The sequence below is a fragment of the Perca fluviatilis genome, chromosome 4 (genome assembly GCF_010015445.1).
Source record: "Perca fluviatilis chromosome 4, GENO_Pfluv_1.0, whole genome shotgun sequence".
NCBI classification, from domain to species: Eukaryota; Metazoa; Chordata; class Actinopteri; order Perciformes; family Percidae; genus Perca; species Perca fluviatilis.
The window spans coordinates 38695292-38839470 of record NC_053115.1 but is presented as its reverse complement, the minus strand read 5'-3'; the positions used below and the strand labels follow the sequence as shown (position 1 = coordinate 38839470).

General features: G+C 41.2%; 2 protein-coding genes and 1 long non-coding RNA gene across 8 annotated transcripts; 1 reads left to right on the top strand and 2 right to left on the bottom strand.

The window, feature by feature from the left end:
• Positions 1 to 26026: 26026 nt before the first annotated feature.
• Positions 26027 to 33025, bottom strand: LOC120557691. The gene is made up of 3 exons (XR_005638998.1): positions 32846 to 33025; positions 26856 to 26940; positions 26027 to 26046 (listed from the first exon to the last, which is right to left on the bottom strand). It is a non-coding gene; the product is annotated as an uncharacterized LOC120557691 (long non-coding RNA).
• A 22387-nt stretch (positions 33026 to 55412) lies between these two features.
• rbpjl (recombination signal binding protein for immunoglobulin kappa J region-like) lies at positions 55413 to 105304 on the bottom strand. Of its 4 annotated transcripts, none has more exons than XM_039798639.1 (13): positions 105201 to 105304; positions 91208 to 91298; positions 84838 to 84985; positions 74434 to 74568; positions 73953 to 74023; positions 72521 to 72636; positions 70212 to 70386; positions 69127 to 69264; positions 67537 to 67649; positions 62980 to 63120; positions 62602 to 62757; positions 61574 to 61677; positions 55413 to 55942 (listed from the first exon to the last, which is right to left on the bottom strand). In XM_039798639.1, exons 2-13 carry the CDS (start codon positions 91260 to 91262, stop codon positions 55639 to 55641), a joined length of 1656 nt encoding a protein of 551 aa, XP_039654573.1. In that variant the 5' UTR covers positions 91263 to 91298; positions 105201 to 105304; the 3' UTR covers positions 55413 to 55638. The 4 variants fall into 4 exon arrangements, with proteins under 4 accessions (XP_039654573.1, XP_039654574.1, XP_039654575.1 ...); XM_039798640.1 differs by having other exon boundaries at positions 91208 to 91295; positions 105201 to 105280; XM_039798641.1 differs by lacking the exon at positions 105201 to 105304 and adding an exon at positions 92287 to 92840.
• matn4 (matrilin 4) lies at positions 105215 to 129497 on the top strand. 3 transcript variants are annotated; one of them, XM_039798635.1, is made up of 16 exons: positions 105215 to 105332; positions 109471 to 109646; positions 109791 to 109949; positions 110521 to 110752; positions 113786 to 113908; positions 115398 to 115520; positions 117013 to 117135; positions 118930 to 119052; positions 119712 to 119834; positions 120229 to 120351; positions 121261 to 121358; positions 122949 to 123080; positions 123587 to 123770; positions 123866 to 124018; positions 125647 to 125751; positions 127430 to 129497. In XM_039798635.1, exons 1-16 carry the CDS (start codon positions 105260 to 105262, stop codon positions 127486 to 127488), a joined length of 2109 nt encoding a protein of 702 aa, XP_039654569.1. In that variant the 5' UTR covers positions 105215 to 105259; the 3' UTR covers positions 127489 to 129497. The 3 variants fall into 3 exon arrangements, with proteins under 3 accessions (XP_039654569.1, XP_039654570.1, XP_039654572.1); XM_039798636.1 differs by lacking the exon at positions 118930 to 119052; XM_039798638.1 differs by lacking the exons at positions 117013 to 117135; positions 118930 to 119052.
• The last annotated feature ends 14682 nt before the right edge of the window (positions 129498 to 144179 follow it).

Genomic DNA, 144179 nt, shown 5'->3' with positions numbered 1-144179 from the left:
GTTCACAGCCAAACTCAGACAGCTAAGGTTGGTGACAGAAGAGGTGTTTAGGAGTAGAGACAGCGACTGGTTGAAAGAGTCAAAGTACAGGTTTAGTAAGGCGGTGAGGAGATGCTAAAAAACTGTACTCTGAGAACCTCCAACAACAGTTTTCAGCTAAAAACTCTGCTTCTGTCTGGAAAGGGCTCAGACAGATCACCAACTACAAGCCAAAGCCCCCCACCGTCTGTAGACGATGCACTCAACGTGGCTCTTCATTTCAACCTCCGGGCACCTGGACTACTCCAGACCCTACACCAGGATCCTGTTTGTGGACTTAAGCTCTGCCTTCAACACCGTCCTCCCTGCTCTGCTACAGGACAAGCTGGTTATGGTTAAGGTTATGTTTAGGAAAAGAAGAACAGGGAAAGGAAATGTGACACGCGGGACAATATCCCCGGTCTCTGGGGGACGCGGGACAGCAATGGGACGGTTGGGTTTAGGAAAAGAAGAACAGGGAAAGGAAACGTGACACGCGGGACACAAAGTCCTGTGTTGTTTGACCCATCCACCACCCCAACCACTCTCCCTAGGCGGCTTTTCACCTTTTCATACTAGCGTAGTCGCTCTTAATACATTAGTTTAAAAAACCTTGCTGACCAAAAAAAATAAACGAGATAAACGTGTCCGTATACACAAATCAGTAGATTAAATTACTGGATAGAGACTGGGTTGGGAGTTTAGGAAGGGCGCAGCCCACCCGCCTCCATCACCCCGGGGCGACCCCACAGTCAACATTGTCTTCTTCTTGTCCTTCCACGTCCTGGGCTCCATCATCTCCCAGGACCTCAAGTGGGAGCTGAACATCACGGCCCAAACTGAAAGAGACGCTTGTGAAGGAGGCATCTTGTAAACAGCAGCAAAATGTTTAAACTATTCCAGGTAGTAGAATGTGTACAGTACACTTTGTGTGAGTCTCATGTAGTGACATAAATGCATAATAAAAGTTTGCTTTTTAAGAAAATGTGCCGAAATGTTGGGCTATATACTTCTATTTTGCCGTTTTTCAGTCTGGAGAAGTCATGTGATGCAGCCTAACATCACAGTGTGTCATCACCATAGATACACACACACACACATACACACACACACACACACAAAGATCCCAGTTTTAAATATCTGTACATATTTATGTCAAATGCTAAAATTCTTTACATTTTTATTAGAATTTACTTTTTGTTTCATATTGCTTAATAACCATACAAAAAAGATTTATAAAATGATATAAACCCATCCTAATATTGTGTAAATGTACATATAATGTTTATTGTGTTTTGTCTGATGCTTTGGCAACATTGTTATTGAAACATTCATGCCATTCAAGCCCCTTGAATTGAATTGAATTGATAAGGAACATATTCTGTATATGATCTATGGCCATCACATTCTGGAACCTGTCATGAAGAGTGACATGTCACAGTGTGACACATTCTAAACCTTCCATGGCATTCTATGGTTGTGTTTAGAATACAACCCTGGGTGCTTACAGCCAGTTAACAGTCTGAACTCATTACCGACACATCTCTTTTTGTGACAGACCAAAACTTCCGTACTACAACAACAGAGCAATACTACTCTACACTGCAGTACTCCACTATCACAAATACTTTTGTTCAGCGATCATGGCAACAATGCCGGCGACAGTCGTTGAGGACCGGAAGAAAAACCAACTGGAAACTCAAGAACGAATCAGCCAGCTGGTCTCTGAAAATGCTGGCCTTGAGGAAGAGAAAACGAAAATCCTGACGGCTCTACGTTCAGAGAGAACCATAAGGAAAAATTTCCAAAAGGAGAGTAAGATCAAAGAGAAGGAGAAAAATGAAGAGATTCACTCTCTCAGAGAAAGTTTGAAGGAAGAGAAGAACATCTCCCTGTCAGCCAAACTTCACTGGACTGGTGAGTTCAACCGGGTCGTCGGGCTCTTGAAACAGGAGCAAGAGAGGAACAGAGAGAGCCAGGAGAAGAAGATTAATGGGATATTATCAACCATACCAAACCAGAATTTGATGGACAAGGACGCAAAGCTCCAAACTCTGGCAGAGGACAATGATAGGAAGTTGAGCCATGTCGTCCAGGAAAAGGATGATCTGATGAAGATGAAGACGGCTCTAGAAGTGAAGTATTTGGAGAGCGAAGCCAAGCTCACGGAGAAGGAAAGGCAGATCTTCCAGAGGGAGGCAGAGTTTGAAACAAAACTCGCCACTCTGGAAGACCAAATGACGTGTGAGCTCGCTGCAAAAGAGGAGAGCTTTGAGAAACGACATGAGCTGGAAAGAGAGAGCAGAGAGATGGAGTGGAACAACAAAGAGAGCCAAATGGAGAACGAAATCAAGCTCTTAAAAGAGAAAATCTCTGCTCTTCAGCTACAAAACCACAGCCTCCAGGAGCTTGAAAAGAACAGCAGAAGGATGAGGAGGAAGTGGATTAACAAAGAGAGCCAAATGGAGAACGAAATCAAGATCTTAAATAAGCAAAACTCTGATCTTCAGGTGCATTACCACAGCCTCCAGGAGCTCGAAAAGAACAGCAGAAGGCTGGAGGAGTGGATTAACAAAGAGAGCCAAATGGAGAATGAAATCAAGATCTTAAAAGAGCAAAACTCTGATCTTCAGGTACATTACCACAGCTTCCAGAAGATCGAAAACAACAGCAGAAGGATGGAGACGGAGTGGATCAACAAAGAGAGCCAAATGGAGAACGAAATCAAGATCTTAAAAGAGAAAATCTCTGCTGTTCAGGTACAAAACCACAGCCTCCAGGAGATCGAAAAGAACAGCAGAAGGATGGAGACGGAGTGGATTACCGAAGAGAGCCAAATGGAGTACAAAATCCAGATCCTAAAAGCGCAAAACTCTGCTCTTTATGTACAAAACAACAGCCTCCAGGGGATCAAAAATAACAGCAGAAGGATGGAGAAGGAGTGGATTACCAAAGAGAGCCAAATGGAGAACAAAATCAAGATCCTAAAAGCAGAAAACTCTGAACTTCAGGTCAATCTCCTTAGCCTGCAGGAGCTGGCTCAAAAAACAGACAAGGAGAAGGCCAGAATGAAAAAGCAGGAAGAGAAGGCCAAGAAGGCGGCAGAAAAGAGGCTGACGAAGGAGAGGAAAGAGGAGGAGGAGCGAGAGAATAAACAGAAGGAGGAAAATAAGAAGCAAGAGAAGGAAGAATTGAAAAGACAGAAGAAGGAAAAAGAGGAGATGGAGAAAAAAGTCAAGAAAAAGAGGAAGGAGCAGGCGAAGAGAGAAAAGGAGGGATTGAAAAGACAGAAGAAATAAAAGAAGGCTAGAGTGACAGAAGAGGAGAAGAAGGAGAAGAGAGAGGATTAACATCATCAACATTTCTCTCCTCCACTTCACCTCGATCCCCCCTCTCCCCCTCCCCCCCAAAAAAACTGGGTGATCCGGTTACCTGCCACATTTCAAAAACTTGCAGGTTAAAATTTTAAAATAATGTTGGTGTACTCCAGGTGATCTGGTTTTAGTGCCACATTTCAAAAACTTGCAGATTAAAATTTTAAAATAGTGTTGGTGTATTCCGTGTGATCCGGTTTTACTGCCACATTTCAATTATTAAAATATATATATATATTTTAAAATAAATCTCTTATCTGTGCATTTGTCTTTTTAAATGGGTTCAATAAAAACACACATCTACTGTGAAAACCTGACAGCAAATGTTTCACATATTTACCTTGTTTGATTGAACTGAAGATGATCTTTCATTTTCACCTTAACACAATATGAAGTCATTCTGGAGTCTAAGGGCACGTTCACACCTTTCATTCTGTAGACTTGGTGTGATTCGGGGTTATAGTTGTAACATTGTTGCATTTTTCACATGTTCATTTAGCGCTCACAGTGCACTTTGTCAGGTGCACCAAACACTGTAATCAAACGGTCGCTGGTCTATTAGACAGAATATACGGGTGCAGTGGCGTAACGAGCCAACACCGGGCCCCGTTGCAGGATTATCAAGGCGGGCCCCCCCGACTACAGCTCGTGATGACGGCGCAATGTCCACGAGTAGGCTACCATGAATAGGACAGGATAGGATCATAGAGACACAGCATATAAGAGATGACAAAATCAGGAGTAGCCTACGCGCACCACAAGAACAACAAAAAAACACTGGTGAATGTCCACCATAACACCAGAAAAAACACACAAGGGAAGTCCTTCCAGGATTTCGTGGCGTTTTTTTTAGATTGTTGCGGCCCAAAATGCCTGATTTCACGGGAGCTTTTGTAAAAAATTGCGATAAAAGTTCCAATGTCTTTTGTATGTTTGTTGCAATGAAGTTGCAGAAGAAAGTGAAAGTTGTAAAAAAGTTGCAATTCTTTTTGTATAGTTCTTTAAAAATAAAAAGGAAAGTTGTTTTGGGGAGAGTAATAAATATTACTATTAATTAATTACTCTGATCTGAGATTTCCTAGGAACCTTAGCAAAAAGACTCAGGATGCTGTTGGTATGATATGAAAATGGCTGGTGTATTTAAGACAAAAAATTATAATTTATTGAATGAATCAAATATGAACATATATGTCACTGTCAGTGGCTTGTTGATCTTTACATTGTTAGTAAATTTCATATCCTGGCCAGACACAAACACACACACACATTCATACGGTTTGATATTGGACTTTAACTTATCATTGCACTTACAATAACGAGCGTAGCTGTCCTCAATTTAGGTCATCGTGTCGTCTCATCTGCGTTTTTTCCTACATCCACCGTGTGTGTGTGTGTGTGTGTGTGTGTGCGTGCGTGCGTCAGTGGCGAGGGAAATGGAGCAGCAGCCCTGCCCGCTGCAGAGAGCCGACAGTATTGAAACTGCAGCAGCTTCAGCGACTTTAGAGTGAAAAAACGTTACAGCGTACATTGATGTTAAAATGTATATAGGTTGAAATGTTTTTCGCTGTACGTTTTGTTGGTCAATGTGAGATGTTCGAGTCACACACACGTCTCGTCTTCATAACAGAAACAAGGAAATGAATTTGACCCGTTCTCTAGCAAGTGCTAGTGTTAGCTGGTAACTTATGGAAAAGTCTGACAATTTCCAACCAGTTCTGTGTACTGCCGTACATGCAGATGAATGTCTCCAGTACCCAAATGTCCGCGTTTACCTGCCGGCTGCCAACTCTGCTGGATGACTCGCATCAGAAGGGTTGAAAATCAGCAACTTTCCCTGTTTAGCATTTAGCTTAGCGCAGCAAAATTGAAACCATAGACAGGACTGAGGAGGTGCGACTAGGTGGAACCAGGATGAAGTAATTTGGATAGATGCGCGTTCATGGCTTTCCTTAGCAGACCGTGAGGTCGATCATGTTGTATCTTCTAATGTAGAACTGAATGTCCAAAACATCCACATATGTTTGCAAGTTTAATGCAACTTCTTCGATCTTTGTTTAACCCTTGTGTTGTCCTTTGGGTCACAGGAACCCGTTCAGTTTATTTGACTTTTTGTATTGGCCTGGCGTTGCGCTTCAGGTCTCGGGGACCCTGGCCAGTGTTCAATGGTATTCGGGTCTCTGTGACCCATACGTTATTTGATGGTATTTCCCTGCTACTGTGGCCCTGGTCTTCGGGTCTATGTGACCCGTACGTTATTCCGTGGTATTTCTCTACTACCGCAGCTCTGGCCTTCGGGTCTCGGGGACCCATACGTTATTCCGTGGTATTTCTCTACTACCGCAGCCCTGGCCTTCGGGTCTCGGGGACCCATACGTTATTCAATGGTATTCGGGGAACCCTGGCCTGGCTTGTAGTAGTAATAACACAGATAGGGTAAGGGAAAGGGGAAAGAAACAAACCTCATCCTCGACCTACTAAACACTTTTATTACACACACATATACTGTACAGATGTGTCTTCACGTCTTGAGTTGTTGATTTGGCATTGTTGTTGTTGTTGTTGTTGTCGTCGTTCTTCAACATGGCCCGTCGTTTGACTCTAGAAATGAAGCTGCATCAGATTATCGTCAGCGCCGCACGCAATGTCCCAGAACAAGAACAACAGCAAGACGGTCACGACGACCATCGTGACTCCGACGAGGACCACGAATGTGAATCTGGCAGGTCTGCGTCAGAAGAGGACAAAGATGAACCGGTGACGGAGAAAAGACTGCTATCACGGCCGAGCGACACAACGCACGGCACAACGGGGACACGAAGAAGACGAAGAAGTCGAAGAAGAAGAGAAAAGAAGAAGAAGGAGAGAAAAAAAAGAAGAAGAAGAGGGAGGAGAAGAACAAGAGGGTGGAGAAGAAGAGCACGAGCAGGACGAGGAGGAGAGCGAAAGGTCTGTGTCGAGAAACGGTGAAATCGAATGGGCCTCGACGACGTATCATCCCCGACGCCCTCGACCTCATCGCCGTGGCACAGCACAAGAACGAGACACACGCGTCTGTGACATACTCTCCACGTTCGACCTTTTGGTCACGCGGCGCCACGAACCTCGAGGACCTCAGGAGATGCGGCAACGACTGGAAAACAATAGACGTCACGGAGTTGCGCGGCTACCTAGGGCTGCTGCTCCTTGCCGGCGTGTACAGGTCCCGAAACGAGGCTTTGGAGAGCCTGTGGCACGAGGAGAGCGGCAGGGCCATTTTCCGCGCCACAATGTCGCTCAAGCGGTTCCACGCGCTCTCGCGACTGCTGCGCTGGCCTCTCGCCGTCTCCTGCCTACAATGCCTTTGTGCTCTGGCGAGAGCTCAGGCCCGAGTGGCTGCGCAGCAAGCTCAACAGGCACAGGGCCTTCCTCGAGCAACTGGGCAGGGCGCTCGTGACTCCGCTCATCGAGAGACGCTCGCGTCTCCCTCGCACGCAAGCGTCCGCGACGCTCATAAAAGCCGTGGCGGCAAGGTCAGGCGCGGCGAGCGTGTGACATGGAATAACATAGAATAAGCAAGGGTCCCGGGGACCCGAAGGACAGAGGCCGCGAGGCTAATACAAAAAGTGAATAAACTAAACAAGTTCCGGTGACATGAAGGACAACACAAGGGTTAAGATTTTCAATAGTAAAGTTTAAAGGGCTGCAACTAACGATTATTGTCATCGTCAATTAATGTGTGGATTATCAGAAAATGGTGAAAAATGTGGATCAGTATTTCTCAAAGCCCAAGATGACGTCCTCAAATGCTTGTTATAAGATATTCAGTTTACTGTCACAGAGGAGAGAAGACACTAGAAGATATTCACATTTAACAAGCTGGAACCAGAGAGGTTTTACCCTTTTTCATAAACAATGACTCAAACTGATTAGTCGATTATCAAAATAGTTGGAGATTCATCTAATAGTTGACAACTAATCGATTAATCATTGCAGCTTTAGCCATGCTTATGGATTTTCTATAAGAATTGTATAATCAGAATTCTGCCTTTAAAATCAGAACTCCAAAATCCTCTTCTGTAGTTAAACCATTATTATACCTTCCAGTCAAAAGTTACTTTACCAACCCTTCAGTTGTATTACATTGGACTACTAGTGAGGCTCACAAGCTGCCCTAAAACTGAAGTAAGACCTCCACCTAGTGGCCAAAATTGAAAATTACTCTAGTCACTAAACCGTCATATCACTAAATAACCTATCAAATAATCAATCAACCAATCAATCAATCAATCGCTTAATGGAGAAAATAATAAATAAAAAAACCTGTTGAGCAGCCAAGAAACATGTTGTAGTATCAGAAGTATGTTTATAGTTTGTTTCTTTTATCAACGTTTGAACACAGAAACATCCACAACAGTCACAACATACAGTTTGACATATTTCATGTTTTATTCAACCGTTTGGATAGAAGATGAAGTGCATTAACATGCGAGAGCATGAGATCAAACATTGCCATACGTGCACAATTCTGATATCACAGCTAACAAAAGTTTCTTGTTCAACCTGACAAACTCTGGCTTAGCACCTTAGGAAAAGAAGCAGAACGTGCTTGGACAGAATTATGTCAATGACTCTAATATCAAATTAAAATAAAAAATTCTGATTATATTTCAACTTTGGCTACAAAAAAATCTTCCTTTACAGCATTCAGTTTTATCTTTTTTTAATGCCCATCACATCCAACTCAGTTTTACTTTTAACAACTACAAGCAGCAGGATAATATTTATAAAGCAGTTTATATGTCTCTCATTCATCCATTTACACACACTCTCACCCCGATGACAGTGAGCTACCATGCAAGGAGCTGTCTGACCATCGGGAGCAATTTGGGGTTCAGTGTCTTGCTCAAGGACACTTGGACGTGTGGATAAGAGGAATCAGGGATCAAACCACCGACCCTGTGATTAACTGATGATCTGCTAGAAGGTATTTCAACATTTTCTCTTAAAGGAGACATATTATGCTCTTTTCAGGTTTCAGGTTTCTCAGGTTTTCCCTTTTTTTGGGCCATTTTTAAGCTATTTTTTAAACAGACAATACACAGACAGCTTTGTAAGAGGACAAACCATGTGACTATAACCCCCCCCCCCCTCGCTACTCCTGCAACTATAGAAATAAAATGAACCATAATCCATTATATTATATATTCATCCGTACTAGAAATGCAACTGTAGCAAGTATTTCACTATCACTGTTATCAACATTCATATTTAGACACAAGGCGACGAAGTTAGAACGGAAGTCCAAAGAGTCGTTGCTATGGAGAGGATACACCGTCTCATCTCATTGGTGTAAACTGACAGGTTTCAGAAAGTTGCAGACCTGCACATTGCAAGTAGCTGCAGGCAAATATTTGTCCCCAGTAATTTTTGAGGGAGGGGCATGCCCAGAACACATGTCCCACTGAGGCTGGACTACAACTGCATCTTGAACAGTTTGTCTAGCTTACTTTACTGAGTAAATGCTAGAAATCGGCCAGTTCGACGAAACACTATTTAACATTGGATCAGAAAGCTACAGACACAATGAATTCATAAAAATTCAAACAAAGTAAAACTTAAAAGTATTTATGCTTATATCTACCGAAAAACATCAACTTTAATCGAGTTAAACTTATCAGATAGAAAAATGGTGACCCGAAAAATGGCTACCGAATGCAGCCACAGACTTGCCCGAGATGTCGTGGACGGCTCTCCTTTGCCAGAAATGAGGGGGCAGGGCTTGACATTAACTTTTTGAGGCACTTGACCTTTGGACAAGTACATTTACGTTTCACTTGTCCATGCACAAAAGTCACTTGTCCGGGTAAAGATTCATCATTTTATAAAAAAAAAAAGTTTTGCTAATGCAGAATTCGAACAAACCCTTGACAGCATCCAAACACTATCAGCATTAATAAAATTTAGTTGAAACAGTAGAAACAAACACGTTCCAACAATAGATTTCCCCTTCAACAAGAAAAAAGGATCTCCAGATTCCATAATACAAAGTAATATGTTGAAGAAGTTATTGAGATTCTAAGTCCATATTTTGACCAGAGGTAGTGGTGACTTAAACTTGAATTTATAATTAATTAATTTAATTAATAATTAATTTTGTAGACATAACAATGGATTTTGCCACTAAATGTTGGTGTTAACTTTTTTAATTTTATTTTTTTATACAATTTCACTAATTCCTTTAAAGGGCGTAGCTACTTTATAGCTGATTATTACCTGATATTTAATCTGCATATTATTTATTTGTTTCAAAAAGGAGCACAAAAAAAACCGACATTATAGAACGGCAAAAATAACCACTAGATGGGAAAAGAGTATTTTACAACAACTTTGAATGCAGCACGATGATGGCGAGGCCAATTTCAAGTGAACGTAACATCTTTGTTTTTCCGACAACAGCAGCTGCACGCTGTCATACGTTCCTCTCCAGTGAAATACAGACAGACACACTTTTACACCGTTTAGCTGTCAGCATTTTAACCGTGTTTACTCTAGCTGCTAGTTAACGGTAGGCTAACGTTACCTGCTGCCAAGTGTAGTGTTAACTAGGGTGACATGCGGCGATGTTTAGGTTGCCTCTAACGTCCGTTTTCAGAGCATCAGAGAGAAGCGCAAGCATTTCAGTGGCACCGAAATCTACGTTGCAATTCGGTCCGGTAGATAACGGTCGTTAAGGCACCGGTGCCATATAAGCACCGGGTCTCTCGTTTTCTGTCAACGATGTGGCAAGGAGGTAACGTTAAGGTGGAGTTAACAAGCTAACGTTAGCTAACTAACACCGGCAGGTTCGCCGTGCTTTCATGCTGCATTGCTTACAGAGAATGAGCTGAACAGCGGGCTGGGTCTAACGTCAGCGGCCCGCTGACCGGCTACCGCTGGGTCCGCTGCCCGGGATTGCGGGGGAAAAAATGTATCGTTTCAAATCGGTAAAATAGACGTAATGAGTGGCACATAACGTGAACTAACATGACATTTTATTTTGTTTGAGTTTTAACTTGTCCAGTGGGGCAAGTAAATTTCTCTTCCACTTGCCCTACAAAAAATCTACTTGTCGCGGACAAGCGGACAAGCCTTATTGTCGAGCCCTGAGGGGGTGTGGTCTATTCAACACTCGGGGTGTGAGAGTCCTCCCAATGACCAAAATCCACACCTACACTTTCAGCAAAAAACTCTTGGGCTGTTAGTTTTGATAAATGAAGTGTTAAAATAACACTGTGCCCTGTTGATTTACTCTAATATTGAAAAATAGCACCTGCAGTTTTGCTGTGTGGAGCTGCATCTTGAACAGCTTGTCTGTTTAAGCCCCCGCCTCCCATAAAGCCCAGTCTGCTCTGATTGGTTTGCGAGAAAAATATCCTTCGTGAATGCCATCTCAATGCTCTTATTCGTGCTCTACGAGCAAGGATAGAGGATGAAGGAGAGATCTCTGAGGAGCTATGAGCGAGGACGCAGAGCGCAGCCTTTCCGGAAGCCGTGCATCTTAAAGCCGTTACTAACTCGGCCCATACAGCTGACGAATTCATGTGACGCTTCAGAGGACAACACCAGAAAAGAGAAGGCATGGAGTTTAATTACAGGAGTGCCTGGAGTGGAAGGTAGATAGAAGCTTAATAAACACGGGATTGTTCTGGAAAGCACTTTTAGATTCGGGCAGCAAGACTCTCTGCTTCTGAGACGCTCCCAGTGTGGTATGGCGCGGAGCGGAGGACGGAACAAAACCGCGGCACAGTAGGAACGGACGCACCCAGTCGAAAATCAGGGTGAGACGTGAGGAAAGGAAGCAAGAGAAGTAAACATGGATGCAAATAAACGACCTGACATGAATAGGAAGGGGAGCCAAATCGGAATGGCTTGTTGAAACTGACTGTTTTGCCACAGTTTGCGGTTTGGTCTGCTCTCAAGATACATAAATGTTTGTGCACAGCACTAAAAAAAGTTTTTCATAATATGTCCCCTTTTAAAATTAAATTCAGTGACAATTGTGGTTTCCTTTAGCTGAGAATCATAAAGAAAAGATCCGGAAGTATTAACTGATTTGATCTAACTGATCATATGAGAACATAAACAGTAATTCTTCACCAGCTGCCTGTGAGTTTTAGAATTTAAGATTCTGTTAATAATATTTTTGTTACTTCATGGTCAAACAAAGCTACGGTAACACTATCTATTAAGCCTGTCTCTATAATGCATTATAAATGCTAATAATGCTATAGAAGTATAGTTATAAGCACTTATTATTAATCATAATGCTTTATAACTATAATCATAACACAAAGCATTTCTATAATGACTTATAAGGTCAAGTATTATACTACTCTATAATATCTCATCACTCCCAGACTACCATATTCTTTCCAGGATCATAGTGTATTATATGTCTCATAACTTAAAGGTGCAATATGTAATATTGTGTGTAATACTGGCAGCTAGCGGTTAAAATAGTTACTGCAGTACAAATTCAAAATACTGGAGAGTCGTTTCCCCCGCCCCCTCCTGCCCAGACTCGAAGTTCACGTTGGTTGCCAGGCTGAGACCGCAGCATTCACAACAATGTTGCTAGACGCTTTTCTCACATAGCCAGACATTACTCCACAGCACAGCAGAGTAGCTAACGTTAGATGCTAGTCTCACATAGCGAGACATTACTTCACAGCACAGCAGAGTAGCTAACGTTAGATGCTAGTCTCACATAGCCAGACATTACTCCACAGCACAGTAGGTAGCAGCTTAGATTCTGGCTATATTGACAGTCATAAAAGCCCGTGCTCATTCGGGGCTCTGTAACCAACTGACAGACACACTTTTTGGTTTAAAATTACAGTATGAACCGCTAAAACACAACAACCTCACCGTCCTCTCCACACGCCAGTCAGGCACACTTCCTCGGCTTAGAATTACAATACGAAACGCTAAATATACCACTACCTTGCCGACGGAACACACTTCATTGGCTTAGAATTACGGCAACAATCGCTAAACACACTGCAAACTCACAGTCCTCTCTTTCCGATTTACAGCCCCCCTCTCGTGGCTTAAAATAACTCACCGTTGTCGGCTCCAGCCGCTGAAGAGGCTACACGCTGTAAACAGCCATGGGCTTGCCTGGTCCCCCGGTAACGTTACTGCAGTCAAGCCAGCCTCCACTTCAAAATGAGCGGTCAAACTAGCCACCCCTATATTTCGCGGTGCGCGTATACACTTGCTATTACGGTGAGACCGTCAAAACTAAAAACAGGGAATTTTCCGACGAAGGCAATTTCCCATTCATTTATTCTGTCTGCCTGCCTGTCTGTCTGTCTGTCTGTCAGAAAGAGAGAAAGAAAGATTTTAGCACACCTCACAACCTGTCATTGCATATGCTGAATTCCAAAATAAGAGCCCCCCCAAAACTCATATATACGCTGTTTTGTCTACACATTCAGAAAATTATAAAAATAAAAGTCCTAGCTTCCACAGACCAATTTCACCTCAGATGGATAGGACACCTTCTCAAGGTGTGATCTACAATGTTTCAGGACATTCTGATGTTGTTTTCCAAAATAAGAGCCCCCCAAAACTCATAAATATGCTGTTTTGTCTACACATTCAGAAAATCATAAAAATAAAAGTCCTAGCTTCCACAGACCAATTTCACCTCAGATGGAGAGGACACCTTCTCAAGGTGTGATCTACAATGTTTCAGGACATTCTGATTTTGTTTTACAAAATAAGAGCCCCCCAAAACTCATATATACGCTGTTTTTTCTACACATTCAGAAAATCATAAAAATAAAAGTCCTAGCTTCCACAGACCAATTTCACCTCAGATGGAGAGGACACCTTCTCAAGGTGTGATCTACAATGTTTCAGGACATTCTGATTTTGTTTTACAAAATAAGAGCCCCCCAAAACTCATATATATGCTGTTTTGTCTACACATTCAGAAAATTATAAAAATAAAAGTCCTAGCTTCCACAGACCAATTTCACATCAGATGGAGAGGACACCTTCTCAAGGTGTCAACTACAATGTTTCAGGACATTCTGATGTTGTTTTCCAAAATAAGAGCCCCCCAAAACTCATATATACGCTGTTTTGTCTACACATTCAGAAAATTATAAAAATAAAAGTCCTAGCTTCCACAGACCAATTTCACATCAGATGGAGAGGACACATTCTCAAGGTGTGATCTACAATGTTTCAGGACATTCTGATGTTGTTTTCCAAAATAAGAGCCCCCCCAAAACTCATATATATGCTGTTTTGTCTACACATTCAGAAAATCATAAAAATAAAAGTCCTAGCTTCCACAGACCAATTTCACATCAGATGGAGAGGACACATTCTCAAGGTGTGATCTACAATGTTTCAGGACATTCTGGTGTTGTTTTCCAAGATAAGAGCCCCCCAAAGCTCATATATTAGCTGTTTTGTCCATACATTCAGAAAATTATAAAAAATAAAAGTCCTAGCTTCCACAGACCAATTTCACATCAGATGGAGAGGACACCTTCTCAAGGTGTCAACTACAATGTTTCAGGACATTCTGATGTTGTTTTCCAAAATAAGAGCCCCCCAAAACTCATATATTAGCTGTTTTGTCCATACATTCAGAAAATCATAAAAATAAAAGTCCTAGCTTCCACAGACCAATTTCACCTCAGATGGAGAGGACTCCTTCTCAATGTGTGATCTACAATGTTTCAGGACATTCTGATGTTGTTTTCCAAAATAAGAGCCCCCCAAAACTCATATATTAGCTGTTTTGTCCATACATTCAGAAAATCATGAAAATAAAAGTCCTAGCTTCCACAGACCAATTTCACCTCAGATGGAGAGGACACCTTCTCAAGGTGTGATCTACAATGTTTCAGGACATTCTGATGTACAGTTTCAAAATAAAAGCCTGTCAAAGTCTTGAATATGAGACAAATTAGATATGATTTTGGATTCAATTTAAAAGAAAACACCCTGTTATCAAACAATAAATCCACTTTAAGGGTTATATTACCACGACCCGTGGTGTGACTCATTAAGTATCAAGACATTCTGATGTACAGTTTCAAAATAAAAGCCTGTCAAAGTCTCAAATATGAGGCATATTTAGGCTGGTGACAAATGGTCAAAAAGGGCTTTAGTTTTTGAGATACCCCTACTGGAGGTTGAACTAAACCCAACAATGTTTTTCCTCATCCCTAGGGTCTCCCATATATGAAATTGATTCTTGGCTAAAGATATTTTACTGCTAAGATTGTTAAATTAACAGATATTGTTACACAACCCAAAACCAAAGAAGGACTAAAATATAGCCTGTCCATGGGAGTTAAGGCATCTAAACTAATGCAGATCAATCACACAAGCTCTGAGAGCTTTGAAACTTAGCATGTTTGTAGTCAGGAAGTTGCCTTTACCTACTAGAAAAGACTGGATATGAATATCATGATGTATGGAATAAATAAAGACATACCTAAAATAGGCGAACATGCAAAAATTAATATCTATGCAGAATGTTTTCATTTACTTTGTGGTTCTTTTCCAGGGATTATAATAGAAACACATATGATTTCTTGTTGGAAAAGTGGGGTTGTGCTTAATCCAGCAATACCAAATGTGTAAAATATAGCATGACAAATCAGGGTGTTCTTTCACTCAATGCATGATGTGTCTAAAATGAAAGAAGATGGAACACTGACATAATTTAGTCTCAAGTCCAAAGCCCATTATCAGTGGTATCATATGGCACCTTGTACTATATAGTCCATATGGAAACAAAGATTGAAATCAAAAGATAACACCTTACCATTGCACAAACAGGAGACCAGGATTCAGGATTGCAGTTTGACCTTAATGAGCCTTTTAATAAAACTATAATTTAACACAATACAAATTAAATGACTGTCTTAAACAAACAAATGGCAATCTAACAAAATAAACACTGTGAGGGGAATGACCCCCCCCCATCACTGAATCTCAAGCTCTTTCTAGCAGCAACCATTTGGAACATGAACTGCTTTTGGTAGTCATTCTGGGGGTTAGGCCATCTCCAGTGGCCACTTTGGGGGAGGTCAGCTCCCCTGATGATTACCACTGCAACACACCACTGTCACTCATCCACATTGTCATCAGTGACAAAGTGGGTCATATTTGGATAGCCTGGGAAAGGGCAAGAGCAAGACTCTGTGCAGGTCAAGCCCACTGAAAGACACTGGCATTTGGTAGCATCGTTGCAGTTTCCGTCTTTACAGTATAGTAGTGGGTGATGTCTCTAACTTCTTTAGGTGCTGGTGTCTTCTGTAACATCACAGGTTCAATGCACCCATCTTCTTTGAGCCTCCATCCTCCAACTGGGTTCCAGAGAAGAGGTTTGACCAGGTGGCTGTGACGCCACACTGCTGTTTGGTACAAGGCTCTCAGCACTTGTTGGCCCAGTACTGGCGATATAGGTGCTGACAAAGCTACAGACAGGGATATTCTTGAGCAAAACCTGTAACACTGTGACGATTTGAGGCTAGGGCGGAGGTTCACCTTCCAGCAGGACAATGACCCCAAACACACCTCAATCAAATAGAAAATCTGTGGTCAGACTTAAAGATTGCTGTTCAGCCACAGCAAACCATCCAACTTCAAGGAGCTGGAGCAGTTTTGCAAGGAGGAATGGGATGATGTAGATGTGGCAAGCTCATAGAGACTTATCCAAAGCGACTTAGAGCTGTGATTGCGCCTAAAGGTGGCTCTACAAAGTATTGACTTTAGGGGGTGAATAGTTATGCACATTGACTTTTTCTGTTTTTTTTCTAAAAAATAATTTTATGTATATTTTTCTCATTTCACTTCACCAACTTAGACTATTGTGTTTTGATTCATCACATAACATTCAGATAAAAAAAACAACATTGAACTAAAGCCTCTAATGTAACAAAATAGGTAAAAGCCAAGGGGTGAATACTTTTGCAAGGCACTGTACATGCAATACACCTTGCACAGTCACATTCTTGTCTAATTGTTGAATGTGATGATACAGATGTAATAGTTTTGCTGCTATACTATTCAAGCAAAGGGGATGTTTGGATCCTCAGCAGTGTTTATGCACTTCGGGACATGGCCTTAAGGAAAGATTTGTCCCTAGTTGATCGGCTCAGAAGCTTGGAGCAGTGCTTTGTGATTGTTTACCTGCATGACACGTCCTCACAGGTTGTAACACCACAAGCAGTTTGTACAGAATTGGGAAGGCCACTGCCCTCACAAGACTGAAGACCCATCTTTGTAAGTTACAGGCAATTACTAAATGTGGACTCTCTGGTAGCCTGGAAGAGGCTTTGCCTGTGGCAAGAAGGTATGCCCTCCTTCTGTATGGCCAAAGAAAAAGTTGGATGGACATCCAACTTGGATGTGCTGAGGTACAGATTAGCATCTAGATTCGTCAGCAGCAAATCTACCCCCAACAGAAGATGCTTTCCAGCATGTCTTCATGCTTTCCAGCTTTCCAGAATGTCTTGATACTTACTGGGTCACACTATGGGGGTTGGTATACTATAACCCTCAAGTGGAATTATTCTTTGATAACAGGGCGTTTCCTTTTAAAGTGAATCCAACATCATGCAATTAGTCTCATATTTGACATTTTGACAGGCTTTTATTTTGAAACTACATCATCAGAATGTCTTGATACTTAATGGGTCACACCAAGGGGTACTATAACCCTCAAGTGGAAATAGTCTGTGATAACGGGCTTCCTTTTAAATTGAATCCAAAGTCATATGTTCTATTTGAGACTTTGACAGGCTTTTATTTTGAAACTATACATCAGAATGTCTTGATACTTACGGGGTCACACTCGGGGTTCGGTGTACTATAACCCTCAAGTTGGAATTATTCTAGGTAACAGGGGCTTCCTTTTAAATTGAATCCAAAATCATATCTAATTTGTCTCATATTTCAGACTTTGAGAGGCTTTTTTGAAACTGTACATCAGAATGTCTTGATACTTAATGGGTCACACCAAGGGGTCGGTGTACTACAACCCTCAAGTGGAATTAGTCTGTGGTAACAGGGCGTTTCCTTTTGAAGTGAATCCAAAATCATATCTAATTTGTCTCATATTTGACTTTGACAGGCTTTTATTTTGAAACTGTAAATCAGAATGTTCTGAAACATTGTAGATCACACCTTAAGAAGGTGTCCTCTCCATCTGATGTGAAATTGGTCTGTGGAAGCTAGGACTTTTATTTTTATAATTTTCTGAATGTATGGACAAAACAGCATATATATGAGTTTTGGGGGGCTCTTATTTTGGAAAACAACACCAGAATGTCCTGAAACATTGTAGATCACACCTTGAGAAGGTGTCCTCTCCATCTGAGGTGAAATTGGTCTGTGGAAGCTAGGACTTTTATTTTTATGATTTTCTGAATGTGTAGACAAAACAGCATATACATGAGTTTTGGGGGCTCTTATTTTGGGAAAGCAACACCAGAATGTCCTGAAACATTGTAGATCACACATTGAGAAGGTGTCCTCTCCATCTGAGGTGAAATTGGTCTGTGGAAGCTAGGACTTTTATTTTTATGATTTTCTGAATGTGTAGACAAAACAGCATATATATGAGTTTTGGGGGGCTCTTATTTTGGAAAACAACATCAGAATGTCCTGAAACATTGTAGTTGACACCTTGAGAAGGTGTCCTCTCCATCTGATGTGAAATTGGTCTGTGGAAGCTAGGACTTTTATTTTTATGATTTTCTGAATGTATGGACAAAACAGCTAATATATGAGTTTTGGGGGGCTCTTATTTTGGAAAACAACATCAGAATGTCCTGAAACATTGTAGTTGACACCTTGAGAAGGTGTCCTCTCCATCTGATGTGAAATTGGTCTGTGGAAGCTAGGACTTTTATTTTTATGATTTTCTGAATGTATGGACAAAACAGCTAATATATGAGTTTTGGGGGCTCTTATTTTGGAAAACAACATCAGAATGTCCTGAAACATTGTATTCGACCACCTTGAGAAGGTGTCCTCTCCATCTGATGTGAAATTGGTCTGTGGAAGCTAGGACTTTTATTTTTATGATTTTCTGAATGTATGGACAAAACAGCTAATATATGAGTTTTGGGGGCTCTTATTTTGGAAAACAACATCAGAATGTCCTGAAACATTGTAGTTGACACCTTGAGAAGGTGTCCTCTCCATCTGAGGTGAAATTGGTCTGTGGAAGCTAGGACTTTTATTTTTATAATTTTCTGAATGTGTAGACAAAACAGCGTATATATGAGTTTTGGGGGGGCTCTTATTTTGGAATTCAGCATATCATGCAATGACAGGTTGTGAGGTGTGCTAAAATCTTTCTTTCTCTCTTTCTGACAGACAGACAGACAGACAGGCAGGCAGACAGAATAAATGAATGGGAAATTGCCTTCGTCGGAAAATTCCCTGTTTTTAGTTTTGACGGTCTCACCGTAATAGCAAGTGTATACGCGCACCGCGAAATATAGGGGTGGCTAGTTTGACCGCTCATTTTGAAGTGGAGGCTGGCTTGACTGCAGTCTGTAGCCGGGCCGTCAGAGGAGCACGGTTTGTAGTTGTAAAGTTGTGTTAAGTGTGAGCAGTCAGAGAAAATAAATACTGTTGGCCTGTAAACTGTCTGCTGTGGTCTGTGCTGAGGGTAACCCACGGTGACAGCCAATCTTGCTACATAACCTTTATATTTTTGTCTAATTCTTATGTTTCACACTGGTCTGGAGCATGCATTGAATTATTAATAACATTGGGCCTCATTCACCAATATTTTCCTAAGTTTTCTCTTAAATATGTTCTTAAGAAGGTTCCTAAGAAAAGTCTACGTCAGATTCATGACGTGTTCTTAAACAGCAGATTTGTTCGCACTTGTTATTGATGAATCCCACGTCTTCGTAACTGAGTGCGTGCCAGTTGTTCCTAATTAGCATAAGAAAACGCCCCGCAAATACCCATATAAGGACATGACACTTCCTGTGCACCTCCTGGGAGACAGGTTTTCGGAGATTGTCGGAGCCGCGGTGGAGGAAGTACTGAATCTCAGTACTTAAATAAAAGTACAAATAACCAGAGACATATTTACTTTAGTAAAAGTAGAAGGTGTCCACTACCACAAACAAGGCCTGGCTTTAAAAAAAAGTTCCTACCATGAAACGGAAATATCTTGTTAGAATCGGAATGCGGTTGGTTTTATTTATGGATGTATTTTATTTTCTTTAACCATGCAAGTAAGCAAATAAAGTCTGTGAAGCAGCGGACAAGGGGAGATGTGAAGAGGTCCAGCCAAATAAATAAGATATGAACGCGTCTTACGCAGCCTGGCGGAGGAGTAAACGACGCTGTGGAGAGAAATAGATATAGCAACTTTGATTTAAAAACGGGAATAAAAAAAAAAAGTTTTCACTTTTACCGGAGGCTGTATTACCGAGGGTCAGCGGCGCTGCGCCCGGGCTCTGCAGCACCACAGCCGGCTTGGATCACCGGTGCCCCATATACACAGTATCTACGGCAACCAAACTTTACTGGTGAGACAAACGTGTGATGTTTTGGCAGGGGGAAACTGATCAGAAAATGTAACGGAACATTGTAGAAATGTAGTGGAGTAGAAAGTATAGATAATTGCTGCAAAATGTAACAAAGTCAAAAGTAGGCTATGCACTATTTAGTCTACTTAAGTAAAGTACAGATACGTGAAAAATGTACTTAAGTAGTTAGGACAAATTTGTACTTTGTTACATTCTACCACTGCATTTTGGCCCTATAAATAGCGATCAATCACCAAATAACGCAGAATTTAATCCGTTTAATTGCTGATGTAAATTGTAGTGTTAGTGTTTTTTTTGCATAATATGATTTTTTTTCAACAAATGATCAGAAATACATTACAGTACAATACTATCATTGTAAACGACTGTAGAATTAAATAAAACGCAGTAAGCAATCATTTGGAGCAAATTGTCATCACTCAAATGTGCGTAAGAGTGCTTTTCAGTGTTCGTAGATTTTGTTCTTAGCTAAGAACAAATCCAAGTTAAGAAAACATTAGTGAATGCCAGAATCTTCGTAAAAAGTTCGTAAGAAGGGTTTAAGAACACATTTCTTTGTAAGAACGGTTGGTGAATGAGGCCCAATGAACTCTCTTTTTCCCAAATAATGTTGAACATCAACTCGGTATAGGCCTTTCTCTCTCTGCAGATTGTGGCCTTTCAATGATGTGATTGTATGAACTTCAGAGTTGAGCTGAGTTAGAAATGTACAGATGTGATTTTCTCTTCTAGTAAGATTCCTACCATGACTTTCACTTCCTGGACAGAAACTACGAACATTGGCCCTCATTCACCAATATCTTCCTAAGTTTTCTCTTAAATATGTTCTTAAGAAGGTTTCTAAAAAAGGTTTGTTGACGGATTGGTTCTTTAACAGTAGTATTGTTACGCCTGTTTCATTATGTGCGAAGTTTATTTTATTGTGAGCATGCTTTTATTGGATTTGCTGTGTTTTATCGTTTGCTGTGGTTTTATCATCTTTTTATTGCATGCTTTTATTTTGAAATGTGTGTTTTTAATGTTGACTTCCGCCACCGGACACTGACTGAGGCTAATGACTCACACCTGGGAGTCAGAAGGGGTTGATTGGCCTTAGATAAAAAGGACAGAGCAGGAACAGAGTAGTAGAGGCACATGGGAAACAGGCAGATGGGAAACAGGCAGATGAGAAACAGGCAGATGGGAAACAGGCAGATGGGAAACAGGCAGATGGGAAAACCAGATGGGAAAACCAGAGGCCATGGGGAACATGAGGAAGGCCTGAGGAGAGGAGGGAAGACACCGAAGTGTGACAGATCATACGGAACAGGTGAGGAAGCAGCCAGCAGATCGGACGAAGGGACACGGAAAAAGAACCTAGGAGCCCTGAAGCTACAATCAAGAAAACGGCAACACCGACCGCTAGCGGCAAAAGTGGTTGAGTGTAAAACCTCTCCCTCCCGCGTCATGCCCCAAGGAAGGTGACCGGTACAAAGGAGGCTGCTTCCTGGCTGAGCCCTGTGGACATTTTAAGCCAAGACTCCTGTTCTGTCTGGACTGTTTTAGCTTGATTTTTATTTAGTTTTTAGTTTAAAAATCCTTTTTAACTAATTTTATTGTTATTCCTTTTAAATAAATCTGTTACTCCTCACTTGTTTTATTCATTGTTTTAAATACACTGTTTTACTGCTCTCCCCCGGCAAAAAAGAACCTGTTTTTAATAGTTACTTTTAATGATTGTAGTTTTAAAGAGGTCCTAGGCCTTGATAAACCCTAGGTTGTCGGCCCCTTTACTTTTTTTACCATTTTTAGATATTGGATAACTGTATTTTATATAAGAGAAGTTCCTATCCTAACCATGAAACGGAAATATCTTGTTAGAATCGGAATGCGGTTGGTTTTATTTGTGGATGTATTTTATTTTCTTTAACCATGCAAGTAAGCAAATAAAGTGTGTGAAGCAGCGCAAATGGGGAGATGTGAAGAGGTCCAGCCAAATAAATAAGATATGAACGCGTCTTACGCAGCCTGGCGGAGGAGTAAACGACGCTGTGGAGAGAAGATAGATATGGCAACTATGATTTAAAAACGGGAATAATAAAAACAAACGTTTTCATTTTCACTTTTACCGGGGGCTGTATTACCGAGGGTCAGCGGCGCTGCGCCCGGGCTCTGCAGCACCAGAGCCGGCTTGGATCAGCGGTGCCCCATATACAGCCTAACTTTCTCTGGTTGAAATATTTAAATGTGGGGCTCTTAGTCTAATAAATATATTTTTAAATTCACACGAAACCTCCAACCAGAAAGTGGAGAGCTGGGGAGATTGGTCAGTAGCTCAACACATTTTAACTTTCACGTGTTTAGGGGGAAATAATCACAGAAATCTGATCACAAATTGGTCTTAAGTAGATCATCAATTTTTTCACAATAATCAATAAACAACAAACTACAATGAGCTGGATCCACAGGACAAGCCTCCACCTGAAGGAGTCAGCTGTGAAAAATAGTTGGCAAGCTGACAGAGATTAAATATATAACTGCTGGAAATCTCTCCAAGCTGTCATGCTACAAATTGCAAACTTTACCAGAAAAAAACAAACATAAAGAAACCAATTCCAGTAATACACTGTGTCTTGACTTGCTTGAAGAATTCCAATTTTATATGATTAATACATCTGAATAACATCCAGTTTAAACTGAGTTCAGCTGAACACATTAGGAGCATGATGGAGGGTGAGTAGTTGAGATGGCGTTCCCCCGCCAGGAACCAAGACACCACGGAAGACTGGTGCGGTTGCGGTTACATTTGGTCTCGACATTCTATTTACACACTCATGCTGACCGACACTAGACTCACACACTGGCCACGGTTACATTCGGTAGCCTGGTGCGGTCTCCTCATGACAGTAACTACCATGTAGCAACATTCACTTCTAACACTTAACATAACTACCAAGATAACATTATGTGTATTTGTATGTGATATACTTTCCCCTTGGTAATGTAGCCTATGAATTTCCATGAACACAATTATTAAATGCACGAGACATAAAGGCTTCTGCTAGCGGTAACTCAAACTCGCCGAGAACCTAGAAACCCGTGATTAAATAGAATCATGCATTAGGCACGGTTACGGTCTCGTTCTGTAGCCTGGTGCATGGTCTCCTGGTGACAGCCTACCTATCACGTAACAAACATTTAACTTAACATAACTACTAAGATAACATGACGTGCATTTGTATGTGATATCCATCAATAATGTAATCTATTAATTTGTATGTACACAATCATCTAAGATGCACGAGAAATAAAGGCTTCTGCTATCGGTTGATAACTCAAACTTGCCGAGAACCTAGACACCCGTTTGAATATAGACTCATGCAGTACCCTCGGTTACGGTCCTTACGGTCTCGTTTAGTAGCCTGGTGTGCGGTCTCCTCGTTACAGCCTACCTACCACGTAGCAACATTCACTTCTCTAACATTTAACTTAACATAACTACCAAAATAACATGACGTGTATTTGTATGTGATGTACTGTACTTCCCCATCGATAATGTGTGAATTGCCGTGAACACAATCATCTAAGATGCACCAGAAACAAGGCTTAGTTAATAACTCAAACTTGAAGAGAACCAAGACACCGCTTGGTTACATTAGACCCGAGCGGGCCGGCCAGTCGCACGGTTACATTCGGTCTCGTTCACTACATGGTTCAGTAGCTTGGTGCGCGGTCTAGGTAGCTCATTTCCTGATTGATTCTACCACCACCACTCCAGTGGAGGCGCTAATGAGCTAGATTACTACACACACAGTAGCAGAAGAATACCAGCTACACACAACGGCACGAATGAAGTAAAAGAAAAAAAACAGGAGTGAGTCGGTTCATTGACGTATGGCACTCGAGTCTCCCGGTTCAGTGACACGAGTCGGGTTAATTAACCGGCTCTTCGGTCAGTTCGTCAACACTATTCCACACTGAACTTTTTGACCGTTTTTAGGGGGTCATCCTGGTACTTTCAGTGCTCTGACTTTTTGCGTTATCTACACTATATACTTAAAACTAAGTGCTTGAAGTGTGCAAGTAGGCGGTTTGAGACACAGCCCAGTTCTTCGTGGTCCTGGTATTATACAGATTAAAATGTTTCAGTATTAAGAGACAGAAATATACATGATCAACATGAGCCTTGAGAAGGTAAAACACGACCTAAAGGCAAAACAAAACATAAGTTAGGGTGCTTGTGAAAAATATTATCAACTTGATAAACATGCTTGTATGCAATGTTGTCTTCTGTCCCTGAATGGTCAGACAAATAAATAAATGTAGGTTAACACCACTGCTCTGCAAAGAAACAGATCTAGTAAACATCCTATGAACCTGTTGGCATTACAGCTCTTATTATTGACCACATACTAGCTAAGTTTCCATCCACTTGTCAATCGAATTATCTGAAGTTCGGTAAAAAAACTCATGCGAATAAAGCTGGTGAAAGTGTGTTTCCATCCAACAGCTTTAAAGCGAATAAAAACCTGTGCGTAATGACGTCACATGCTGTTTTGCATTTTAAGGTGTTTCCATTCATTTTTGAACTGAATCGCACAAGATTCAAGCGAACTTTTGCGAACAAAGTTTTGCTAGACAGAAGTAGTTGTTAATATTAGAAGCCAAGCTATAGCCTAAGCTCCGATGGGCCTTTGGCTGAGGATATGATCCAGCTCATCAAAAAGGTGGAACTTGCTTTATATTTTCCCTCCGGCACCGCTGCGAGACAACTCTCTTTTTGAGCCGTGTATCGCTGTTTGAGCGCCTTCCATTTACTCGCAGGAACGTCCCACGCGCTTGTCTTAAGGGACATTCTAAAACGCTTAACGTGAAAAGCTTAACATGGTTTAATATCTAAACAACGATCAATCATCACCAGATGTATCATGGTCATATCTTGTCATGAACACTTAAGCCTGTCAAAAAAACTAAATCGAAAATCCAACGATTATAAGTTATCTCACGTTAATGTGTCAGATAACGTCCATAGTATTTGGACATTGGGTTAGATTTGACCGTTTTAAGTGGTTATGATGAGCAATATAGAAGAGGATTTTTTGGTGATGATTGATCGTTATTTAGGTACATTAAACCATGTTAAGCTTTTTCACATTAGGACTTATAAAGCCAATGAGAACCGTGGAGAGTCAACCCCCAGCCGCTCCGCTGCCCTGAAGCAGAAACGCTTTATGTCAGATAACGTCCATAATAATTGGATTTTGGGTTAGATTATTTGACAGTTTTCCGTGGTTATGATGGGTAATATGAGAGAGAAATTTGGTGATGATTGATCATTGTTTAGGTACATTAAACCACGTTAAGCTTTTTCCTCGCCATATTAATAATATTAATACGGCCACTGATGAAGAAAATATTAACGTGAGATAACTTCTATAATCGTTGGATTTCGATTTAGTTTTTTTGACAGGCTTAAGTGTTCATGACAAGATATAACCATGATAAATCTGGTGATGATCATCGTTGTTTAGATACATTAAACCACGTTAAGCTTTTTCACGTTAAGCTTTTTCAAGTTAAGCGTTTAATGTCCCTGTCGTAACTGTTGGTCATTTCCTTCGCGAGCTCCTGATAAATGATGGCGTTTCTTAGATTTTTGCTATCTAAAATAGCTGTTATATTTTTCTGGTAAATTAAATTAAAAAAGTATCTCGTCTCCTCGTTTGTCCACTTACATCTGTTTTTGTTTTGCAAATAGAGCGGAAATACTGGGCGGAAATGAACTGAAACTTCTTCTTCTTCGTTTTATTGCGGGTTGCAACCATAAAATGACCTAAAACTTAATCGCAATTCATTATTTATTCGGCAAATAACGTTTCCATTTGCGTTTATCGCATAAGCCGTATATCGATCAAGAGAAAATCCGATGAGACCGAACGTATTTCATTTGAGTCGATATTCATGAAATTCAGTCGGATTTTACTGTTTCCATAAGGCATTTTTCATTCGATATCACTTAATTCGGATAAAAACGGGTCGATGGAAACATAGCTACTGTCTCCTCATCAGACACAGCAAGTAGAAACACTACACAGGTTATTCTACTTCACAAAAAAGGAGAGAGAGAGAGAGAGAAAAAAAAAAAAAAAAAAAAAAAAAAAAAAAAAAAGGGAAACGCAAAAAAGAGAGAAGAGGGGAGTAAAGCGTCAGAATTCTCATGATGATAATTACAGACTTTTACTTAAGTAACATTTTCAATGCAGGAAATTTGTAACGGAGTATTTTTACAGTGTTACATTAGCACTTCTACTGAAGTAGGCTAAAGGCTCCCACGTGTTCACTCCTTTTGCCGATGTACATCTTTGTTTTACATTTGTTCTAATCTTTATCGTTGAAAACATGCACATTCCCCCATTTATGTTACGTATGTGTGTTGTGTATTTATGTGATCGAAACAAACTAAACTTAAAAAAAGCTAAACTAAAAAAAAAAGATTCTAAAGTCATATTGTAGTTTCTACTTTAACTTATCAAAAAAAGAAGCTTCAGGCAGTTGGGAGCGGATCGATGCACAGTTTCTTGGAAATGCACAACGCCCCACCTTCTCACCACAAAATGGAGACTGGCGCGCGCTCACACACACACACACACACACACACACACACACACACACAACACACACACACACACACACACACACACACACACACACACACACACAAGAAATGACGCATCTAAAGTTACTAAACTATCACAATTTTGTATCTGTGCTAAATATTAGGAAACATTTTGATGTAACAGCAGCTGAGCAGCATGATTACAATTCTGTTTCCAGACCTCTGCATGTTTACAGGTGCAGACATTAGATAAAATAAAAAAATACATAACAGTGTAATAATCAGTTTTCTTACCGTTTAGTTGAGCAGACGTGACTCCAGAGCGAGTCAGGAGGCAGAGACACAGAAGAGGAAGAAGCTCCATCGCTGGCGATGTCTCCTAAAGACAAAGCATCACTTTAACGTCTCTTATCACGGAACTGGCACTCCTAACGGGTTGGTTGGCTGATCAGAAACACTTTCGGTTTCGAGGATTACGCAAACTGCAACAACAGCACCACTTCCTGCCCAAATCCTTCAGAATAAAAGCGTCATCCTCACATAACTAGGACTCAGCATCACATTAAGCTATATATTCACTGCTAATGCACAGACGTCTGTTCTTCTCCTGACCACTTTATCAGCAGAAGTAAAACATTTTCCGGTGCAAATTCTCCAGAATAAAAGTTAATTAACTAAATGATGCACCGAAAAGAAGTTACTGTGAACAAAATGCAGCCGTACAGGCTCAACAACCAGGTTGAACAATGGCTGTAACCCTATTACTTCAAACCTCTAACATTGACTGTTGATTTGATATCCTACTGTCTACTTGATTCTCTTATACTGTCCATATTTAATGCTGCTCTCTAGACTTTATCCTTGCACTATTGGACCTATTTGCGCTACCACCATGACACACACTCTAATAGAGCACCTTACCATACATTTTTTAGTATTGTTTCTTTTATTGATGCTATTCATGTGGATTTTCTTTTTTATCATCCTGTTTGTGATGTATGTGAATGTTTTGTGTGATGTCTGTAAGCTACTGGGACCTTTGGGGATCAATAAAGTATTTATCTATCTATCTCTAAAGTGTGATCAATACTTTCTGATAATTTAACTACGTAAAGTCTGGCTACACCACAGATGCATAATGGGATAGGAGAGGGAAAAAACTTGCTGTGGGTTGTTTGCATTTCTTTAAACCAATCATTATCGTCCCCGGGTGCTAAGCTCCGGACGTGTACAGTAACGTGTACAGTAACGTGTACTGTAACGTGTACAGTAACGTGTACAGTAACGTGTACTGTAAGGTGTACTGTAACGTGTACAGTAACGTGTACAGTAACGTGTTCGGTAACGTGAGCTATTTAAATTAGCCGGAGAAGGGTTTAACCACATTAGCTCTTACCAGTGTATCTCCATGTATACTTTTGCTGCGTTCCAGACAATTTTTAGCCTGAAAGTTACGATTTCAAGTCACGACTCGCGACTTGGTAGCGTTCCAGGCAAAGTCATGACAAAGTTAGCTAGTGGCTACCTAACGTTGACGTTAGCTAGCGCTAGCTGATACTAGCGATTTCTAATCTGTGACATTTTGGGCTTCATTTAATAAACATAACCTGTAGTAGTACATAATCATATATGTATTGTTTTGGTTACAATGTGCGTAATTACTTTACGTTGCCTATTTATGTCTATTTCTCACCGTTGATCACCGGCGTCTGTATAGTATCAACAGGGGGCGCCATTATTGTTTCTGTGTGTGATGTCAAAACTGTAAGTGGGAGTACAACCATCTGGTACGAGTTCAAAGGTAGTAAGTTACTGGTTTGACTGCTGTTCCAGGGCACTTTCACGGGTAGAAGGTTGTGAAAACACGAGTTACGTGTTGACTGGAACACAGTATTTGTCCACAGCAATCCCACCCATCGGTCCCAAAACGTCCCAGTTAGAGAGTAAATGCCGTAAACATATTTTTTGTAAATCTTTACAATCATTCCCTGAAAGAACCAAGCAGGCCTGTCTTGTTGCACCATCCAAATTTTCCTCAAAACTTTTCAGCGTGCTTCCCGAAGCGAAGGGACTTTTAATAAAGGCAACACGCAGAGAGAGGAAGGTGAGGGACCGAATGTCAGGCGATTATCCTGGAAATGTACTTCCTTTGATCCAGACTAGTGAAAGGGTTAAACACATGGGAAGGTACCAGCAGCAGCCGTAACACAGTCTTCTTTTTCAATTTATCTGCTTGCTGATTTCCCCAAACTTTAGGCTCACCCATCCTTTGTAATCCTAAGAGTATTATGTGTACTTCTAACTGAGATCTTCTCTAACGGTTTGTATTGATGACAAACTCCTGCAGCTGAATCTGACATAAGGTAGTTATTGCTTTTAAAGAATCCTTAGTATTTATTTTCATATCCTGTCAGTCTGACTGACTGACAGTAAATAAACACCACTGAGGTTAGAAGTGAATGTTGGGAATACACACATTTTAATGGCAAAAGGTTTGTAGGAATAAAGTTGAGATGATGGTAAAGAAAGTGGAATTTGAAAGTGTTACAGTCAATCTGTATTATTATGTAATTCCTCCACGGATTTTTCCAGATCCACGTACGTTAACTTCCAGCTAATGAGGGTCCCTATAAACCGAAGCATTGAGAACTTTGTAAGTGTACAGACAGTTTATTAAAAAGATAAATTATAAAGACACACAAACGCTATTGCCTTTATAATTTATCTTTTTACATGTAGGGACCCTCATTATGCTACCGTTAAGTGTGGTGCTATTTTGAGCCTTGTTAGTGGTATAAAATTGTGATTTACCAAGTGCCCCGAAAGCTAGCGTTAGCAGGTAACCACCGGTTTTGCGGTAGGTTGTTTAAAGCTAGAGACGCATTCGATTAGCAGGAAAACATGGAGAATGTTCGACTCGGTACACATATGTTATTAACCCCTAGGGTAATTTTTGGGCCGGATTTGTCCTTTAAACAACGTTATTATGACGGCCAATGTTGAAGGTTCATAACCAACTGTCGAGCAGCCAAGAAACATGTTGTAGTATCAGAAGTATGTTTGCAGTTTGTTTCTTTTATCAAAGTTTGAACACAGAAACATCCACAACAGTCAAAACATACAGTTTGACATATTTCATGTTTTATTCAAACATTTGGATAGAAGATGAAGCGCTGATTAAAATGACATGATACCCTGCGAGTGCATCAGATAAAACATAAAAACCTACATGTATATAGTTCAGTGTGTAACTGTACCTGACAAACTCTGGCTTAGCACCTTCAGAATTAAAAAGAAGCAGAAGATGCTCGTCACAAATAATTTGACACAAACTTCAAAATAAAACACAAAGTCACATTATATTTCACATTGGCTAAGAAATAAAAAATATGATATATTTTACAGCGTGACAGCAGGCTTCAGTTCTGTGGAGTCTTAGGTTTGTTTGAATGCCCATCATGTGTAGCTCAGTTAGGACTTTAAGGAACTACAAGCAGAATGATAATATTTGGTTAATACAGTTAATAAGTCCCTCATTCATCCATTCATACACACTCTCACCCGATGACAGTGAGCTACCATGCAAGGAGCTGTCTGACCATCGGGAGCAATTTGGGGTTCAGTGTCTTGCTCAAGGACACTTGGACGAGTGGACAAGAAGAGCCGGGGATCAAACCACTGACCGCAACCCTGCTAGCATGTATTCAACATTTTCTTTTAAGGGAGATACTCATTTTCAGGTTCATACTTGTATTTGGGGTTTCTATTAGAACATGTATACATTTTCTGATCGAGGCAGCCCACAAAAAACTGAATGGGTTGTTTATATTTCACACTTTTTTGGTTGGTAGACACTCCAGATGCCTATGGTAAATGTTTGAGCACTAGCACTGAAAAGAGAGTTTTTTATAATATGTCCCCTTTAAAATTAAATTAATATATAGGTCAGAACAGACAGAACTATTTGATCGTTTCAATGTAAAAAATGTCATGTTTCCAGCTAGAGATGTTCCGGTATCGGCTCAGATACTGCCTAAAACGCTGGTATCGGTATCGGGAAGTACTGCAGTTTATGCACCGATCCGATACCACGTAATAAAGTTAGTAAGTGTTTGTTCATGTTTCACAAAGAGTTTAACCTGAGCCAGACCGACAATAAAGATAGAAATCATATCACATCCATACAGGGATAGTAGTATACAGCTGTTAAAACATAATAAAATATATGACACACTGGTATCGGATCGGTACTCGGTATTCAAGTTCAGGTATCGGTAGGGTTGGGTACCGACCCAATCATGTCGGTACTATCGAGTATTGGTTCACGTAAAATCAAACGGTGCCAAATTTCGGTACCTGAGAGTGCATAAGCGCAAGCTTATCTGTCCTCTCTGCATACAGAGACCAGAGGTCCGACACACACACACACACACACACACACACACACACGCAGAGGTGCAGACGGAGTAAACTACGTTGTCGGCTCTGTAGTTTAGTTGAAGTCACAGTGAGTCACGGCGATGCCGATAAAGTGGTTTCAAGTGTGGTCACAGTTTTTCAAAACTTCACGCAGACAGGGTTTGCTGCGATATGATATTAATGGCGAGGCTGTTGACGTTACACTTCCTCTGACACAAGCAGGCACAACAGTGGTTTCTATGCCCTGGGGACTGACTGACAGGCTGAGGTTTGAAGGTAAGGCAACTTTATTTCTACAGCACCTTTCAGCAACAAGGCAATTCAAAGTGCTTATATTCTGAATACATAACAGAATGTTCTAAGTAAAGAGGATGAATAGGTTTGGAATTATTTTTACAAGTGAAATATTTTCTTTGTAACAGAGGGAAAGTACCGAAAAAAGTACCGTTGGGTACTGGAACCGAATTCAGGTACCGGTAGGGATACCGGTATTGGTTCAGATGCAAAAGGTACCCAACCCTAGGTATCGGAATCGGTATCGGGAAGCAAAAAATGGTATTGGGCCATCTCTATTTCCAGCTTCTCTAATGTGAAGATTTGTCTGCATTCAGTACTTAAACTTTTACTTTTTTCTTTTACTTTTACTTGAATATTTTTCAAAGCAGGACTTCTACTTCTAACAGAGTATTTTGACAGTGTGGTATTAGTACTTTTATTAAAGGATCTGAACCCTGGTATGTTGTATGGATCAACTGATACTGACTTTATGTCTGTGACATCCTCCGGATGTAAAACATTTCTTCATTTAGAGTTGTGATAAAGAGTTTTTGAGGAAGTGGTATCACGTGAAAAAAGACATAAATCTTCTCTCCTCACATACACAACTCTCCTGTAGAAATGAACCTAATAACTGTGGTGGAATGTAACTAAGTACATTTACTTAAGAACAAAATTGAGGTACTTCTCTTTTCATGCCACTTTCTACTTCTACTCTGCTACATTTCAGAGAGAAATATTGTACTTTTTACTCCAATACATTCATCTGACAGCTTTTGTTACTAGTTACTTTATACAATAAGATTTCTGCACACAAAACACATATTACACTTATAAATCTGATGTTTTATTATAAATGAAACTAGCCAACAATATAACGGCCTCCAAGTCCAGCTGAAATGATTAGACCATTAAACACACAACTGTTTGGATCCTTTACACTTTCTACTATGGGAGGATTGTTCCGCATTGAGTACTTTTACTTTTAATACTTTAAGGACATTTTCCTTTCCAATGCAGGACTTTAACTTGTAACAGAGTAAGCTACTTTACAGTGTGTAAAGGATCTGAATACTTCTTCCACCACTGCTAAATAATAACAAAGTTAGGCATGTTTAGCACTTAAAATGGTTTAATGTGTCACCCTGCAGCAGATTCTGGGCTCTGTTTTTATTCGGTTTCCTGCCTCACCCAAAAACTTACGGCATGCCAAATTATGTCATTTTTCACTTAAAAAAGTAAGCTGATGTTTCCAGCTCCTCAAATGTAAAGATTTGGCTGCATTGAGTAGCATAGTTGAACTCTTGCTTTTAGTAGGCCTACCTTTTCTTTTACAGATTCTAAACTCGGGGGTTTCCGGTTTCCTCCCGCCCAAAAACTAAGTGAATGCCAAATTGTGACGAAGTTTAAAAAGCACACAGCATAACCTGTGCTGTGAAGGGTTAAGCCTATGTGTTATTGACGCTAATATGGAGTAGGCCTATATTAGTCCATATAGAGCGTTCTGATGATCTTTATCTTAGGAGACAACACCCCTGTCAGTCAGTCCGTCTGTCTGTCTTTATATCTACAAAGTTAGTAATTCTTACCGTTTTCATCACAAAGTGTTTTTCCGGTCAAACACAGCAGGTCCAGTAGGCCTAGGCTAGATGCTCTATAATGTTCATTAATCTTTGGAACAAAGACGGAGCTGTTATGTTCTCAAATAATGGTGACCATTTAACTTTACAGTTTTTTACTTTCGGTTTTGTCCACAAACCACTCCACAGCTCGCTCGTTTATATACTGTCTATGGTTTCCTCCCAGCAGCAGCAGCAGCGGGGAGAGGTGGAGCTCTGTCGCCATCTTGTGTCGTGTTACTGGAGTTACACTAGTCTAATATCATCATCTGTCCTTTCTACTGCAAGGAGATGATTCAAAACGGAATTTCCAGAGCCTGTTTTTGGAAATTGGTCTGTTAAAATTTAAGGTCCATGTTTGTTCTTTCATCCCGCGTTATTTATAATATATTATATAGCCTATCCAGGACAGCTAGTCACGTGTCCAGGTGAAACCACTGAACTGCACTTAAAATGATGCCTTTGTTATGGATTGATTGTTCTGTTTGAATTTTTGTTCTTAGTTCCATTTTAAATATGATACTTTGAACTTGTAAGTAGTTCAGATCTCCATCCCATAACCTCAGCCACTGCATCTTAATTTAGTTCCTAATGAAATAGCTAGTTTGGAGAGAGAGAGAGAGAGAGAGAGAGAGAGAGAGAGAGAGACATATATTATATTATATCAGATGTATTTACTCCTTGTTGTTGTTTATATGTATGTTTGTTCTTATGCTTTGGCAACACAGATGTATTTTTTGGCACGCTAATAAAGCAACATGAAATTGAAAATTGAAAAATTGACAGAAATAGAGAGAGAGAGAGAGAGAGAGAGAGAGAGAGAGAGAGAGAGACGAGAAAGAGAGAGAGACAGACAGACAGACGCACAGAGAAAGAGAGACAGAGACAGAGAGAGCGAGAAAGAGAGAGAGACAGAGAGAAAGACAGAGAGAGAGACAGAGACGCACAGAGAAAGAGACACAGAGACAGAGAGCGAGAGAGACACAGAGAGTTAGAGAGAGAGAGAGAGAGAGAGAGAGAGAGAGAGAGAGAGAGAGAGAGCAATTTCCAGTTTCAAAGATTTTACCCAATAAAGAGAAATGTTGGTCTCAGGACAGCAGATGGCGCCACATTACTGAGAAAAGAGGCTGAAACAAACCTCTGACTTCTAGAAAAAGACTTGTACAGAACACAGGCAGTGATCAGAGGGAAGAAACAGATATGGAAACATGTCTGTGGCTTTTAATCTTTACATTTTTAATAAAAAAATTATTTTTGGTATTAATTAGCCTTGATAAAAAAATAAAAACATTATGAGCAGTGGAGTGATGTGGAGCTTTAGTTTAGTTAGGGGTCCAGTCCAGGGACACCCAAGGGTCCTTGAAATGTGTCCAAGAGGTTTCCTGCCAAATAACAACTTAATGTCACTACTATCATCTACTATTGATACATTTAGTGATTATAACCCACAGTTTATAAATAAAATCGTAAAAAAGTAAAAAAAGAGATGTCACATGCTTTTTGTCACATATAGCAAACATCTCCACACTATCTGCTATCTGCTTGTCTGTCCCTGAACACACTGTAAAAAACACGGTCTCTGTAGACAGCCATCATATCAATAGAGAGGCCAAGTCTCCCCTTCCAGTGGACCACAATGGGACCTTATCTCGGAAAAGATATGTGTGTTATGGGAAGAGAAAACTGACTTTTTGATGTTGTTTGAATTGAGCCATGAAGTACACATACCGTATGATGTTAGTCAATTTAAAACATAAAGTGAGTTTGTCATAAAAATGTTGAAGTATAAGACTAAAAATATCTAATTAGAAAGACTACTCACACCAAAGTCGCAGGGAGACATCTGGCTGAAGCAACGATGCCTGTGAGTGTCGTACAATACAACATGGATTATTGTAGCAGGTAAGATGATTTGGTTGTCCTCTCTCTTCTTAAAAAGAGAAGAAGAAATAAGAAATATTGGCTCCATCCAATCATGAGACTGTACAGAGAGCAAGGAGAGTTCCACCTAATTATCAAGGAGATGCAGGATTATCCCCATCCATTCAAAGTTTACTTAATGACTGTCATATTAAAAAGAAGTCCAACAATTTCCACGTCCCAATTGATCCTGAACAGAGGCTGTGTGTCAAGTGTTAAAACACCTCAAAATGTTTCTGCTACGGATGCGAAAAAAAACGCAGACAATTTAACCCGATCTGAATTATTATATGGACGAAAAGTCCGGAGGCAGCGTGTGAACCTGTATGACCCAACGTAAGGTTGCATTTATTAGGGCACAGGCTAATTATTGCTAACTAAAATGCTAGTTCAACGTAAGGTTGTATTTATTAATGAAGGTGTGAAATTTTGGACAACATTTTTGGACTCAGTGTTTACTTCAGTGAGGTTTGTTAAGAGAGAATTGCACTTTTGCTACAGTTTGGATGGTTGGATGCCAAACTGCATTTCATTGTACTGGTACTCAATGACAAAACAGGCCAATATTTCCATTTATCAGAGTCAACCTCTTCAATTATATTTGGGAATATACTTTTAAATTATGTATATCGTCAAAAAATCCTCAGTGGTCCTTAACTTAAGCCGTTAGTTTTGGCTTTGCACGCAAGCTAAGAAGCCAGCAGGCGAATTGAATTAAAGGCTGATGTGGCCATCCACTGTACGTTCTGCTCTGAGTGTGTTACATAACATCTTCTGCTCCCGTTGGTCAGTCGGGGACACTTGCTGCATTGTCAGCAGCTCGGTCTCCCAGAGTTTCTGCTCATATCTGCAGGGAGAGCAGCTGCAGAGCCAAAGACAACAAACCGGAGCTCCACAGATGTATATATGTATATATATATATATATATATATATATATATATATATATATATATATACGTTACTCCATTTATTGAGGCGGAAGAACTGCTAATCCTCGGCCTCTTTCCTAACTCCTGCTTCACTCTTCCTGCCACGCTTAAAGATTTTCACCTAATCTTTGGGATGCTGACATGTTGGTCCATTTTACCATTTAAATACTGAGATACCAGTTAAATTTACTATATAATAAAAAAAAAAAAAAAAAATAAAAAAAAAAAAAAAAAAAAAAAAAAAAAAAAAAAAAAAAAAAAAAAAAGGAAAAAGGTTTTTTTTTTGTGGGTGGGTGGGGGGTAGGTAGGGGAAGAAAAAAAAGCAGTGGAAAGGGAAGGGGGTGGGGGAGTGTAGTGAGTGTTAAAAATAAAAAAAAAAAAAGAAAAAAGGGGGGGGGGGGGGGGGGGGGGAGGGGAAAGAAGTAAAAAAGAAAAAAAAGAAATTGGAAAAAAAAAAAGCCGTGGGGGGGGAGGGAGGAGAACAAATAATTTTTGGGGAAAGGAAAAAAGGAGGGGGGTGGTTGGAAAAGAGAGCCCCCCCCCCCCCAAAAAAAAATTTCCCCGTTGGGGGTTTTTTTTTGCTGGGCGCTACCATTTTAAATTAATATAAATGTTAAAAAAAAAAAAAAAAACTTCCTCCCAGCACAACAAACAAATTTTTTTAAAAAGAGAGTTTTGTTGTTTAAAAAAAACCAACCACCCGGTTTTACAGGGAGGTGTGTTCAGGTGCATTCTTGGCGTATTGCTATCTTGAGGCAGCGGAAAGTGGAAAGTTTAAAGATTCAAAATAAATATTACAATGTGAAATAGTATTATGATATGATCTACTCGCGCTCTTTCACTTCATGCACGAGCAGATCAGTTTCTTCTCTCCTTCCTGCTCAGCAAATCTTCCATCATAATAGCAACGCGCCAAGGTGCAAACGCGCCTGGCTTTTAAAGGGAATGGGAGATGATCTCTGATTGGTTTATTGCATGTTACGCCCAAAACACACCTATGATTAATTTAGACACTAAGTACAACCCTTTTGAACCATGCGCCTGGTTAAACTAGCAAAAGTGGATTCGTACACGCCCTAACCGCACCTGCTCCAGGCGCTTCACACCGTACGCTTAGATTGTTAAAATTAGGGCCCTAAGAAAGTGTGCAAAAGGTTAGACTGTGCACGTTGCAGCTAAAAACAACTAGCAGTGCATATCTTACCTAAACTCTATAAAAATACATGTACGGATGGTTATGGGGATAATCAATTCCCCAATAAAATCAATCTTTGTTTGCGTGATCAGATATGGAATAGTTGGAGAAGACTTAGTGATTAAGGCCGTAAACTCTTTATGAAAATGTTTACTGCGATAATACTGTAAATCCTGTGAGAAGTAGATCTGTGATCTGTAGCTGCTGTAATCCTATAAAAACGCCCACCGATCACTGGCCAAAGTAGAAGATGCAATCACTTTTGTGTCAATTGGAAAATAAGGAGTACACTGTGGATCATCAGTGTCTTGGTTTTGCAACATTTCAACAGAGAAAACCATCGGAGAAGCGCTCCTGTAACCTCTGAGATGTCCAGGATTGGGTATGACCTCTCCTGCTGCTCCTACTCTTATCCCAAACTAACCCGCTCTGCCTTTGAACTCCTTTTTTAATTGAGGCCTTCTCTGTTGGAGAGTTCGCTGTTGCGTGAGCAGAAACATTTCCTCAACCCTCTGACTGCTGCTGTGGAAAGGCCGCGCTGCCTCCATCCCAGCGGGAGGAACGAGCACAACTGGACCATACCATATTGTGTAATGAGATAATGTGATATAGAAATAATACCACAGCAGGTAGACTGGCTCCAGAACTCTGAACTCTTAGCCCGAATGTCCATTTCGGTCTCTTTTTGAATTTGATTTGATTTTTTGAACAAAGCAACCATCTGCTGCGAGTTAAAGGGTTAGTTCACTCAAACTACAAAGACTTTTTTTCTTCAACAACAAAACACTTGTGGTATGTAGCTGTGCAGGTTTTTAATCTACTGAGGTTTTAAAATATCAGAGATATCTGCTTCCACCAAAAAACAATGTACTTAACACGATAAATTGAAATCGAGGGAATTTTGCAGTAGATGAAGAAGTTCTCAGAACCTGCTGAAGTAAAAGTAGAATTATTTCCACAAGTTCTCCAAACCATACAACCACATGGGTCGTTTGTTCCTACCCTCTAATACGACCCACAGAAGCGCTTTCTTCGAAGAAACTTGCTTTTTTCAACATTTGCAACCTGGAAAAGAAAACGCCACATACAATATTTAATGAAGTTAACTGTTGACACAATACAGTAACGTGAGCTATTTCAATGAACTGGCTACATTGTTAAACCACCAGTGTATCTCCGTGTGTACTTCGTCCACAGCAATCCCACCAATCGGTCCCAAAACATCCCAGTTAGAGAGGAAACACTGTAAACATATTCTCTGTAAATCTTTACAATCATTCCCCAAAAGAACCAAGCAGGCCTGCCTTGTCACATGATTAAAAAATTCCTCAAAACGTGACATTTTCAGTGTTGTTGTTTCCTGTATCGAAAGGATTTGAGAACAGCAACATCATTATATATCATATTATTGGAATATTACCGTATATTTAATGTTTAATGTTGCAGCTGGTGGAGGTAAAACACATTTTAACTACTTTATCTTCTGCTGATAGTCTAATCTATAAACCAATAACATATTTCAGAAACAGATCATGTTTTGTTGGAAAATCTTAAACTGTAATAAGTGTAACTTATCTTTCAGATAAATGTACTTGGTTACATTTCACCACTGACCATTCTATGAGTAGCATTAGTCACATGATGTATTATTTGTCTTAAAGTATCGTAACATGTTCGATGAGCAGAAGGTCCCATGAACGCTGACTCAGCAACTCAGTCACGTTTGTTGTGTGTAGACTACGACCACCTGAAACAAACGTTTCAGGTGTAGACTACACCGGCGATTAAATGTCTGAAGTACTGAGTAAATAAAACGGAATGCAAGTCATTAAAGTCAAACTTCTGAAAGAGGGCTTTTACGTTTATTCTGGCTCTGATGGAGAGAGTTCCAGGTGGTCTGTGTGCTGCTCGGCTCTAGGTAAAACCAGGCTGGATTTGAGTTTAAGTGTCAAATATTTAAACTAGCTGAGGCGATTTATTGGACAACATTATATACTAAAAGTACTTAAAAGCATGTCACAAAAAAAATGCAATATGGTTGTTTTAGCAAATATAAAGGAGTCCTAACTGATCTAAAACTATGTGTGTAACCACTGAAGATAAGATAGAAAAAGTCACAAACAAAGAAAGGGGGAAGAAGTACTCAGAACTTTTACATGAGTAAAAGTAGTAATACTCCCGTGTAGAAATAAGTCCTGCATTCAAACTCTTAGTTAAGTTAAAGTACCAGCATTAAAATATACTTTGAGTACCAAAAGTAAAAGTACTCATTATGCAGAAGTCTATATCAGTATTTCTCAAAAGAGTGGTTCGCAAGATTTGGTATTATTTTGGTTTTAATGTAAAATTTAAAACAGTGCTTGCCAGCAACTATTTTACTTAAGTGAAATCTGGAACTTGTACTTGTCACAGAGTATTTTTTTACAGTGAGGAGAGATCTAAGTACTGACCTGCTTCATAAACTCACTCACTCTGCTCACATTAGTTCATGATTTATTTGTTTTTATTTGTATTTATTTGATTAGGACAATGCACATTAATCAACATTTCTGTGAATGCGCCAGTGTTAGCCAGATGGCTAATTTTCAACTGTAGTCCTAGTTACCCAGCATGCATGTCTTTATGGTGCGAGGAAACCGGAGCACCCGGACTCCACACAGAAAGGCCCTGCCCAGATCGGTGATCCAACTGTGCAGTGCCAACTTGCTGTGAGGCAGAAGTGCTGACCACTGAGCAACCGTGCTGAGCCATCCTGAATTTGATGTGTCTGAGATTAGAAGTGATGTGTGATGCTGCCTGTAGGAGATTTAGCTCACATGACCACCCTATCTGACCGAACTAAAGTGCCAACAGATCGACTGTCTCATTGTGTGTGTGTGTGTGTGTGTGTGTGTGTGTGTTTGTGTGAAAAAGAAGAATGCCTTTAATTATCCCACGAGGGGAAATTCACAATTTTCACTCTGTTAGTACAGTTACACACACATTGAACACAGGCCTGAATTACAAACATGCTCAGGACCAGTACATGGTAAACACACTAATGGAGAGATATCAGAGTGAGGGGGCTGCTCCTTGGAGGAGCACCCCGTGCGGTGGGCAGTCCACAGCTTGGCAGCCCTACTCCATACTTCAGTCTGTACGAGAACTTGAACCAGCAACCCTCCGGTTCCTAACCCAATTTCCTGCAGACTGAGCTACTGCAACCCCTGTGTGTGCGTGTTCCTGTTTTACTACATTCGTGCATGGGGTCCAAAAACCAGGGACTACAGTATCCTTGTGGGGTCTGCACAGCCTCGTGGGGACCGAAATGCTGGACCCCACGAGTTTAAAGGGCTGTTTGAGGGTTAAGACTTGGTTTTAGGACTAAGGTTAGAATTAGCTTATGGTTAGGGTGAGGGTAAGGGTTAAGGTTAGGCATTTAGTTGTGTGTGTGTGTGTGTGGCTTCAGACTTTATTTATCTGATCAAAACTGCCTTTTTTCTTTAAATGATCATTGATATTCACATATTACAGCAAACTGTTTTATATGACAGTGCTTCATGGTGGTTGTATGTGGACTAAAATCGATAAGCAGTTATGTTTGTTCAAGTTTATATTCTAATGATTACTTTTTTTAACATATTGTAACGTAACAGACGTGTCTCTTCGTCAGATTTATTTGCAAAGCTGGTTAAAAAGTGAAATCCTGGTGCGGCCTCTAGCTCACCCAGTGGGAGCGTTCACCCCATGTGGGCCCTTTGCTGCGTGTCATCCCCCATCTCTCTCCCCCTTTCCTGTCTATCCACTGTTACTATTCAATAATGGGAAAAGACGGCAAAAGTAATGTTTGAAAAAAATAAAAAATAAAAATGAAATCCTTCACAAACGTCACAGAGTTAAAGACGTGTTTACACGTGAAACACAGCAGCTTGTTGGTGGTGGTAGGAGGATGTGTCAAACAAACAGGACTTTCACCAAGGTGTTTGTGTCCCGTATGAAACATTGAAAGTTTGCATATGAAACAGAACTAGGAGGTCACATTATCCTTCTCGTGTGTAAAAACCTCATGTACGTATGCACGGCAATGGGAAGTAATGTAACAAATATACTGATTTTAACCCAAAACAATGACCTTTTTCTAGCAGTAATGTTGCCTGAACCTAGTCTGGGTCGACCCTAGTACATTTCCACGAAAATTGCCTAGCATTTGGGGCGTGTCCCTCTGCTTCCGCTCTCAGGTCTTTGTCTTTGCTAGTTTAAGACTGACGCAGTTGTCAATTTCCCGTCCAGAGCCCATGTCGTTTACAGTAAATAGCAAATGCACCTGCGCCCATCTGTGCGTCCATGAGCATGCTGGTCTTACAGGGAGGTGTGTTCAGGTGCATTCTGGGCATATTCATATCTTGAGGCAGCGGGAAGTGATGGCGCCATTGACCAACAAAAACCTGGTCTATAGTCAATAATGCAGCATTTCATTGTTATTTTAACAGCAAATTAGTAAAATGCTAGCCTGACAAGCCAGACCCACATCAAGATGTTGGGTCTGGGAAGTCTGGGTTTATTGCATGTTAAAAACACACCTATGAATTAATGAAGACACTAAGTACAACCCTTTAGAACCATGCGCCCGACGCACGCGCCCTTTTTTCCGCTGTCAAACTAGCAAAAGTGGATTTGGACACGCCCTAAAACGCACCTGCGCCGGGCACTTCACGCCATGCGCTTTGATCGTTGAAATAGGGCCCTTAGTGTGTTGCTGTTCGCTTCGGGAAACAACAAACTTCGATCTAGCTGAAAAAAGTGACGACTGATCACATTACAGTTAAGTTCAGCGGTCTTTACAGTTACATTTAGTTGAGAAAAGGTTACTGGGAGCCGGGTACAGAGCACCGTGACCTTTCAGGGGCCGTGGCAGTTGAGTTTAGCCGACAAAAGGTGAGCGTCATCCGCAGACAGCTAAGTTTAGGTTTCAAAACGACCAGTTAAAGTTCGAGTGTTTACTTTGGGTCGCACTATGATCGGCCAGCGACACCCCAGAGCTTTTCACCTGGTCTAACATTGGCGAGGCGTGAAGTTAGCCGCTGAAAGTAGCGAAGTTATCGGGACTCATGGCGTTTGTATCTCTTAAATGATCTAATATTGCCGAATGATACCAAAGGTCTACACTAGTACATATAGGTTATGTACTCATAAAACGATGGATTGGAAAGTTTGTAAGTACACCAGAAGTTTATGTAAATAACACTTGCCTGCTGGCTTCTGCTCTCTGTTGCTGCTGTGAGTCTAACTGCAGGTAGCAGCAGCAGCAGCAGAGAGCAGAAGAGAGCAGGCAAGTGTTCATAAACTTCTGGTGTACTTACAAACTTTCCAATCTATCGTTTTATGAGTGCATAACCTATATATACTAGTGTAGACCTTTGGTATCATTTCGGGCATTATTAGTGGAGTCATTTAAGAGATACAAACGTGGGTCCATTAGCCCCGCGCTAAGCTATTCAGCGGCTAACGCTACTCTACGGTAACTCGCCCAATGTTAGACCCAGGTGAAAAAAGCTTCTGGGGGGGTGTTTGGCTCGAGGTCATGGTGCAAAGGTCCCTAGGGTAAATTACTCCGAACCATCACTTTAAGATTAGAAAAAAAGATTGTGGTTTGGATTCAAACACTCCCGAGACATAAACACGCATTTCCTGGGGGAAAGTCTTGCGTGTTCCCTTAACTTTTTTTTCCTGAAGATGAACTCAGCTCCCTGCTTGGAGCCCTGTGTTTTATGACCCAAACAAAAAAATCCACCCCGACCTCCTCCCTACACGGTCCAGAGCGTTCTTATACAGCAGCAGTCAATGTGGAGCTGACAACAACAATAAATACGTGGAATACATATGAAATGCGGTGCTTTACTTTTCGTAGCAATATGTGCTCACGTGTTCACGAGAGCAGCCTGAGAGAGAGACACACACTCGGAGTCAGCTGGCTCCACAGTAATAAACTGGAGGTCGTACCCTCCACACAGGCACCTCCTGGCAGGCCTCTCTCTCTCTCCTCTGAGCCCTCCGCTGGCCTCATCCCTCCCTCTGCGCTCTGCACTCCTCCCTCCAGCCCAGTCTCCTTTTAGGCTGTAAAGGGATGTCATTTTACAACCGATGGCCTCACAGGGTTAATGCCATATTATCACAATTAAATAATTCTCTGCTCTTTCGGTCAGGTCACTGTACTTTAATTATTTATTCTATATTCTGAAGTTTATTTCTTCCTCTTACTGCAGAAGCAGCAGCACAGTGCTGGACCGATACTTGCAGTGTGTGTGTGTGTGTGTGTGTGTGTGTGTGTTAAAGAGCCAAGAGCTGATGTGCTGTTTGTCTCGTCCATATAAAACTGAACACAAACTGCGAGGAGAAAGAGTGTAAGAGGGTGAGAAGAAGTGACATGTGTTATTGTTCACGTGTGTGTAATGAGTTTGACTGTATGTACATGTGTATGTGTGTGTGTGTGTGTGTGTGTGTGTGTGTGTGTGTGTGTGTGTGTGCCACTAACCTTCCTGGGCTGTATCCCTGTGGGTAAATGCTTCCTGCCAGGAAATGGGTTCCCTTTCAGAGTGAAAACAAACACACACATCCGCACACACACACACACACACACACACACACACACACACACACACACACACACACACACACACACACACACACACACACACACACACACACACACACACACACACACACACACACACACAGAGTAGGTCTAGACCACACTCTATAATTTACAGAGACCCAACAATTCTCCCAAGAGTGGGGAGAAAAAAATGTCCTTTTAACAGACAGAATACTGTATGCGTTGTTTGTTGAAGAGAATTTCTTATATTTCAAAGTCTGTGTACGGGCTACTCAGTCTGTGAAGACAGATGAATCTTATCTAAATTATTATTTTTTTTAACAGAGAGCCAGTGTTGAAAGTTTGAAAGACAAACAAAAGATGCTACTACATTTCATTACAACACATACAGGATCAAGTGTTTTTGTATTTTACAGCTCCTCTGCACTCTGGCTGTAAAATCAGACACCCTTTGTCCACAACAAGCACATCTGTGTTGGGGTTCATGGCGTTTGTCCAATTGTGGGTGCCTGTGTTTGAATCAATTCAATTAAATGTTATTTATAGCATCAAATCATAACAAGACACTTTACAGATAGAGTAGGTCTAGACCACACTCTATAATTTACAAAGACCCAACAATTTAGAAAGACCCAACAGTTCCAACAGTTCCAGTAATTCCACAATCCACGTGTGTATTTGGGTCTTTCTTTTCTGTGTGTGTGTGTGTGTGTGTGTGTGTGTGTGTGTGTGTGTGTGTGTGTGTGTGTCCTCCCAGAGGTCCTGTGGCATTCAGTTCACAGGTTGACAGGAGGATGTGAAGGTCAGGGAGCTCCACTGCAGGTCAACGGTCATTAAAACACACATATTACACCTCACACACACACACACACACACACACACACACACACACACACACACACACACACACACACACACACACACACACACACACACAGTTAAGTAGCCACTTTCCTCTCACAAACGTCTTCCAATAAGGGCATTCAACCATGAAGATACAAACTCGGAACAACAAGAATCACATAGAAGAACTACATTAGCTTCCAATAAGCCAAACAACAAAGTGACCCACATGTTTGTAAGTTTTTTTTTTATAACAATCATCTTCATAGCCAAAGTGCAGTTGGAAGGGATGCGTTTTCAGCCTGCAGTGGAAGATGTGTAGATCAAAGGGGAGCTCGTTTCAAAATCTAGGAGCCAGGATAGCAACAGTCAGGATTTTACACCACAATCGCTGAGATCATGAATACTGTCATGAATATTTCAGTGAAATTTCTGTGTTCAAGATTACAATGAACTGCTTTTCCCTTAAAGCTACATTGTGTTAGAATTTCTCCCATCTAGTGTTGAGATCATATATCGCAATCAACTCTCTCTCGCCACGCAGTTCACAGTACGTATTGCAGCTACGGTAGCCTTCACGCTTCAAAAAAAAAAAAAAAAAAAAAAAAAATATTTTAGGTGTTTTTTTTTTTTTTTTGTATGAAGAAGAAGAGGAAAAAAAAAAAAAAAAAAAAAGGGGGCCTAAAAAAAAAAAAAAAAATTTTTTTTTTTTTTTTTTTTTTTGTTTTTTTTTTTTCTTTTTTTTTATCACCGGTCTCTTGCTCTTTTCATATATCCGTTTTCTTTTTCGGGGCAAAGAAGAAGACTCCTGTTCCTGAAATTTGGATTTAGAAATTTTGAATACATGTGGTCCTCCACGTTTCCTTCTTCAAACTTACCGGGCCGGGGAGTGACAATACCCATTAGCAGCAGCTGTGAGTCGAAAACGCGAAAGGCGGAGCAGTATGTCCTGTATGTCCCTTACCGGCTAAGGTATTTCAAGATGGCGCATCATTCTGGAGCGTCTACCCCAGTTCATGCAAGCACAAATATAAAATTCCAAGCCAATAGGAATACTTGGAATTGATGGTGGTGGTCAATATTCATGGCAATACTGATTTTGATAATGAACAACTACAAACTGGGGCTTTAATATAAGATCTGGATTAGAGACCAATAAAAGATGCAAAATGAGATGAACTGTTTTGCCGTTCTGCAGAGGTGAAGCAGTAACTGGTGCTTTTGCATTACATCTGGGTTCAGTAAATTTAACTTTATATCTTAAAGACACTTGATCCAGAATGAAAAAATCTGAAATAAGATCCAGCAAAAGTCCTATCAATGTAACCCAAAGCTGCAACATCTGTTTGCCAGACACCTTGTGCTCGCTCAGAGGGAAACTAAACTGGAGCTTTTCAACGTAAAAACTTCAGACTGTGTGCAGTAAATTTACAGCACACAGCTTCCACACGCAGAAGAAACTCAATCAAATAGAGGAAAACAGTGTGACCTGCAGCTCCAGTAACATTCCTTCCTAACAGCTGACTAAAAAAAAGGAACATTACATAACGATGCCATCTCATCATCCGCTGACCTGTCGACCAACTTGTATGATTAGTTAACACGACTCGGCGGTATTTCAACATCCAGGGGATTTTCAGAACGCAGGCTGTTTGAGGATTGTCCGACTATTGGATGATGATGGACGATATTCACTGTTGGCTCGTAAAACGCTTTTTCGCACCACGATACGAGGCGTTTCATGGTCTGCAGAGGCTCGTAAATTCTTTCTGCTCTCGGCCTAGCTCGACACATGACCCCGGCCTCTGGGGTAACTTCCTCTAAGTGCACAGTCACTCAAGAGCTGCGAAGACCAGTCGATAAGTTGTCAACTATTAAATTAATAATATTTTGTTAGTCGATTAATTGGTTTCACAGAAAAAGTTCACATTCCTGACTCCAGCTTGTTAAATGTGAATATTGTTCTAGTTTCTTCTCTCCTCTGTGACAGTAAACTGAATATCTTTGAGTTTGTGGACAAAAAAAGACATTTGAGGACGTCATCTTGGGACTGGGAAACACTGATCCACATTTTGCGACATTTTATAGACCAAACTACTAACTCATTAATCAAGAAAATAATAAAAACAAAAACAGATTAATTGAAAATCACATGCACACACACACACACACACACACACACACACACGACACACACACACACACACACACACACCCCATGTGGCAGTGAACAGGAGGAATGTACATCTGTATTTGTTCTCGTCAGGACTGAAGGTTTGTATGTTTGCTGGAGATGTACAGGTTGGAAGAGAGATGACATGACACATGGCCCCCTAGATACTGTTGCTGCTACCCCCCCCCCCACCAAAAAAAAATTGCTGTGTGAAACAAGAAACGTTCTAAGCTTGGCTGAGGTTATAAAAGTAGGTGTTTTGTAAACTGCAAGCAAAAGGGACAGATATTTTTGAGGAGTTGGTAGGGACCAAAACCAGATGTTAAACAGAGAGAATACTGGACTGACATTCATCAGCAGTCTTGTATCAACGTAGACATACATTAAGTGCATTTAAATGATAAAACTACACACTGAAAATGTCAAGTTTTGAAGAAAATTTGGATCGTGTAAGGCAGGCCTGCTTGGTTCCTTCGGTGAATGATTGTAAAGATTTACAAAGGATATGTCGTACATGTGTGCTGTGGTTTGTCTTGTCTACTTGCAGGTGTAGCGGAGGCGATCGTGGGATGACTGATCACCTGGCCGGTTTAACCCCGCCTGCCCCAAGACCAGAAGGCCGCATTCACCCCCTCCCCACCAGCATGATTTCTCTCTGTTTAGTTTTCCCCTTTGTTAACTACTGACAACACACACCTCCCATTCTCCACTACATCCATACACCCTCATTCATCACTGATACTGACAATCACAATTCATCTTTCTCTTGTTTGCAGTATTATTTAACAAATGTCACTTTATGATTGTTACGTTACTGTGCATCTCCCTCTTTTGTTGTGGCCTGTGTACGGGTCGTAAGAGGGACCGATTGGTGGGATGGCAGTACACACGGCAATACACTGGTAAGAGAAAATAAGGTTTAACCATGTATCCAGCTAACTTAAATAGCTCACGTTACTGTATTGTGACAACAGTTAACTTCATTTAATATTGTATGTGGCGTTTTCTTTTGCGGGGTGTAAATGTTCCACCAACACAAGTTCCTTCCTGAGACTATTTAGCAGAACCACCATTGCTGCGTCCAGAGCTTAGTGCCGTCCCAAGACCATCACTCCACAGCACTGTGGAGTGATGGTCTGGCAATGCAAGATGAAACTAGGAGAACAAAAATGCACCCCTATGGTCCCACAGCCCAATGGTCCAACAACCCTATGGTCCCACAAACCTATGGTCCCACAGCCCTATGGTCCCACAACCCTATGGTCCCACAACCCTATGGTCCCACAACCCTATGGTCCCACAACCCTATGGTCCCACAGCCCTATGGTCCCACAACCCTATGGTCCCACAGCCCTATGGTCCCACAACCCTATGGTCCCACAACCCTATGGTCCCACAACCCTATGTTCCCACATTTCTAAGAATTTTTTTTTTCACAGAAAATTAGGTCCTATGTTCCCACAGCCCTATGTTCCCACATTTCTAAGATTTTATTTTTAAAAATTAGGCCCTATGTTCCCACAGCCCTATGTTCCCAGTGTTAGGGATTAGGGTTAGTTACCAGATTTAGCTAAAAGCTACATTCCATCTGTAGTCCATTGCTACTGGATAATAGGTTGGGTGTAATTGGCTACCAAATTGGGAGAAATGCGGATAAAATCTGATACACATTTATGAAAAAGGAAATGTGGGAACATAGGGCCTAATTTCGAAAAAAAAAATCTTAGAAATGTGGGCTCATAGAGCTGTGGGAACATAGGGCCTAATTTTCAGCGAAAATAAAATCTTAGAAATGTGGGAACATAGGGCTGTGGGAAGATAGGCACGCTCCCGTGTGGGCAAACAACTTTAAAAGGTGATAAGACAGTGTTGTGTTTACAGCTTGTTCTGCTGGTTGCACATGGAAAATAAATCAATTATCGGTGCGGCAGGTTAAGAAGAAGCTTAAAACACAGAATGAACCCATGTCGGAATCAATCACAGAATCATTTTGAGGAGAAAAAAAGAGAAGAAGCCGGCAGTCAGTGTCTACACAATCTTCCCATCGTCTTCCCCGAATCCTGCTTTGTTCCAGGACATGACTACCAAACACCACCTGGGTATAATCTCTATTAACCGTCATTAGCATTCCTCCCATATTTCCAATGCTCCGTTAGCTCCTGACAATTAGCATTCTTGCTCATATTTCTTTAGTTGCTCTGACAGGAAGATTCCTCACTGAGAGCTCCTGTCAGCGCCGGCAGCTGGACAGCTGTGAGCAACAGAGGACAATGTCCGCTGATGAACTCTCGTCCTCCGCTCTGAGGACAACCTGGAAGGGTCCTGATGTCAGACCCGTCTATGGCTGGACAGAGAGTGTCATCTGTTGTCTCCGTAACGTACCTTTTGCCCTTTTCTCTCCTGTCTTTATCCATTTTTCTTTGGTCGTAACTTTTGTCCTGAGCCCTTTTCTCTCCTGTCTTCGTTTTACGTCAACAATTCTTTTGACGTAACATCTTTAACGTAACATATTGTCTTTAATGTAACGTATTGTCTTTGCCAGCCTTTACTTCTCTCGTCCAAATTATCTATTTCTAGTCTTTCTTTTTCTGCGTCCTTATTCCAGCCAGTCTCCCTTCTTTCTTTCTCTTTTCATATCCTCTCTCAGTCCTCTCCTCTTCTGCCTGCATTTTCTCATGTTTTCTTGTCTTTCTTCGTCTCCACCCTGCCTTTCTTAATGTTGGACCGATCTATGACTGGACAAAGACTGTCATCTGTTGTCTGCACTTGTCTTTTATCTGCCTTTTTCTTTGGACATAACTTTCGTCCTGAGCCCTTTCATCTGCTGTCTTCCTTCTCTTTTTCCTTGACATTCTCCTTCCATTTAGCATCTTCTTCATTATCTTTACTCTTTTCCTCTTCTAGTCATCTTTCCAGGGATCTCCTTTCCTTCTCTTTTCATATCCTCTCTCAGTGCTTACCTCTTTTTTTTTCGGACCTGTCTGCATTTTCTCATGTTTCCTGTCTTTCTTCGCCCCGCTGCCTGTCCATCACAGTGATGTCGAGGCGATGACATCCAGGAGAAGGATTGTGGTAAAGCAGAGCAGGTTTGGACAGTAGGCTCCTTTATGCCACTGTAATACACAAAGAGAGCCCAGAGAGACAGAGGGGCCCCCCGGCCACACTGTGAGGGATATGAGGTCCAGGGCCCCGGCATAATACTGCTCCTGTACACACGCACACAGAATACACACACACACACGTTTTCCCTGGGAGGATTCAAAACTTGATTCCAATCCAATTTCCCTCTTACATTTAACCCCCGATCTTATTTTTAATGCTAACCCTAATCCTGACCTTAACCCCTTCACCTCTACTCTAGACTAAGCCATAAAAGGACTCTCTGTGATTTCCTCTTGTTTCTGATTTCAACATGACATCATCACTTCGCGTAAACATAGACGCCACTTTCTGAAGCCTCGTGGTGTGTTATCGCGAGGCTACGGTTGGTTTTAGGAAACGTCACACGCGGGTTGGGTTTAGGAAAACAACAAACATGGAAAGGAAATATCACACGCGGGACACGATCCCCGCTCTCCTGGGTGAAAGTCCTTTGTTTGACCCATCCTCCCCCCCGACCAACCTCCCTACTCGCATTTTCGCCCTATCATACTACTTGCTACGGCGTCAATTCACACGCAATCGCAAGGTAATGTAAGTCAATGGAGGCCAAATGGCGTTGATAAACACGCTAAAAAGCGAGCAGTCAGACAGAAACGTTCACCTTTACTACTTGTTTTACTTCAAAAAGAAAAGAAAACAAAGCTTTCTCATGAATAAGTGTATGATATTTTACAAAAACCTACGCACCACAAAACATATGATATCCTACGAAATGAAGGCGAATGTCACATGACAGTTTAGAAAGCAAGTTTGGTGGTCTTCACAGTTAAGTTGAGCCGAGAAAAGGTGACTGTCATGTGGCGACGACAGTTAAGTTTAGACACCAAAACGACTAGTTAAGATTAGAAAAAAAGATTGTGTTTGGAAGGGTGATTCGAGGGTGAAGAAGAAGGGTCATTAACAGATGAAGAGATTCCGGCAATTGTATCAGAAAGCAGACGGATCTCTTAAAGTGGCGTATGTATAACACACCAATTCGTATACCGTTTTTGTGTGTTATCAAGACGCATAATTGCTTTTTAGCATGTTTTCGCCGTAGCGAGCAGTAAGGACAGAAGTCTACAGAGGGAGGTTGCTTGGGGTGGTGGATGGGTAAAGCACAGGACTTTCACCCAGGAGAGCCAGGTTTGCATCCTGCGTGTGGTGGTTGTCAACCTTTTTTTTGGGGGGAATTTGTTTTTTTTAAGCCTTCCCCAGTGTTTCTTTCCTAAACCCAACCGTTTATCGTTTTCTTAAGCATGTGACGTTGCTCACCGTCATGTTTTTGTCGTTTTTTTCTGTCAGACATCGTCCGAAGTTCATATGAGAAAATGGCTTTCTATGGACAATATGATATACACCCAGGCTGAGAGAAAATAGTTTTTTGTGATGGATGAACATCTGAACAGCTGCTACAGTAACACCAGAAATGTGTTTTTCATATTTCATCAAACGGAAAACATGGCAATAAATCCTAAATCCTAACACTCCGAATGAAAGGGAGACAAACTGTCAAAGATACAGATTTTAGTATCTCCATCATCAATCATATAAATAGAAATGATGTCTTAGATTTTTGTCAAAAAACAATGCTGTCCTTACACATTATGCAGCACAAAGAAAGGCTGTCTTTCTGTTTGTTATTTTGCTTAAAACAATCACAAATGATTAGGAAGAATGGATGTTGTGATGGCTGATTGTCCTTCCTGTTTTTAAGGTAGTAAAGAGAGACTATATTCAACGTGAGGCGAAACCGCAACATGACCTTAAACTTCGGAGCGTTTAATGTGATTGAACTCTTTACGTAACAGTGGAGAGGGAAGAATGAAGGTGTGTTCCTGCAGATGAGGAGCTAAGAATGGCTCCTTTCATATGGCTTCTCCTTCATCAGGAGGGATGGGAGGATGGAAGGGAGAACGTGGCGGGCCGAGTCAGTGTTTTGGACACGTGAAGCTCTCAGTTTGAAGTTTCTCCCACATGATAGAGATTAGGAGCCCTGAGACCCAACGGTCTTGTGTTTCTCCCCGTCTCCTTCCTCCTCTCTCGCACATGTTTGCCTTGCTAATGACGAGGAAGAGGAGGAGGAGGAGGAGAGGAAGGGAGAAAGAGTACAGGAAGAGAGACGCATGCCGCTCGGCTCCCCTCCGAATATTAGACACGGGAGGTTTGGAGGGAAGCCTCATGGCGTCTTGCCGTCTGGGAGGGCTGCGTGACGGACAAGCTACTGTACGTGTGTCGGGCACTAAGGCCTAAAGTTTGGGCCAAGAACCCCAAATGGGCTCGTTGTCTTGTTGTTTTAGTCCAAAATTACAAGGAACCTTGCAGATACTCTTACAGTAATTAAAGCTTGAGTTCAGAAAGAGTTTTGGGAAAGTGAGGTGGTTTGTTGAAACCATTCGGGCGGGTTGGGACACAGACAGATGTTGAAAGGGTGTAAAGAATCAGTCTTTTTTGGGGGTGGCAGTAGCTCAGAAGGATATCATATGATTTGTGTTGCGTAGGTTTTTGTAAGATATCATACAAACTTATTCATGAGAATTTCGAATTTTGAAATAAAACAATTAGTAAAGGTGAACGTTTCTGTCTGACTGCTCACAAAATGAAATAGCTTGATAGAAATGTTCCGTTTATGGCTGAAGTTTAGAGTAGAGGTGAAGGGGTTAAGGTCAGGATTAGGGTTAGCATTAAAAATAAGATCTGGGGTTGTGTTTAATGTAAGAGGGAAATTGGATTGGGATCAAGTGTTGAATCCTCCCGGGGAAAACGTGCATGCGTGCGTGTGTATTCTGTGTGCGTGTGTACAGGAGCAGTATTATGCCGGGGCCCTGGACCTCATATCCCTCACAGCGTGGCCCTGGGGACCCTCTGTCTCTCTGGGCTCTCTTTGTGTATTACAGTAGGAGTTGGGTTGGGAACCGGAGGGGTTGCTGGTTCAAGTCCCCATATGGACCGAAGTACGGAGTGGAGAGATGCCAGTTCACTTCCTGGGCACTGCCAAGGTGCTCTTGAGCAAGGCACCAAACTCCCACCGGCCCCCCCCCTCCTCCCCCCCAACCGCTCAGGCTCAACCGCCATGGCTGACGTTCCACCACTTCCTCGTCCCTGAACGACAGAATAAGTCTTAGTCAAAAAGACTATTTACAGCCGCACAGTGGCCGTTTTAACCATGTGACCGTTCTATTAAACGAAACAAGTTACAGTTTTAAACACATATTTAAAGGAATACGCCACCGTTTGTTGAAATAGGGCTTATCACGGTCTCCCCTGACTGTAGGTAGGTGGGCCAATGCATTTTTTGTCTCAGTGCAAGTAATTAGGTTGTTTTTTTGTCTTTTGTTGGCTCACTTTTACTCACAACATGCTAACCGGCAACATAGGATTCCATTCACTACGCTAAGCTAACTAGCGGTGGCGCTGCCGGCGTTGCAGCGGACTTAAACAATGCGTGCACAAAAATTGCGTTGGCCCACCTATCTACAGCTAGGGGAGACCGTGATAAGCCATATTTCAACAAACGGTGGTGTATCCCTTTAAGGTTGTGAAACAAAACTAGTTAAGTTTAGGCAAATCATTTACTCAGGGTTAGGAAAACAATAGGAATGCAATAAAAACACTGATCTATGCTGGTGCAGCATTTACGTTCAAAGATGGCGCCAGTTAAAGTTGCTCACACATCAGTTTTGTTGCCGAGTTCATCCCAGGTCATTGACTTCTTATCGGCCTGGTGCTCTTAAGGAAGAGGTGGAGGGAGCTCTTAGTTTGCTCCTTATGGGATTACAAACTTTATATAAACACTGTCATGTCGATAGAAGGAAATCTGTGACTTCTACTGATAATCTTAGATAATTCGTGTGTCTCACTAATCACTTCGAAAAGAAGAGAGGATTTCCTCACATACTGTCTAATCTGATAAGAAAACTGTTATGCTGAGAATGAGAAGCATGCGCCGGATGAAAAGAGAATTCAATTTGGGGTTTTACTGTCGAGCAACATGGCCGCGTGGGAGGTCCCGTCATGCTTGTGTGATTATCTCCTGCTTCACTTGTTTGGAACAAAAGAAGCACACAAACGTCGTTACTCTTAACTCAACTCCCCAAAAGATCAAACGGTACAGTGGGAACAAAGTGTGGAACAAAGTCGGGTGGTGTCGGATTTGTTGGTTTGTAGAGTTTCACTGCTACCAGACACTTTAATAATTGGATTAACAGAAGAAGGAGGAGGGCTTTAAGGCGCAAAATGGACGTGAGCCAAAGGATTTCTGTCATCACTGTGCTCCGCGGTCTTCGGTTTAATAAATGTGTACAGGAGAAGATCACAGGCAGCACAAAACAGAATACAATGGACCTCCTTGTTCCTGACACAAAGCCCTAGCAGCTCTGGCCTGGGAAAGATTTTGGTTCTGCACACGTTTATCAGTTTCCTGATCTGATGATGAACTACTGAAATATACCGTATATTGGGCCTCATGCAACAGCATTTTCAAAATTCTTGTCCTAAACTTATCTTACTTTGTTGAGTGAGGTATGCTCGTATCGGATTCTCGTTTGGATTCTCTCTTAACTTCACAAACGTTGCAGAGAATCTTTTTCTTTTAATAGTTACGTCACTCACCAAAGTTTGGATGGTAAAGTGATTGAAAACATTCAGAGGGATCCTCTGGGAGAAACTCGTGCTGCTGTTTTACCGCTAAACACACATAACAGTTACAGAGGCTGTAACACACACACACACACACACACACACACACACACACACACACACACACACACACACACACACACACACACACACACACACACACACACACACACACACAATCTTTTCACAGAATATTGAGCTGACCGCTGTTTCTCAGAGGATAAAATGGTGGGGGGGGGAGGTGATGGCGCAGTGGATATGACATATACCTTTGGTGTGGGAGACCAGGGTTTGATTCCCACTGTGATAGGTCAACCAATGTGTCCCTGAGCAAGACACTTAACCCCTAGTTGCTTCAGAGGTGTGCGACTTCTGACATATATAGCAATTATAAGTCACTTTGGATAGAATGACAGGTAACGTAATGTAAAATGGGAAGCTGCTGCTGTCTCTAACAACACTCGGCCTTCAGCTCGCGTGTCCATTCTTCAGAAACAACATCCTTGATCACACTATAGCTCTCTAGAACTCTTTAGAGGGTTTAATGGAGCAGAGCGCGAACAAGTGGGAAGCTCGAGGATTTTGGATGGAGCCGATTTTAATAATGTTGGAGCCTCTGGGCCTAATCTCTCGCTCCAACCCACTCCAATTTCGCTCCACTACAGTTCACACCATTAGTTTGAAGGTTGCCCGAGCCCATCTCTGTATCCGACCTCTTGGCGTGAAGCTCTTGGAGGATGGGCGCCATTCATCTGATAAATAAAACAACACAGCTTTATTTCTTTTATTTGTAGCGAGTGGTGAGGGATTCGAGCAGTAGCGGAGTGAAGTCTTAGTTGAGCTCGGAGTAGTCTGGCTCAACAGAAGTACATTTCAGCGTGGCTCACACTATGGATGTCAGGCTTTGCTTTCTCCAAAACAAATTCCTATTTTTATATTTTGCAGAGCCACAGTCGCTGAGTCCGGGCCTTACTCCACAGCGCGTGGAGATAGAGTAGATCTGGCAACACGAGACTAAGACACGGAGCGATATTGAGCGGAGGAGCGATCAGCTCCCATGCTCGGATTTTTCCTGATGCAAATTCAAAATATGCACAAAAAGGAACACAGTTCTGTTTGTTTTTATTTTAATTGTGTAACATAAAGGGACTACAACTGAATTTCATTGTGCAACCCTATCCGTGACAATAAATAAACCTTGATATTCCGGTAGTTCAGAATGGGGCAAAAGTTGCACACAGTTCATTGACACGAGACCAGCGTTCATCCAAAACCGTTTCTTGCTTATAATCAGACTTTTGCTCCCAACATTCACCTGAGGACTCAATGAGCTAACTCTGCATGAAGAGGTGGAAGTTGGCTCTGGTGAACTCCTGGTGGATGGTCTCTAACAGGCTGTCGTCGTGCTCGTCCCCCTCCATCCCTCCCTCTCTTTTCCCTCCTCCTGACGCCCCCCGGATGGATGCCGGCGGCGGCTGGAGCTCGGGGGTGTAGGTGAAACTGAAGGCCGTGCGATAGATCAGGCCGTCCGATCGGATGAGACACAGAGGGACGGTGATGACGCGCCGCAGACAGCGCCAGCCGTCGCTGAACGCGGAGACGTCGGGGACGACGCAGAGCAGAGATTTGGGAGACCTGGGAGGAAAAAAACAAGATGTAATAAAAATGTGGTGGTGCTGGGTCGACCTGGAACACAGATCCTTCAATTTCAACCGGACAAAGTAAATGTTACAATGGCAGCCATCAGCATCCTACAGTTGACGTATTTCCTATTTTTCACTTCAATGCCATGGATGTATAACAACAACTGGATACAGTGATCGAGGTGGAGCCCTGGTCATTCCTGTGAGAGTTGCTTAGTGGCGTTTGAAGCTGCCATGGAGCCAAAAATGACCCGAAAAATCGCCGCTGCTTCTGCACTATGCAGCCCATAAAGCAGGCGCACTATAGACCTCTACCATCCATAAATTATTTAACTGTGTGGCTCTTCTAGACTTTCCAAATGTTATTTGACCGAATGGATCAAAGTCTGATAGTGAGACTATTTATTTCGCGGGGTTTGTGACGTTATTACAGATGTCTCCTTCTCCATGTAAGTCTAAGTGAAAAAAGTCTCTTTGAGCCAGAGGGCATCACATGACGGGCCGGGAGGTGTAATTCAACTGTTTTGGCCGCTATGTTCAATTTGCCTCAAAGCCCGGCGCACTTCCTGTGGGCCTGACTCAACACACTGGCTGTTCCAGGGGTGAAACTGGTGGTTTCGACTTTAAAGACCAGAGGAAACGGTAAACAAAAATGTTCTGAATCAAGTAAGCACAGTTATGAAAACTACGCTAATCAATATATTTCATAGAATCATCACCTGACTGCAGCGCTAGAGAGCTTTATGTCTTTCATAACATTTTTTTGGTTGACTCTCACCGCTCTCATCAGGTAAATGTTTTCAGCTGATACATCCACCGTTCCCTACCAGCTCAGCAGCAAAAATACATTTTTTTTTGTTTATTTTAACCCTTGTGTTGTCCTCCTGGGTGTTTTTGCCGCTTATTTCAACATTTTTGCCATTAACATTAATAAGTATATTCACCACTAGACCTAGTTATTTGCATTAGTTTTACACCTATTTTTTGGAATTCATGGTCAATAAACCTCATTTTTATGAAATCTTCTAACTTCTGTGTTAGAAAAAAGCTGAAATTATGAATGATTTTGACTAATGGTTAAGATCAGAGGAATGAAGGTTATGGATAATCACAGATCTGTCAAAGTTTAGTCAGGATAATGCTATAAAATTGAATACAACACCCAAAATTTTATAAAAATAGACATCTGATCCTTAATTTCCTTTGTGAAGAGCGTCTTATGGAAACATCCATGTTATTTTGGGGCAATTTTGGTTAAAAGTACCCCAAATTTATGATATAGAAACTTTGAAATCGGGTCAGATTTGACACGAGGATAACATGAGGGTTACACAAACGGACGAGACAATGTTTAACAATGTGGACATCAGAACAGAAAAATACTTAACATGCATAACATGAGACTGGTGGGGGACGAGTAGGTCAAAAGTTGCAAGAAACTCCCATACACTGTCTAAGTAGACCTTCGTTTAGTACAGAAAAGGTTGCCAGTTGACAATTGGTTTTGGTCATTTAATCTGCACTTCTGTTGACTTTTCTGAAACTTAGGACTGAGGGGCAACAATAACAACAGTGAAAAGACTGAAAAATAAACTAAGGATATAAATAATTAGAGGGTTATGTCACAGACTAAACATACATGTAGTTCTGTGGTTGATATGAAACACGAGCAGCAGAAATCTTGAATGCTCTTTTATATATATATATATATATGTGTGTATATGTATTTCATTTAAACAGACACTATACCTCTGGCTCGCATGGCAGCGGGGGATTGTGTTCCTAATTGGCTGCAGCTCCTCGTACAAACAGCACATTGTGGATGACTGTGTTAAATAAATACGGCTTTCCTCTACGCTGCCGAGCCGCTGCTGACGGGAGGCATATTTGCAGAAGCGGGTGGGCGAGCCGCTCCTAGCCAGAGACCCTGACTTACGATGCCTCAGCACTTTAGGTGTGGGGTCTGAGGTGGACTCTGACGTCAGAGAGGTCGTTTTGATCCATGACGCGTCATAAGAGATGCCTGAATGTCAAGCTGCTGCCGCGGCCCTCCGGTAACTTACAGACCCCCCCCGCACAAGAGTTAGAGAGAGGATTGTTCCCTGGAAGCCGAGCCGAGTTTCTCTCGGTGGCTTTTGAATATAACATAAGCCCCTTTATGCTTCTCAGGTCAAGGCTTGGCTCCTGACTCTTAAACGGATGAATGCAGGTAAGTTCAGTAGGAAAGTTCAGTAAGTTGAATGTCATAACTGTCGAGAATATTTTTAGTCAAACTTGTTTGGGAAAACTGCCCACCTTCTATCCCTAACAATGTCCAGAGTCCCGAACAAATGAGGAGATTCATGCTGCGTTCCAGGAAACCTTTCACAACCTTTACCCGTGAAAGTACCCTGGAACAAACAAGGTAACTTATTCCCCGTGAACTCGTACCAGATGGTTCTACTCCCAGTAACAGGTTTTGACGTCACACACACACAGAAACAACAATGGCGACCCCTGTTGATGCTATACAGACGGCGGTGATTAATGGTGAGAAATAGAAATAGACATAAATAGGCAACGTAAAGTAATTCCGCACATTGTAATCAAAACAATACACATACAATTGTGTACTACTACAGGTTATGTTTATTAAATGTAGCCCAAAAAATGTCGCAGACTAGAAATTGCTAGTATCAGCTAGCGCTAGCTAACATCAACGTTAGGTGGCCGCTAGCTAACGCTAGTTAGAAGGGTTAGTCGTGACTTTGCCTGGAACGCTACCAAGTCGTGAGTCGTGACTTGAAGTCGTAACTTACGGGCTAAAGATTGTGTCTGGAACGCAGCATCAGTCTCTAAACAAAGCCATAATAAAACTCTTTGAAACAGAATAAAGACGCTGAAACATTTGAATCGTCATTGGTTTTTATCGGCTCCCCTCTTCGGCATCCACCGCCACAGTATACAGTGCAAAGTATTTCCGAACTTTTTTCAATTTAGGCCTAAAAATTGTGACAAAAAAATTAAATAAATAAAAACATAACTTTGACAGAAATACATCATTCAAACACTAGTGAGTTGGATGGAGAGCGGAACAAGTTTAATATGTAAAATTTTTCAGTAGACTATTAGAATGTGATTTATTGTAACAAATTGAAATGAGTAGTATAGTGGGCTTATACGTTTATTGTCCAAAGTTTTCCACACTGTTCAATGTACAGATTATTCGAAATAGGAGCTGGATGTGTTTTCAAATGCACTACCACCATTCAAAATGGAAATGGAAATGGAAAGACCTGTGTTTTGGCCGGACCGTCTGTGGACTTAGCTTAGCATAAAGACTGGAAACGAGGGTGAAAGTTAGCTTTTTACGGACGGCTATAGTTGGGATTAAACAAACAAGATAGAACGTGTCAGAGAACTTCAGACGTGCTGAAAGACAGATTTTACAACGTTCCGACAGAGCTGGGTTTCCCCGTTAGCTAAGCTAAGCAGCTTTCCCTTTCCGAATGAGTGGATACATTTTTGACATAATGTTACATTTCGTGAGTTAAACATCAAACTTATTGGCGAGGTCTTCCCTAACTGAAAGCCAGACATATTTTCCTAAAACGACAGACCTCTGCAGGACGACATGCTGCAAGTCTGTTGTTCTTTATTGAAATTCCTCAACAAACAAAATAACTGCTTTCAAATTCTGGGTCAAATGAAATATAATTTGGGTTCAACCTGCTTGGTAACATAATATTTGGTGTGGAAGTGCCACTTAATTTGTCATAAAACGAACGTTTATGAGCAGCCAGCTTCACAGACGTGAGCGCTCTCACTTAAAAAAAGACGAAAACGTTAATTTGCCCTCCGTGCTGCTCCGCTCTACACCTGGAGCCTCTGTGGTAAAGCAGCATGAGAGCAAACAGTCATAAATAAAAGAAGTGGGGCCCCCAAACTGATTGTGAAAGCAAAAATCCACCTACACAGAAGCTACTCACGCAGTCACTGTCATACACGGGTAAAAAACAGCGAATTCCATTCTCAAATTTAACACTTTAAAGTTTATTCCTTTAAAGTCTATATTCACTACACAGCAAGAAAACTCACTTGTAGGCTACTTAAGGAGGATATTAAACGCAGGACTTTTACTCATCAAGGAGTATTATTTACATGACTTCCTTAAAGAATCTGAGTACTTCTTCTTCCATGACTGTAGGTAAAAACTCAAACAGACAAAAAAGAATGCATATATTGTTTCACAAGTTTTTTTTCAACAACTACAGGTTTTTGTTCATCAAAAGAATCATCATCTTCTGTCAGATCTGGAGCGAGACGTGTTAAATAGTCGGACACAAAGTATTTTCCCCCAGCAAAGTATTTTCCACCAGCTATAAAAAGCAACCAGACAACAGACGACCAATAAAAGTATAATGATAACTGTTGGCCCGAGTGTCTGCAGCTAATACTGTACTGCACGCTTGTTAATAGACCGGTTTAGATTTCTTTCGCTCATGTTTGGTTTCTGGGGAGTTTCTTCTTCAGGTTTACCGACACCTGAAAACCATAAACACACATACAGTTCCCAAATGAATCCTATCAGGGTCTGTTTGATGACTGATGAGCTTGATATTAATCAGTGGATGAGCAACAATTTTTTTAAAGCTAAATGATGACAAAACAGAGGTACTTTTGCTTGGACCAAAATCAAAGGGAGAAACCGTTCTTAGTAATCTTGGGAACCTGGCACACCAGCCTCGTGAGACTGTCCTGATCTGGCGAGCTCCAGTTTTCCACTCGCAGATCAGTCTGGCATCTTGAGATAGAGAAAATTTGGATCCGTTCACAAAACGACCGACAAATCAGCGTTGGTTTTGAGGCGGGTTTAGGTGGGACGCAACGAGAAGCGACTGTTCAGTCTAAACAACAGGGCAGCTTCCATGGATGAGATGAGCGTAGCTATCGCGCAAGTTTAATCTGAATTAGAAAGTATTCCTTCATTGAAAGAAGAGCAAAAAACGGCACTGGAGGCTTTTCTCGGAGGAAAAGATGTTTTTGCTCTTCTCCCGACCGGTTTCAGCAAGAGTTTGAAAGAAAGAATACCAGATCGTATTCTGAACGAGCCGCCATTATGGTCGGTTGTGAAATTCGGGAGCAGCCAGACCCACGTGACGCGTTCGTCCAATCAGCTGCCGGTCAAGGGTGTGGAGCATGCAATATAAACTTGCCCACACCCCTGGTCCCTCCCCTTCTGCTTTGTAGTCAAGATGGCGCCCGTTTAGTGCGAGTAGGGTCCATCGTTCCACACTGAACTTCTTGAACGTTTTTAGGGGGTCATCCGGGTACTTTCAGTGCACTGACCTTTTGCGTTATCTACACTATATACTTAAAACTAAGTGTTTGAAGTGTGCAAGTAGGCGGTTTGAGACACAGCCCCTGCCTCCCCCTCATCACTTCTAGGATTCTTCTGGGATTCCACTTTAACAGCCAACGTGACTCTGGTAATGTTTTGTTGAAAGCTGTGTTAAATCTTTGTTACATGTCACTTGCACATGCTCAAATTGAGGTGCTCCTGAGTTATTGTCACTTCTTAACCATCTGCTCAACTTAATAAATCTCCTCTCACACTCTGTCTTTCTGTCTCCTGTTAACTCACTTGAACATTGTCTCCGCCTCGCTGTTTCCGAACCACACTTTGAGATGAGGGCTGAGGTTGTCTCCCTGGATCTCCAACATGGCAACGTGCCCTCCACCATTCACCTGCAGGAACACACACACACACACACGCACACACGCACACACACAACACACGCACGCACGACGCACACACACACACACACACACACACACACACACCACACGCACACACACACACACACACACACACACACACACACACACACACACACGTTCGTTTTGCTTTTCAACTGCTCACATTACCACATGGTGATGAAGTACCTTTGATTAAACAAATAAAGGTAATGATGGTGACAGATTATCTACTGGATGTCAGTCTTTGGAGGTTGATTTTTTTGTGCTTAAATTAATATAAATCTGTGTGGAGTGGCGCTTTAATCTTGCTATGTTTGATGATGAAAAGAGCCATTTTCGGCATTTTTGCAAATTTTCACTTGAGCCTTGTAATGAAGGTAAACAGTCTATTTAATCGACATTTAACGATTACAATAACAATAACAATTTTCTCATGAACGGGTTTGTCAATATCGTACAAAGATTTATGCACACGAATTGATATGATATCCAACAAAATTAGGCGACAGCCGGCCGGTCACGTGATGCCGGCTACAGAGCTCAATGAGCAGTCGGCCATTGCTAGTTGAGTTTATCCCCCTTTCTCTGTAGTCGACCGTTTGCTAGCTACCGTAAATGTAGGCTACTTTTAAAATGCCATATTTTCTCTCTGGGCTCACCAAAACGGACGTAAAAGCATATCAACCATTCACTGCACGTGATCGCTAGTAAACATATTACACTTGCTCTGCTAGTTTATTGTTTCTCCTATGCTCTATAAAAGAGCCTTTCTTTGATGTAATTTTTCAGTTTATCAAGAATCGGTTTAGGAATCGGAATCGTTTTAAAAGTACCTGTTCGGCCGGGCTAAGTTCAGTTCCAAACGATACCCAACCCTACCCTGGTCTAAGTCCTGGTACCTGCCCAACTCACCTCTAACCCGGTCAGAACAGGAAAAGGAGTAACTGGGGTCTGGATGCAGGCGGGACCCTGATTAAAGGTGAATTCCACCGCTTCCACTCCGATGATGGTCCAGCAGGACCCGTCGTTCAGCACCACTCTGCCCGAGTCTCTGCCGCTGGACGGGGCCTGGAGGGAAGGGAAGGAAAGGAAGAAACAGAGGGAGGAAGAGAGGGAAGGGAAGACAAAAAAAGGAAGGAGTGGAGAGATAAGGGAAGGTAAGGATGGAAGATTTGTTTGGAGAGGAAAAACTGAAAAGATAAGAGTGAGAGAGGGCAGAGGGAGACAGAGAAGGAGGGAGTGAAGATAAAGAGCGGGACAGAAAGAGGGGGGCGAGAGAGGGAGTGTGACCTGGTGCTGTATGATGGTGTCGTTGGATAAACACAGGTAGGAGTGTGGGTCGTCTCGGAACTGGAAGGCGCACTTGTGGAGCTGAGAGACCGGCTCGTCCACATCCAAGATGGCGTGCTGCTTGTTGACCTTACGGATCACCTGCCGACACGAACCAGACCAGATCAATACTCTCACTTGACAAACATGATTAAATCAACAGAGATCTGGGTAACGGAGTTTCTCTACAAAGAATCATGCAAAAAGCTCCACTTTAGATCTTGTGTTTTACCAGAGATGTGCTTCTTGGAAATTAGTCAATAACTGCATTGAAAAAGCATTAAAAAATGACTAATCGACTAAAGACCAAAACGACCGGTTAGTCGACTTGACTTTTCAGGACTTCAGGAAATATAATGTCCTCTGTATACTCAAAATGATATTGTCATGAAATAAGGAGCTCTTAGATGTGTCACACATATAATTAATATGATAAAAGCCAATAAGATTCATCCTCTATGTACGAACATCAAATAGTTGTTAAGACATTTCAGTCTGGACTGACACGCCCGCACTGTTGTCCCACTAAAAGAGGACATTGTCTGCTATTAGAGGGATGTTTGGGCTGGTGGCATTTTTGCCTTTTTTTTTTTAAATTGGACAGCTGATGGTATAAAGACAAACAGAAAATGAGAGGAGAGAGAGAGAGAGATGAGAGATGAGAGAATGACTGGTAGGAATCCAAAGAGTATGGACACCCTAAAGTCCTGTATAATATATATATATATATATATTAGCTGCTTTTTAATTTGCGTCTGTAAGAAAGCTGATCACAGATCAAGAGGAGGGCATCGTCCCTCTGAGAAACATACACAAAAAGACATAATTAGGAATCACATTTATTGATTCCTAGGGTTAGTCAGAATATGAGTCTGATGCTGCTCCATTGGGCTGTGGTTAGAAAATGCCTCTGCACTCAACTGGATAGACCCACGACCAATCAGAGCAACGGAGACAGACGTCACAGAAGCTGCGAGTCAAAGGCAGGCTTCGACAGAGCAGAGCAGAGGCGGCAGTTTCCGTGTCGTGCGGACGGGTGTGGCAATGAGTGAGAGGACAAGAGGAGCTGAGCGCCGCACACACACACACACACACACACAAAAAAAAAAAACACACACACAACACACACACACACACACACACACACACACACACACACACACACACACACGTGATCGCGGGTCTCTCTTCCTCTTTTAAAATTAACTAGTGCAGTGCCCGTTGAAAATGTGCCTGTTTGGAACAGGTGATTACTTGGCCTTATTGTATGGCTGCTTGTAGAATTCTTCAAAACCAAATTGTTCCCCAAAATGACTTACAGAAGGACCCCAATCCACTTCATATGCAACTCCACTGTATAGCCTACTACTGACTTACAGTGTAGGCTATGTCTACATCAGAGGAAGACATTGTACTACTACATTTACCTAACAGAGAACGTTGCAGATTCAGAATGTAATCACAAAATATCACAATGAAAATGTGGAGTAATCAGACATTAGCGTCATGAACTCATGGCAGTGTGCTACCCATCCGGCCCATTATGAGAGCTAATCAGCACATATTTGCGTTCATCAACCACCAGAACCGGTGTGCGCGGAGAGAGAGAGAGAGAGAGACAGACAGAGAGAGAGAGAGAGAAAGAGAGAGAGAGAGACACAGGTTACAGAGATACAGGTTTAGTGGCTTAACGGTGAAGTAGGGGATTTGATTCGCAGGGGTATTTTGGCGACTTAATTAACCAGACCCAGGGTGAGTCTGATGAAAACTGATATTCGTGTCGGCCGCTGTCCATTTCCTAAGGTTTTTTTTTTAAAGGGTGTGCACCCGTGAGCACCCACGGAGGAAAACATAAATCAGCACCTATGGTCTGCACATCGCTGGAGGTTTCACGCCAAATCACTTCTGGTATCTCCAGACCTTGAGCCTGAATCCTATGTATTAACTCATTCAAACACACCCTTTACTGCACCGCACGCAGGATATCTAAACCTCTACATGAAGTAGCATATAAGTCTTTTCACCGCTGCTGATGCAGCAAAGCGTGCAGCGAAAAAAGGCCTCGACCACAAAAACACATGGAGGTGTAGCGTGCAGCGGAGGAGCTTGTTATGACAGCAGGTGAGGAGGAGAAGGAGTCAGCGGATTGCGAAGGCTTCTGCTAAGCGGTCTAAGTTTAACTTAAAGTGGAGGTCACGCTCAGCAATAACAGCGTTTTTGGGGATTAGCGGGTTATGTAACAGCTGCACAGGCACACATCTGTAAGACATAGAGGGTCAGAGTGGTGATTGGTCCTTAACGCTGTGTATAATCAGACCAGACAGCTTCACTCATAGAGGCTTTTTCTCTCTCTCTCTCTCTCTTGGTATGGGGCTCCTCTTTGATGACACAATTACTTTTATTACTTTTTGGAAGAAGGATCGACCCCACCCTGCACCATCGTAGCACTACACCAGCGGTTCTCAAACTTTATTCTATAATGTACCCCTTTTGAATTGTTTCTTTAAGCCATGTACCATGGACCAGCGGTAGAAAGAAAAAGTCTATATAAAGAGGAACAGTACAGCGCTGTCAGCGATAGATTTACTAAACAACAGCCTTGTAACTGAAAGAAGGAAGGAAGTAATGCAAGAAAAGGTCGAAAATAGTATCAAAAACCTCAAAAACAGTGACATAACATCGAAAAAAGCAAGAAAAAAGTAGAAGGAAGGAAGGCAAGAATATGTCCAAAGAAGGTGACACAAATGGGTAACACTTTACTTGAAGGTATCGACATAATCATGACATGACACTGTCATGAACGTGTCATAAACGTTATAAACAAGTCATAAACATGTAAAAAAAAAAAGTGTAATTCGGTTTTTGTCATGACAAGTTGACATTGTTTGGGTTGTCTTGATTATGACAACTTGAGATTAATCAAAGTAACATTACCAGAAGATGTATTTGTCATGACAACTTGACAATACATTTCTTTGGAGTGTCCTTATTAAGACAACTTGACATTAAAGAGGATGACATTATGTCAAGTTGTCATGACCAAGACAACTTCTGGTTATGTCACTTTGATTAATGTCAACTTGTCATAATCAAGACAACCCAAACAATGTCAACAGAAACCGAATGACACATAATGACAGAAGTCATAAAGTTTTATGACTTGTTTATGACACGTTCATGACAGTGTCATGTCATAGTTATGACAGTGTCATGTCACGATTATGTCGATACCTTCAAGTAAAGTGTTACCAACAAATGTCACATTTTTGGTAGGAAAAAAAAAAGTTTAGATAAAGCGGAACAATGTTCTGGACAACAGCCTTGTAACTATTAAACATTTAGTTAAATACCTCACGTACCCCCTGCAGTCCTCTAAAGTACCCCTACGGGTACACGTACCCCCATTTGAGAAACACTGCACTACACAGACAAGGAGAGGGAGATTTCCTGCTGGGTGAAACAACATCACAGGATTTCTCTTCAAAAAAGGACTAAAACCTGACGCTGATTCGTCCTAAACAGTCGCCCCCTTGTCCCGATGGCCTGAGAGCTCAACAGAATGAAAATGAAAACAACTAAATACAGAAACGTGCTGCAAGTGCTACAAGGGAAACTAAAAAGTAATGCACGCGGCTGGGACACGCTTGTTGTGGCCATGGTTTGTGGCTTCTGAAGTTATTCAAGTCAGATATGAATCTGTCAGTGCTGTTAATTAATTTCAACATTTTGGTCACATGCTATTATTGCAGATATCTTGCTGTAATTGTGTATATTTCGTCAGATTATCTGAATTGACAATCTAGTAATAAGTAGTTTAGTGTCCCCTGGAAACATTTGGGCTGTGTGGTGCATCTAGCAGCAAGTTTCTAGCCTGACGTGGTCATACTCAGATTCTAGTCAGAATCTGAGTCTGATGCTGCTCCACTGGGCTGGGATTATGGGGCGTGTTTCAACCCAACCAGGAAAGAAAATGCCTCTGCACTCAATTGGATAGACCCACAGCCAATCTGATAAATTTAACTTTTGCAGAATCCCGTAAGGACGGCAAAAACATCTTTCTGATCGACAAATGCCTTGATCGCGGTTCTCTGTTCCTCTTTTAAAATGAATGCGCTGTCGATATCTTCTATAATAGACGCGATGGCGGCATCTACACATCTCGATTCTCCAGCGGCAGCCATCTGTGTTGTAAACAAATTCAAACCGAGCGTTCTTTGGTGGTTGATTACGTTACTGTTGATCATCTGTCCGTCATCGTATAAAGCCCGCCCTGACAATTTGATTGGTCCAAACAGCTCATAACAGCGAGGAAAGTTCATCACTGCGGACCTTTGCCAGGTCATTTTATCTCTATCATTATGTTTTGCAGGTAAATGCAAGATTTGCATTTACCTCTTTAATCATTTAAATAATTATATTATTATAAAATAATTGATGTCCTGGTCTCATAGACTCCAGAGTAAATTACTGTACATTTATGTGTGTGTGTGTGTGTGTGTGTGTGTGTTTGTGTCTTACCATGAGTGGCAGAGCGACTCCAGACTCAGTGCACACTAACTGGACCACACGGCCGTAACAGATGAAGCCCTCGCTCGGCACAAAGTCCCTTCGGTCAGCATGCTGCTCCTGCACTAAACACACACACATGCACGCACGCACGCACACACACACACACACACACACACACACACACACACACACACACACACACACACACACACACACACACACACACACACAAAGCTTTTCCCTTAAAAAAAGTTTTTCCTACTTTGGCCTACTTTTCTACCAACAGAAGTGTGTGTGTGTGTGTGTGTGTGTGTGTGGTGATAGTAGAGAGGAGAGCGTGCAGATGGATGAATGAATGAGGTTTGGGTTTCTGGTGGTGGGAGGTCCGTGCACACCGGGCACTGTGTTAAATAAATAACCTCTCAGATCTTCAGACTTTTCCAGACGCGTTTGAGGGAATCGCTGCTCGCACACTGACTGTATTTATTCCGGCTGGCCGGGTGGCGAGAGACGCCGTCTAGTGACTGGAAGGTAACGCGTTCACTGTTCATCCCTGTTTCAGTGTCTTAGTCAAAGGCTCTGTACTGTTGACTCCACAGATATGTATATACTGTATATATTTGAGAAAAATGAAGAATCTAAGATGTTTTATAAAAGCAGTGACTCCTGAAAAAACACACCCAAACATGTCTGAAATTGTCTCGTTTGCATCCACCCATCTATTCATTTTCTTGGCAGCTAATTAGTTTCAGGGCAGTGAAGATCTGCAGTCTTTCCCAGTATGCACTGGGTAAGATGTGAGGTACACGCTGGTACACACAGGTCACCCGTCCATGACAGGGTTCATAATAAATGATTGTAAAAATTGGCTTAGAGACAGTAAATAAAGATCTTTTATGGTTGTAGAAATTCACTTTCAGTTGGGTCGATACATTGCTTATCATTTAGTTCCTTTGCTTCATATAATATATCATTTTGTTTTTGATGCATAACAAAATCCAAGACAGTTGGCTTGGGGAGGTCGGGGTGGATGGATGGGTCAAAAAAGTGTTTACTGCCCCAGAAGAAGAATGAATCTTGTTCTTGATCGCGTCTCGCTACCAGAAGTTATGTGTGAGAGGCACAAAGTGGAGCTACAGTCAGCCAGTGTTCTGCTTTTTATACTCGCATTACAACAGTGAGGGGGGGGTCAACATACGTAACAGACGCAGAGTCTTGCCTGTTACGTCACTGTTAGGGAGGGGGCAGAGATTTTGGCTGAACTGAACAAACAAGCTGCTAATTTTAAGCAGAAGAAGCTTAATATGTGTACTGTTGGGAAAATGTTCTGCATTAACATCATATGCCAACACCACTGTGTGATTATGTGTACAGCACAAAAAATAAGAATATAGCGTGGCATGTAAAAACTAAAGGGAATTTATGGAAAGACTGATCACACAATGACCTTTACAGTGTGGCATAAGTCACACACACACACACACACACACACACACACACACACACACACACACACACACACACACACACACACACACACACACACACACACACACACACACACACACACAAACACACAACACACACACACACACATACCCAGGGTGATGGTGAAGGCGGTCCACTGTCTGGCGCTGGCTATAAAAGCTCCTCTGTCCACTGAGAGGTAACGAGTGCTGACCGTCTGCGAGCGTAAACGGTTGAACAAAGCTACTCTGGAGCACGATGAGATACACACTGGAAAAAACGCGCGCGCACACACACACACACACACACACACACACACACACACACACACACACACACACACACACACACACAGTATGACAAAGTCCCCTTTCTTGACTGCAAGAATGTGCATTTTATTGGTTGATGCCTCATTTGCAACCTGTTGGACACACACACACACACACACACACCTTTTGTCTTTCTAGACTTGTGAGGACACTCATTGACATAATGCATTCCTGTGCCCCTGACCCTAACCATCGTAACTACAGTAAATGCCTGAATGCCTAACCCCAGATTACCTGGGTTATATAGAAAATTATTATTACTAAATTATGCATTACTTTACGTCAGTATAAGTACAAACAGTGAATGAGAACCTGAATTTAAACCATTTAAAACCAAGTGTGAACCCTCAAATGGCACTTGAGGGTTGAAGGTCTGTCCCAAAGTGAGGACCGGCCACAACGTCCCCCCAAAAAAGATCTCAAACTCAAATTGGTCCTGACACTTAACGAATCAATCACTCAGTCAAATCTGAGACCAGTATCTGAGTTTTTTCACAGAAGTAAAATAGAGACTGAGCACCAGAATCATGTGACAATGTATCATGACTCGCTTAAAAATCGATTTCAAGATTTCAACTGGTTGAGATAAAGATTTAATATGAGATTTGTTTAAAAAAATCAAATTATAAAATTTTTATTATTTAAGATCAATTTGAGTTGCACTTTTGATTAGAGGACACATCTGTTTTTTTTGCACAGTTTATATAAATAAAGGAATATTTTTCAGCTCATTCTGTTAAGAAAAACGTATCGTCAACTTGAAATTGTGAAAAGAATCGTATCATTACATCCCTAATATTAATATGACCCTAAAAAGGCAGCTCTTAAATAATAAAATCAATTTGCTGGATTGAACGTTTAAAAAAACAACACAGAAACGTGACTCACGGTCGGCGTTCTTCATGGACTGTCTCTTCTGGGAGGGTTTGGAGATGACTTTGATCATCCGGCTCTGGAACGAACCCACTTCCTGTCTGTTGCCCAAGAAGAGTCGCAGCAACAGGCAGAAGTGTTTCCTCTTGTCCTGGTCAGAGATGAACAGGGACTTGGCACAGGCAAACATCTGAAGCAGAAAGACGGAGAGAGAGAGAGAGAGAGAGAGAGAGAGAAAAAGAGAGAGAGAGGGAGAGATGGAGAGCAGGATGTGTCTGGAAAACTTCTGACCAAAACTGTGTTAATAAAACACAGAGGAGATTCAAGTCTTCTTCAATACAGCAGGATGTTCATTTTGTAAATGATGGTCCCATTCATTTTAAAACAGACGATAAAGCAGGGGATGCTTTAGGACCTGTCAGTCAGGACAGAGGCTCAGCAATGCTAACCATGCTAACACTGTGGACGGGAGCGTGCCTGTGTTCCCACATTTCTAAGAACTTTTTTTCTCACTGAAAATTAGGCCCTATGTTCCCACAGCACCTATGTTCCTACAGTTCCCACATTTCTAAGATTTGTTTTCCAAAATTAGGCCCTATGTTCCCACATTTCCTTTTTCATAAATTTGTATCAGATTTTATCCCCCTTTTCCCAATTTGGTAGCCAATTACACCCAACCTATTATCCAGTAGCAATGGACTACAGATGGAATGTAACCCCAACCCGAACTTAGGGCCTAATTTTAAGAAAAATCTTAGAAATGTGGGAACATAGGGCTGTGGGAACATTGGGCCTAATTCTTTTTTGGACAGAGATGGGGGATGACACGCAGCAAAGGGCAGCAGGTCGGATTTGAATCTTGCGCCGCGAAAATTCTGTATATTTGCCTGATTTTCAGTGAAAAAAATAATTCTTAGAAATGTGAGAACATAGGGCTGTGGGACCATTGGGCTGTGGGAACACAGGACTGACCCCCACAAAACCAATGGGTGACGTCAATAAATGTACGTCGGTTATTTTTACAGTCTATGGGAAATATATAACTGAGACTGTGATTCTTATCAATAACCACACAAACTGAAAACTAATAATAACAAGAGTCTGGTGATTTCTCCTGAGCATTTGAAAGATGTGCTGACTGACACACTGTACAGGGATGCAGAAAGTCTGTTTCTCCTTCTCAGTAAATAAGGAAGAGGCCAGTGAACACACACACAGACACACACACACACACAGACACACACACACACACAGTTGGTTTACAGCAGGGTAGTTTACTGTCAGACAGAGTGTCAACAGCAGACTGTAATAAAAGAGGCGATTGTCCCGTCTGGGTAAACAGACTGAAACAGACACAACAGACTGCAGCTCTGAGGTCAGCAGCAGTTTAGGGTCCTCCTCCACAGCACCGACTGAATATAAAGATGGACGACGCGTCTCCACTCCCCCGCTATACAAAAGTGAAGCCAGAATCTCACGGTTACATCGCTGCCATTTTGTAAATGATAAATGGATGCCTCTTGACGAATATGACAGATTTTTTGGCCTAATACGATCTCCAACAATGAACTGTACAAAAAAAATGGGAAGCCGGAGCATCACCAAGGAGATTACACACAGACACCTGAGACGGCTAGGACGATGTGTTGAGGATGGAGCAGGACCGCATCACAAAAAGTCGCCTTAAGATGGACACCACCTGGCAAAAGAAAACCTGGGAGGCCCAAAGCCACCTAGCGCAGAACTGTGACACAAGAGCTGGAACAGATGAACCTGTCATGGGGAGAGGCCCAACATGCTGCCAGGGACCGAACGCAATGGAGAGTGCTCATTGAAGCCTTATGTCCCATAGGGGATGAAGAGGAGTAATGTAATCGTTTTGGTGCCAGAGTCTGCTCAGTAGTGATCGAGCGTTGCAGCCGCGGTATCAAAGCCCAGCTGACGTTTCAGCGTGTTTTCATAGCATCAAATAACTAATAAAAACCAAACTGATCAGAAAAAAAAATCAACACTTGAACAGAACTACCTCAAATGACAGAAAACATAATGTGTTGACATTATAAAGCTATAAATTCTACAAAAAGGAGGACTGTGGATTCAGTAGAGCTCCTGATGTTTGGAGAGGAATTCAAGGGATAATTGAGCCGGGACAAAGGCCAGTTTAAACTTCCAGAAAATTGCTGTCTCTCCGTCATTAAAAGGGATCTGACAGACGGGCTGGAGACTGAAACAGTCAAACACACAGCAGACAGGTATGCACATGGCATTACATCAGACAAACACACACACACACACACACACACACAAACACACACAGCTCTCACCCTGGAGTTTGGCTGCTCATCGAAGACCAGTTTGAATGTGTCGGCCTGAGACTGACTGGAGCTGTCCAGACACATGTAACCACACACTCGATACACAGAGTCTCCGCAGCCAGCCGCTGGAGGGAGACGACAGGAAGAGAGAAAAAATAACAATGGAGGGATGAAAAGGGGAGAAAGACAAGGGAGGAACAGAGGAAGGCTACATCACATCACTCCTATCCTAGCTTCACTTCTGGAACTGGCTCCCTGTCTGTTTTAGAATTGATTTGAAGATTTGACTGATTACTTCTAAAGCTCGTCAGGGTCTAGCCCCCAACTATAAATTTACTGATCCATATTCTAAGCTCAAAACAAGAGGTGATCGTGCCGTTTCCATCAGGCCTCCACGGCTTTGAACAAACTGCCCAAGGGGGTGAGGCTTTCTGAATCAGTAAATACTTAATAATTTCTTAAAGGACAAGTTCGGCGCAAAATGAACCTAGGGGTTAATAACACATATGTACATAGAGTCAAACATTCTGGGATTTGTTTTCATGCTAATCGAAAAGATAGATAAAAGATAGTTTAGAAAGATACAGTATACAGGCGGGTGCCATCTTGGGAAAACAGTCACGCCTGTATACATGAATAGTACTTATAAACTATCTTTTTAATAAACTGTCTGTACACTTACATGTAGGGACTCTCATTATGCTACCGTGGAAGTGTGGTGCTATTTTGAGCCTTGTTAGTGGTGTAGAAATAGCGATTTCTTTTTACTTTACCCTTGCTCCGACGACTAGCGTTATAAGCTAATTAGCGGTTTGCATGAAAGTGGTCACATTTGATTAGAATGAAAACATATCCCAGAGAACGGTCAACTCGATACCCATGTGTTATTAACCCCTAGGTTCATTTTCCGCCAGATTTGTCCTTTAAAGCACATTTTCATAGATTTGCTTTCATGTGATGTCGTCTTATTATCGTCTTTTTACCCTATCATCTGTTAATTTAATAAAATGTATTAATTTGAAAGTATTCATTAGTATGTGCTTTTGTTTCCTCTGTCAAAGCACGTTGTAAACTATTATTTTTTAAAGGTGCTATACAAATAAAGTATCTGATAACCAGTCAGAATGGTTGCCGAGGTGGTATTTGTCTTCCTAAAAATGAAAAAATGTAACAAAATGTACCTAATATTGTCATTAACAAACTTGAAGCTGATAAGGTAACTGTTAACCAATTTCATGCTGTGAATGTGAAATGTGAACTTTAGGCACATAATGTTAGCAGTACTTCGTTAGCATCATTTTGCTAGCCTTAGAATGGTTTCTGGTGAGCACTAGAAAAGTACCTCGTGCACACCGGGGGAAAAAATCCCTGTGTCCCTTTAGAGGCGCCGTACAAAGAGCTGTATTCAGTGTTTTCTTCTAAACTCGACTTTTGTCTTCACCTTTCAGATGGTCCTGCATGACTTTCCATCCATGGCCGCTGATGTAAACACAAGGAGGTGGGCAGAAGAACCTGTGAGTCATGAAATAGTTCAGACTTATTACGTAAAATACAGAATCAATTACAGTGTTTCCTTTAGGGTTTTTTTTTAGCAGTGGGGGCAGGTCTGTCCGAACAACATTGTGCGTCTGCCCTATTTCTGATACCGTGGCGGCAGAAATTTTGCGATTGTGGGCCGCCACTACACAATCAACATAGAGGAAACACTGAATTATCAATTAATGAACATTAAAATATGGTTAGACTACACTTGTTTTTTTGTTTCAATGAAAACTCAACTCTGGAGTTTGGAAAAAGAAAATAACACTAACATTTGAACTAGCTTTAAAACATTTTTTTTTTTTAAGTGAGTATATTTAAAATTTCTTTCATGTTTATTCAGCTAACTGTCTGAAAAGCTGTCCTCAGAAGCATCATCAAACCTTTTCTCGGTGCCGTAGGACTTCTGAGCGACCTTGGCGTGCAGGATGGTGACACTCTGGTCTGCGTGAGCTTCTCTTACTGGTTCCCTTGTTGGTCCCAGTAACTGGGAGCCTTGAAACCCCAGGTCCAGGCTCCTGATTGGACAGAAATGTTATCAGTCACAAACAAGCAGGAATATATATTGTATTTGTGTTCGTGGGTTAAAATGGTGAGACAAAAAAAATGTGTTTCCCTGTAAAGAACACTGACTGAAACACAAGTTAACTGCAGTAGACGTTGGTCTTAGCCAATGAAGAAGTCTTACTGTAGTTTCGGTTACACTTTCCTTGAAGGTATCTACATAAGAGTGACATGACACTGTCATGAACGTGTCATAAACATTATAAACAAGTCATAAACGTTTATGACATAACGCTTCTTTTAGTAAGTGTCATTAGGTTTTTGTTATGACAAGTTAGGGTTATGGTTAGGGTTAGGGTTCCTGTGTCATGACAGTGTCATGAGTTCATGACACTGTCATGTCACTCTTATGTAGATACCTTCAAGTAAAGTGTTACCGTAGTTTCTTTTCAGTTTTCTTCTCGGTTATCATAAAGCATCTCAGACTCACAGTCATCACTCCAAATATCTTCATAATGGACTTTGTCGCAGTGAGACATAAATAAAGACGTGCCAAAGATAGTTTCTGATAAGTTAACACTGCATTAGCGACCCATTAAACAATGGAAGAAGATTTTATATGTTGGACGTGTTCTATTACTGGGACTGACACCGGAGACACAAAGTCACAGTGTATAAATAAAGACACATTTTACCGACCAGACAATTCTCTACGAATAAAAACAAATCTGCTAAATTATTTTACAGCAGAAGTACATGATTAGTTACTGTACCAGAAAACCTGTCTACGGGTCTTCAGAGTCAATACATCTGGGACATGTTAATTATTCTTTCCATCATTTGTCTCCTTAATTTATTCAAATTTACAACAAAAGGTCTTCAGAGACATCAGATTGACAACAAGGTGAACAGCAGATAACATCTGCAACAACTAACTGGGACCAAAGGCAGTTGTGAAATGAATGAAATCATCCATGCTTTCACTTGTCATTAGTGTAGAATACTTTTTTTTAAATAGATTTGTGCATCTGCGATTTAATTCTAACACAAAAAGCAACACATTCCTTCTGTCTGTATTTAATATATATTTCACTTCTGTAGAAAGACAAAGTGAAGAGTGAGTAAACGGACAGGTTGTAACGTGACCACTGGCTTAGGAACTGAAGAGAAGAGTCGCCGGTTCAAGTCACCATACGGACCAAGTATGGAGAGTGGCAGGTTACCTCCTGGACACTGCCGAGATGCCCTTGAGCAAGACACCAACCCCCAAACTGCTTCAAGGGTTGACCCCTCCTGAATTACATGTCTGTGCTCTGAGTATAAAGAGAGGTTTGCGCAAAATTACATGTCAGTGTAGATTGATAAATAAAGTTCTTTCTTTCTTAGTCGCATTGCCTGCTTCTATCTCCACAGCGCTGTGGAGTAAGGTCTGGCTACACCACAGATGCATTCTGGGATAGAAGGAAAAAAAAACTCTCCGGGTTGTTTGCATTTATTTAAACCAATCCCAATGGTCTTGGGCGGCTCTAAGCTCAGGACGCAGCGACAGAGGCTTGTTTTGGTGGAACATTTTCTAGCTCGAAGTTTGTTGATGTTTCCATAAGAGAACGGAGTAAGACAAAAGCAACCCACATTACGTTATATGATTATCCTGGAAATGAACTTATGTCGATTCAGACTATCTCTTTCTAAACTGACAGAAATATGACATTTCTACTCATGTGTCTACTGGATCAAAAAGACCCTGTCATCAAGGTCTGTAAGTCTTGCTCGATGCTGTATTCATTCCACAGTTTGAGCAATTAATTTGACATTTGTTTGTTGGTGATTTGATTCAAAATGAAACCTGTTCTGCAAACTCATCTGTGCGATTAGATTTCCAAAGTTCAACTGAACAGCAGGTACACGAGCGAAGGAACAGAAACATCAGCAGACCGAGCGGCCCCCGTGTAGCTCTGCTAACAATAGCAGCTGTCACATTAGCTGTGTTTGTACTCTGCAGTAACGACGTAATGAGGAGTTACTGCCCCGGGGTGTGTGCCCGGACGCTGGAATGCTACTCACAATGAAGACTTTTGACATGAGAGGAAGAAGAAAAAGAGAAAGAAAAGATGTAGCAGAATTTTGGGGGTCAGCCCTATGTTCCCACAGCCCTATGGTCCCACAGCCCTAGGTCCCACAGCCCTATGGTCCCACAGCCCTATGGTCCCCCAGCCCTATGTTCCCACAGCCCTATGTTCCCACAGCCCTATGGTCCCCCAGCCCAATAGTCTCACAGCCCTATGGAATTCCCACACAGCCCTATGGTCCCCCGCCAGCCCCATGTGTCTCACAGCCCTATGTTCCCACAGCCCTATGGTCCCACAGCCCCATGTTCCCACAGCCCTATTGTCCCACAGCCCTGTTTCCCACAGCCTTCCATGTTCCCCACAGCCCTATTTTTCCCCACAGCCCTATGGTCCCCACCCCTATGTTCCCACAGCCCTATGTTCCCACAGCCCTATGGTCCCCCCACCCTATGTTCCTCCACAGCCCTATGTTCCCACAGCCCTATGGTCCCACAGCCCATGTTCCCCCACTAAGCCTATGCCTGGCCCCATTCCCCGTCCCACAGCCCTATGTTCCCACAGCCCCATGTTCCCACAGCCCTATGGTCCCCAGCCCCATGTTCCCACAGCTCTATGGTCCCCCAGCCCAATAGTCTCACAGCCCTATGTTCCCACAGCCCTATGGTCCCCCAGCCCAATAGTCTCACAGCCCTATGTTCCCACATTTCTAGGACTTTTTCAAAATTAGGTCTTGTGTTCCTACATTTCCCTTCAAGGGTTAGGGTTAGGTGAACATAGGGCCTAATTTTGGAAAAAAATCTTAGAAATGTGGGAACATAGGGCTGTGGGAACATAGGCACGCTCCCGAATTTTGTGGCTGATGACAAAAAAAGTGTTCTAAAATGAGTGCATGAAACAGGATTAACGCCTCAATAAAACTTTGTCGAAATGATTTTCGTAGCACAATAATGTTAATTAGTGACGTCATTTAGATGCTGGTAGGTGGATTACGTTGCCTTTGGACAGGTCTTGCATTGCCAGACCTATCTCGACAGTGCTGTACGGTATGACTCAAGGCTGTTCTCATGAACCATTCAAACATGTAATATAGCTACGAAAGTAAAGAATTCAGTCAGCAGCACATTGACTGCTGCTGTACAAGAGTGTTTAAGATCTTCTAGGGAGGAGGTCACGGTGGATGTTTGGCTCCTAAAACACAGGGCTTTCCAACGGTAAAGCGAAGTTCATGTCCCGGAAGAAGTTAAGGAGAAAACACAAGACTTTCACCCAGGGAACGTGTTTGTGTCCCGGGATTACTACTTAAGGGGGCCAGTGTTTTAACCTAAACCACAATCTTTTTTTTCTAAAATGAACCGTCGTTGCCGCAGGACAGTCACCTGTTGTTGGCTAAACTTAATGGCAACGGCCACTGAAATGACTGTCACCTCACGGTGCTCTGTAGCCCGCTACCGGTCCTCTTTTCTCGGCTAAATTTAACTTTAAAGGCTGCTAACCTTAACTGTCATGTGACCGGTCGTGCTAACAGGCATTAGCCTTTAACATACTGTACAGACACGAGAATGGGATTTATTTAAAGATCCAACTCTCAGCAAGAAGCGCATAAATAATTATTCCTTTAAACCATTTTCAACGCAACACATAAAGATGTAAACGCTCTGCAGGATATTAGACCTATAGCCCATAAAGTCCTTTCAAAATAAAAAACAAGTTCTATTTTGCAAATCCTATGCAAGTCAATGCAAGAACAAGGACGTGACATAACTCTAAAAGCAGCAGGGGGCTGGTTTTAACAAGGACAGCCCAATAACACGACCGTCGCACAGTCACAACACACAGAGAACACGACTGATCTGACATTCAGAGGCCAGCTGGGTCAGGGCCAAAACAACAAGGGCCCATGTTCTCGTCTGCTCGTGAAGTCACAACAAAGATCTTCAGTTTCAGTGAAATGTGGCTGCAGCTTTTCTGTGGAAACATTTTCAACCTTTCTTCAAGTATTTCTAAAATGCGGCACCGGGAGAAAAGTTTCACCCGGACCCGCAACTGAGTATCTTTGCCTTGGTCTCTAACATCACAGTGTAAGATGGATCCTGCTAAGACCGCTGAACTGTTCATCCAGCAGCGGATGTGTGTCAAAAATAAAAACCAGTGATCGACAAATGATTAAAAAGGGGATATTAAAGGAGCAGTTTGTTGTTTTAATTGTCTCCATGTTCCCATCACCCACAGCTCCCCGCTCAAAGAAATCAGCCAACTTTTGCTGGCTCTATTGCTGTTGTTCGAACTACAGATTGTACTTCCGCATTTCTTTGTATCCCTGCCTCCATGGAGACAGGGGAGGCTCCTCACCGCACAACAATCAAAACAGATGAAGAATTGAATAGTGTAATGCAGGAATCAGACATTCAGGCATACTTTAGGTGGTTACCATGAACTATTCGTACCATATAACTACTAAAAGTAAAGCCCTGTAATTTGTATAAATTCCATGTATTTATCACTGTATGCTCCACATTGACTGCTGCTGTATAAGAGCGCTGTGGACCGTGTAGGGAGGAGGTCGGGGTGGACGGATGGGCCATTAAACGCAACGCTTTCAAGCAGGTGGAGGGGAGTTTGTGTCCTGAAAACAAAAGACGTTCACCCAGGAAACACAAAAAAGAATCAATAAAAAAATAAAGTTTCCTGTTTTACAATACCCAGTCTTCTAACTGATGTTCCCCCGGGAGTGTTTTAACCAAACTACACTCTTTTCCCTAAATTTAAGTAGTTGTTAGCTGTCGTCACCTCACCTCGCTTCTAACTTTTTAAGTTTTAATGAAACAAAAACGGAAGTGATGGTTTTTGGTGTCCACACTGGGACCCCTTTTGTCGATCTGGGTCCCTTGGCTCAATATGTCAAGCCAACCGTTACCAATTTAGGGGTTAAAATTGACTCCAATATTAAGCTTGACAAACAGATTGGGGCAGTGGTTAAAGCAGGCTTTTTCCAATTACGGCAGTTAGCCAAAATAAAGCCGATTCTTACTAGGCAGCACTTTGAGACAGTAATACATGCCTTTGTGACCACTAGGTTGGATTACTGTAACTCCCTATATGTAGTATTCAGTGCCACTTCAGTTGCTCGTCTTAAGATGGTGCGTTTTTACTTTCAGATTTGTACTGTGATACTTTTTCATGTTTTAAATGTTAGATGTTGTAAATGTTTTAAAGGATTTCTGTACAGCACCTTGTGCAACGTTGGTTGCTTTTAAAGCGCTTTATAAATACATTTGATTGATTGATTGACTAAATCAGACCCAGGTCTGATATTTTTTCAATGCAGTGTGAACAACCAAGGCAGATTTGATGCGACTTTTACGTCAATCTACATCGACATTCGTCACAATGATGCGCCGGCGGGAGTTAAGACCTAGACACAGACAGTAACATTAAAAACTTGACTAAGCCTACAAAATGGAGAACAGTTGAAAGAGCAAGTCAATGGAGGGAGAGTGAGGTGTTAGACCTAATTAGTGTATGCTCATTAACGTTACGGCTGCCATTACACAAACTTTTTGAAATAAAAGCGCAAATGCTTCCTGCATAACCTCCCTAACTTTAATGCAACAGCGTGCTGCGTCTGATGTCATTGTTATTGTTATTGTTCTTTTGGGCATGCGGGTCAGTTCGAAAACCGCAAACAGTTCACACTGGAATCTGATACAGTTTTAAAAGGCAATGTGAACAGCCAAACAAAAAACCAGATCTAAGCAAAAAAATCTGAATTAAGCATTAAGACTTGCGGTGTGAATGTAGCCTAAAAGTATCCTTTAGCGTCAAATCTAAACGCGCTTTATTTTCGTTATTTGCGTCTCTTTTGAAAAGACCATCTTTTCAGCGGTTTAATCCTTCTTTAAAACTGAAAAAACTGACCTGCTGGTTACACCTTAAAAGCTGTCTATTAACAGTGGCACCACAAGCAGCAAACTAAATTATCCAAACACACAGGTTAAACTACAATCTGTCTTTTAAATCACACAAACATCCTCTCTAGATTTCTGCTCAGGTCGACACGGCTCACAGTGTTGATATTGATATTTGAGCTACATTATTCTTCAGTCAGTCCTGATTTCTTAATGTTTGACGTGCAAACCGCAAGACTTCAACATTACAACTTTTGAAAATCATTTGCGGCACATTTTGTTCCTGTCTTTCTGCCAGGCAACGTAATCTAAACTTCATTTGGATGCATGGTGAAGAGCTGAACATGCAATATATCTGTATATGTCTATTTCCATTCAAAACTTGGCTAAATCCTCTTCTCTCTGGCCCTCACCTCGCTCCTGCGCTCACACAATGCTACGTGTATTCAGAGGAGAGCTCCTTGTAAGGGAGGAAAGTCTGCCCGGTGAGCTGTATACTGACTGTTTTGTTCATATATGAGGGGGGATCCCCCTGACCCAGTACACCTCTCTCCATGGTCCACAGTTCACACTTGACAGGCGGTGTGTGTGCTCAGTCTAAATTAGACTTTTCCCTCTTCAAAAGGTCAGAGGTCAGCGTGTCGGGAGCTCAGACCCTCTGGCATTTCACACCGGCAACACAGAATGGACAGAAGGAAGAGCAAAGACGGGGAGATGAACGCACTTTGACCTCCAAAAAAGGACACATTACATACATTTTCTGGTTCGTGGTTCAGTCGTCACATCTAAACCAAAGAATGCAAGTCGTAATTGCTGCTTGAACAAACGACTTATTGGGGCCTTTTTGGGTGGAGGACAGTCTCAAGAAGTATTCAGATCCTTTACTGCAGTAAAAGTACATAAACAACACTCAGTGAGTTTACATGCAACTTAAAAGATGGATTATATTCGGGTTAAGGCAATACCCTGATCTCTCAAACGCCATGTAAACACCTTGCCCCGGTTAAAATCGGAGTTCTCATAACCTGGTTAACTCCTTCAGTAACCGGGGTATTCCTCCATGTATACACCTTAACCGCGCTATGATCGGTTTAAACGATCGGTCCCTCACTTCCCTGCAGAGGATTTTGAACCGGACATACTCCGTCAGCACGCTGTGAGTCGTAGCCGTTGCTATGACCCCAATACGACAAAACGGTGATGCCTGAATCAGCGGGCCTTCGGCAGCAAAAAGCCTGCGGCTAAGGTTAATGTTAGTTATACCCAATGGTTATACCATGGTCTGGGTGAATACTCGATTCTGATTGGCTGCAGGGTGTCCATTAAAAAGTGATGTAGGACACCTAGTAAAGGAGTTCGGTGAAACTGACTGTTTACTGTTCTAAATGAATGCGCTACATTAAATCAATAAGGAAATGTGGATTTATTATTTCCAACTCGTCCTCTGAACACCACAGGATGGCGCTAAAACACACAGGCTGCAAGAAGTAAGTTATACTGGCCCTCTGGACTTAGTTTCACAGAGAATAACGTTATCTCATATATCTCAGCTCGCTGCTTCAGGCTGCGCCGCTGCAGCCGACAGTAACGTTACACATCGCGGATCAAATTCTTCGTAAAAGTCGTTATATTGTTTTGGGGACAATGACATGGCTGGATAGCTAGCTTGTCTTGTTGTTCAACATACTGTCAAATTATTTTTACTGATTGCCAACTGTACACAATGTTATTGACTTTGGATCTTGCTAGCATAGCGTTAGCTTTCTGGCTCGTAGCTAAACTGAAGGGTTCTATCAGCTGAGCGGACTATATAAATATCTCCGGTTGCTAAGGGAGGCAAGTCGTATCTAAGGTTCTTCCTAATTCCTGGTGGAGAGAACAACGTTTGCATTACATAAGAACCTGATGGATGGGAATGATTGTTCCAGATATTAGTCAAACCGTCAGGCGTAACCAGGGAAACTGAGTTATTGTTTGGATAAACTTTAGATTTCGATTGTAAAACTAATTAAAATGTGAACTAATGTTTTAAAAATATGTTATTTGGCAAGTGACCATGGTATAAGCGGGTTAATGCCCTTCGAGGTGTCCATTGTCAGGTTTTAACCCTTGTGTTGTCCTTCGGGTCCCAGTGACCCGAAGGACAACACAAGGATTATGTACTTCCGTTTACTTTGTTGAGAATTGCTCTCTAAACAAGGGTTAATACAGCACCTTAGTTCTTGTTTGTACAGCATTTTGGTCAGCTTAAACTGTGTTTAAATGTGTTCTAGAAATAAACTTTACTTACTTACTTTAAAAGAAACAGGGTTTAGAGAGCAATTCTCAACAAAGTAAACGGAAGTACATAATCCTTGTGTTGTCCTTCGGGTCACTGGGACCCGAAGGACAACACAATGGACTTCGGCGTCCTCCGCTGCGCGTCGGACGGTTCACGCCTCGCCGTCGTCCATTAATACCTGACAATGGACACCTCGTCGGGCATTAACCCTTACTTAACTAACAAAGTTAGCTTGATAATTCCACCCGGCACTGGTTACACATAACGTTATAATGAGCCGAACAAGTTGTCGGTCACCTGGCGGGAACACTGTGCTTTCCTACGCTGTGACAAGAGTGTGTTAATGAAACATTAAGTTGTTAAATTTTACTACTTGAGAAGCCATTCGGTGTAATTCTGACATAGGTCAACTGGAAGAAAAAGCCAGTTGTGCGTTGACAGATCGCCACCTACTGTACCGGAGGTGGAGGTGAATGACTCCTGTCATTCTTTCCATTCTTCCCCGCTCATGCATACGGGAAGAACTGGCATAACTCGGTTATCCACTATACGCCGGTTACTGCTGTGCATGTGAATGCACTGACTGTGAAAATGTTCCACGACAAGAAATAGTCCTCCATCAGAAATCTTACTATTTCTTCTGAAGTTCCCTTGTCTGTAGTCATTGCTCTTCTCTTTGTTCGTTCAACCAAAGTAACCGTTTACTGGTAACGCTAGCAGACAACGTAAAAACGAGTCTGTTATGGCTTTCCATAGTCTGTCGCTTGGCTCCGCCTACCCTCTCTGGGGGGCCAATCACAGCTGGGTGATGGAAAACGTGCCACTAAGTGTGCACCGCTTGTGATTTTTCTGGGGAAAACACACACCCAGTTCATAATACTGCAAATGTAAAAGCTCTCATCAGTGGACCTCAACCACCATTGTGTTACCTCATTTAGCCGTAGATAGTGACTTAACAAAAAAAAAATCCCTGAAATTATTTCTTTAAAATGGTAACTTGGATATTTTTCAGCCTGGACCTTATTTTCCCATGTTTTTGTGTCTAAGTGACTAATGAAGACAACAATCTTTGAAATTGGTCCAGTATTAAGCATTAACAAAAAACAAGCTGCAATGCACCTTTAATTTCCATCCACTAAAATTTTTTTTTTCAGATTAATATTCAGATTCAGATTATTATTCTAAGTGTCTGACAACATTATGGTAAGGATCCCTACAGAGATAGGCCTTTTTGTTAAAGAGTAAGATCCTTTTTGTTTAACATGAAACAGACCCGGAATTGGTATCATAATATGATATCATATAAGATATCAATATATGTAATTGGCAACTTTTTTATTAATCGGGTTGAGTTATTTTATGAAAAAAAGTTAGAATCATCTGATGCCAGCTTATTAATTGTGATTATTATTTTTTTTTTTCACTCCTCTGTGACAGTAAACTGAATATCTTTGAGTTGTGTACAAAACTTTTGGGAAAACACTGATCCACATGTATCACCACTTTCTGACATCTTATAGAGCAAAAAACTAATCCATTAATCCAGAAAATAATAAACATATTAATTGACAGTTCAAAAAAAGTGGTGTAATCCCTGACTAGTGCGCTACGCCGCGCGCCACGGCCCCACCTCTCCAAACCTCTCCCAGACGCGCTGCAGAAAGTCCCTTTCTCCCTCCCCGGTGTTCGGGTTAAAGAAGGCAGGGGGGCGGGGGTACCGGGGTGGGGTCTCTGCCTCCACAAATACTTCTCCTCCTGCCGTTTTAATACCTCCACAACATCCCTCCACCGCCTCATTCCACCAGTGAGTAAAACCGAGGAAAGGTCCTGAACGCGTTTTCGCTCATTCCTCACGGCACTGGCGAGGCTTCTCTGAAGAGAACCAAGTTTGGGATAAAAGACAGCAAACCGTGACCTGACCTCTCGTAACCCGGGACATTGTGTGTGTGTGTGTGTTTGTGTGTGTGTGAGAGAGTGTTACGGGACTTTCTTGTTGCGGAGGTTGAGTGAGCACCCAGCCGGTCTTACCTGTCCCATCCGCCGGTCCTCGGCGCGTCGTGTCCGGCCAGCAGCGTCCCCAGGTGAGTCAGCGTGCTGCCCGGGTCTGGGGAGAGAGGAGGGGGGTAAAAGAGAGCGAGGTCCGCCTGGGAGAATCCTGGCTGGGTGTTCGAGGTTTCTGGCAGATTAAGAGAGACAAGATCGGTTTAAAAAAAAGTGCATTATTTATTTACATGAAGCACCATTTCAACTTTTGAAAGCAAAGAGAAGCAGAAAGGGATGAAAAAAAAAAATTAAGTTGCACTTTCATATGGCTCTTTGTAATTTGGCTAATGCACTGCACTTACTACTTGTTGTCTGGCGTTAGTAGGCTACCTTCAAGGTTGAAAGCACATAATTGGAAGTCTCTTTGGATAAGAGCGTCAGCTACATGACATGTAATGTAATGAGATCTCTGCAGGCAGGGTGATAGTAATGCTGTGCAGCCTGCACGAGGACCGAAGGCGCATCATTAGAGATGCTCAGTGTAGCAGCTGAAATCTTTAGTCGACGAAGATGAATCGGAGATCAGCAGCTATTGCGATTAATCGTTAATAATGTCACTTTTCAAGCGAAATGTTGTTCCAGCTTCTCAAATGTCACCTCTGAGGAAGAGTAAGCACGTTCTGTTTTCTGACATTGTTTTTAATTTTTTATAGATAAAACAATTAACTCATTATTCACGGAAATAATCAGCTGCTTCTGACATATAAAACTACCATTCAAAAGGCTGGCCCAAAAAAAAGAAAGAAAAAAAGAAAAAGAAGTTTTGTCATCTTCTTAAATTCTTCTTTAGAGTCCAGTATGGTATAAATAACAGGCTACATGTTTGATAAAAAGCTGTCGTGAACATGTGGGTTGTTGTAAAGATGTGTATCTTTGTTTCTCTGAAGTCAGTTTAAAGTTATACATCAAAATGTTTCTATTATGAGAAATATGTCTGTATTTATTGTGATTATCACTCTTTCCTCTGCGCATCAAGAGCCGGCTTCTGTCTGTCAAAAAGAAGTTTTTTCCTCACTGCTGTTGCACAAAATGCTTGCTCTTGGGGGAATTTCTGGGTCTGTTATTATAGTGTGATCTAGACCTACTATATCTGTGAAGTGTCCTGAGATAACTTCTGTAATTTAATGACACTATAAATACAATATCATTGCATTTCTTTACATTTCTGCACTGTTTAGTGTGTTTGAAATTAAGTGAAATAATGAATGTTTCATGGAAGAAAAGAGACAATTAAAAAATCTGACATCTTTTAGTCCTCTAACTCTAAAAAATCAGAGGTGCTGTTGGCAGGTTTCTGAAACGATGTGAGTGAGGGAGGGAGGGAGGGAGTGAAGGAGGGAGGGGAATGGGGAGAGAGAAGAGTAACGCCGTGGGTTCACACTGGTTGCCTGGAGGTGATGCTCTGTGCGCTGCATTCAGGCAGGAAGACAGATCAGTTAGAGAAGAAAGACAGGCAGACACACAGTAATACAGGCTAATGGACAGACTGACAGTCATAATAAAGTAGATTTTTAGTAGTAGAAATTAGACATTTTCATAAAAGTAAAAACTTATCTTAAACCCAAAGAATGAGCCACTCTGTCCCCCTCAGGCTAACTTTAAACTAAAGCCAAGTTTCCGTCCAAGTGTAGCGCACATTTTAAACCAACTTCCAGGAACTACTACTGTATTACATACTACTGTTGGTGCCACTAAATCTTTGCAGAAATATAAACGATGGAAAACCACGTGGAAGAAAACATGATGGAAATATGAGATGTTTCTGTTCGTTTCATGTATATATGTTTTTAGCTCTTCATGCTTCATGTGCATCATTTATTCCCTCAGGCCAGGCAGAGTTCATGGGTAGTTTTGTAAAAAGGCTTTTTTCCCTTCTTTGTTCAAAAAAAAAAAAAAAAATCCCATCCGAACAAGCAGGGTTTAAAAAAACTCTGTCCAAATGAAAACGCAAAAAAACATTAGCGAGCCAAGAGCATGCCGAACCAACAGGTGGCGCAATAACTATGACCTAAAGCCATGTTAGCCAATGAGAAGCCTAGGTAAAAAAAGCTGTTACCTGAATGCTACCTTGCGGCAATGGCGCATCAATCGCTTCGTAGCATTCTGTCACCTCTGTTTCTCAATAAAGTGAAAGAGTGACCGTAAATGTATGTGTAAACATGTAAAAAGTCCTCTTAGTGGTTAGAACCAGCAATATTTGGGCCACATCTGCCGTTACATGAAATGTTCGCCTTACTTGTGCAACTCACAAAAGAGAGATAACGGCGTGCGCATATTCGCTACAAGACAAAAACTATTATCTGTCGACACGACAACACTGAAACTGTTTTTGAAGAAGTTTTCCCCCCAAAAAATCTGTTTTCCGTGATGTAAAAACACGAAATGCCAAAATGCGTGGAAAAAAAGAAAAAAGCCTGTGTGTGTGTGGACAAGTTTGTTTCTGTCGCACTTTTTCCAAATTTTTTTCGAATCAATACGCACACTTTTCCTTCAGCCACGCTTTGAATTTATTCAATGTTGTTTTTCAAATTTCCAGCGCTTCCACGCAGATTTTCCAAGCGCAAAATGGAAATGCACAACCAGTCTGGTGTGTGTGGCAATAGTGATTTTTGAGCCGAAGGATTTTACTCTTTAATGAAAAGGTTAATCTCTGTAAGGATCTGCCATAATATTGTCAGACACTTATAGTAATCTGAGCCTGTCAGTGGCAGAAACAGCACTTTTAGTGGACTGCAAATTGAAGTTGAGTCTATCTCTGTGAAAGCAGCCTCAGTTTGGCCTACAGTCAGACAGATAATCAAACAGTGAGACAGGAAGTCAGGCCGTGAGACAGGCAGGCAGGTAGGTAGACCGTACAGGAAGCGAAGGAAACTGCTAACAGTAGCAGAGTCCACATCTGGTTCCAATCTCCAGCTACTAACAAGAAGTGCTGTGTCTTCATCTCAGTATGGGCTCCAGCTGTCACTCAAAACCACCTACAGTACCAACCACAGGCTCTGTGCCCGTCTCACTGCACGCAGCCATCCGTCTATCTGCTCTCTGGATGAACATATGGTCTCCGTCTGTCTGTCTTCTTCTCTTTCCAATGTCTGAAGCACAGAGGTGATATGTGAGCATCTCAGTGTGATCCCAGGCTGTCAATCAAACTCACAGAGAGACTTTTACTCTTTATGTAACTTATACTACTTTGACCTACCTGCCTCTCCCTTCACTCCTTCACCTGCTGCTTTCATCCTAAACGTCTTTCTTTCAACCAGAGGAGTTTTTTTCTTCAGTCACACTCTGAACATTGATTTCAGATGTGGCAAAAGTAGGGCTTCAACTAACGATTATTTTCAATGACGATTCATCTGTGGATTATTTTCTGGATTAATCGATTAGTTTGTTCTCTAAAATGTCAGAAAATGGTGAAAAATGTGGATCAGTGTTTCCCAAAAAGCCCCAAGATGACGTCCTCAGATGTCTCGTTTTGTCCACAAACTCAAAGATATTCAGTTTACTGTCACAGAGGAGAGAAGAAACTAGAACATATTCACATTTAACAAGCTCATAAAAAACAACTCGAGCCAATTAATCAATTACCCAAATAGTTGCCGATTAATTTATTAGTTCATAACTAATCCATTAATCTGTGCGGCTTTGTGCTTTGACCTCTTAAAAGAAAGCTATGTAAGCAGATTTATTTATTTGAAAACTTTTTTAAGGCCGAAATGATCAAAATAAGGCTGTAGACCTGAGAAAAGATGGAAGGAGGAAAATCTGCATGTATAAACTACATTTTCTGTTGCAGATATATATTTTTTCCATTTTTTTTTTATCCTTTTAACTAGGGGTTTAACAATGTATATATATCGATTCAATGACTAACGATCCAATATCATTGGTGCCAGTAAAAACATTGTTACGTCATCTTTAACATGCCCCATTATTTTGAAATTTCCACTTTATATGGAAAAGAATATTTGTCTTATAATTTTAAATGTCTGGAAGAGCTCAGTAGTAAAATTGTCAAATCATATTTGGGTTTTGTGCTTTTTTAGTTGATATAAATGTAACGGGTGTTAATGATATCGCCTCATATCGATCGCAGGCCCATAAATTTAATCAAAATCCTATTGAGGCGGACTTCAAGATACCAGCAAATATTGTACTGTTGACCAAATAATCGATATAATATCCTATCGTGATAAAACTTCTGATTTACACATTGAAAAGCATTTGTGTTGTGTGAGTATTAAACAAGCATGCAGTCAAACTACAGAGCTGGCTGATTAAACAGGATGATATTGTCTGCAAACAGAGAGTACTTCAGTGCAAGAAGCAGTGAAACACACTGTGGATACTACAAATATCTGCTATGGGAGAAGCTGCAAACAAAAGTCATAACACAGTCAGACGAACAGACGCTCTGTGCAGACAGACTTTTTCTTCAACACTTGAGTGCACTAATACCACTGAAATATTTTAAGTCTTTCCGAGTCCAACCTTTCCAACATGACGTCAACAGCGGGGTCAAATGTCTGTCACGGTTTCTCAACCTTGGGACCAGGAACCCCGGCAGGGTGGTCGCGGGATGGTTATCAGTGATGATTGGGACCATAATATACTAAATGAACATCATGTATTCAAGAAGACTTCAAACTAGCGATTGAGACCATAAACTCATTATCAAAAGGTTTAGTGAGGTAATAAATCAAGTGAGAAGTAGACTCATCTTCTCATTAGTCTATATCCTTGACGTTGCACGATTGCTCCCAAGCTGAAGAAAATTCCGCCGGATGCATGCATTTTCCGTTACCTTTCGCTTTTTTTGTGTTGGAATTTTAAGTTTGGTGGATTTCTGAGGACTATAGTTAAGTGCTCCTCAGATCTCTGCAGGGTAAATTCAGACAGCTAGCTAGACTATCTGTCCAATCTGAGTTTTCTCTCGCACAACTATTTTGCAGCGGTGCTGTGCGGAGTTTAGCACCGCCCAAGACAATTCTGATTGGTTTAAAGAAATGCCATTAAACCAGAACACGTTTTCCTCCCATCCCCGAATGCTATGTGGAGTAGCCAGACTATTTTCTCATAGACTGCTATAGAAACAGACTTCGCCCCGTGAGTCGCCCCCTGCTGGAAGTTAGATAGAGCGCAGCTTTAAGGAGCTTCAGCTTTGGATTCACTTTTTGAAGTTGAAGTTGCCGCTTGGTCCAACACTTGCTGCAAAACTAATGATGTTCCCATCATCCTCACATGTTTTGCTCTATCTATCTGAATTGTTGGTTGTTGCTTGACGTCACATTGCTCACAAATAACTCAAAATTAGGGTTGGGCATCGAGAACCGATTCCTAATCGGGATCGTTTCAAAAATTACGATTCCATCGGAATCGTTTCTTTATTGGAATCGTTTGGAGGATTTGGTTTCAAATCTGATCACGGTTCCAAATTTAATATGCGCAAGTTTTGGTTTCCGTAGCAGCCAGGCGCTTGTTGTGTTGCAGCCGTGCAGCAGAGAAAGCAGTGCTCTAGTGGGGCTTTATTTTGCATTGAAAAAGCTGTAAAACTGCAAACCACCATTAAATCAAAATAAAACTTTCCTCTTATTTGTGAAAATAGGCATGTGACCCATTTCAACTCCACCCCTCAAAGAATCGGAATCGAGAATCTATAAGAACCGGAATCGAAAGGAAGAATCGGAATTGGAATCAGAATCAGAATCGTAAAAATCCAAACGATGCCCAACCCTACTCAAAATAGAGGCAAAGTCCCTCCCCTTCCAGTGGACCTCATGGGACCATTTCGGAAAATATGTATGAATATGTATTGTGGTTAACGGGGAGACAAATAATTCTTTGATCCCGTTTGAATTGGGCCATGAATTACACATACGACGTGCAAGGCAAGAAAGTCTCAGTTTGTCGAAGTACCACATAGTTTTGTGTGAAACCGCTCATCTGGCACAATTTACGTCACCTGGCTTGATGCTCGGCTTGCTCACTATCTAGCTAGCTTAGCGCTGTTCCACAACACGTTACATTATCTTACGTGATGTGTTTTATCTTACGTGATGTGTTTTATCCTGCGAAGCAGAAGCTCGAGAGACGTGACTCAGAGACTTTGGAGTGTGTAGTCTTTCTAATAGTATTTTCACAGTGTTCTACTTTAAATAAGTTTTATGACAAACTGAGACTTTCTTCACTTGCAAAACGATCTTTTAAAATGAAAAACAACATAGACATCTGTGTAATTCATGGCTCAATTCAAACAGGATTAAAAAAATACATATTTTCCTGAAATGAGGTCCCATGGTTGTTCACCGGAAGGGGAGGGACTTCACCTCTCTATATGATGGCAAAATCATCTTTGACTCACCTCTCCTGCCTTGATCTGCGATGCCCAACTCGTCCATGATCGGCTCTGCTGACATTAAGAGGGGGTGTTGCTCCGGTCCATCGTCACTCTGCTGATTTTAAGAGAACTGCAGTATTTATGGTGAAAGACCTCAGAGCTGCAATTCATGAGTGTTGTGGACTTATGCCGACCTTACATCAAACGACTTTTCAATGCGATTCCACTGTCGCAGACACATTTTCAATATGGGAATGAAATCCTGAGAGTCTTACTAAAGTTGGGGCGTCCTCCCATCATCTTAATCTATTGGTGTAAGGTGGATGGTCATAAAAGCAAGTCTGAGCTGTCTTAAGTCTTTTACTCGTCTTGACATTCCAACAAAATCAAATTTTTAGGCATTTTTTTTGGCATTGGCAAGTTTTAAATCTTGGGTTAGTAAAATCTTCTGGTCTGTGACTGAAAACTCAGTGACATTATGACAGATCATCTTTATATGTGAGATGATGTCAGACTTTAGTTTTTTCAGAATCTTCTGGTGTATGGTAAGCAATAGTTGGACAAACAAATGCACAATTGGCAGATTTTTGCTCTGGAGGAATAAAACAATGACTTCAGTGTCCACCAGCAGGTCCAAGAGCTGCGTAATTCAACTAATGCAGCTGTCGACTTAACGTCAGGTTGGCTTTGTGTTTGCAGCTTGATGGTCTGATGAAATGTTGATATCTGTGTAAACCAAACAAATCTGCCTAACCGAAGACAACTTTAAATGTCTCACAGACTCACAAAACAGATGGTCAGAACATGAAAAAGCAGGGAAAACATGAAATCTTCATTAATATTCACGTCCACAACTCAAAGATATTCAGTTGACTGTCACAGAATAGTATAGAGAAGAAACTAGAAAATATTCACATTTAACAAGCTTCAAGCAGAGAATTTTTCTGAAACTAATCGATTTATCAAAATATTTGGCGATCATTTAATTGTTGACCCTAATTGATTAACCTTTGTAGATCTAAATTGCATTCTCATTTTGACAATATCACTACAATTGATGACAAATAAGACGTTCCTTTCATGGTTTCTTAGTGGGAGCTGACCTGAAATCAAGTCGGTTAAGATCCTCTTGTTGTTGTTCTCATTCTGCGCTGCAGGTTCAGTTTCTATCCATCCAGATGTTCCACATGCTGTAACAGTTATCTTCTCAGTTCCACAGTCCTCACAGCAGCAGACGTTAGTTTATTTAAAGGATGTCAATGGCCATCAGTCACTTTAACCAGTTACATGTTTCCACCTCAACGTACAGTCAATCTACAGTAACAGCGACTTCAATGGAAAAGATGTGTGTCACTCTGTGTGTGTGTGTGTGTGTGTGTGTGTGTTCATGTTTGCCCTCCACCCCGGATCTGTTATCTGACCACTGCTCTGTGTGTGTGTGTGTGTGTTTGTGTGTGTGTGTGCACATTACTCTATCTCTCCGTTTGTGTGGATAAGGAGATAATCACCTGTTGCTGGACGGCAGCTTTCTCACACACACCTTTTCTCTTCGGTTGACTGCTGCTCTTTTCTATTTATAATTTAAACCCAACATAGCCAACAACTTAGCATGCAGTTACATTTGTATTATTGAATACAAATACACACTGCCAATAAACTTGATTCTAATAACACCCATAGATACATTCTTTATGTATTAAGTTAAATTTGGCTCTGGATTAAAGGTGACCTGATTTGTAATAATGCTGTAATTAATTCCAGTTGCTATAAATTACTTTACAGTGTTGAGAACAGACATGTTAACATGCAGCCATTTTAAAATCTGCTCTTTAAATACTGATACTGATACTGTAGATATGAGATAACTCCACACACACAAATGCCCTTCTGTCATGGCTGTCAGAATGCAGTAGTTAATGAATATACTGGAGCACCTATATGTAAGATTAGTAATTAAACACCAAGAATGAATGACACCACATATAATTGCACCAATGTTTGCCCGGATTGACAATTTCTTTTTTCATTTATGCCATACCTACGTCATCACAGTACTTTGAAAGATGCTGTATTTGCATAATAGTTCTAGGGCTGTGTATCACCAATGATTTCCCAAATGATTGATTTGATTCCAATCACAACATCCCTATTCAATTACATTTTCGATTTAATTTCAGTTAGGTTAGGGGAATTTCAGTTACAATACCAATTTTGCATGGCTATAAAAGGGATTCTCAGACAACTTAAGCTGTAAATTGTACCGCTTAAGCAACCCTCAATTATTTTCTATAATTAGGAACTAACAAAACTAACAAACTAACAGACAGAAGCAGTGGTAGACAGCAGCAACTCCCTTGTTCTGCAAAGTAAAATGACTTTTTGTCAGGAGTGTGGTGGCTTTGAAGAGAGCAGAGATAACGTCTTCAGTTCCCTGTTGGAAAGGGCTGTCTGCAAGGTCAAGTGGTGAAAATATTCTAAATATAGCGTACACTTAAACTGAGATAAATTTTTTAGGTGTCTAAAACTGTAGACAGGTACCTCATACAACCCCACTTTAAAAAATCCAAACTATCCCTTTAACATGAAATTAAAAGCAATTTATAGGATATTAAAGTGCTCATATTATGCTCATTTTCAGGTTCATAATTGTATTTAGAGGTTATATCAGAATAGGTTTACATGGTTTAATTTTCAAAAAACATCATATTTTTGTTGTACTGCACATTGCTGCAGCTCCTCTTTTCACCCTGTGTGTTGAAATCTCTGTTTTAGCTACAGAGTGAGACATCTCACTTCTGTTCCATCTTTGTTGGGAGTTGCACATGCTCAGTAGCTAGGTAAGGACTACTAGCCAGTCAGAAGCAGAGTATGAAAGCGTGCCCTGACAGTACCTAGCTAAGGACTAGTAGCCAGTCAGAAGCAGAGTATGAGGGCATGCCCTGACAGTACCTAGGTAAGGACTACTAGCCAGTCAGAAGCAGAGTATGAGGGCGTGACCTGACAGTACCTAGGTAAGGACTACTAGCCAGTCAGACGCAGAGTATGAGGGCGTGCCCTGACAGTACCTAGGTAAGGACTACTAGCCAGTCAGAAGCAGAGTATGAGGGTGTGCCACGCTAGCAGCTAGCGTCACTGTGTCCACGTTCGGACACCACTCGCTGCTATTGGCCATATTCGGACACTTCCGACCTGACGCACCTTGTTAGCAGAATTGATCCATACCCTTCTAACATTCTACGTATGAATTTTCCTATATGTACATGGACATTTAGATGTCTAAATAGTACAGGAAAGTGACTTTGATGAGGAAGAGAAGCAATAACGCTTGGGCGACAATGTTTTCCACTAAAAAGTTTCTATTTTTACTGTACTGGAAATTAAGGAGCTTTTATTGCATAGTTCAGAGTTGTTGAAGCATGCCATTTTATTGTGAAGGACGGAAGTACGATCCGGTAGTTTTGACAGCATTGATGGGACTTAACACCCCCCAAAAAACAGCAACAGCCAGTGTTTACAGTGAGGAGATAGGGGTGTCCGGTTACGGCCAACGGTAGCGCACGGCTAATTCACCGGAGATAGCGTACTTTAGCCGGCTCTTGTAAAGTAAAAACTAAATTAAACAGTTAAAACTGTATACTGTTAGAAAGGTAAGAACCTAAACTTTAGTTTTAGACCATTAAATTAACTGAAAACATTAATAAATCATTTATATTTGTATTTGAACAGATATTTTGATAGAACGTTGGCCAATGAGTGTCCGAACGTGGACAAAATGACGCTAGGTGAGTATTATAACGTGTGTTACAAAGTGACGCACGTTTGTCTCTGAAGTAAAGGCTGGACTACAATAGAGCTGTTTGGAGCAGTTTGTGAACAGTGTTTTCTGTTGGAGATGGTAAGTCCCTTTGGGGTGGACTTTGGGCTTTTTCACTTTGTAAACCTATAACATGCACAAAAAAGATATATAACAAAAAAAGCCAAAAAAACATAATATGAGCACTTTAAAACAGCAAACGCCACCAGTGATATACTACAACCCAACCCTTTATTTCAAAGGCAACAAGGTTGATAATTCTTTACCCTCAGAGAAACAATAATTCCTGTTTACCTTCAGCCACTGTTATCTTGCAGGCGGACGTGTCCTGCTGCCTCTTACGGTCAGAGGCCGCTAGAAACATCCCAATCTGATGAAAACCAGCAGAAGAACGCAACAAGATGTCTGTGTTTCCAATCGGACAGCAGGCAGAAAAACAACAAATGACAATTGTGGTGATCAATCCAAAAAATACATACCTGAAACATGCTACAGTTTATTTACTGTGAGCAATTGTGGATTTACTGGGTATTTTGTAATTTCTGTGAAAGCGATTTGTTTTGTTTGAGGTGATACGAGACGCCAGAGGAACAGTTTGAAGTCGCATCAGTCAAACTCAATCGAGCAGCAATGGAAAGACTTTTTGGAAGGGTTAGAAAAAGATTGATCCAAACCGCGCTGAAGAATAATCGGTTTCGACTGAAATGTGTTTGTCTCTGGCTCTTTTTGGCCCTGCGTGCACATTAACAGATCACACTTCCAAATGTATCATTATTTTGTTCAATCAAATTTGTTTATCAGCATATTCAATTGTGCAAAAAGGGGGTTGAACGTTGTGTAAGATAGAAGAGGAAAAACACTAAGAAAATGAATTGGCATTGGCAACTAACACTTCTTTGAGTTAAATGATTAACTCTCAGGGAGTTTACAGACACAAATAGAATGTGTCATCATTTAGGCTTCTCAAGTGAAGTTTTTTCTGCACATGCAATAGTAAATTGAACATTTTTAGATTTTAGACTGATATCTTTCAATCTGTAATCTTTATTTAATCATTAAAGGCTTGTTCTTATAAATCGAAAATAATCGGCAGATAAATCAACAATAAGCTCCTCGAACGCACGTCTAAAGCTGATAAATCTGATGAACTGTGACATCCCACCTGATGCAGTTTCAACTTCTTGTACTAATGTGTATAATGTGTTCTGCAGAGCCACAGAGAGATGTCGGGTTCAGAGTCCACTGACTGTGGGTTTGAGTGGACATCAGGGGCGGATGCACAGGAAGTCTGGAGAATACATTAACATGTTCCGCTCCATCGGGGGGCAGCACAAACTCCAGACCTGTTATGCACTTGTTAGTGTTCAACGGCAGATGATGCAGTTGTTTAAAGGGACAGTTCCGATGTTTAGAAGTGTGGTTGTATGAGCTACTTCTCCATAGTCAGTGTAAGCCAGTTTGGAGAAGCAGGCAGGAGTACCGTCACGGAAACTAAGGCCACGTCCACACGTACCAAAACGATCTTTTTTTTACCCGTCTTCCCTGGATTTGTTTCAAGAATAGTTGCGTCCAAACGAATCCATTTGTAAATGACTCAATACGCCACTTCATATGCCAGGCCTATAGGCGGTGCTGTTTCTGCTACAGAAATTCACCAAAAAATGGAGAAGAAGAGCATAGTCACTTCCACTTCCCATCATAACATGACTAGACTATAACGTTCTCTTAATACATCCGTGGACTATAATACCTTTCACCACTGCTCATTTTATAAAGAAGAAAATGTGTCTTTGTTTACATTGTATAATGTGCTGTTGGATTGCTTTTTATTTTGCATGATTGCATGATAGCACGCTAACGTTAGCTAGCTCTAACATCGGCAGTCAAACAAACATCAATGATCCATGAATGATCATCAATGTCTTTTTAATAATCTATACGTTTTTCTTGCAGTAGCCTTTCTACAATAAGCCGTGGTAAAAGTTGCTCTAATCCGTTCAAGGAGTTTATAAGCAGACAGATTAGCTAGCTAGGTATAAGTTGTCTACTTCCACTTTATAAACAGATAGCCATAGCAGCTAACGTTAACGTTACTTCACTGCTGGAGCGGTCAGCTACTTTAGCGATGTTTAACGTTAGCTACATAACGTTAGCAATATATCATGTGTAGAATCCAGAGGGAAGGGTCAGGGAGCAGAGACACAGTATTTAGATGAAGTGAGCTGGTTTGACCATGGAGATGGGATGTGCTCGCTAAGCTTCACCGCAGTTGTGTGTGTCAGCGGCCGTGGGAGAGGGTGTAAAAGAGGGGTGTGGCGATGACATCATCGATACGGATTCGTATTCACCATCCAGCCGAAGCCAAACGAGAGCCGTTTTCGGATTTTTTCACCCTGAGAACAGGTTTCAAAAAAGTGCGTTTTCAGGCAGCGCGTTTACAGGATTTGTCTGGACGGTCGGCCCAAACGATGCAAAACATGTGCGTTTGCACAAAAAAACGTTTCCGTGTGGACTAAGTAATGTCCAGCTGTGGACGGGGGCAGCAGCTAAACCTGTTTCAGGGGATTTTCACACCTGAAAGTCCAAACCAAGGTCCGGACCAAGGTTCATGTTTTTTTTACATTGTATACATTTGATGTGGTTACTTTGGGTTTCACTTTGCAGTTATGCCAGCGCACTAAAGAACTCTACATTACATAACTACATCCTGTCGTCATCACATATGTAAACTCCGTCTCCTGATACTTTTAATTGATTGGTTTGTAGACGGGCTTCCCCGTCCTCTCGTATCCTCTCTCTGGTGTCGGAGTTTTTGTGAGATTTTTCCAGCTGACTGCTACTCCTGTGCTACTCTTTTTTTTCTACTTTACTTGGGTTTGAGGAGCTGCAGCACTGTACACTACTAACATATTCTCTGCTCTGATAGCCGTCAGCTGTCTGCTCTGAGCCTATCCACCGCCACTCTCTCTTTCGTTTACACACTAAGCACTCAGCTATTCCTTAAAGGTGCCGTGGGTAAGATTGCGAAGATCCAGGACTTAGCCAAAAAATTTGACACATCGACAACTTCTCAGTCCCTCCCCCCTTTCTGCTAAAGCCCAAAACGGTATCCTAAGCCCCTCCCCCCAGAATGAATGTGTGTGCATGAGCAGTGATTGACACGCAGTTAGACCCCCTGGCCCTGATTGGTGCATCTGAACAGGGAGTGGTGGATTTTTGCAAATTGCACTACAGGCTGTAGGTGGTTCCAGAGGAGTCGGATTGTTAGTTTTTTTTTTAATGACCTGCTTCATGTAGTTCTACTCAAACATAGGGTCAGTTTCAGCAAATATGACAAAATGTTAGTTTTATAAGTCTTACCTACTGCACCTTTAAAGGAGCTACGCTTCTCTTATACCACACGACAGCGTGCCAGAACTTCCTGTATTTGGTTGCAAAGTCTGAACCATGCAAAAAAATGCTTTCACGTTAGTAATAAACCATGGTTCAGTTTGATACAGACCAAGCCCACCTCCTTTGGTCGGACCAAATATCGTCAGTTTGGTCCGGTGCGTGGACCACACTTGTGATTTTGGTTCGGGTCAAACTGAAAAGTCCAAAAGTCCAAAAGTCCATGTGGCTGGGTTAGCTCAGTTGGTAGAGCAGGTGCACATATATAGAGGTTTACTCTTTGACGCAGCTGCCGTGGGTTTGACTCCGACATGCGGCCCTTTGCTGCATGTCATTCCCCCCTCTCTCTCCCCTTTCATGTCTTCATCTGTTCTATGGAAATAAACTAAAAGAATATCCCGAAAGTCCAGACCAAACGAGTTAAGTGTGAAAGCAGACATCTAGAAGCTATATTAGTTTAAGTGTAAGTGTACGCTATATTTAGAATATTTTCACTGCTTTGCCTTGTTTTCAGACGGCCCTTTACGACGGGGAACTGAAGCCTTTATCTCTGCTCTCTTCAAAGCCACCACACTCCTTTGGAAAAAACTATTTGACCTCACAAAGAAAAAGCCAGACAGTGCCACTGACTCGTCTGTGCACTATTAGAGTTGTGTGCTTTTAGATGTTCTTTTATTTTCTTTGTGGACTAATCTGTTGATTATTTTCTCGATCAACCGATTAGTTGTTTGGTCTATAAAATGTCAGAAAATGGTGAAAATTGTGGATCAATGTTTCCCAAAGTCCCTCAAATGTCTCGTTTTGTCCACAACTCAAAGATATTCAGTTTACTATCACAGAGGAGTTTTTTTTTCTTAAAAACTGACTCAAACTGATTAATTGATCATCAAAATAGTTGGGGATTAATTTAATAGATGGCAACTAATCGATTGTTTGCAGCTCTGATCTGGTCTCACTTCAGCTTCATGCATCTGACGCTTGTAGCTGGAAACTTACAATAAATATATTTTACCTTGAACATCCACTCCTCTGCATCTCTGCTGCTGCAGCAACAGTTTATTTTTAACTGCCTGCACTTGAAAAGACCCTTTAAAAGAAACGGCCACTGTTTGATATGTCGCGGTAATCTCACATTCATGCCAACGTCAACAACTGCTGCGGCTTTTGGACTGCTTTTTAACAACCAGCTCTATAAACTCTGCGCTTGGTTAACGATCAACTGCATCAAACTGCTCCCTGATGTGCATTTACCCGCTCAACTTTTTTAAATTTAAAGCACATTTTCTTCCAGATTAAACATCATTCAGGTAATGATCCTATAATTTTAGTTCTTATAAGAATAAAACGTGCAAGTTTGAGTTTGGGGGGGGGGGTAAATAAACTGTATTCCCAGAGGTGGCAAGAGAGCAGACACGGTTTTCATTTGTTTAAAGTGTTAATTGAAGGAAATAGGATCTCCACTTCTATATTCAGCAGCTAAGTAAGAAACACAGCGTTAACTGACTCACAGCGGCCTTCGTCACCAGCCAGTCAATGAAATGATTAATGAGAACATATCTCAGCTGAATGATTCTCTTTGTGGATAATTAGAGAACATATGTTGGTCTGTGACCCACGCTAAGGGGCTCGGGGGGTGGGGGGTTCTGCGGTGCACGTGCTCAGTAGCAGCAGGATGGTCGCAGATTGTTGTTCGGTGAGGAGCCGGTGAGGGAGACAGGAAAGGGGTGTTGGGGGTGAAGGTGAGGGGGTGGGTTCGGTTTCAGAAAGTCACACTGAGGACTCTTTGTCCCAAACACACACACACACACACACACACACACGGTTTGGATCGAGACCAAACTCTGTAATCTGTTGTTTCGTTGAAAACTCTCCTCTGTGTGTTAAAATTAGTTTCAGTGCATTTTCATTTCATTTCCAAATTGCCCAAACAAATGATCCTTTTCTTTCACAGTATTTCTCTCTACTAGTGCTGAGTGGTTTTGAAGGATAGCCACGTAGACGGACAATATTTTCAAAAATACCAACAACTAATCCAAAGCATATGACGATATTATAGGTTGTGAAAACGCGTGCATGCTAGAAATAGGACCAACGCCATTTTTCATGGAAGCGTTTCCAGGCAAAATAGAATAGGAAAAGATGTTTGTCATTTTGACACAAATACATTTAATAAATTACATTTTGATGTTTGAAAGTCTAGGTTTTGACATAAATGCAGATATAAATGTAATTTAAAAAAATAAAAATAATCGATTTTCTAATATTGCACCTGTCAATACAGAACGAAATATTCTGTAGCCTATTTTGCCGTCAATACTGCCGATGTTTATGTTGGGAAACACGTGTACAGACACGTGTACAGACCAGACAAGGCTAGCAGCAGCAGCGCCGCGTCAGACACGTTTCTGGTGTGCAAAGACGCGTAGAAAACGCCACGCAGCCGCCACGCAACTGACACGCAACAGAAACGCCACGCTCACGACACGCAGGCAGTGTGCAGCCAGCCAAATACGACCCACAGGAGCGTTTTCCATCCTCATATCTAAACCAGAGAACGTTACCGTCGTGGTTTCAAACACGTCATTAAGGTTGTGAAGCATCATACATTTTCTCTTAATACTGGACCAATTTAAAAAAAATCTGTTCATCAGCCACTTAAGCTTGAATTATGGTTATGTGTTGAATCTACGCTGTACGCCTAGATACAGACCCTAAGCCGTATCCTGACTACTCCTCCACAGAAACTCAACCTCAACAACTGTGATTGGTCCGCTTGGCTGGGCTTGGTAGCATCGCATTTCCTCCTTCCTCCAATCGAGGAGAGGCTTAACTTTTCCTGCAACAGCTTTCTAAACTGTGATCGGAAAAAACTATATCTGCCTTAAGATGAAAAACATGGGAAAACAGGGTCTAGGTTGAAAAATACCGAAAACGACCCTTTGAAAATGTGTTTTTCCTGTCACCTCCCTTTCATCACCAGGTTCTCTCCGCTCATCTGTCTCTTCTTCCCACTCCTTATCTTCTCTTCTCTCTTCCCACTCTCTTACGTTCGACATTAAACAGGCTACCTATGACATCTTTTGGCACATGAGAGCGTGTGTAGGCGTCTGTGCATTTTTGACTTCAGATAATTAGTTTTAGCCTTTGCAGAATGTGGACATTGTTGTTTGGTGTTCTGTTGGTTGGTCCTAGTTTTAATTTCGAGGAATAACTTTATTAGAAATGATTCCATGCTTCCATTTTTTATTACACATCCACAGAATTTCCCAAAAAAAGTGTTTCTGTCAAGCATTAGGTTTGACTTTGTAATAGATTGAAGGGAAAGAGATGTAAAAGATGATACATGCATCACAATATTAAGAAATAAAATCTGTACTTTTGGCCAAGCAACTTTTTTTTATGTGAGGTGGTTTTTGGGACATCTTGCGGCCTAACAAATAAACAGGTCCAACATGTCCCTCTTGCTGGAGGAAATGAGAAAAACATATAGACATGCACACAGAGTACACATGGAACCACAGGACATCCAACCCTGGTATAAAAAGTTGGACGCATATAAATATTTCAGGTTTTAAACAGTTCAACAGATCCTCCCGATTTAATGTGTGGGGAAACACAAACAGTTACCTTTTGTTTAAGTCTGCGAGATCTGTTACATAAAGCTATGAATCAAATCTATACGTCCTGTGAAGTGAGTGGGAGGAATCAACAATAGGTGCTATACATACATAAGACCGGTGACGATTGTGTCCGGTCACGGCCGATATGTAGGAGACATTACTGCAAAAAGCATGAATAGTTTGCTCCAAAATGTTTTGGCTGACCGTCTGTTCACTACAGAGATGAAAATATCTGGAAGAGATGAGAGAAAGTGGGCAAGGCAACGAGACAAACAGAGACATCAACAGAGAAAAGAGCCGCTGTGCTCGTCTACATCTGTTGACTCATTACAATACCTGCAGACACTCCAGATTTACACCAGTTTCCCTACTTTTAATCCATTCTCCTGCCTGGCTCCAGATTGGTTATTTGTACGGCTAATCTCCTGATTTCCTAGTAATATGACTCAGATGGGTGTTTCACGGTTTCTGTGATGTGTCCAGACTGCAGGATATGTCAAGGTACTACCTGGCAACCCAAAACAAGTCGCCTGACACGCCACGCGTCACTCGTCACACTCGAGCTCACGTATGAACCATCCCCAATTCATGGTTCTGCGTTGAATCTACGCCGTTGGTACGTACGCAGGTACGTACGCAGGTACGTATAGATATGGACCCTACACCGTAGCCTGACTTGAACGTCTTCAGAAATGTAACTACACATCGTAAAACAACGTGAAATCAAGGAGAGGGTTAACTTTTTCCTGCAATAGCTTTCGGACCGTGGTCAGAAAGCACAGGGGAGACACTTCACCGTCGGAGTCGGAACTCGTTCCGAAGCCAACACCCATCACTCTCTCCATACACACACACACACCGGCTCTGCTATTCTCTTAAAGAGATATGCTAGATCGATGCAGACACACCAGCGCACATGTATAAATCCTCACGATGACGTCGGCCGCTTACGCAGGCTACGCCGTCGGCTCAATGTAGAGCCATAAATCTGCCTCCAGTCAACTGAATTGAAAATGGATGAAATGGTGTATGCGTCAAGACGTCTGTCCTCTCGGTGCGAGACCGTCCCGTTTCTGGCTGCTAACCTGCTAAGGAATACGCCACAGTTTGTTGAAATAGGCCTTATCACGGTCTCCCCTGGCTGTAGATAGGTGGGCCAACGCATTTTTTGTCTCAGTGCAAGTAATTAGGTTGTTTTTTTGTCTTTTGTTGGCTCACTTTTACTCACAACATGCTAACCGGCAACATAGGATTCCATTCAATACGCTAAGCTAACTAGCGGCGGCGCATCCGGTGTTGCACCGGACTAAAACAATACATGCACAAAAAATGTGTTGGCCCACCTATCTACAGCTAGGGGAGACCGTGATAAGCCCCATTTCAACAAACGGTGGCCTGTCCCTTTAAGGCTCTTTAAAATGAATTTAATTTACACCGTTGTATTTATTGTATCAATCGTATTCATTTGAGGTGTAGGGTTATATGGGGATGTTGCGAGTAGGCTTTCCAGCCGATACCCCAGAAAATCTCCCTCTTTTTTCGCAGCCATATGTTGGCAGGCATGCTCATTACTCAGACCTGAGCCATGATGACCACATGCTCTGGCTGCCACTCAGACACAGATAAAACCCCTGGAGGACCAGAGGAAGAGAGGTGGCTTTTATGATGCCTGTTTGAGTTGACTGTGTGCCCTGAACGTAAACACAGACGTTATCATTACCCCTGTGCTGCTGCTGCTGGTCGGGCCGATAGCCTGCAGGGATACTGACAGACACACGGGCAGATTAGGGACTCTGTGTGCGTCTATACACAGCCGTCTATTAGCAGGTATTGCTGTGCACCTTCTCCAGGTGTTTGCAGCACAGTGTTTTACGATGGGGACGGACTGGAATGTCCCTCTGCAACACGCCCGTCAACAAGCGATTACAGAGTAGAAAACCAAACGGATAATATGTACTCCTTGTCTTCTATTGGGCACAAAAAGTAGATTTGTTTTTATGCATAACACAGACTTAAGATCTCATTGGTGCAACACATTCCTATAAACTTGTGTGATATGGTACATAAACTTATCCACAACAATTCCTATGATAGCTTACAAAATTACGGTCACATACCTTAACTTTACCCACAAAACGACTGGTTAAGATTAGAAAACAGTTTGCAGTTTGGTAAAACACCAGCTCACTTTAATGGTAACTTGTTTTTTTTTAACCTGAACTCTAGTTTTCCATGTTTTTTGTGTCTAACTGACTGATGGGAACAACAATCGTTGAAATTGGTCCAGTATTAAGCAAGACGTAACAAGCTGTAATGTATAGTTAACGGGGCAACTGAGCACCTTGAATTTACGTCCACTAAAAGTGCTGTTTTTGTCACAAAAACAGATTGTTACTCCAAGTGTCTGACAACATTGTGGAAAGGATCCCTAAGAGTAAGGAGTAAGATCCATTTTGTTTAACATGAAACAGCCCCAAAATCGCTATTGCCAAACCCACCAGCCTCCATTTAAATAAACTACTTAACTAACTAAAATAATTTGGTTTGTGAGCCATCACAAAAATGGTGGAAAACTGTGTTTTTTGGTGTCCCGCTTCACCTCTCTCCTTTCCAAACAATGTTTTACTATTGTTCCTACCACTGACGGTTAACTGTAACACCCTGTGAATAAGTTAAGAAAAAAGATAACAGTAGAGGGCAACATTAAATGTGGATGTGATCTGAACACAACATTTTTATCTGTCGTTTCTGTTCCACCATCAGCTAATCCATCGTACAGTTAGTGAGAATGACACCAAAACACAGGGTTGAAGATGAGAATTAGCACAGAGCATCATGCATCTGTTTGAGATCAAGCCAAACCCGGACTTTGAATATAAAAATCTCTAACTGGAGCAAGACAAAAGCTGAAACTTGACATGCATTGTGTGGTTATGACCGGCTTCACATAGTCACTAAAAATCTAATAAAACAATGGTTATTTGTCACCTGAATGTCACATAAAACTTCACCGTTGAACCATTTGGTCCCTTTTTAAACCTGATGTCTGGACTTCTCTTGCCACATCACTAAATAAGCGGTACAATTCTGTTGAGGACACTTGAGTAGGATTTACAAACTCAGGTCCTCTCTTGTTCCCACAAATAACCTCTTTTGCATTTCTCTGTGCTTCCCTTCTTCTCGTCTATCTCACCGCCACAGTTTGATCCAGTTCCAGCTCCGGAGTCCAGCTGTTAGATCGGTATCATCAGGATGAAGATGAGACAGCTCGGAGCTCTGTGTCTGCTGACCCTGGCTGCCCTCGCCTCCGCCAGGCCCAAAGCAGGTCAGTCAGCTGATACTGGGAGAGAAAAAAAGAGAGAGAAACTGTGTCTTTAAAGTTTTTTTTTATTATCTTCCTCCCAAATGGGGGACAATGGAAGTCTTTAGCATACAATATAGCTCAGTTTTAAAGTGAGACCACATAAATAGACTTTGCCGTTTTTACTTCTTTATAGGATTGTGTGCAATTATGTATTTTATATATTGTCATTTGAATAAATAAATACTAGACAACCAAAAAAAACAGACAAAACTCACAACACCCTTTCTACCACAAATATATATTTGATTTCATGTTAGGGCTGGGCGATATGGAGAAAATCAAATATCTCGATATTTTTGACCAAATTCCTCAATATTGATACCGCAACGATATTGTAGTGTTGACTATTGGTGCTTTCATAAAATATGTACATAATGAGATTTTTGATAAATAATCATCAGTAATGTAGATATAATGACTAAGTGGCTAAAGGCAAATAATAGAACAGTTACAACAGTCTGGCAAGTTCAGAAAATGACATCACTTTACTGTAATGCAATCTTTAAGACCAGGAAAAGACAACACTTATGCCATATCACGATATTACGATATCCAAAATCTAAGACGATATCTAGTCTCATATCACAATATCGATATAATATAGATATATTGCCCAGAACTATTTCATGTTATACTCTTAGATATATAATTTTACTGAGATCGCAGCACAGTGGCGGACAGCAAGTTAGCACTGCTGAGTACTGGGTTCTGAGTTTTCATGTTCTCCCCCATGCATCCAGGTGCTCTGGTTTCCTCCCACCGTAAAACATGCATGCTGGGTAACTCCCAACATGTCCTCCATACGGCGATATGGAGAAGCATTTATAAATTATCGCCCCTAGCAGTGGCAGGAAATACGACAGACAGGAGCGTTTCCCGTCCTCGTATCTAAACCTGAGAACGTAGCGGTCGCAGGATTAAACCACCTCGTTAATGTTGTGAAACGGTTGCAGTTTGGTTACAGATTTGGCATAAAAACTACTTGGTTACGTTTAGTAAAAGAATGTGGTTTGAGTTAAAATCAGACGTTACGCTACTTCCGATTACGCATGTGATACAGAACGAAACTCAACGTTTACTTTTATTTTCAAACTGGACACATACCACAGGCTCCTGGGTGAAAGTCCGCGCTCTTATACTTCTTCACCATACTTCCTGCCTTGCACCCGTCACAACTGCTACGACCACTAGATGGCGCCGCCACTATAAACGTAAATATGAGTACTAATTGCTGCTGGAACAAACGATTTATGGGGTCGTTTCTCAGGGAAGGACAGCCTCGTAACTCCTGCCATTGCCCTGATGTAGACACTGGCATTACAAGTGGACCCATCCTAATTAGTTATAGTAAAATGGGTTAAATTAAATTCTTCGTATGTCTAAATGTACTTGGCAAATAAAGGAAATAATATCAATTAATTATACTGTAGATCTAACATTTCCAAGATTGCCAATGACTGCTTCTTTGTATTGATGTGCATATGTCAAATAATTTAAATTAAAGAAAGAAACTTTGACCGACAAGTTGAGAAAGACACCTCCGTGGGTTCTCAGCAGGAGTCGTCTCATGTGAATCATGACCTAATGTTTTGGACTCATCAGATGTGGTTTACGTTACATCTGCAGCTGATGGTTGACTTGATTTATATGGCCAGACAATGACGTGAACATATTTATAAGATGTTAAAAACCAGCCTCATGTCTGTTTGAAACTAAAGACAGATTCCACAACAATCCCACAAGTCTACTTTTTACCGGCACCGAGTCTCTGCTCTGACTTTCAGTCGAAGCCTTTGTGAAGGAATCCCGGATAATCAAAACAATTCCTCCCTAACTCATAAAGCCACACCACGAACACAGACTCACCTCGTCTATGACTGCTGTGTTTTTAAACCAAGATGATTAAAGACAAAAACAGGTGTCCGAAGTCATGGAGGAGTAAGTTCAGGTGGTAAATTATTTGAGCGTTATACCAGAGTGCAAAGACCTGAACAGATGCTTTATCCCAGGAAAATGTCAAACTGAAAACCACGCACACAAACCTGTGAGGATTTGAAAAATTCACATTCCTCCACGTATGGCATTGTTTGTTCAGGCGAGACACTACAGGTGAATAGAGTAAAATCAATTATTATTTAAAAGATGTCACCAAGAAAGTTCCCCAGATTCCCCAGACTTACATTAAGACAACAATTTTTATTATTACAAGTTTTCTGAAGGAGGCGGAGGAGGTTAAGTCATTATAAGTTCAAAATAGTTTAGAAATGTGTGTATTTTTGGACAATTCCACCATGGGGAACAACTGGTTAAACATCTTTACGGTTTTCTTTTAAACAATATTACACTATACTATACTAGAGGGTGTGACATTAATACCACAACAGTGATGCGGCTAGTACCGAGGCGCTCCTCATAGTAGTAGTCATAGTAGTCATGCCCCTCGCAAGTTTTGATGCGGCCCACATTATCAATTTAGGTTCACAACAAATTTTGACCCGCCTATATCTGCACCGAAACCAAAAAGACGGAAACTGTTTTCAAACTGTAATTACGCGACACTCAAAACAGAATTTGGCAGATTTGCCGACTTTGACATCCAGAAATTCCCACAGAAGCTGTGAGTTTGCATATTCAGGCCTGTGAAACAGGTTGTTGTAAAATATGTAATCATTGTTTTTAGCTCGATTCGCTAAACTCTACGAAGGAACTTTTTTGCTGACTTTTTGTGTCGACCAAACTGTAAGTGACAAAGCTGTGTGAGACATGCAACAATACAGTCAAAAAGTTTTGACTTTCGATTAAATAAAAGCATGTCAATAAACTATACATGTCTGGCCCTTAATGCGATTCTCATTTTCTAGTGTGGCCCTTAGTGAAATTGAGTTTGAAACCCCTGCTCTAGTGTAATATTGAGATTAGGCAACAATGGTTACCGACAAAATAAAAGTTATAATCATACTATTATTCATATTGTGGGGCAATTCACTTTCAAAATAAAAAAGAAGCAACAGAGATGATTTCTAGTTCCTCCCTGTTTAGTCAGCCAGCTAACTGAAGCTAACTTTAGCTTTGTAGCGATCGTGGGAGTTCCCAAACTGAAAAAATACTGCACATACTGTATAAACACAAAACTGCTTTGCTGGCTTAAAGGTGCAGTAGGTAAGACTTATAAAACTACCTTTCTGTCATATTTGCTGAAACTGCCCCTATGTTCGAGTAGAACTACATGGAGCAGGTCATAAAAAAAAATCGGGCTCCTCTGGCACCACCTACAGCCTGTAGTGCGATTTGCAAAAATCCACAGCTCCCTGTTCAGATGCACCAATCAAGGCCAGGGGTGTCTCACTGCGTCTTAATCACTGCTCATGCACACGCATTCATTTTCCCATGTGGGGGGAGGGGCTTAGGAGACAGTTTTGGGCTTTAGCAGAAAGTGGGGAGGGACTGAGAAGTTGTCGATGGAAATTGACTATTTCCATCGACAGATTTAGCTCCTGTACTTCTGCGAACTCCACATGTAGCAGCTATTAACATAGCGCTGAATCACAGGCACAGCTGAAGTGATCCAAACATTTCCAGAGTTTGTGTGTGATCCACTTTGTTTCCTGATTTATTTTCATTAATACAAATGTTTCAAACAACTCAGTAACGTCGGCATGGAAATGGCGGAATAGTGTATTAAATGATGTTCCTGGTGTTCTCAAATGGCTCTGGGTGTGATGTCATGCTGATTTGAGCACTTTCTAAATGTCTAGTTGATCAATCAGATTGCCTGGTCGTATAATGATTATTATTTTTTTAATTCAAAGACTTAACTAGAAGGAAACTCCTTGAGATGAATTATCACATTTTTGAGGGGGTCCTTAAGACAAATATACAGAAAATACAAAACACAAAATACATTTACACATACCCACAGCTCTCCCAAGCCTAACTACTCCAACGCCAACTGACTCCGCCCATAAAAATTATTAATTGTAAAATAATCATGTCCTTAGTCCTCCTCGCCTCTTTCAGAAACCCAGAAAAAAATCAATTATTTTAGCCCCAGATTTCCAGTTTCATTCCTCCGTGTTGAATGTTTTGTCCCTCCTCTCAGGTCCTGAGCAGAAATGCAAGTCTGGCCCGGTGGATCTGGTCTTCCTCATCGACAGCTCCCGCAGCGTCAGACCACATGAGTTTGAGACCATGAGGAAGTTCATGATCGACATCCTGAGCACCCTGGACATCGGTCTCAACGCCACCAGAGTGGCCGTGGTCCAGTACTCCAGCCAGGTACCGTAGAATCCAGATCTGTATTTATTCAACCATGTTGTTCAGTGAAGCTTGCATGACAAAGGTGCGGAGGATACTTTGATGAACATGATGATGAGCAGGACTTGGGATACAAATCGCCGCCTCTCTGCTCTTCTTCTTCAGCTCCGCAATGAGTTCTCTCTGAAGACGCACGCCAAGCTGGACGCCATGGTGAAAGGCATCAATGAGATCATCCCCCTCGCTCAGGGCACCATGACCGGACTCGCCATCAAATATATCATGGATTCAGCTTTCATCGCCGAGGAGGGAGACAGACCGCAGGTAGTGCAATAAAGACCCCTGTTTTTTTAAAGTGTATTTAGTTCATATTCAGACTGCAGACTCACTGCCAGCGTTTTGATTCATTACATTTATTTAGTTTGTTAGAGTGGTTTGATTGAATTACTTTCCATCAAACTTTGTCTAGATCTGACATCATTCACCAACACATTCACAAATACAGTGTTTATGTTGTGAAACGGTTGCAGTTTGGTTATGTTCAGAAAAAACATAATGGTTTGGGTTAAAATCAGACGTTACTTCTTCTCCTGTTATGTGGAGCTGAATTTGACAGCTCATAACGTTAAAAAACCTGGCCACCTGGGTGAAAGTCCTGTGTTTGTTTGACCCATCCACCCCCCCAAACATCCCTCCTTATGCAGGAACTTGGCGCTTTTATATTTTGTCACATTACTTTTTGCTTTGCTCCCATCACAACGTTAAAATAAGTCGTACTTTCTGCTTGAACAGACGACTTGGTTAGAGTCAGATTTTCAGTCTGTGTCTGTGAATATAACACTACCCTCCCCCCCACGTTACCTGAGCACTGATCCTGAGCGTTTCTCTCCCTCAGGTCCCCAACGTGGCCGTGATCGTGACAGACGGGCGTCCTCAGGACCGCGTGGCGGAGGTGGCAGCTGAAGCCAGAGAGAAAGGCATCGAGATCTACGCTGTGGGGGTGGCCAGAGCCGACATGGCGTCACTGAGGGCCATGGCGTCCCCGCCATTCGAAGACCACGTCTTCCTGGTGGAGTCGTTTGACCTCATTCACCAGTTTGGACTGCAGTTCCAGGACAAGCTCTGTGGTAAGACTGGACCGGAAGGAACCTCACTGTCTGTAAAAACCCAAAGAACAGTCCCTCCAGAAAAACGCGATTATGCGATCGCATAATTCAATGCATAATCAACCAAAGTCTGCATATTCATGCGGGGGCCGCATATTTTCAAATATGCCGCACTTTCGCCGCATAAATTACAGATTTCCGCGCAAAATATGCGGTTCTTGCATGATTTCATAATCCCCGCATTTTCGTTGCAAAAAAGTCACAAAATATCTTAGCAGAAAGTTGAAAAAGGTTGCGTTTACTTAACACAAGAGCAGCCATTTTCCCCTGTTGCCATGGGAACGTTATGAAGTGACGTAATTACGCGATGTGAACATCATCGAAAAGCAGGTGTTGGAGGTTGAATTTGACATGTACTTTGAGTCTCTTAAGTTGGTATCCAATAAGAAAGCTATCTTAATATCTGATATTATCTGTTTAAGTGCTCCTGCTGTCTATATTATTAACGACTTTTGAAAGTCTGTCTCTTTTGTATCTTTTATTTCCCTCTGTTTAGACTATTACTTTTATTTTTACTTTAATATTATATTATTTGTATATATTTTTGTATCTTATTTGTTTACTTATTGCAATGACTGAATATCCGTAAACTATTTTTGGAAATTAAGTTTAAAAAAAGCAGGTTGTTGGGGGAATCACTTTTTCTTCTCTTTTTCATCAAACCGCAATTTTTGCAAGTTCCCGCATTTTTTGCAAGTTCCTGCAATTTCATTGCATAAAATTGCATAAATATCCCACATATTCCATCGCATTTTTTAAGAAAATGTGCCGCATAATCAAGGATTTTTGCCCGCAACAATCACAAAAAAACTTTTTCTGGAAGGACTGAGAGAATACAATTGTTTATTATCGTATTTTGCCAAAACCTTTTTTTTCAATCACATCAGGATCTTTAAAACATATCTGGTTGCATTGTCATTCACAACAAAAGATCAAATCACATTCGGCTTGAGCTTTACTTTGACTTGGTTTGGTTGAGTGTATAATTTAAGGTTTATTTACATTATTTCTTGTTGGAAAGTGCAGTTTTATGAGAATACGAAATGTGAAATGAACAAAAATTGCACAAAACTTAAATCCTCACTCTCCCAGGACCACATTAAATACAGATAAAAAATACAGCTCATAAATCAAATGAAATACCTGACCTATGAAAGGAGTTATTCTTCAAGGATTTGACATCATATTTTTGTCAAATCTGAAACTAAAGACCTTTATGCCACTAATAAGATTACTTTCATTTGAAGTCACCTTAACATGAGACAAGTTCAAACCCGGAGCCAAGTCTGGAATTTAAATTTAATGCTGTTGGCTTTTGGGATTACAAACACAGTGAATGTCTAGCCTGGATAGAAACAAAATCCCATGCCCGTCTAACCCCACAGAACCTAATACTTTTTCAACACAGCCTCTATAAATCCCTTAAGTGCAAGATATTTCCCCATGCTGCTATTATTCTAGACTGTTGCTGGCTTCCCTTAGTGGGAGATGGAAAAGGAGAGTAAAAGCAGACAAAAGATTAAAGTTTAAGACAGTTGTTATGGTTGTTGTGGTTGCTAAGCTAACCAATGCTCCTAAGGACCCACATACGAAAGGCTAGCCTAGCAGGTACCTATTCCTGCAGGCTGCATTTGACTTGAAATTGAGACCTAACTTTACTTTATTCAGGACACAGAAAAAAATGGCCCATAGCACAATACAAAACATAGCAAAAGACAGACAAATACAAGACAAAACAAATACAATAAGAAATGACTACAACAGCGCCACAATACACAAAAAGAGTGTTCAGATATTAGCGTATAGGCTAAAACGCCAACGGTTCCATAATCTCAAACTGAACCTGAGTCCACCAGCCTGTTCTGAGAGTAGTTGTTCAGTTTAAAGTTGCGTTTGGGAAACAAGAACAGCTTCAGTCTTCATTTTATTCATCCACGGGTCGGTTCCAGGTCGTTAAATTGCATCCTTGTTTCCTTCACTTGCTTCCCTTCCTCTCACCTCAGTCCGTCCCACCGAGGAAGCATGGGAGAGACGAGAGGAAATCACGCGAGGAGAGAGGAAAAAAAACAAGGGCCGCTGCTCAAGTCTCTTATTTGATATCTCCTCGCTTGACACGGAAGTTGTTCTGGCCCTCCTTCATGAAGGTAGTCTCAAAGCTTTTATTCGACCCGAGTAGCGAGGATGGATCTCCGAGGAGCTATGAGCGAGGATACACGAGAGCAGCCTTCCCTGAAGCCGCGCAGCTGAAAGCCGTTGCTACTGTGACGCTTCAGAGGAAAGGACGTCTCATCCCTTTGGAAACACATTTCCTCATTTCCTCTCTCCACCAATGCTTCCTCAGTGGGACAGACTAAGACACGAGGAAGGGAAGCAAGTGAAGGAAACGTGGATGCAATTAAAGGACCTGGGACGTACACCTCTTCATCAGTGTCCTCTTCCAGTGTGTCAGCTTACATCTTGTTGGGTTCAAAAACAACACCGCTCATATGTGCACTCAGGCTGAAACCACACTACTCCGTAGCAGACATGGACTGACCCATAACACAGGGAATAAATATGAAAGAAATATAACAAGCTTGTAATGACAGTGGCATTGTGGGTAATATAGGTGCCAGGTTTTTGATACTCAGTGGAATAAATATTCATAACTAAATAAATAAACAATCATCAATTCAGAAGAAACATCCTTAGTTATCATTTATTAAGAGTTTAAAGCTAAAAGCACCTGATGGTGGCCCGGCAACTTAAACAACTGACAACTTGTCATAAGATTTGATTCAAATGTTAGATTCCTGATTGGTTCAGAATTACAACATTTCATTTGTTTTTAACTGAGCCTACTTCAGATTTCAAAAGTGAAATCACCAAAACTTTTTTTTAAACTTGAGCAGAAAATTATGAGTTTTTTGTAGAAGCTGATAATTACCATTCAGCTTCTTAACCTTGAGATCATACGCATTGTGGACGCTGAAGTGGATGTCCTCTCTTCCGTAGGCATGGATCTGTGTCTGGAGTCGGACCACGGCTGTGAGCACATCTGTGAGAGCTCCCCGGGCTCCTTCCACTGCCTCTGTCTGCCTGGATACACTCTGAACGAAGATGGCAAAACGTGTGCAGGTAACAAAAGACACGCACGAGAAATAAAGAACAATAGACAACTGGGTCCACACGTTCATGGGCAACATGGTGTTTCTACATTAGTGGCACATTTTGCTCTGACATCATGGGCAGACAAAATCGAGACACCTGTGACAACTTTAGCCTCGTTTTGCCTATATTTGTTTACATTTTGGCTCCATTAAATGTATGCCGAATAAGCTATTAGCAGGTCCTGTTTGCTGTGTACCCATACATGTAAAGACATATACTGGATTACTTTGATACTGAAGAAGAATTAAAAATGTTATGATTCTCAAGAAGTTCTGGAGTGATAAGGAGAATCTAAAAACGTGTGCATCATGTCTGCGAGTTCAGATTTGACTGAGTTTTGACTCCAAGCAGGGGTACCATAGCTGTAGAATAAAATAAAAAACAATTAAGTTTTCCCACCTTTCCTTTTCCTTGACGATGACGTTTTCCATCGAGGTGGAAAGAAGACGTGAAGGAGAATTCATTAAAGTGCTCATATTATGCTCATTTTCAGGTTCATAATTGTATTTTGAGTTTGTATCAGAATAGGTTTACATGGTTTAATTTTCAAAGAACACCATATTTTAGTTGTACTGCACATTGCTGCAGCTCCTCTTTTCACCCTGTATGTTGAGCTCTCTGTTTTAGCTACAGTGTGAGGCATCGCACTTCTGTTCCATCTTTGTTGGGAGTCGCACATGCGCAGTAGCTAGGTAAGGACTTCTAGCCAGTCAGAAGCAGAGTATGAGGGCGTGCCCTGACAGTAGCTAGGTAAGGACTACTAGCCAGTCAGAAGCAGAGTATGAGGGCGTGCCCTGACAGTACCTAGGTAAGGACTACTAGCCAGTCAGAAGCAGAGTATGAGGGCGTGCCATGCTAGCAGCTAGGCGAGCATTATAACGTGTGTTACAAAGTGACCACGTTTGTCTCTGAAGTAAAGGCTGGACTACAACAGAGCTGTTTGGAGCAGTTGGTGAACAGTGTTATCTGTTGGAGATGGTAAGTCCCTTTGGGCTGGACTTTCACTTTTTTCACTTTGTAAACCTATAACATGCACAAAAAGATATATAACACAATAAAGGAAAGGGGAAAAAGCCAAAAAGCATAATATGAGCACTTTAAGGAAGAGACAATCACAGTGAATCTGACTGCACTTACACCCCGATGTGGGTCTGTCGGGTGAAACTACAATATTCCGTTAATGTAGCCCTCTGATGTCAAAAATATTAATTTGGCTAAAGGTGTAAATAAGGCACAATGGACCAATGTAATAGAGAAAGACTTTCTACACTGTTAGCAGTTTAAATGTCACTTTGACACAGGGATGAAGAAAGTTACATTTACCCTGGCAGTGTAGAAACAAGGGCTTGTAACTGGAGTTAAGATGCTTGCATGCAAAAAGTGAAATTCTATATTATATATATTATAAGTAATTATAATGAACATAGTTGCTCAATAAATGTCTTGTGTGTTTCAGCCATAGATCTGTGTGCTCAGGGGAAACACGACTGTGAACAAATCTGCGTCAGCTCACCTGGGTCTTTCACCTGCGACTGTAACAAAGGATACAAACTGAATGATGACAAGAAGACCTGCTCAAGTTAGTCTCACACACACACACGCACACACACACACACACACACACACACACACACACACACACACACACACACACACACACACACACACACACACACACAGTAACACAACACATAATTTTACACAACACACATGTCCATCATAACTGCTGATAGGCTTGAATTCATGTTCATTCATGCTGAAATGGATTTCAACCTTCACAAACTGCCAATTCATGATTTCTCTGCTGATTCATGAAGCTGAGTGTGGGTTTGAATCTTGTTCCTCCTGTCAGTCTTAATGAAAGTATTCCCTTTACTGTAAAGAATTTATACTCCTGTACATATTGTTTTACAAAAAGAACGGTATTTAGAAACACTAAAATATATGAATCAAGATTTAAAAAAAACCTAGCCTAATTGTCATTCTTAAATCTTAAAGACTTGACTTCCATACAACCATATATTTAATTTTAATTTAGGGCTTTGAAATAGAATTTCTCATTCTGCTTTCACAGGAAATATCAATTTAAGATAAGTGAACAGAACATATTGTGATCTTGACTAATGTGAACAAGTCTTTGACATTGGTCCAGTATTGAGCGAGCGAGAACGTTGTAACCAGCAGCTGCGAACCGGGCTGCAATGTTATCCCATAATGCAAATATACATGTCAATTTCGTCCACTAAAAGTTCTGTTTTTGCCACTGACAGGCTCAGATTATTATTTTATGTGTATAACAGCATTATGGAAAGGATCCCTACAGAGATAGACCTTTTTGTTGAAGAGTAAAATCCTTTTTGTTTAACCAGAAACAGCTCAGAAACCCAATATACTCTATTTAAATAACCAATACTTTTAACTTACTTAGAATAATAATCTGATAGCCTGGGAAAACCCTGACGAACTTTCGGCAAATTTAACATTTGCTCTGCAAGTCCGTCTGGCCAAGAGCCCATTCAAGCCCATTTCCAATTTTTCCAAATCGAGGCACCAATCACAACCGTTGAGGCGGGCTTTACACGATGACGATAGCGCAGCGACGGCGAGCAGCTTTTTGTTTACATTCAGCATGACGGCCACCAAAGCGCAGCAACCCGTTGATGCCGCTGTCGCTGCTACGTCACCCGGATCGTTGATCTGATTGGTTGAAGGACTATCCAATTGCGTCCAGAGGCATTTGAACGGCCTCCGTTGGTGACGCCCCTTTGAAAATGGGCTGTGAATGAACCTTGCCCAGACCCACTCTCAGTTACAACTGAAAATGGTCTGCCAACAATCTGAGCCTGTCAGCGGCGAAACAAGCACTTTTAGTGGACATATATTGAAGGTGTGCAATTGCCCATTAACGTTACATTGCAGCTTGTTTCACCAATTTCAAAGATTGACACAAAAAATTAAGTTACTCTTTTAGACGAGATTTACTGTGAGACAAAAGGAACATAGATGCAATCCCACACATGCTGCTGCCGGTCGCCCTGCTGCTTATGGCCTCGCTGCTTTCCTCCCCTCAGTGATCGACTACTGTTCGTTTGGGAACCACAGTTGTGATCATGAGTGTGTGAGTGTGCTCAATGGCTATCACTGCCGCTGTAACCAGGGATACAGGCTGCTGGACGACGGCAAGACCTGCCAGGGTAAGTACCGCATGCATGAGACAAAGCTCGTGACAAATAAAAACAGAACTATGTTATCCGCCGCTGATATAATAGAGGGGAGGGCCCGATCTTAATACAACAAAACCTGCCTGATGGAGCCGCTTACACACATGCATGATTTAAGTAGGATCATTTAAAGCTGGGGAAGGCAGTTTATTTTTGCCGTTTTGTTTGGCGCAAACATTTTATAATAGTTCTTTAGCAAATTGTACCTCAAATGGTCTGAGAGAAAACTAAACTTTTGCACCTCCTCTTGGCTCATTCTGCAGGCTTTAGGTAATCTAGCTTGTGATGGGAGGCTTTGGCCAATCACAGGTCATTTCATAGAGCTTTCCTATTGGCTGTTCTACAGGGGCAGATGCACGCGTGAGTCCCTTCGGTGAAAGTTCTGCTAACCGTGGCCAAAGCGTCAGGGCTGCAGCTAATTAAAGGCTAAACTAGTAGATAAGAGACTGTATTGTCATGCAGTGCAGAACTGTACATAGAGGATTGAAACTGTGTAAAAATGTAGTCCCGTTTATTGTCCAGGGAGCGGACTTTTGTTGTGAAATCAGTCGGGACAGCTGGTTTCCTGGGATTAGCCTTTAGCCTAGCATGACTATCGGCTTGTTCAAAGTGAGCTAGGATTAGCAGAAGGCTAAACTACAATCGCGTCTACCATGTTTACGTTTTCCTCTCACAGCGAGCTGCATTGCCTACTGTTGTAATCCGAACGAGGAAACACCGGAAGCCGTGTGAGAGGAAAATGTAAATGTGGCAGCCGAGCCGGTAGTTTAGCCTTCTGCCAACCGAGTTCGTGTTTCTGTAGATAACTAGAGCCTCGATTCACAGTATGTCATCTAACATTGGCTTTCCAATGAAAACGGGATGGTAATTCTCATATTATTGCTGCTATATAACGGCATTAGGAAGAAATGAACGATTAGTACTCGTACAGGTTACTGTATGAAGCCAGTGCTTGTCTGATGGTCGGGACTAGACAGAGAGGGGACAGGGAGATCTGCAGGAAGAGAAGGTCTTACTCTACTTCAAATTCTGGTTTGCTTTTTGCCTACTGCAGCTTTAACCTAGCCTGGTCCCACCAGACTTTTGTGCATTTCATTTGTACAGAGAGTCTGGCTACTCTCCATTGACAAGTGTTAACTTCCTTGAAGGCGGGTACTCTGTTGAAGTTTAAAACTATTGGATCTGCCCACAGCCACTCTGGATCTGCCATAACCAATCACTAACGTTTGGTTGTGACGTTGGCTTAGCATCGCTAGCGTTAGCCTTAGCCAACTCCTTCACCACTAACGGAGCGAGCTGGTAAATCTAACTTTTCCCGAACCCCGTGGGGAGGAGGGCCACAACATCATGGCCACCAACAGAACTCAGCAAAGATTGTTCTTGCTCGGGTTTTAACTTCTGGATATTCGGCAGTGTTGCCACAACGGACCGAATGGCTTCGCTCGCATCTTTTTCCGCCGCCATTACGAAACTATTACTGAAACTAGCGCACAACCTCAACGTCATCGTTCTCAGCCACTCTCTCTGTTCGCTGATTGGACCGGAGAAAACCCGCGAATATACCGCAAACCCAGACGATGTACTGAAGGAAAATTAAAATTGAGCGGAAGTACGTAAGAGGGCGGAGCCAGGCTAGCTTTAGCCCTCCTCAAACTGGATTATGGTATTACCGGCTTATTTAAAGAGAGAGTATGTAGGCTATGTATGGAAATAAATACCCAAAAAACACACACTTTAATTCAATGTGTGTGTGTGTGTGTTATTTAGCCATTGACCTGTGCGCTGAAGGGAAACATGACTGTGAACAAATCTGCATCAGCGCGCCCGGCGTCTTCACCTGCGACTGCAACGAAGGATACACACTCAACGAAGACAAGAAGACCTGCACACGTTAGTCAGGCCCTCGCGCAAAAACACACACACACACACACACACACACACACACACACAGCTGTACACACACCAACAACGCACACTTACAATGAAAGGAAATCGCTCCTGGTGCATCTATGGTATCCTGCAGCAGGAGTGCAGCCACATTTTTTTCCCCATTTTGATAATCAATTAGTAACGTAAGTAAAAAAAATCTAAAATAGCGCCTCCAGCTTCTTTATGTGAATTCTTGCTGCTTCTGTTTCATGTCACTGTAAATTAAATCATTTTGGGTCTTTGGACCGTTGATCAGAGTACATAAGCAGTTTGAAAACACCATTTTGGATTAAAGGACTACAAAATGTTATCTAAAAAAAATAAAAAATTAATAAATTAATTACATTTGAAAATATATCAATGCTGTAGCTGCAGCCCGTAATGGTCTTTCAAATATTACATTTGAAAATATATCAATGCTGTAGCTGCAGCCCGTAATGGTCTTTCAAATACTTGGTCAGTAGCATATTTCTTAAACAAAACGTCTGGCTTTACTTGCACTTGAAGACACAAAAGTAGGACCAAATGCATATAGAAACAGAAAAATGTTCCACGGTACCATTAATGATAAATGGGAAATAACTTGTGTAACGTGTAACGTGTGTGTGTGTGTTATTTAGCCATTGACCTGTGTGCCGAGGGGAAGCATGACTGTGAACAGATCTGTATCAGTGCTCCTGGCGTCTTCACCTGCGACTGCAACAAAGGATTCAAACTCAACAAAGACAAGAAGACCTGCACAAGTCAGTAAATCTTTCTTTATGTCGTGTGTTTCACCTCAGCTCATCTGATGTGTGTTGTCACTGCTCTGACTTGAAATGCACTTTAAGAAAAAAGCCCGAAAAGGGCCAGGTGTTTGACTAACACGAGTCTGCACACCCATCATTGAATGTGTATCTATAACCTCTACGAAGTTACTGGTTTCATTTCACGTAATATCTGCTGTAATGACGTGGTATTGCTGTGGCAGTTAAGGGGGGAAAAAGTTTTTTTCAAGAAGCAGCTACAGTAGCTGCAGTGTGCACCAACAACCACTAGGTAGCACCAGATGCTGTTCCATTTATTTGGTCACACCCCAACGCCTGGCAGTTAGTTTCCACCACATGTAACGTGTGTTTATTGTCTCTGTGTCTGCAGACATGGACATGTGTAACACAGTGGAGCACGGCTGTGAGCACCAATGTGTGAACACTCTAGGATCGTACTACTGCATCTGTCCGGAGGGACAGCTGCTGCAGGAGGACGGCAAGAGCTGCGGCAGTAAGTCAACTCTCTGATAAATGATCTGTGTTACAGAAAATCATCTGTCGCTGAGGTACAAACCCAGTGTGGGCATAACAGGACAGGTTCGGTGTTCCGATTATAATACTGATTACTCAGATTCATAAAACACAATTTGCCGCGGTGGCCAATCATGTAACCGGCAATCAGTCAGTGTGTTTTCAGGCGGTGTTAGAGTCCCCTGCAGGAAACATCACTGCCTCTACTGCTGCCACAAGAAAGTTTCCAAACACCAAACCCAAGCACTGAACTGCCTGGGAGTTTGTGGAACAGCTGATTGTTTACTCAGTCCCACCATCTCTTTTCTTTTTCTCTTTCTCCGTGAAATAAAGCTGCCTTCAAGTGCGGTCGGAAATGTCAAGATCTATAAACTATCTATTTTTCTGGTCTGAACGAGGCCTTTAGAGTAAGAAAAGAGGTAAGATGAAATAAATGCGTGTGCGAAAATAAACCAAATCCCATACTGATGTTAAAAGTTATGTCTGGGAGGACCTGGCCGGACAAAGATGGGATGTTCTTTTGCAGTAGCTCAGTCCGTAGGGAGTTGGGTTAGGAACTGGAGGGTCGCGGTTCAACCGAAGTACGGAGTGTGGACTGGTAGCTGGAGAGATGCCAGTTCACCTCCGGGCACTGCCAAGGTGCTCTTGAGCAAGGTACCGCCACCCCTCCCTTTAACATAAACACAAACACTACTCTTGTTATTAATCGCCCGACATATTCACAAATTCTGCATCCGTGATAAGCTAATGTTGTGTAGATTTATCAGTCCACCTTTAAAAAAAAAAAAAAAATCCAGCTGTACAAAACAAATAACACCTGTGAATTCTCAAGAGCAAACATCAGGACTATGTATGTTGTTATATTCCTTCTCATCTCTCTTTCCTTCAGCCTGCAAGTCGGCCAACATCGACCTGGTGCTTCTGATCGATGGCTCCAAGAGTGTCCGCCCCCAAAACTTTGAGCTGGTCAAAAAGTTTGTTAACCAGGTGAGGCATGTTTTATATACTTCATAAACAACTACAGTATTTTACTGTCAGAATGTATTACACATTGCCTAAAACAGAATATAATTCAACTATTTAAAATCTAAAATTATATGTAAATATTTATATAAATTAAATGTATATATATATATATATATAGTACAGGCCAAAAGTTTGGACACACCTTCTCATTCAATGCGTTTCCTTTTTATTTTCATGACTATTTACATTGTAGATTCTCACTGAAGGCATCAAAACTATGAATGAACACATATGGAATTATGTACTTAACAAAAAAGTGTGAAATAACTGAAAACATGTCTTATATTTTAGATTCTTCAAAGTAGCCACCCTTTGCTTTTTTTATTAATAAGGGAACAAATTCCACTAATTAACCCTGACAAAGCACATGAAGCTAATTGAGAGAACACCAAGGGTTTGCAGAGTTATCAAAAAGCAAAGGGTGGCTACTTTGAAGAATCTAAAATATAAGACATGTTTTCAGTTATTTCACAAAAAAAAAAAAAAAAAAAATATATTTAAGTATATATATATCAAAAGTAATCTGTTCATTCATTGTGTTATATAATATATAAAAAAGACAGGGCGCATTTAAGCTCAGTCCAGTCTATAGTTAGGGTTAGGTTAGAATAATGGGGTTGGGTTTAGGAAAAGAAGAAAGCGACGGTTGGGTTTAGTAAACGTGACATCCCGGTCTCCCGGGTGAAAGTCCTGTGTTATTTGACCCATCCATCACCCAAACCAACCTCCCTCTGCGGATCTTCGGGCTTTCATACTACTCGCTACGGCGTCAATTGACACGCAATCGCAAGGTAATGTAAGTCAATGGAGGCCAAAAGGCGTTGATAAACATGATAAAAAGTGATTATGCTTCTTGGTAACACATCAAAATGGTATACGAATTGCCAATACATACGCCACTTATTGAGATCAGTCTGGATGTTGTTAAAAAAATTGTTATCAAAAAAGTAGCGTATAGGTATTCGTATCACTAACCGTGTCGGAAATCTTTAAACAATACCCAGCCCTATCGATCGGTTAGTCTGCTTGTGTAGTTATGCGAATTTGTTTTAAGGGTTGCGAAAGAGAGGTTTTGTGTCAGACCAAACAACGGCCCTTGGCTGTGATACAATCACAACATACCATGCCCTGTCATGAGCTATTGCTTATTAAATATCTGCAAGAATACCCAATTCCTACACAGAGTAGGTGTATGGATGAATCCACCGCCAGTTAATCTGAACACAGGTTGATCTGCAACACCAGCAAAACAGCAGCTGTTTGTTTACAGCTAACAGCTGATCAAGCTGTTTCCTGCGCCGATTAAGGACATACATCAGTTTACAGGTCCCAAAACAAGGACATCAAACTGTGTAACAAGCAATGAGTCAACATATCAGTAACAAAAGCACAAAATCTGCAGAACTGTGCTTGCAAATCACCAATGTTGTGTTTTTTTTGCCGCACAGGAAGTGACGTAGGAATTTTTTATTTAAAAAGCAATAACAAACACAAACTTAACAATAGAAGCTCACTAATAGAGGTGCCTGTCTCTTGTGTCACCTCCTCCAGGTTGTGGACTCTCTGGACGTGTCTGCTCATGGCACCAGGGTCGGTCTGGTTCAGTACTCCAGCCGGGTCCGGACGGAGTTCCCCCTCAACATGTACCACACCGCTGAAGAGATCAAAGCTGCAGTCATGAAGGTAAAGTCGTTGGCTTTCTGTCTGTTTCAAACAGCAAATTATCTTCAATTTTATGTTTTAATACCTCATGCATCAACTATGTGCTATCAAGTATTCCTGAAATGAAGCCAACTAATCAGCTTCATTAACTAAATTTAGAGTTGGAACAGGAGTGGGCCTACATTCATTTTGTAACAAGTAGCTCAATGTTGTTATACCAGTAACTAAGATATCTGCTAAAAAAAATTGTCATCATCATTATTTCATTGGAATATCACACAATGGGGGTTTGATTCAACGTCATTTTTGGCACGACAGTAACGCTTACGGACCTTGGCACAAGGTCTAGCCGCATCGAAGTGAAGGGAAGCGAAGCGTAATATTGCTTAATCATAATATGCATCATTCCTACAAAGACTTTTATTTCATGGCTGTCCAACAAGAACAGTTTCTCAGTCTATTTTGATCTCATAGTAAAAGAAGTACCAACACTTGGGACTTGAACTGTTGTTACTGTCCTTGTCTAGGTTGACTACATGGAGAAAGGCACTATGACAGGTCTGGCCCTGAAACACATGCTGGAGAACAGCTTCTTAGAGTCAGAGGGCGCTCGTCCTTCCAGCCGCAACATCCCCCGAATCGGACTGGTCTTCACAGACGGACGCTCGCAGGACGACATCACAGAGTACGCCAAGAAGGCCAAAGAAGCCGGTAAGACTCAACTGTCGTGAGGGTCGAACCACATCTACAGTCATTCTCTTATTCCAGTGCCTGCGCAATAATGCTGACATGAAATGTGTACACAGGTATCACCATGTACGCCGTGGGCGTGGGAAAAGCTGTGGAAGATGAGCTTCGTGTGATTGCATCTGAGCCTCAGGAGAAACATTTCTATTACACCACCGACTTCACTGCCATCAGCAACATCGCTGAGAACCTCAAACTCAATGTCTGCCCAGGTACATGGCTCGGGATCTCGGGATGAACGCAGTGTAAAATTCATAGGGTCGTATCACACCTGAAAGTCTGAACCAAGGTCCGGACCAAGGTTCATGTTTTTATTACGTTGTATACATTTGACTTGGTAAGTTTTGGTTTCAAACTGCAGTTATGCAAACTAAAAAACTAGACATGAAATGACATGAAAACGTCCTGTCGTCACACAGTACGTGAGCCACGTCTCCCGATACTGAAAAACTGAAACCACCACATTACAATTACATTATTGGCTTACCCAGTCGCCTTAACCAAAAACAGTATTCCAGTAAGTGAGATCGTGTCTGTTCTGTGCTACGGGTGGGAAAGGGAAACACAAGATAATGTGTCTCACCTTACATTGTCCAAATTTTATATTAGAAAACAGCTTTAGGCTGTAGAGCGTATTGGAAAATTTGTTGTAAAGTAACACATTTGTTTTGTAAAAAAAAAAAGTGGATTATTTCTTTTGTTCAACTGTAAATATTTACTCCACTGCAGATGAACAAGAAATAGATTTACTTTACATGAAAGATGAGGATAGATTTTGCATTAAAGACAAAAATGTATCATGATTCACTGAAAAGGTTTGGTGTATATGATCTTAATAAACTCTTCTGTTACAATCTCTAGTTTATGTTTAACTTAAACATGAAATCAATTCCAATACCATATACATAATAAAAACATTTTACTTCTAAAATCAACAAACTAATTATATTTTTTTAACATTATGTTCAACATGGGAGCCTGGGTAGCTCACCTGGTAGAGCAAGCGCCCATATAGAGAGGTTCACTCCTCGATGCAACAGCCACATGTTCGACTCCGACCTGCAGCACCTTTGCTGCATGTCATTCCACCTCTCTCTCCCCTTTCATGTATTCAGTTGTCCTATAAAAGTAAAGGCCTAAAATGCCCCAAAAATATAAATATAAGATTATGTTCAACATAAAGTTACATTCAAAAGATGATCCTCACATGTAAAAGCAGTCCCAGTGTAAGCTGACAAGTCACTGTAATAATGTTCTTTGGCTCCATCTGCTGATAGAAGTACATGATGACAGCTGGAAAAAAAACTAAACACTCACTTAAATGTAAAGAAATAAATACCCAAAGAATAAAGGTCAAACACAAGAAACATAATAAAATAAAGTTGGTTTTTTAGTTTTTTTAGTTTTAAGTTGTTGCTTTAATGTGTGGACATTTTAAGGTGGTCCAAAGGGACACTAAAGCTGAAGTGCAGTTTAAACTGCAGCAATGCATTGTTTTATGATCATCAGTTTCTTTAAGAAACAAATAACTGCATCTTAAAGACAAAATGTGTTGAAGTGAAACACACTTAAGCAAAACCAGAAAGCCCAAGACGTTATGAATTTGGTATTTCCCCATTATTTCTGAAGTGTCGGCGAGTTTCACTTGGATATTTTGTCCAATACACCAGCGAGTGTTTAGACATTTTAGTGACATTTCTTTCCCACAAATGAAGTTCCGTAACCGGGAAAAATAAAGTTATTTTGATTTGATTTGATTGAGTCTCCCGAACTACAGGTGTGAAAGTGGCCTAAAAGTGAAATTGTTTGTCTCTATCCATCTTTCTTTGTGTCTTTGCAGAGGAGAGTCAGGGGGAGATCGAGGTGAAGGACCCGTGTGCCTGCGAGAGTCTGGTGGAGTTCCAGCAGGCCACCATGAGCAGCCTGGAGCAGCTCACACAGAAACATATCCTTTAAAAAAAGCACCAAGGAACCAAAACACTGATTATTTAATATTCTTTAGAAGCCTCAGTGACAGGCAAGTTTCTACTTTGGATCGGTGGTAAGAAACTGGTGGCAGTTCAAAACAGGAACAAACAGATAAAGTTACCAATGACTAAGACAGGAAATACATTTCTCTGTGCCACATTTGATTCAATGGTAATATAATAAAAATGTGATTTTAAGGCCAAGATAATGGATATAACAGATGTGGCACTATGGCTTAAGCTACGACTGGCAAACCTATACCTTACATCAGTCCCAAATTCTTCCCACAACTGTTCCAGGTCTCGCCTATACACTGTATATAAAGATGGTCTTCACTTCCTCCCACTGTACAAAAGTGAAGCCAAAATCATAGACAGTATATAAACTGGACCAACAGACCCCGTTGCTCTGGACGGAGACCAGTGAAGGATATTAGAAGCACTTTTCCGGTGATGGCTGAGCGTTACTGCGCAGCCTCCAACTGAGCTCGAAGACGTAGATGTGACGTGAGCAACCTGTCTGAAAGTTGTAAGTCTTCTGGTAGCTGTGCCAAGACAAATCTCAATCATTCCCAATCTTGCAGAGACGGAGAGCGTAGGTATATGTAAGGAGATAACATAGGCACAGGCTAATTATTGTTAACTAAAATGCTAGTTAACATTAGTAATTAAACTTAAACAGTGAATGTAAGTCGATATTGCCTGCGAGCTTCTCTGGTACTGTACGGTAATTCCTCTACTATGCGACAGTAAGTTGCGTGGTTATGACACAATCGTTAGCCTATTTTTACAAAACAGTCTGCTACGGAACCATAACGTGAGGTACAAGGTAATGGAGCCTTTTATACATTGTCGTGTTTCTTTAGAAATAAACAATGGACAAATAGAGTCTTTCAACGCTTCGGATGTAAAGTTATTCGCTGTCAAAGTGGCGCCAAAATGAATGGCAGTCAATGGAATGCTAACGGGAGGTGATGGCTTGATAGCATCAAAATGGCACCATAGGAGCTACGCGTTCCGGAGAGAGGCTTAGCCCCTTGGCCAAAATCTCCCAGATACAGGCTTGTATCTTGTAATTTTGTAGCCAGAGTCTGCACAGTGTTGATTGGGCAGTGGAGACGCGGTATCAAACTCCCCCCCCATACACCTGCCTGACCAATCGTGACTCAATCACAGCGGTCAATCATGACATTTCAGCCCGTTTCTACAGCATTAAGTAACTAATAAAAACCAAACTACCTAAAATGACAGAAACCATCTTTGGGAAAAATGTATTTGATGTGTACTTAGATTTTTTAGTTTAGTCCATGTCCCATCTGATCACATGGAGGAGGGCGGGGCTTATGACCTATACTGCAGCCAGCCACCAGGGGATGATCTAGGTGTTTTGGCTTCACTTATACTCTATGCATCAACCCCTCCTGCCATGTAACAAACAAATCTGGGAACATTTAAAGAATAAGGCCACTGATATTTTGCTCAAAGAACAACAATGAATGTATCTACTAACAAGTATAATGTGTGTAAGAAAGCCAGATGTATCTTCTTCCTCTGTGACTCTCGGATGATCTTCTGATATCACGAAAATCCAGCTGCCGCGCAAGGTACACAGTTTAACACGTGCATGTCATTATTATTCCTTAATCAGCTGTCTACTATCTGGGATGACTGCTCGTCTGGAGCAGCTGGAGAACCAGCTTCTCTCCAGGAAGTGAGGAAGTGATCTTCATCGCAGTGAGCGGACGGGACGCCACAGGGAAAAAGAAAGAATAACAGAGTGAGGAAGAGGAGGGCACATCAGAAACCTTTTCAATCAATGGACAAAACCAAAGTGTCTTTTCACAAAGCCTTTGTAGCCTTCAGTCGGCTTGTTGCTCTTCACCTTTATGAGGATGACACGTATCTGAAAGCTTGTGATATAGAATCATATTTCTGGTATCAATGTAAATTACCTAATTTGTACACTTTGTTTAAAAGAATACAAAATACAACAAACACTACATCCACTTTCCCACCCATCACTGGGCAAAACAACTGTAAACAAATGCCTTCATAAAACAGATTACATTTCTAAGTTTCCCCAGGACATCTGTTAAAGAGTTATTTTGGTATTTTCCAACATGGATCCTATTTTACCAATGCATTGCTGTCTACATGACTGATGTGAACAAACATCTTTGAAATTGGTCCGGTATTGAGCAAGAACGCTGTAAACCGGCAGCCACAACTGGAATGTAATCAAATACGTAGAGCAAATGTGAATCGGCAATTTCAGTCATCTAAAAGTTCTGTTTTTGCCACCGACAGGCTCAGATTATTATTCCAAGTGTCTGACAACATTATGCAGAGGATCCCTACAGAGATGGACCTTTTTGTTAAAAAATAAGATCCTTTTTGATTAAGCAGAAACAGCCTAGAAATCCTTATTGCCAAACTCACCAGACTTCATTTAAATAATCAATACTTTTAGCCTGTACAGAGCCAACACATGTATACATGTAAATAGGTAAATTAAGGGTTTAGTTTCAATCAATCCAGAGTGGTGACTGTTGGAACAGTAGAAAGGACGAACCAAGACGGCATTTGATAGTTTTATTTTGTTTCTGTTGACTTTGAATGAAGTGCGTTTTGCGATGATAAAGATCGTTGTTCCCATCAGTCACTTAGACACAAAAACATAAGTCAATAGGGTCCAGGTTGAATAATACCAAATTTACCCTTTAACTTTTGGGATTTGTGTGTACCTACATAAAGGATAAACAGTCACACACACAAAGGGGATTGCAGGCATGTTGGCTGTCTTTGTAAACTAGATGTAATCAATGTAGTGTAGATATTAGACACAAGCACAACAAATAATAATAGTGAAAACACAAGTTTTCATCACGCTCAGTATTCATTCGTCGCCACACATTTTTCGTTAGTGCCTTTTATACTTGATCTGTTTTGTACGGTTTGTTAAATGTGATGTATTTATAGCAGATTGTTTGCTTTTCTACCACAGTAGAATAGCAATTTAGAGAAAAGAGATTTTATAAAATGAAGTGTTGTTACCACTCCCAATATTAAATTGTCATGTTCATACCAAATCATTACTTGTTTCCCCGTCTAAACTAGTTTTGATCACAGGTCTGAGGACTGATGAAGAGGAAAGTGGTTTAGATTCAAAACTAAAAGGGAAGCTAAGAAGTTTCAAGTATCACTGTTCACTAAAGCTGTGGTCTGTTGTTGACAGAGAAAATGTGATGAACCAGATATGACAGGAACCAGTATTTTACTCAAAATAAATATGGTCTCACATTTGTTAATCAAATTGGTTCTCTACTCTGCACTTTCTAGATGTTGTTTTACAGTGCCCTAAACATGTCTGAGTATTATTAATACCAAAAAAAGTGGTTCACATTACATTATTTTGTCTATCTTTGCCCTAAAGTGGTCCTTTACATCATCAGCAATGCCTGACCAGTCTGACATTATCTAGTTACTTCAGACTAACGGAGAATGAGAGGCTTCACAGGGCACTGTATGTAAATTAATGACCAACATAACTTTGGTAGATTGTCTGTCTCTCTCTTGTAGTTTTGTATAAAAACAAAAGACCACCACAAATGTATACCCCTTTATATTTGAATGCCTGTATGTTTTTGTATATTATTACCTTTTTGTATTTTTTCGGATGATGTATTACAGCACAGAAGGCAATAAAAGAACTTTTCACTTTTGAGTGATGTGTTGTCTTGGGGAAGTCTTTGACAATTCAGGTTTAATTTTTCACTTGAAAATTCCATTTTATTTTTTTAAGGTGAGACACTACATGTGAATGAAATAAAAACTTCCCTAGTTGAATACTGACATTACAGCAAGTATTTTGTTTGTATTACACGTTTTCTGAAATGGCATTATCTCATTAAATATGCACTAATTTGCATACATTTCCATTATAGAATGTTAACATTGGATAATGCCAGGTTATAAATTCCTGTTTCTTTGTACTGACTAGGGTTGGGTACCGAAACGCGGTTCCGACGTAAATGGTAGTAACGAGACAGAATAAGAACGAAAATTTCGGTGCCTGACATTTTTTTTCAGCAGCATCGCTGCACAGGACTCTACGTTAGCTGGATTAAATACAATGGTTAAAATGTTGACAGCTTACATTAAGCGGTGTATAGTGTGACTGTATTTCCCTGTAGAGGATTCCAACACCAGGGGCCTCATTTATAAAACTGTGCGTAAATTCTATTCTGAAAGATTTCGTGCGCAAAAAAGTCAGAATTTTCGTACGCAAAAACAATATTCTGATTTATAACACCTTGCGGCGCACACCGGTACGCACTCTTCTCGTTATAAATACGGACGTGCGTTACCTTATGCGGTCCTGCACGAGCCTCACGCTCCTCCCAGGGTCATCCCATATTTAGGGGGTAGAGGTAGAACATCGAAAGTAAATACTGTTTGGATGCCTTAAAGAAGGTATTACGAACCGAACCAAAAAAATAGAGTGGCAGCGTACAACCGATGCTGTCATTAAAGTTAGTTCAGTTCCAAGAACCATTGATGAAGTAAAAAAGAAATGGTATGACTTAAAGCTGGAAGCAAAGAAGCGCATTTCGGCCTTTCAAAAAACACCATATTTTTGTTGTACTGCACAGCTCTTTCTCACTGCTGCAGATCCTCTTTTCACCTGGTTTCTATTTTAGCTACAGAGTGAGACCTCTTTTCATCTTCTTCTTCTGTACTATCTTTGATTGCACTCGCACATGCGCAGTAGCTCAGATGTAGAGCATGTCAGCTAGCTAACTCTAGAGACAGTAAAAGAAAGCCTGTTTCTCCAACTTTGGTCAGTTACAAGGCAGGATTAGCTGGGAGACTTCTAAATGAGGGCACACATGTAAGTAGTTCTTTTGTAGATTATGGTGAACTTGTGTGTGTTGTAGCAGTGCTTTGCTATTGAGAACGACGTAGCATGCTAGCGTTAGCGTTAACGTTAGCCGGCTAAAGCTGGCATTAGCCGGCTAACGCTAACACTACGAGCTAACGGTTGTGGTTAGCCAGCTCATTTCGGACTGTGACGTCACAGTCCGAGGCCGATTTTGAACAGCTCACTAGGAGACTGAAAGCAGGAAACATTCAGAAACCGTATCTCACTCAAAACAGCATGGATGGATTTTTTTCAAAGTTTGTATGTGTGTGGAAGCACCAGAGACACAAAAGAACACCCCAAATCCCAGAAAAAGTGTTTTTTTCATAATATGGGCACTTTAACAATAAAGCCAACACCACAAATGACAACAGTCTCTTAATCATTTTCTTTTATTTGTGATAGGAATTTGTCAAGAGGATGAACTACGAAGAATGAGCCTCACACGCAGGCGGCCTGCAAGCAGCAACCTCCCAGCACCTGCTGCGTTAAGCACCATCTGCTCCAACTCCCTTGCGCCAGCCTCCTCCAACAAGCTCTCCACATCTGCCAGAAGCGGCTCCACGTGTCCCACCAGCGGCTCTAACTCCCTTGCGCCAGCCTCCTCCAACAACCTCTCCACATCTGCCAGTAGCGGCTCCACGGGTCCCACCAGCGACGACCTCTCCATACAAACACAGCCCATCAGCGCCGACCACTCTACTCCGCCAAACTCCAGTCGCGGCCCAAGTGAGGCACGCGGCCGTGAACTCACTGATGCTGTGCTACAATCACAGAGAGAAATCATTTCAGCAATCAATAATCTGACCACTGAAGTGCGTAATATCAGCAATGTATTGACTGACATTTGTAGTGCAATAAAAGGATTGAAAAAGTAATTGTCTTATATTACATAAATGATGCATCACTTGTTCGCGCAACATAACTGCTGTATGGACTTCGTCGTTCATGTCTTGAGCTTCTGGGCCTTCTTCAATTGGCAGTAACGCAGGTGGAGGGACTCCATTAAGTTGTGCCATGTTGTGCAATACAGCACAGGCCCTAATCACGAACCACACCTTTTCAGGTGCATATAATAGGACTCCCCCAGACCTATCCAGGCACCTCCAGCGTGACTTTAAATGCCCGATGGCGCGCTCCACCACCGACCGAGCGCGCCCGTGTAGAGTGTTGAAGCGGTTTTGGGCCGCAGTTTGTGGGTTGGGAAAGGGAGTGAGCAGCCAGGTCCTTAGTGGATACCCCCTATCGCCTGCGTGAAATTTGTGTTTTAAGTTATTGTTAGAAAGCCACCCCAGACAAAGGTTAAGATAATAAAAAAATATATATAGACACATATATAGCCTTACCCAAAAGCCAACCGTCCTGCACTGCGCCAGCCTGCAGCCGTCTCCCTACACTGCTTTGTCTCAATATGAATGAGTTTTGTGTTGAGCCAGGCCAGCGAGCCACAACATTTAACAATATCATGTCCACATCACATATGATTTGCACGTTAATTGAATGATATTGCTTTCGATTAATAAAGGCATACTCATTCTCAGACAGTGCTTTTATCGCAACATGTGTGCAGTCAATTGCTCCGATTACATTAGGGAAACCGGACATTACTGCAAATTGCGTTTTAATCTGGGCTTGCTCAACAACAGCATAGGGACATCCTATATAGCGAGGGGTCATTCGAATCAAACCTTCCAATACAGCTGGCATAAACACGCTGAATGATGGCTGTGATATGCCGGATCGATCCGCCAGTTCGCGCTGGAACGTCCCAGTAGCCAAAAAAACAATTGTGGTCAACACCTGCAAATGTACAGGTATGGGTCTGTTCCGACGGGTGGGTCTTTCTAAAGCTGGTCCCAATTCAGCACAGATTTCCAAGAGCATAGCTCTAGGTAACCTGAAACGGCTTAAAAGCCATTCATCATCATGGGCCAGAAAATCGCCGTGGTCCCGAAAAACGCGCTCACGACGCATACATCTTGCTAAATCTTTGAGCAATGCCAAATCTGCCATGCTGATGATTTGTTGCAATACACAGGCCATACACCTGCGCCACTTTATATCAGGGTAATTAAGTGGCACAGGTGTTTTGGTTATGGATTGCACACTGACTTAAACCCTTGTGTGGTGTTCATATTTTTGTTACACAGCCAATGTTCCCGGGTCTGGTGGACCCAACACATTATTAGGCTTTGTGGGGTATTAGGCTTTAAATCAATACAGCCATAACAAATTATGTAAAAATACTTAACAAATGTTTACTTTAGCTCAGTTACCAATGATATATACATCATTTATGGTTCATATTTGCAATTTAACCCTGTGAGATCACATATGATCATATGATCATTTTCGTTTTTGTGATAAAATAAGTCAATTCAATTATAATTGAATCACATGCAGGCTGTGCGCTATGCATCCAGAGAACTTTATCCATGTGATATTTGGTGTTACCATCGGAGGTCACTAAAATGCAGTCTACAAAACCTCTTGGGAGCGTTACGCACGATCACACGTGTGGTCAAAAGGTTGCGGAAAACTGTGAACATTTTTACGCATGGAAATTCTTTATAAATCCCGACTTTTGCGAGGAATGCTGCGACGGCAAATTTCACCCTGCTTCACGCAACTTTTTCTTGCGTAACAGGTTTTATAAATGAGGCCCCAGGACATAACAGTCCGCAGCTGTCGGGAAAAACAACACAGACAGTGCATTTACTTGAAACTCGCCAGCCTTGTGGTGCTTTTTAAGTTATTGTAAAATACCCTTTTCCCATCTGGTGCTTGTTTTTGTTGTTTACCAGCAATTTACTGGTGAAATAAGTCATTGCTATAAGTTATTGTTATTACATTATTAATCAATCATTTAATTTGGACTATATGGCCTTAGCAATAAACAAGCTGTTCTTTAATGTCACCAACTGTCGTTTTTTTGCTCCTTGTTAAATATTTTATATTATATACATTATAAATATATTATATATATATTTCAGTTCAGGCACCGTTTAGGCCCCGGCACCGTTTTAAAAGTATCGTTTTAGCATGGTATCAGAAAATACCCAAACGATACCCAACCCTAGTGCTGACAGAGTCAAAGGCTTTAACAGAGGGATATGGGATCTCTATTTATCACTCCATGAATCAGAATACTGAATACTGTCAGAGATTAAAAAAATCCATTTCCGTCATAGTTTTGGGAATAAAAGTGTTTACGTGTATAAATCAGGATAGAAGATATCTAAACAAAGTCCTGTGAAAAAAGCTTCAGAATATAGATGGCAATGAAAGTCAAAAGTTTGGTGTCTGTAAGTGCTACTGAAGTGGAGATTTCTGGCTCAGAGTCTGAGAACAAAACCTTTAAAAGATATATGATTGTAAAATTTCATCTACAGGCGCAAATATGCAAAGTGTAGTAAAATAAACACTTAAATGTTTATTTTGATTGTTTTCTTTACACTAGTCTGAAAGAAGTAGGGATGCACCGAATCCAGGATTCGGGTTTGAATTCGGCCGAATATTTGGCTTTTTGATTGGGTTCGGTTTCTGCCGAACCTTAGGTTTTTTTTTTTACCGAAACGAACCCTACTCAGCTGCTGCTCGTTAGCTAACGTTAGCTTTCTAAAGTCACCCACTCAACATGCCTTCTGTAGTGGAATGGCTTCGAATGACGACCAAAAACTCTTGTCTTTTACTGTGAACATTTACTGTTCAATATGTTGCAGTTGTACAGACAAGAAAGTGAGCAACTTAAGCATGACAGACATGTTTTGCATCTCACGTTCATCTCAGTAAGCTAGCAAGAGTACACAACAGACAACTTCCGTGTAGGCTACTTTAAAATAAAAGCACTTCCTGTGACAGTTCGCAGTAAAACTAAATTACTGTTAAACAAAAAAGGTTGTGTACCGTTTCACATATCAGCTGTAAATAATGTAAATAGTGAGTTTTAATCACACTATAATTTACCATTTCTTTTAGACTGCTTTAAACTAAACAACATGAATATCTTATTTAAGTGCTTTAAACAAACATTTCACAACACCATCATACACTGGTTAGTGAAAATTTGGCAAACAAAATTGTCACTCGTCCGGTGATAGCGATGTGCTTTCCTACGATGTGAAAAGAGCGTGTGATTTCAACATTAAGTTGTGACATTTAACTATTTTAGAGGCTGTTAACGTTGTTTACTTCATTAATGGGTTTACTGTGTTAATGGACTGAGGATGGGAGTAGAATTCGCTATTTGGTTTCGGATTCGAACCAGTGGATTCGGTATTCGGCCGAAACCCCAAAAATCTGGATTTGGTGCATCCCTTGAAAGAAGTGCCTGGCCTTAAGGCAACGTGTTTGTGGATGTTTTGCGTCTCTTTCAGTTTCATTTTGCGGGTAAAGAACTTCGCTCAGGAGCTGCTGTCGGTTGAAAAACTGCAACTAAAGTAGGGATGTAAATCTTCACTGGTGTCACTTGATTACAATTATCCTGTCAGCGATTTGAATCGATATCACGATGCGTCACAATGCATCGCCTCCTCCATATCATTTTATATTGCTACACATGATTTTTCAAGCAGTGAGATAGATATGAACTCCCCTTTTTATTGTATCTGCTCTTAAAAAAAGACACTTCCTGAATGTAGTGGAGTCTGAACACAGGAGACAACAGACAAAAACAAACAAAACACGACTGGAAAATCAACAAGTAACATCAATAGGCAATAATCAATTATGGTCTGTCACTGCATCGCTGCAGAATCACCCAGTTACGCGTTGCGATGCATCAATGCAATGATTCATTTCAACACCCCTAAACTAAAGTAATCTGATTAGCTCACACCGGAGATGAAGATGATACTAAATACTAGAGATGGTCAGATAGCATTTTTATATTTTATGTTTCAACAGCTGTATACTACTATCCCTGTATGGATGTGATATGATCTGTTGTTCGGCCTGGTTCAGTTTCAACTTTTTGTGAAACATGAACAAACACAAACAATGAATGCCATATAACTTTGTTTTATTATCCAGTTTGACAATCAGTCATAACATTATTAAATAAATCATTATTATAATTGTATGTTTGCCTGCATACAAATTTCACGTTTTATTCTGCTTCAGCTGATCTGCTGTGCACCGACTAAATAACTCTTGGTTATTCGAGTCTAAATTGAATTCAATAATTTGAAATACCAATTAAACAATGTCTCTAAATACCAACTAATTTCTTTGAGCAAATGATTAGAAATGCATGTTGAATTTTTGGACCTGTAAAATATAACCCATGAGGATTGTTCAAGCTTTGATATTTTTGGAGAACAGCAGTTACTGATCTCAAAAGATTTTTTACAAAAATTTCTTTGATAGACTTTTAATGTTGACAATTTCTTCACACCTCAAGTTGCATTTGAAAGGCGACAAGTGCCCTGATGACCAAAGTTTAGTCTCAGGAGGTCGACAGTAAGGTTTGTTTTTGAAAAGTTGAGCAGAGATGCAAGTGAGCACAAAGCTAACTCCTTGTGGATTGTGTTTAAAGAGCAGCTCCGCGGGGACCAGTTACCGCTTTCAAACAAAGAGCGTCGTTACTGACAATGACCTTTTGCACAATTTCTCAGTAGACTGATGAAGTTATATTTCTTTTTAACTTTCTTTTGATTCTTTCTTTTTAACAAAACATGACTATATGACTATAACTAACAATATGTCTTACTAAAATTGATCAGATTTGTTATTTGAGCTTGTTGCTCAGTAGACTGATGCAAGACATGTATGTTCCAGTGGTTCCTTCCTTTCGTCTTTCTTTCTTTTGAACAAACATAACTATAACAATATTTTTACAGAAATTGATCAGATTATTTATTTGGGCTGTAATTAACAGATCTGATTATCAGCTATGACAAGACTGATCCACACCAAACACAGTTTCTTTGTCAGTGTCATTCACATTCGGTTATATAAATGAACTCACTGTGGCCCGACTCCATTTTGAGTGCCACAGTAATCTCTGGCTTTATGTTATCTTACTTTCAAATTACTCCACACAGTGAGGTACACAGGTTTTATATTTGGGGAAGAGAGAGCACTGGTACAGTACTGCATCAGTACTCTGTATAGGCAGATATTCTAAGACATTTTGTCGCCTGTTGAGGGCGTCATAATTAAGCTGCCATAAATTGACTTTGTATCAAGTTTTAAGCAACATTTTTACCAAACACTTTTTAGATCTTGGTAGATTTTAACTGGATGAAGGATTTTAGTGATTGGACTTCTCAATATTAAATGATCAGAGAAACAAGCTGAGCAAACGTTAGCGGAAAAGTTGTGATCATTGCAAACAAACTTTGAACTGAAAGTTTCTGTTAATTAGTTTCTAAGAAAAAGTTTGAAAAAAGAGCAAACAAGTCAGACATGTGAGGAACAATGTTCTTGTGGATTACCAGTTGATAAAGAGCATGTCCACAGAGTATTTCTTTTTGTTTTTTAACATCCTTATTAACGTCTGCAAACTTAATTACCTGTTCTCCATTGAGAATGCCGCAACTTGTTTTTAGTTTACTAAAAAAGCCATTTAAAGTATCTTAAATATCACTGCTAATAAAGAGGCCTCTGGTGCCTTCTAATTGCAGTTTCTTTTAATGACAATGATGAGAAAGTCTCTCAGAAGACATATCTAATAATCCCTTTGATGCTGTGTGTGTGTGTGTGTGTGTGTGTAGGTGTGTGTGTGTGTGTGTGTGTGTGTGTGTGTGTGTGTGTGTGTGTGTGCAAACTGTGTGCTGGATGCTACACAACAAGCTGCCCCAGGGTGCGTGACCTTTACTGATAATGAGGGCTGATGAGGCGGTTGCTCGTTCTGTGTCCTGCAGCATGACTCACTCGCTGAATACACGGAGGATTATTGAAAATGTCAAGAGGTCCCAGAAGTCTTTTCTGTGGAAAGCGCAACAAAGACTTGCTTAGAGTAAGTTTACCGCAATACCGGAGAAAGTGTAGAGCGGGGCTGCTAAACAGAAGAAGTCACAACTTTTGTTTAACAGGAAGAAGTTCCAGGAATCACTGAGAGGTTTCAAAACAGAATATTATCCCTTAGGCATAATCTCCTTGTAACACTACATTGTTATACAGTTCTTCAAGAATAAAATGGGAATGAATAACAATAATAATAAAGTAAAGCTGTGCAGACACACAGTGCATCTTCATTGAACCTAATTCTGTCTTTCTGCTACACGGCTGTAACCTGCGACTTTAAACTTCTTGAACTGTACGTATCAACTGACTATAGGATGTTGATCACAGTGAACCCATGATCGATTTCGTCCATTCATAATTCCAATAAAGTTTCTTCAAACAATACGGCCCCGTCCTGAACAATGTTGACAAAAAAAAGAGATTAAGGCAGCTACTCTACTGTGAGCGGTTAGTAAAAAAGACAAATACGGGGACGAAGATGTCTGAAAGATGAAAGAGACAATATGGTTTGTTCTACAGCAGAGTAAGTTTTATATCACAGCACGGTCTGAGTTAGATTAGAGTTTTAGTCACAAAAAGTAAAATACTACTTGATGTTTTCACAGCAGCCATGAAGGAATTCAGACCCTGGAACTGGTTGAACCGCAGACAGCTGACCATTTCTCAGTTTAGCTCTAATGGCAACAATCATTTTATCTTTATTTGCGACAATTACCTCGCAAAGTAATCTACCAGAATTGTGTGTTGCAGCTATCTGATTTGTTGAAACAATGCTCTGCTGGATTGCATCTGCACAGTGACCCCTGCTGCGTTTGGCTTTAGTTACTGATGCAAAAAGTCTCCTTTAGTGTCTAATTCAGATACAGGGGGCTTTCAACTAATTCCAGTGTAATCCCATCAGCGGCAATATTCAATGCTCTGGGTACCCTTTTGGCGTCATTTTTCTGATGTACAGTATGTCATTAGTTTTTCTGGTATTTGATCATGATGATGGCACCAAAGTTAGAGAATCACAAAAATGATTAGATTTTCTCCTGATAAGATATTGAATGGATGTTTGAAATTTCATGGCAATCCATCCAATAGTTAGGTTTTTCAGTCTGGACCAATGTGGTGGACCGACCAACAGACCAAACACACAGTAAACCGGCCGAAAACACTTGCAGGCTAGTTGAATTGACTAACTCAGACCGAATATTTGAATTAATGTTAGGGCTGCACGATAGTTTTTTCATCGTCTACAATCGTGATGTGTGCATGCGCGATAGTCACATCGCAGGACGTTGTGATGTTGACGCTAAAACTTTTTTGCTGCTTGATAGAAAAGTAAACTTTCACCGTTCTCATTTTACATGATTGTTACCGGCCGACCCTTCCCCTTCAAGACAGGTGGACATGTGGGCAACGTGTGTATGTGACGTAACGTTAGCCCGACGGAGTTTGTTATGGGAAGTGAGGCTCTCCGTGTGTAGAAAATCACCGTAAGCGACAGCTGCCACTAGGCTTGCACGATAAATCATTATAAAATTGCGATCTCGATTCACCCTGTTCACGATTACATTTTTAAAAGACTTTAATTTAAAAAACAAATGTGGCCTTTATTTTGGTAGGACAGCTCTCACAAAGTTCAGGGCTTCCCCCTCCGCAAATGACAAAGCGCATTTTAGTCACGTGTTTCACTCGTTGAGCGAGCGCGGTAGTTTGGAAATAAACCAAATGGATATTGATGAAACCCAGGTACTAGTGACGACTCGTCACTGATGAGAATCAGCCGGCCACTCAGTCTCAAACCGAACTCTTTCCGAAAAAAGGCTCGCATTCGGTGGTGTGGAAGTATTTTGGATTCAAGCAAGACGAAGAGGGTCAGTCTGATGTGATTTGCAAGGCATGCTTTGCCCTCGTTTCAGCACCGCAAGGTAACACCACAAATCTTTACCAGCACCTCAAACGTCGCCACAAAGTGCAATATGATGAAGCTGTACAAGACAAGAGGTCTGAAAGATGTTTCAATTAGCCTATTTACAGCTATGTTCATTTTTGGTAACATACTTGAATGGCCAGTTGAATGTTAATTCTATAAAAGGCAAGCAGTTAAAGAGTGTGCTAAGAAATCATTCTGTTTTTGATACTGTACTTAAATTGGCAATTGACAAATTCCATTTCTCTAGAGACTGAAGCTGTAGCTGCAGCATGTGGATTGACATGTTTTAATTATGTAAAGACATGTTCAAGGAGTTCTGATCAGCCTGTATCAGGGCCATATTTAGTTCAATGTGTTATATGTCACTATTTTTGGTAGCCTACTGTACTTAAATGGCCAGTATATACTTTATTTTCTTTATTAAACTCTAGGTTTACAGGCTTGTGGTGATGCGCAATGTGCTATAGGTGCCAAAAAAAAGTTTTGGTGTGTCATGGTTCATGTGTGCAATTAACATTATACTTTGCGAGGAAAAATCATGGCAGAGAATCGTGATATCAATTCTAAGCTAAAAAAATCGTGATTCATATTTTTCCCTGAATCGTGCAGGCCTAGCTGCCACTGACAGTGATGCACATGCTTTTCCATGAGTAGTGAATCTACAATAGTCAGTGTTTTATGTACGCTGCAAAGACGAACTAAATCACCTGATTAACACAACGTTGTCACGACGTCTCCCGGTCATTTTTCACCACAGAAAGCTGCTACCAGCCAGGCCAAAGCTAATATAGTTAGCCTAAAGAAAAAAGGCGTCCGTCCCAACTAATGTTACGGTTTGGAGCCGCGACGCTGGAAACGTAACACTAATCTACAATAGCAATCTGTGTCTGAAATAACATAATTTACACTGATTTAAGTGCTCTTGGATACACAGTTTGTTGCTAGATTGTGACATGCAAGCTCTGCATGCACAGCAGACCAACAATCACAATCAATGTTGATCAATGTATGTAGTCAACCAAAGCAGGCCCCGCTAGTCGACCACAACCGGAAATTTAGAGGAAGCAACTTCAATGCATTATTAATATCATTCACTTTAGCCTGGATTGATAGTATTATACAGTATGAATACAATGGTGTCAAGTCAGTCAACCAGTGTACTGAACTACCTAATGTCCCTCTCCAACATCTCTTCAGAAGACTAGTCACAGCGCTTACTTGCTTTGGTGTTTGTAAAGCATTAAAAGTTCATTAACAAAGACTGGTTCACATAAGAAAAGTTCCTTTTTCATGTTTATTTTCTATGTAGATGCACTCCCCTACAAAATCACCCCAGTAGTTGAGAATAATTTAGTATTTCTATAGGGCTATTTATGTCATCTTGTAAAAATTACAGTCTTTTTTTCATATGGCAATATATATCGCAGGAAAAGAAAATATCACAATTTTTTTCCAATATTGTGCAGACCTAATTAATGTTTTTGCAAAGAAAAAAGATTGGGGATTTCCTCCTCATTTGTATAACTTAAATAGATTTTAGTACACTGAGATTCATACTTGCTATGGAAAAACTCAGGAGCAGCTATACTTCTGGACACATGAAGGTTCGGGAGACTTTGATGACTGAGGGTGTATTTACACTGCCTGCATCGGCAGTCAGACGGTCCGGCAAAAACGCAGGTCTTTCCATTCATATTTAGAGGGGGGTTACGCAAAACAACAAGATTTGGGTGACATCAATACCTCTTTTCGCCGACCTTCAAAAGGACTCCCGAAACACAACATTCCCTTATCATGCAGCAGCCTAGACTCTCTCAATCTCTAGAGACACATACATTTATACTTCAACACAAGTTAGGTGGTTATGGTATGGCCCAATAGAGGTCCTCGTCCCATTATGTGTGTGACCTAGGAATGACCAGATGTTATTTAAGTTTGTCCCCTTGTCTCAACTTACCAAACAATGGTGTTTCTGGAAACGCCACTATTTTTTGCAAGATTGTACATTTACTAATTTACATACTAGAGCCCGACTGATAGGAAGGATTTTTAAGGCCGATATCGATACAAATATTTAGTGATTTAAAAATCCGATATTCCGATATATCGGCCGATATATATTTTAAAAACAAAATCCAGAAACGCGTAACAAAACATAAACAGATTTCCTTAACATTAGTTATTTGTAGTTATTTATGAGTCCTCACTAAAATAATATGATAATGCAGTTTAAAAATAAACTAGTTTGTTTTATGGTCACAACAGAACAGAGGAACATTAAAATATATTAAAGTTCTGATAAATAAAATGTATAAAAATACAAACTTAAGATATGAAACTTAAAGTCCTTTGAACAGAAACACAATAAAAAAATAAATTAAAAAAATCGAAGAGTGTTGCCAACAGGGACATTGTAGACCGCCCTCTGGTGGACAAACTATGCAACGCCAACACTCAATAACATGGTTGAAGGGTGTTTCAGCTGTTTTTATTTTATTTTTAAATATTTATTTTTCGGCCATCATAAATGCCGATACTGATAGTTTGGAAAATGCCTAATATTGGCCGATAATATCGGCCCGCCGATATATCGGTCGGGCTCTATTACATACATTATTCTAAAAACATGTACACACACAAACACGCACATATACTAGATATCTAAATATGCATAAGCACACCCCTGAATCCTCTGATGATTGCCAACCAAACTACATATAAAGTCTTAGCTTTAGCAACATTGTTGGTGTCCCGGTCTAAATGCGTTGACTGAGGTAAGTACTGTGGAGTCATTTGGCTTAAAATATGTCACAGTAGAACTGATGGCGGTTGAAAAAGAAAAGTATTGAAACAAGATTGATGTTAAACTGTTTATCAGTTCATTCATGTTTCTTTGAACATTTCTGTACTTCTCTGTGTTCTGACACAACTGAGACATAAACTGCATAACCATGTTGGAATTTGGTTGGTTGGTTCCGTATTGTCCATGTCTACAAAATGAAATGAAAGCAAACGTAAGATATGCTTGCACAGGCCTATTGCTTGTTTGTGGTTTATTTTAATTTTTATTGGTACAGGTTTAATGTCGTTCTTTTTTTTTCTGTTTCATGACAGTTTATACTTTATGTTCTCTATCCATAGATTGCTCAAACACAAGTCTGTATGAAGCAAAGAGTAGATATAAGTTGGGTCAAAAGCTCAAAATAAACAATTTGACAAAACATGACACTCTAATTTTACATAAATGATTTTATAGCAAAAAAATGACTGCATCTGCTGCTTAAAGGACCTTCAAACAACTATTTCAACAGTGATAAAGAGTATAAATCATACGCCAAATAAATTATTTCCATTTTTGGCCCAAAAAGAAGAAGAATGAAATGATTCAAACTTCCATTGAGAGGATGTCCCCACAGTGTTGAATGATGGGAGAAAAGCGTAAGAGTTTTTCAGTGGGCCCTCTGCAGTCTACTCAGTGGTTAGATTGAAGAGGTTTAAATTGTGATTTGTCAGTTCATAACTCATATTCCAATAGTGCTTAACAGGGATGTTATTTTTTAGGTACCGGTTTGCAACTATGACGCGCATCCATCCCTTCATGCAAACGCACGGTTAAACTGTGGCTCCTTTGGAAGGTTATGTAACCACTGTTCCTATGGTGTCATATTTACATACATTAGTCAACTATAACTACAAAATGAAAAGCTATTTTTGCTGCCCTGTAATCTTTACTAGTTAGTTATGGACTAAGAAAAATGACTCAATTAAATGGCTGCTCAAAAACTACTGCTGGTGGAACGTTTAGGGTGGAATGTTTTCTTGCATGTTACTCAATGCATGAGTTGACGTCTTGAATCAAATAACACACCTATCACACTATGTGATATCACTCATGTCACACTATGACAACTTTGACCATTACATTTGTTTTTATTGTCTCTCTTGCATGACACACACTTAAGTGATGATTGGGTCCTCAAGCAATTTAAAAGATATGAATTACAACCGGATTATGCAAACTGAGAATATTTTATTCTCACACAAAAAGAAAGTGTCGTTCCAGAACGCTCCGGCAGCACTAAACCCCTGGTGCTAACTCCCCTAGACTAACCTACTCTATTGTGAAGTTTGAAGAAGAGCTTTGCTAAAGCAACATTTTGCCTGTTAATTCCAGCTTGTAACAGGCTGCATTATTTCGCACTTGACACTAAAACAGGAAGCTGTTTCTGTTTAAATTTGCACACATTTTGATGCTAAGCTTCCAGTTTCTTTAACCAATGACAGCTGATTTCTTTTCTTCTTATTCAAATGTTGCTCAGAAGGATCTTTGTCTGTTTCTGCCCTTTCAGTTGTCAGTCTGGTTTAGCCATTGTACAGCGTTTTGTTCTCCATGCACAAAACAAACCCTTCATACCAAATAACATTTATCTCTACCCAACCAAGCTTTTGTGGCAAGAGTTTCTGAACCTTTGGACGGTAGGGTACAATTAAAAAATGTTTTTGGGGAATTTGGATTTAAGGACCGCAAAATGACATTGTCTTATAATTGGGTCTATACTGCAATTCCTTGAACTCCATAATAATATTTTCTCCTT

Coding starts and splice junctions, on each gene's coding strand:
- rbpjl (XM_039798639.1), bottom strand. CDS start 91,262: ATGTCAGCAGAGCCGATCATGGACGAGTTGGGCATCGCAGATCAAGGC. Junction 84,986..91,207: donor CGCAGATCAAGGCAGGAGAG/GTGAGTCAAAGA, acceptor TTAATCTGCCAG/AAACCTCGAACACCCAGCCA. Junction 74,569..84,837: donor AGGACCGGCGGATGGGACAG/GTAAGACCGGCT, acceptor CTGTCCAATCAG/GAGCCTGGACCTGGGGTTTC.
- matn4 (XM_039798635.1), top strand. CDS start 105,260: ATGAAGATGAGACAGCTCGGAGCTCTGTGTCTGCTGACCCTGGCTGCC. Junction 110,753..113,785: donor GTTCCAGGACAAGCTCTGTG/GTAAGACTGGAC, acceptor TCTCTTCCGTAG/GCATGGATCTGTGTCTGGAG. Junction 125,752..127,429: donor GGAGCAGCTCACACAGAAAC/ATATCCTTTAAA, acceptor TCAGCTGTCTAC/TATCTGGGATGACTGCTCGT.